The sequence below is a fragment of the Lonchura striata genome, chromosome 5 (genome assembly GCF_050655825.1).
Source record: "Lonchura striata isolate lonStrDom1 chromosome 5, ASM5065582v1, whole genome shotgun sequence".
In the NCBI taxonomy this organism is placed as follows: Eukaryota; Metazoa; Chordata; class Aves; order Passeriformes; family Estrildidae; genus Lonchura; species Lonchura striata.
In genome coordinates, this window is record NC_140707.1 from 44,563,436 (window position 1) to 44,676,217 (window position 112,782).

At 37.1% G+C, this 112,782-nt stretch overlaps 4 protein-coding genes across 7 annotated transcripts in view; all 4 read left to right on the forward strand.

The window, feature by feature from the left end:
* Positions 1–1,634, forward strand: part of DPH6 (diphthamine biosynthesis 6) — a 223,400-nt gene extending 221,766 nt beyond the window's left edge. Inside the window, exon 16 of the transcript XR_014955604.1 lies at positions 1,308–1,634. The gene's annotated coding sequence lies outside the window, so the exon portion shown is untranslated. The remainder of the gene's footprint in view (positions 1–1,307) is intronic.
* A 7,608-nt stretch (positions 1,635–9,242) lies between these two features.
* Positions 9,243–18,149, forward strand: ZNF770 (zinc finger protein 770). 2 transcript variants are annotated; one of them, XM_021539311.4, is made up of 2 exons: positions 9,243–9,413; positions 14,192–18,149. In XM_021539311.4, the coding sequence occupies exon 2, from the start codon at positions 14,335–14,337 to the stop codon at positions 16,525–16,527; it is 2,193 nt and encodes a 730-aa protein (XP_021394986.3). In that variant the 5' UTR covers positions 9,243–9,413; positions 14,192–14,334; the 3' UTR covers positions 16,528–18,149. The 2 variants fall into 2 exon arrangements, with proteins under 2 accessions (XP_021394986.3, XP_021394987.3); XM_021539312.4 differs by having other exon boundaries at positions 9,258–9,392.
* A 9,438-nt stretch (positions 18,150–27,587) lies between these two features.
* AQR (aquarius intron-binding spliceosomal factor) lies at positions 27,588–74,395 on the forward strand. 3 transcript variants are annotated; one of them, XM_021539313.4, is made up of 35 exons: positions 27,588–27,739; positions 28,626–28,682; positions 28,966–29,006; positions 29,991–30,026; positions 31,058–31,178; positions 32,456–32,596; positions 33,484–33,552; positions 34,010–34,110; positions 34,791–34,867; positions 36,078–36,142; positions 37,920–38,036; positions 39,496–39,609; positions 40,373–40,476; positions 40,945–41,047; positions 42,034–42,154; positions 43,975–44,116; positions 44,822–45,000; positions 46,798–46,965; positions 47,395–47,564; positions 51,158–51,399; positions 52,862–53,005; positions 53,501–53,570; positions 54,526–54,636; positions 56,730–56,839; positions 58,076–58,211; positions 59,848–60,057; positions 60,848–60,985; positions 61,828–61,899; positions 63,317–63,504; positions 65,070–65,241; positions 67,485–67,655; positions 68,378–68,463; positions 69,270–69,444; positions 70,757–70,870; positions 73,875–74,395. In XM_021539313.4, the coding sequence occupies exons 1-35, from the start codon at positions 27,650–27,652 to the stop codon at positions 74,118–74,120; spliced, it is 4,401 nt and encodes a 1,466-aa protein (XP_021394988.1). In that variant the 5' UTR covers positions 27,588–27,649; the 3' UTR covers positions 74,121–74,395. The 3 variants fall into 3 exon arrangements, with proteins under 3 accessions (XP_021394988.1, XP_085436537.1, XP_077640190.1); XM_085580411.1 differs by having other exon boundaries at positions 32,456–32,531; XM_077784064.2 differs by lacking the exon at positions 60,848–60,985.
* A 24,105-nt stretch (positions 74,396–98,500) lies between these two features.
* On the forward strand, positions 98,501–103,730 carry ACTC1 (actin alpha cardiac muscle 1). The gene is made up of 7 exons (XM_021539314.3): positions 98,501–98,544; positions 99,300–99,448; positions 100,205–100,529; positions 101,185–101,346; positions 101,459–101,650; positions 102,868–103,049; positions 103,402–103,730. Exons 2-7 carry the CDS (start codon positions 99,320–99,322, stop codon positions 103,543–103,545), a joined length of 1,134 nt encoding a protein of 377 aa, XP_021394989.1. The 5' UTR covers positions 98,501–98,544; positions 99,300–99,319; the 3' UTR covers positions 103,546–103,730.
* The last annotated feature ends 9,052 nt before the right edge of the window (positions 103,731–112,782 follow it).

Consider the following 112,782-nt stretch of genomic DNA (forward strand, 5'->3'; position numbering starts at 1 on the left):
AAGCTTTGCACAAATTTTGGTGACTTTATTATACATTAAAAAATGTAATTAAATTTATACAAAAATATTTCCTAATGTAATCACTATAGTTTCCTTATCCTCAGCATGAAAACTAACTTTCATTTTTGAAAGGAATTTATTATTACGTATCTGGGAATATTTAGAAACATATGAAGTTTCTTTTTGTTTATTTTTTCTTTCTAGTACATAACTGGAATCATCTTGGAGAAAATTAAACTGAAAAGTCCTATCAGCTAATTATAGAATGAGATGCAGAGGGGAAAAAAGATATGTGGCTGTAAAGAAATGAGCACTAGTCAGCCTTTGATCATGATACTAAAAATCCTTATTAACTATATTCCAATGTATGGAAGTGCACATAAAAATATATTTTTTAATTATGCATAATCTAATTATTCCTTAAACAGCAATCTTAGGTAGCCAGACTAAGGCAGAAACACATTTTTATGGTGGCAACATAAACCCTGCCAAAACAGGAGCTCATAATGGAAGTGATAACACAACCTTCACACTTCATGTGCAAAGAGCATAATAAAATTTAAAAACTATTTTATCTTATCTGTTAAGTGTATTGTCACAAACTGGCTGTTCAACAGGAAAATAGATGATGACAGCATGCAAGCAAAATAAATCAGGATCAATTTATGCTTTTTGTTATACATATTTTGTAATTTTTAAAAATAAAATACATTATACAGATTTCAGTATTGCACTTTTTTTATAAAAGCTGCTCACTGATGCTGAAGCAATCCAGCAAGTTGTGTTGCAGTATAGATTTTCTTGTACATCTTTTCCCTCTCAGTACTAGAAGTGAATATAATGAGAAGTTACAATACCCAGGCTGGAGAGAACATTTCATTCTGTGAGAGTTTAGAAATGTGTCTTTTACTTGAAGGCATCAAAACACTATCCTAAGTTTTTTAGTTTCATGCTCTTCCAGGGTTACATATACCTATAAAATTTGCCAGATTTTTTCTAACGTTTAAATAATTTGCAACACCAGCTCTCATCATGCTGTATATGTGGACACATGCACCTAAATATATTTCCTTTACATTTCTGTGATTACCCTGCATTGCAGTGTTTTAAAAGCAGTGCTGAATGCATGGTCATACCATCACAATGTTCTGCTGATACTTCATGTATTGCTGGATTTATGGTGTCATGCAGTGTTGGACCCCTATCAGAAAATGATATAATTTCAGACCAGGAGTGAAACTATTTAGTTTCTATAACTTTTCTTGTTTCATTCAATCTTTTTTTGTTGTTTTTTTTCTTTCTCCTAGGTACTGGCAGATGGCCTAGAGATCTGTTATTCCTTATGGTGGTTAATACAGATAGACGCCTAAAAAATATCTGAAGTTGTTCTGGGACATTAAAATAAAGATTTTGAAGATATGAATGAAGACATGGCTCAGCAAATATTGAGTGGAACTGAGAGGAATCCTATGGTACATTCAGACAAAAACATAGGATGGTGCAGAACTGTGAAGAGAAGTAAAGACATTATGAATTGGTCAACACTGACTATTGCTGATCAGCAGGTAATTACAGCATTCTTAGTTAACCAATCATTCATCTTGAAATTAAGATGTTTGTGACTACTGAGTGAACATCTTTTTCTCTAACTCATAAACCTGGGTAAAACATAAGAGGTTCTGTGGTCATTGGAGTCACAAAAAGAGGCAAGTAATGGAATACATGGAACCATTTTTCTTTCACTTCAGTTGTCAGCATTCAGTAACAGAAACTAAACCTTCTCTTTGGACTGGTGTTTTGGTTTCTAATCTTTCTATGTATTGTACTGATCTCTGCCATGTGACTTTTAGGTGCTGGCATTGTTTACTTTATATTCACTGGTGGACCTTCTATGGGTTATGAAGTCTCATCATTTTGAAGTTTTTAAGTTGCTACTATACAAAAGATGTGTGGAAAATGTGGAGAAAAAAAAGTACCATGGAAACTCAAAATTCATTATAGGATGGTAAAATTGGGGCATGCTTTTCCTGTATCAAAGACAGACCCTACATAGTGAAACAGGTGAACAGACCCTAGATACACACCTTCAGCTTTTGACTTACTGAAACAAGAGTTTTAATGGAAAGTTACCAAACTTAGACCACAGAGCTCAGGAAGTTGTTCATAACATTATTTGCTTTCTGACTTAGGGTTAAAGCAGAAGTTGGAAACTAAAGAATGCATCAGGGTTTTCAGAATAACTACACAGTGGTGATCACACTGCGGGGCAGATGAAGTATCAGAGTGAGTTTTGAAGACAAATATATCATCTATCCATACTGTGTAAACCTTTCAGGGTTAGCTCTGGGCAGTACACCCAGTACAACTAGCAAGAAAGGATCTTCTTCTTCTGGCTAACTCAAGAATGTACATTAGGTGAAGACAGGTCCTGGAACTATCTTTTACCTTAAAATCCAATCCTCCAGATATAGAAATTAATGTCCTCCAGATCTTATGCAAGTAAATATCTGCCTTAGAAGTCAAAAGTATCTTTTTCTCCAAGATAATTTTATCCTTTCAGCAATATGATTTTAGTTGACATTAAGCACATCTATTCAATTTCAACATATTTATTGAGTTATCAGGTAATTTGATAATTTGACAACTTGATTTGTCAAGATTCTCAGCAGTGTAGATAAAACTAATTGTATTGACAGACAGGAGTTTTTGAGTAAGTCAATACAGGGGCACTGGAGTTTAAGAATAGAAAGGATTTCATAGCTCATCAAATCCAATTTCCTGGTGCCACAGGTGGTCAAGTGTTTCATGTTCTACTACTGGTATATTTCTGGAAAAATAAACATACAGCTTTACTAATTGTCTCACTTTAAGCCTTACAAGTTTTGCTACTATTTAAGACTCTCAGTTTCCGTCTCTTTTCACCTACCTAGTGATCCATATTGCAAACTGAGGCAAAATATTAATTGCATTTTGAATATTCAATGCATTTTGAACCATGAATGGTTTATCCTCCATTGCTCCTTTATCTTCAGTGAACAGGGATGACACTTAATGTTCTTTTAAATTTATGTGGATGACGAACCTTTTGTTCTCTATTGTTTTAAGATTTATAATGTTTGATTTTCAGTAAATCTTATTTCACCACTATACTTCACATCACTGAAGTTTAGCTTTCCTTGCTAACCACTGTTTGGTTTAAGTAATTCTAATTTTGTGAAATTCACCCTTTCTTTTGAAATCAGTAAACCTGAAGACCAACTTTTATTAAACCACCAGCTAATCAAAATGTTATGTGTATGTCATCACTTAAAAGGTTATTTTTATGACCAGCTATTCTTTAGTGCACATACCTCTTCAAAAATCTAATATAAACCAGTTCTAAAATAGAATCAGCTCTATTTGATTCAGTAATCATTCACTATTGTTTACATCTGGTTCCAAATATTCTTATTGACACTTTTCTCCCAGGGAGTGACATAGAAATTAATCTGTCCAGCAGTAATTTTTACTATTGTGTTCCTAGGTAATTTATTTATTTTTAACTAAAAATGTAGTCCTACAAACCTAAAAGCCAGTTTAAATGTTAGATCTTTTTGTCTTTCAAACCTCCATCAGCTCCAACTACATTTAATTTTGTCCCTAATATCTCCAATGATGGAGACCTCACAACATCTCTGGACAACCATCTGGTTTTACCATTTTCAAAGCAAAAAAGTTGGGGATTTTTTTTCCTCTTGTTTAGGTGAAATTTCCTGGATTTAAGTCTGTGTCTCTTGCCCTTGCAGTGGTGACCACTGAGAGGAGTCCAGCTCCAGCTTCTTCCCTCCCTGCCTCCCACTTCAAAACATATTTAAACACATTGATAAGATCCCTGCTAGGTCCTCTCTTTCTGAGGCTAAACAGTCACAGCTCTTTCAGCTTCTCCTTACACAGCAGATGCTACTTAATCATCTTAGTGCCTTTTTGCTGGACTAATTCCAGTATTTCCAGCTCTACCTTCTACTGGGAAGGCCAGCAGTAGGCACAGTACTGAGCACGTTTTGTTTTCTCCATATCTGTTTTTATGTTACTTTTACAAATTCCATGAAAGGAGTTAATTTCCATTTAATGAAAAGTCATTTTTAGCTCCTGCATGCATACATATACCTTGGAATTATATTGCAAATTTAATGTTTCAGTGATGTAAGGAATACTTTATCACTCAGTGGCCACCTAAGCTAGCAAATGGTACCGGATGTGCAAAGTCAGAAACTCAAAATTCAAATATTAGACACAGCATGTGCAATTTTATACTGCATTTCAATTTTTCACTTCTATCTCATCAGAAAGTTCTTTTAAATTGAAACAAATGAATCTACAGGAAGGAGGTGAAGAGAAGGGGAACTTTCTATGGAGTATGTCAATCTGTAGATTAATTAATACATTGATTCCATTTGAGAGCCTGAATGTACCTGTCTTCCCACTTAGATACCCACTGTGCAATCAGTGGTAATTTAAAAATCAATTGCTCTTCTGTAGTAATTAGGTTTGTCCATTTAAACAGATAAAATTGATAGAGCCTGCAACTAATTTCAAAGCAGGGATTCTTAAGGGATTGAAGAGATTAAGAGCTGTGAGCCAGCAATTTGTGGGTTTTTCACTCAACAAATGAACATCTACATACACTGGTTTGTGTATGTTTCAATTACATTATACCAGATAAGAAAATTATTTTGAAATAGACTGCTAAACAAAGCATACTATATTGCTAGACAAAGCCAAAAAGTTAATGAAAGTGATTCTTAAAGGCACTGATATAGAATTATTCTTACATCTCATAGAATTAAATATGTTGTCTTTAAAATTTCTCATATTCTTTGGAAATTTCTCTTTCTTTTCCCTATGATTTTGTAAGTCTGGCTGAGTAATGTTTACTCTTCTCAAAAATTTCATTAGAAGTTATTTTCTGTTTGGAGCATACAGAGACAATTTATGGAGCTCTTGACACACAGTGCTTAATCAAATAATATATGATACTTGCACACATAGAATACATATTTCTGAGATTCATTAAACAACTATCTTCCCTCAAGGCAATTCATTGTTATGCACCAGAGGGCTTTAAGATGGACTATTTAGGGAAAAAAAAAAAAGCAGAAAATAGGGCAAGAGAAAAAGGAGGAAACCTAAGACTAACATTAAATGCATATTCACAGTTTTAAAAGCCTTTGCAATTTACTGCAGCCCCGAGGTGGCATTAATTGACACATTAGCAAGTTATATACTGTGTTATGTGTCTATTTAGCCTATAACACAATAAAAATAACACCAGGGGAATCGCTGTAACACATTGCATATACAGCTTGTGTTTAAAGTAGGGAACACCTTACAAAAGCAGACAAGAGCAGATTAATGATAATGTGTTGCAGTTAACTCACAGACTGTCCCTGCAACTCATGTAATTGAATTGCCAACTGTCAGCTAGCAGAGGCATCTTCACAATATTTTAAGGCAATAATCTTATACTTCCTAAAAATTAATGGGAAAAGAAATTTATTTGAATGAGGTCTGTCTTTCCATATCAATAGACTACAGCATATACCCACAAAAAGACTAATCACTCATTTTCTGTTAAAATTGAGACTGAGATGCTAATACCTACTCTAAATAGTGTGCCTTCTATTAGAAGTGGAGCAATATGCATTTAGAATAATAATGTAAAAGAATTACATAACTTATGTCCTTGTGCATAATTTTCTTTCACAAATGAAGGAACATCTCAGCATTTCAGAATCTTGAAATTCAGCACTAGCCAGTGAAACTATTCTATTGCACAATTTTTATTTAAGGAAAGTTTAGGAATTCTTTCTTCATTTATTTTTACACTTCATTTTCGTTGAAAAAAAATTTAAAAGGATCTTGCATGTAACACTATAGCTATCACTAGAGCTAATTCTGTATAACCTCTCAAGTGCCAAGTTAGATAACAATCATGCAGATTGTTTCAATATGCTCCTGGTTTATTATCTGTTAAATGTAAGCTTATCTAGACAAGTAAGACAAGGGTAATATATATACCAAAGCATATACATTCTGAATATTCTTCATATTCTTAGCATGTAGAAAACTGCTACAAATTGTAATTTTAGTGTACAGGGAGAATGAATAACATCTGGGTGTGGAAACATCAGAAAGAAAAAACAGCTGAAGAATAGTAACAAGAATGGTGTGTATCCACAGCACCTTGATTAACACGTCATCAAGATCCCAGCACATCCCTACCTACAGCTTCGAAGCACACAAGATGAGGCAAAGGGCAGAGAGTAAATCCCAATGACTTGCTGAAGTGGGACAGGATTGTGAAAATAAGTGTGGTCAGGTTACAAAAAGACATCCACAACTGAGATGTGAGAAGAAGGCATACGTGAATAGCTGAAATCAGTTTAGATCTAAAATAAATCCACTTTCCACTCCTAGGAGGTCTGGCATTGTTGCTACAATGTTGCAACATGATTTCCTACAAACCCTGCCTATTTTTCCTTTGGCATCATAAAACCATATAATTGACTCCGTGTGTTTGCAGTGCTTTCTACAAAAACATACTGAATTAATTCACCTGTTTTCTTGTAACTGGGCTAGGATTGAATTTAGTATTTTTGGATTATATTTTCTGGTAACTTCTAGAACTACACAAGAAGATTCTCAGCTGGTATTCATTGCAACAGTTTTGTTAAAATCAAGAGAGCTACAACAATCTACACCAGCTGTGGGTCTGCTATACTAGTTTGCTACCAGGCACATGCAGAACTCGGCTGCTTGTGTACTTGTATCACACCGGACCAGAGGTTTCATAAGCAGGCTGATAAGGATGGATACACTTTTAAATTAAATAGATGCTTTAAAAAGAAAAGTATTCAGATGATCTGCAGTTATTAAATGATGACTAATATTTCTGAATAGCTTTATGAGATGCACATGGCAATTATTATGCACTTTTTATAGCTAGGGGATGGACATCTAGAAGCCTAAGTGACTTCTCTGTGGCCATATAGTGTTTCCAAGCATTCAGCTCTAGGCTGTCCCAATCCCCACTTTAACCACAAGACTTGGATCCCTTTCAGGGAGGTTGATATGTGACCATATCCTACTAAAGCAACAACAAACACTAACTAAGCTGTTCGCTTGAGCATTTCAGCTTAAATGGAAATAAATTTTTTTCTGTAGTGTTACAATTTGGCTTGTGTATTGTTAACTAGGTCAGATGTTATTTATACCCCTGGCAATAAGAATAATTTGATTTCTAACATTGCTAAGCAAAGAAGTAGTGATTGTTCTACAGACATTTGTTTCTAGGTATCAGAAAAGGACATTTCTAGGTATTGCAAGAACAGTTCTCCACAGACAACAGGGTCTGCAAAATTATCCTTAGGCTAGTAATTGCTGCCAACTTCTCTTTCACTAATGTATACAACATTAGTGAGTAAACAATTACTTTTTTTATATAAACAGCAGTTGTTTGGAGTTTCCTCAGCACAGATGATTTCTCCTTGAATTCCCAGTAGGACTGAGAGAGAGGGCTTAACACCCAGAGCAGAAAGGCAATTTAAGTTACTGCAGCTTTTTTAAAACTTTACTAATTTACATCTTTGATATTTTGTTTGTTCTGCCCTCTTCTGTTCCTTCTGCTAAGAGTCAGATCCATTGTACCAAGATGAAGTCCCAGTTAAAGGACAGCTGAAAAAAGATGAGTGAGCTGGCAGTCATGTCTTTCTAAGAAATTAATGCTGCACGTGCAAATAATTATTTAATTTCAGTCTTCATGAACAAAAGAAAATAAGCAAAGCTCTTAGGAAAATTCATCTGTATGAAAAAAAGAAACCTCTTATAAGCTTTATCTCAGGGAATGACTTATTTTGTCTTTAGTGTTTGTTACAATTCCACTCACAAAAACGGTTGAATCAATTATCAATGTTTAAAAATGTGGGGGTTGGTGAACTGTCTCCTTTTTTAAAGGAAAAAGGAAAGCATAGAAGACATCTGCTGATCCTCTGTAGTTCCTGGGATATGGCAGATACCCTAAAAATAGAAAATAACAAAAATAGAAAAAATCTGCAATCTGTCTTTACGTGCTTTCAATAAAAAGTTTAAGATTTACTAATAGAGTCCATATTGAGCTGTAAATGCAGGTGGCTAAGTCAAAAGTCTAGTGACTAGAAATTCTCTGTCCCAATGGGGACAACATAATCAGCCTCATCCATGTCCTTGCATTTTATTAACAGACATTTATGATGCATCTCTTACACTTTGCTGTGCCATTTGCATGTTCTTTTATGAGGCAGAATCATAGAATAGAGTGATTTGGTTTGGTAGGGACCAAACTCAGATTATCTAGTCTAACTCCTTGCTGTAGATAGGTACACCTATCACTAAACCAAGTTGCTGAAAGCCCATTCAACCTGGCCTTGAACACTTCAGGGGTGAGGCATCCACAGCTTCTGGGCAACCTGTTGCAGTGCCTCACCACTCTTATTTGTGGAATATCTATTTCTTATGAAAGAGATTAAATCTGTTAGCTTTCAGTTTAAAACTTTTGCTCCTTGTCCTGTCACTGTAAGCCTCGGAAAGTCTTATAAAAGCCTCTTCTAAGCACAGGAGGGCAGCTGGAGGGTCTCCCCAGAGCCTTCTCTCTTCCTGAATAACTCCAAATCTTTCAGTGTGTCTTCATAGAAGAGCTGCTCCAGCTCCTTTTTGTGGCATCTTCTAGGCTTGCTCCAGTAGGGCCTGTGCTGGAGACCCCTGAACTGGATGCAGGACCCACCCGTAAATGGTTTGTCCTTTTCTGTAAGCCTTCAGCCCTTCGCTGGCCGTTCCTCTGAGGTGGCCTCAGGCAGGCTGTGGCAGCGAGGGAGCTCTGAGCGCAGCTGGGCAGGTCTCCTTCTGCCCGCCCGCAGGGGCAAACCCGGCACCGTGCGTGCATGTGTTGGTGAGGGTGCTTTACCATTACAGGGCAGGCGTCTCTTTCCCTTTCCCTTCCCGGTACCATTTCCTGGCCTTTTGGGCCAGTAGGTTTGGCTTTGCGGTGCGTTTAACACATAACAAGAGTATAACTCTACCATCGTGCTTGGCTTGCAACCCTGCAACCACCGGGCACTGGTAGCTGCAGTAGAAAACGTGCCTAGTTCGTACGGAACCGTGCCACACCAACTAAACATCCATCGGCACGGCCGGAGCCACTTTCCGCCTGGGCACGAACGAAGCTTCCCCGCCCCTCGTCCCGGCCGCGGCCTGGCGGCGGGCGGGGCCGGATGGCGCGGGGGAACGGAAAGCACCGGGCCGGGTTTCCCGCTGTCCCCGTGCCATCCGGGGGAAGAGTTTAGGCGGCAGCAATCCCGGGAGAGATGAGGAAGGTGGAGGTGCGGTAGCTGCTGCTCCAGGTCGCTCCCTTTTCCGCCCCCGGTCCTGCCCTTTCCCTGGGCCGAGCCCCGGGGCAGCGCGGGGCCGGGCTGTGCCGGGCTGTGCCGGGCTGTGCCGGGCTGTGCCGGGCTGTGCCGGGGGTCTCCGCTCGCGGGGGGCGCGGCGGGGCCGCGGGCCCAGCAGGGACCCGCTGTGCGCCGAGAGAGAGCCCGGGGGCGGTGCCGCTGCACGTGTGGGTGCTCATGGGTACATGTATGTGTGTGTGTGTGTGTGTGTGTGTGTGTGTGTGTGTGTGTGTGTGTGTGTGTGTGTGTGTGTGTGTGTGTGTGTGTGTGTGGTCTGCTGTCCGTCAGGGCCGCCCCGACACCTGCTCTTAGGGTTCCAACTGGATTTGCGTGTGTCCTGTTGGGGGAGTGTTGGTGTCAGACCCAGGGGTCTCAGGCCCCCGAAGCAGAACGTGTGTTTGTTCTTAAACCAGCCCTGCTTCACCATCGTACATCTTTTACTTCGGTTGGCTTCAGGAAGCGTACCAGAAAGTTGCAAGGAAAAGAGGAGGGAATGAAGGGTGTTAGCTTTGAGGATCCATAATGCCTGATGTTGATTTCTGTGTAACTGACGAGTGAAGGTTCCATTCCTGATGTGATTTGTTCTCCCATTGTAGCAATCTAAAGTTTTCTCTTGGGAGAGCTGGTGAGGAAATCCAGCGGGCAACGTGTTTGTCTTGGTGCTCAGGTTCCCCCCTCTCTCTCTCTGTATGGCATACAATGTTTCATAAATCAGCAGCCAGAACTTCACTTTCTTGTTGAGTCATTAGTGTTACTAGAGGCACCTTATGTTTCTTCAAACATCTATAATTATTTATTTTCTTAAATAATTGTTTCTGGGAGGTCATAAGCATTAGCGTGCCTCAAGGATTTGAAGATATTCTAATAATAATGCAGAAGAATCCTGCCTGGAAAATATTGAAATATACTGAATTTTCAATTCCTAAAAATTATGTTTTGAAATACAGTAATGAGTCACCAAAAACCAATGCAAGAATATATTCTCTTGTATAGGGTCAGCTGTGTGGGTGTGGGAATTTGAGAAGTGTTTGTACAACCTGCTTTGGAGGTTACATCTCCAATATAGTCAGAGCAATCTCCTCAAATAACTTATTTGTATGCTCATTAAGAAACACTTTGCAGCTGTAAGGACAATAATATACTTGAATTCTTTCTACAGTAATTTGAAGCCAATTTCATTCACAGCAATAAATGGTTTGGGGAACAGCTTATTTCTGTTTTCCTTAAAAGTGATTCTTCTGCTTTGTCTTGCAGGGGGTGTGTGTGTTATTTTTTAAATTGTGTCTCCTCTTTTTTTAGCCTAAATGTTCCCAGTTACTTTAATCTTTTCTTGTATATTTTACATTTAAGCTCGGATCATGCTTGATCCTCTTCTCTGAATTCATTCATTCTGATCAGTTCAAACGTTTGACTCAATTTGAAGGGCTATATTCAAAACTGGATAGACTACTCTAGCTGAATTCTAAAATTCTAGTAAGTAAGTAAGAAGGAAGATTTATGTCCTCTCCAAGCTTTACATCTGTTCAGTCATCCTGGTGTGGATGGTACCTTTTGGTATATTTAACTTTTGTTCCAACTTAGACTGTAAGTCTTTTCTGCACCAGGGGATTATTCTGTCCTAAACTGAAGATCTTGCTTTTCTTCATATTTAAGTACCCTCTTCCTGGTTGGTTGTTTACCTTCCTTTTTTTTCTTTTTTTTCTTTTTTCTTTTTTTTTTTTGGTTGGAGCTTTTAAAAATAAATACAAACTTTTCTGATTATTAAAGACTAGATTAGAATTCAGAATTTTCTTCCATCGTGTTTTCATTTTGCTGCAGCTTGCTGCCATCTGTAAAATTAAGGAAACAGTTAATCATTAAACAATACTACTTAGGAGGGTCCTCTCTGAACTTTCAGTGGACTGTGTAACTCCTTGGTTCTATTTTTCTGCATGACCTTGCAGCCAAGATGAAAACTAGAGACAGTGTAATATTAAATTGGACCTTTGCTATAAACTATATCCTTATCACATAGTGAGGTATGTTTTCTAGCTCTGATTAGGACAAGCCTGTGTACTTTCAAGGCTAGCAGGAAGCAATATTCCAAGTTTGTCTTTCATTCTTTGATCTTCACCAGCAGCATGTTTATTCCTTAGATGTCCAAGGCACAGGGCGCCTTGAAATAGATGTGGACATGCCTGTCCTTAGTAAATAGGATTTGAAAATATATTTGGTCCACACAGTAATACTCTGTCTTGGCTCCTTTCTCCTTCCCTTGTATCCCCTTAGTTTAGCTTATCTGAGCTTTCAGTCTTTCACAGGGCAAGAAGATCACAGCAAGAAGCTTACTCTGCTTTTGACACCTTGTACTACAGAGCATTTTCCTCATTCACCAGATAGAATCTTTAAAAATTTATAAGCTAAATACAAAATCTCTTGTGTAATATGCCACAGCTGTCTCTTACTTCGGACTTCTTTTCTTTGCATGTCACTGTAGTGTTTGAGCAGTTTCCTGATGTGTAAATTAGATCTGTATGAAATTCATCACTCTTTACAGTTCTTCCTCAGGAGGTTTTCTTTCCCTGCTAATGGAGGCTGCCTTGAGCTGCACAGAAACTCAGCATAGCAGAGAATCTTTTCTCCTTTTCTCAGCCGGCCTGTCTTTAGATTCATGGTAGCACCAACTAGAAAGCATTTGGCATTACACACTTAACTATCACTAAACTCCCAGCTTCCACATGATGTGACAACTGGGAGGAAAAGGAGGTGTCCTAAAAGTGTTGTGTTTTCTTGCATTTTCAAAAGGAGACTGAAACTGAGTAGCTGTTAAAATTCTACAGGAAAACAGAATTGGAAAGGAAGAGTTGACTTTCTCAACTGCTTTATCTACCCTGTACTGTTTCAGTGAGATTAAGAAACTCCTCAGTGTAGTGACAATCACATCTTAGGCAAACATCCATGTGTTCCTTATTAAGGCCCACAATTACATAGGAACATATTTGTTAGGGATGGAGCAATTCTACCTCATTACTTCCATTAAGCTTAAGAAAAGCCTTGATTCACCAGGTATTTTCAGTCTTTGTGTGTGTTTCTTGAATCTCATTGTAACTTGTAAATCCAGTAGGCTTTTATTTTTTTTAATAGATATTTTGGATATTTATGAATGTTTTAAATATAAGGACATTATCTCTTTGTGAAGTGACAGGGGTTTTGAAGACAGTGAAGAAACTAATTTTTTATTCTGCTGGTGTGTTGAATGAATATTCAACTTGTAATAACTTTGAGATACATTTCTACTAACTATAATTTGTGGTAGTTTGATATTACAATTCAAGTGCTAACGGTTATGCTCTTGCTTTAAAGTTTGTTCCCTTCATCCCTTTTCTTTTGTATTTGTAATACCAAGAGGGTTTTTTATTCTGTTGTTTGTACTATCCTTATGGACTGGAATAGTTGAATACTTAATCTTTCTTAGATGCTGCCATTTAGGAATGAAGTGACCAACTGAAATTGGTCCAGAGATTATTAAAATCACTTTTTTTTTTTTTTTTTTTTTTTTTTTGTTTTGTGAACCTAAAAGCAATACTTAGAAAACCCCGGAATTTTTCTAGTTTTAAAACAGAAGAGTAGACAGCACACTTTGAATACATAAAGTTGTGACAGAGAATGCTGACAATAACTTGTAGTAGAGAAAGGCTCAGCTGGGTGCAAGGGAAAGCTTCATGAGAAGGTAAAACTTTGAAGCAGGAGCCCTGCTGAGGTTAAGGAACCTCCTCACTGGAAGTTTTTAAGACTACTTTGGAGGCTGTCAAGACATGGGTTGGCCTCACAGTGGAAGGCTTGGGCTAAATGTTTGGTTATGGTACTTTCTAGCTGCTCCTATGAATTTTTTAATAACTTCATGCGCTCAGGAGCTTGCAAATTATTTTTTCTTGTTTGTAAATCATTGAGCTGAGACACAGTATCTTGCCCAACTGTATTCCGCGTTGAAAATTCAAAGAAAATTAGAACTATTTCACTGTTTTGGTTTAGACTAAAACAATAATTATGATGAATTATGATAACTACCTTGGTATTCATGATGACTGCACAGTATATGCATGGTTAGGTATCACAACTCTGATATTCTAGCTTTATTGTGAGACAACAAACATAGCCTGTGTTTTTTCTGTGTTCTGGGAGTTGTCTTTGTTATAGTTTATGGTTAGTGTGTTGCTCTTGCTGGCTGGCTCCAGCATTTGCCATTGTGGGAGAAATCAAAATCAATTATAATGCAGGATACAGTTGATGAGCTACAGAAACAAGAATAGTAAATTTAACACTATATTGAAGCTAAGTGTTTTTCTTTTCACTAATACTGCATTGATTTAATGCATTTCTGAAGTGCAAGAAATCTTAGTTCATTTTTTCTCTCATCTTCATAAATAATACACTTGGGAGTTAGAATTACTGCTGTAGAGAAGACATTTGTTACAATAAGTTCTTGAATTTTTTAAATACACAGTTGAACTGTGTATTATTTGGAAGAACAGATGCATTTATAGCACAGATGACTTAGATTACTTTCCAGAAGAATAATAAGTTTACGTTTTCTACAAGCTTCCTTGTACTCTGTTACAAGGAAGGTATTTTAAGCTAAATTAAATCAATAGTGTATTAATCTAGATACTTTTGGTATCTTATGCAGAAAATTATACAAACTTAGGCAATTATGTATTAATATAGGATAAATAATACTCTTTTTCTTATTTTAGGGGACCAGTGTGATTTCAGAATCTCTCTTCCAAGAAAATCTGCTGCTTCTACAGCCTTCTGTCTTAGTGTGTACTTGATGATTTCACTTGATATACCTATCTGAAGAAATTAAGAGTAGGTGAGGTGTAATTACCTTTTAAAAATGTTAAAAACTCAGCATTGTGTAACAGCTGTCAAGATACCCAAGAAAAAGCCATATATTTGTGACATGTGCTATAAACAGTTTGAAACCCCATCAAAATTAGCTAGGCATTATCTCATACATACTGGTCAAAAGCCATTTGAATGTCATGTCTGCAATAAAACATTCAGGCAGCTAGTCCACCTGGAGAGGCATCAGTTAACCCATAATCTACCTTTTAAGTGTATTGTTTGTTACAGAAACTTCAAAAATGTAATCACTTTCTTAAAGCATCAGCAGCTTCATAATGAAAATTACAAGAATGATACAAAGCAAGCAGAAAACTATGTGAATTCTGAGCAAGACAGGGTCACTTGTGGCATATTTCATTGTTCTGTGTGCTGGAAACCTTTTACAACTGAAGAGAGGTGGATGCTGCATCAGTGTCTCAAGTCAGATCATCTACATGGTGCCAGAAGAAGAAAGAAGAAAGCTCACACTTGTGAATCATGTAACAAGACGTTTCCATCGAGATCCAAGCTAGAAAGACACTTCCTTATTCACACTGGCCAAAAACCTTTTAAGTGTTCTTCATGTGGCAAATCTTTCAGACAGTCAACACACTTGAAAATTCATCAGCTCACACACACAGAAGAAAGGCCTTTTCAGTGCTGTTTTTGTCAGAAGGGATTTAAAATACAGAGCAAACTCATGAAGCATAAACAGCTCCATGCCAAAAATAAGACTTTTCCCAATACTGTATGCAAAGCAAAGACTCTTAAATATCCCAGACCACACAACGCTTTGGAAGGAAAATGGGATAGCTTTGAGAATGCTAATACACACAAGTCACAGGAGAATGACCCACATGATGTGCACTCAATTTATATTGTACCCTTTCAGTGCCCAGCATGTGAGCAGTGTTTTGAAACAGAGCATGTTCTAAAGTTGCACAAATGTTACTCAAAAGACAGCAGAAGTTCAAATAATGGTACGACAGCACGCAGACACACAGTCAACAGGAAAAATCAGACCTTGATGAAACTGAAGCATACTGGAGGAAAAGCAACAGATTTTTCTCTGACTGACAGAAAAAAATTAAAATCAGGTCACGTTGGAAGTTCTGACCTGGTTACAGCTAGAGATCAGCATTGTGATCAGCACATGTCCACTAAACCTTCCAAGGACTGCCAGAGCACGCGTGAGGTGCACAAGTCAGTTTGTAATCGGATGAAAAGAACATTTCCTGTGCCATTACCTTGGCAAGAGTACCCACAACCTCCTGACTTGGGCAGTAATTTAAAAGGTGTGCTTCCTGGTGAAAGCATGTTAAATATTGGTGATTCACTGGATAATAAAGATGATGCTTTTTATGGTTCATCAAATGATAGTTTTTTTGATAATCCAGAAGTACTTCACTGTGCTTTTTCATCTTCTGCTAAAAATACACATAACAGACACAAAGTGTGTAAATGTGACAGATGTGAAAAAATTTTTCCATCTTCATCCAAACTTCAAAGACATTATCTTATACACACGGGACAAAAGCCCTTTGGCTGTAATGTTTGTGGAAAGGCATTTAGACAGTCAGCTCACTTAAAAAGACATCAGCTCACCCATACTGAAAAGAGAGGCTGTAAAAGCCCCGTTTCCCAGGTAGAATTTGTAAACCTGAACAAACTTTTCAATCACCAGGGAGAGCACACTGAATTTATGTCGTCTCAGCCCGTGGGTTATTCAGGTTATTCTCAAGCACCTTCACAGCCATCTGGCTTTCAAGAATCTGAGCTGATTCAGTCAAACCAAGCAGCTGAAATCAAAGTTGAAATTGAGTCAGGGGATTTTGTTCCCGACACCAGCAATAGAAACCCCCAGCCGTATTTGTGCAGTAAATTGTTGGAAACAGAGCAAAGCTGTTACAGCTATTGGCATGATTTTTCTGAAGGTAGTGAAAAAAGTGAAGCTGTAAACAAATTGTATCAATGCAGTATCTGCTTTAAAACTTTTACATCTCCTTCTAAGCTTGAAAGGCATCACCTAATGCATGCTGGACAGAAGCCATTTGAATGTTTAGTTTGTGGAAAAAAATTCAGACAGGCCCCACATTTGAAAAGACACCATCTTATTCACTTTAAAGAGAGCTTAAAGCTTAATTCCACTGAGGAACAAGCAGAGACTGTATTAGTTTTATCAAAACAGGATAGTGTCCTATGAAATAGTTTTTATTTTTTTTTGGTTGCATAATTATCAAAGATTTATATTAGGCCAAACACTTAACTGAAAGGGATTATATTTTCTGTTACAGAGATGACCTGGTGAAGTTAATTTACTGTCCTCAGAACTGTCTGCTTAATACAATTTGTGAAATACTCATGCTGAGATGTTTTTTTAAAATGTAACAAACACACACATGCTTTGCATTCCCTTTCGCTAGATTAATTTTATAAATACACATTTATGTTGTATCAATAGTGTTGCAATAATCTGCAGTGTTCATGAATAAGATAATTATCACTGAAAATAAAATACTATGTGGGAAAACATATCACTTTTAAACTATGAGAAAAGTTAAGAGAAAAAGGTAATTTTGAGAATATGAAAAAACAGTCTTTTTACTTTCTTCTGGCTCCCCATATGTTCCAAGGAAGAATTCCTGCTGTATTTATCCTATACTTTAAAAAAAGAGGTTATTTTTAGATAGAGTAAGTAGAAAAAGGGGAGAAAGTTCAATGAGAAGATGTTGATGTGGTGTTACAGAAGATTCTATTTCCTATAGGCTAGAAAAAAATATAACTGCTTTGTTATTTACACTTGCTTGGAGAGATATACATGAGGAATTAGATAATTTCCCTTTTTATATAAAATACAAGGAGGCTGCTATAATATTAGGATTTATAATCAAGTTATCCATTTCACCACTTCATTAACTCTACTTCCTTGTAAAACTCTTGCCTTCTCTAGGATTTTTGGCCAATTTATACTTTACTGAACTATTTTTCTGTAAGGAAAAAAGACAAGAAATTATCATTAAGGTTAAAAATGTCCTTATTATCTGTTCAGTCTCCTTTCCTTCTAGCATACATAGGGAACTAGTAAAAGGAATGTTCTCTAAGATGTGATAATAACTCAGATGAGCAGTTTTGTCAGAAGTCATGTTCTCATTACATCAAATATAAGAGACCGAAAATTACTTCTAGCTGAAATTAAGTAATTCTGATTTTGTATTAATAGAATCTCTAGTTATACTTTCTGGTAAGTAGATGGTTTTGTCCATTGTGCCAATGGGGCTGGCAAGAAGTGCAAATGCAGTGGAGCTTCATACATCATGAACAAGAATGAAGCTTGTTACTTCTTTTTTGTCCTCTGAAAAACTACCTTTTAGGATACTTTCTTTGTTATGCAACTTTTGAATAGCTGAATGCTGAAGTTCTTATTCCTCTTTCTAAATTAACATATCTGTAAGATACATTACATTGTTTTTAGTATTTAAAAGGAATCATCTATTTAAGTAAAGTGTGTTTGATTTTTTTTTTTAATGCCATAAATCTTGTGGTACTTGGTGAATATGAAGGGTAAAAGGAGTTTTATTTTCATACATGTTATTCTTTTCCATTTTCAGCAAGAATAAAACAGGAAAAGCAGTCTGTAGTTACTCTGCTTTTTGTATAACAGACAAATTCAGTATATTAATGATGATTATAGTTCTGTATTGAGATGTTTTTCTCCTTGTGTGAATTATTTCATATTGAAAGACAAAATGCAGTATAAAATATTTTGAAGATATATTGTAGAGCTCTTTTAAAATACTTGTAATAAACTATTTTATTTATATTGTACTTTCAGAGTGTGCTTTATTTGCAAACCAGAGTTTTGAAACTACCTAACATTCATTATGCAGAAAAGACTGCATATCAAAATTACTTGGTATGTTAGAAAAATAAGTGTGGTTTCAGATATTTTTTGTTATAAAATATAAATATGTTTAAAGATAATAACATGTTTAAAGATAATAACTTCTTAAGGAGTTACAGTCCTTTAAAAATGCTATGAGAGTAATGTTTAGAGAAAACAAAACTCATGTTTTGAAAATACCTATTTAATTAAAGGGAAAGTAATACAAAAAGATATTTTGAGAGATGAATAGACATTAGCAGGAAGTGTTATTGTGTGTCCTCCTGTGTTAACAATGAGCTTCTGCTGAGGAGAATTTCTCCAACAGCATGGGTTTAGCACTGAGGTTGTTCTGTGTGGAATAGAAGAGTCAAATATTTTAAAACAAGCAGAAAAAAAGTAAAAGGGATTTTTTTAAGGCAAATTCTGCAACTGCAGTACTAACTGATCTCACCATCCATTTGCTGTCCAGATGTGTCTATGGATACCTTTAAAATGCTGCACTATCACTGCAATGTGTCACAAATGACTTACAGGCAGCTCAAGGAATCACCGGCAAATGTATCATCAAAAGCAGGATTAATGTAAAAGTGAAAGTACAACAAAGTTTGTTGGCAACGTTCTGTCTACTAATTAGATGGTTAAAGCACACAGACAAAAATTGTTGTAGTTGAGATGGAGACAATACAAAGCAACACACTCCATTTTCAGAAGGCTTCCAACCGTTTTTATTAAGCATGCCTGCTTTTTATACATTCTTACAAAACTCATAAATTTATACTTTACTTATTGGTCATGAGGGACAAACAAAATGCTTACTGGCATAGGCAATTGCAGGTTTCTCTTACTTATCCTTTCTTTCTTGGTTTCTATGTGAATGACCTTGGTAGAAAATTCTTTCAGGGTAAACATGGGTGCTCTTATCAAACTTCTCTCTGGCTCACAAAAGTTGCTGTAAAACCTTTCCACAAAAAATCAGACTAAAATCTAAAATAAATCAACCTAAAATAATCTGTGTGGAGGCTCTTGATGGAAAAAGGCTAAGGATAGAAAAGGGTAAGGATAAAAGAAATAAGGGGGACCCTCCAACTGAGTCACAAGGTTCAGAGAGGAGCCCCTTGCCAAAATTAGCCCCAGATTTGACTAACAGTTTAGGCTTAAAGTAGCAGCACTTAAAAACACTTAATTTAAACCATTTCCCAAAGATTCTGTACAATTTATATAGCACTACAGTAACTCAGAGGCCTAACTTAAAAATAACATACTTCAGAATCCAAGAGAGCTTTCCTTCAGCATATTCACGCTCAGACACACAGAGAACTAAAGGAGTACTAAAGGAGTCCAGGGTATATACCTGTGAAAAACTTCCCTCAAGTTCAGTGAAGTTCTCACAATGGGCAGAGGGCTACCTGGGTAGTAGCCCAGCAGTGTTCCGTGCAGTCCTCAGAGTATAGCAAGCTTGAAAGTTCACCAGGTGAGAGCCACTCACTCACAGGGCAAGTGCTGATTGGAGCCCACTGTGCTCAGGAAAGCTCCAAGGCTCTCACTTAGGGCTGCTGGCTATAGGGCTTCTAGAGAGTTGTCTTTAGTCACAGTAACTTTCCATTCTGGATGAAATTCAGCTTGGTAACTTTCTTTGAAAGTTTGGTTAAAAAAAAAAAAAAAAAATTGTTCCACTTGTGTTGTTATGCAGGCAAGAAAAATAAGTTTCCAAGGCTGTTTGTTAAAAGCCAGGAGTTTGTTAGATAACAGAAGTCCCCAGGAAGAGACTTTTTCTGACAAGCTCAAGAGTAGCTCAGCCCCAGTGCTGTTTGTCAAGGCCGAGGCCTGAGGAGCAGTTCTGAGATCATAGTGGGGCCTGAGGGGTGTGTGTGGGGGGGGGGGGGGGGCAGCTGTTTGACTTTCTGCAAACCACATAAGGTTTGCAGAAAGTCAAAACAAACATATATAAGTATTTCTATATATATCTACAGAAAAATTCAAAAGAGGACAAACGCAATAATAAGCCACAGAAAAAGTTTCATCACTGAAACTGCTTTTCACTGTGTGCTGGGGTTTTCACATGGCTTTGGTCTGCTCTCACACACCCAGAGCCAACAAGAAAATTAGTGATGCAAACGGGAGATAGACACAAAAGAAACTTAATTGAACTTACTGGCACCTTAGGCTTCAAACCAAGATCTAATGTTTAGTTTTCCTGACTGCCTCCTAGTATAAATGTAAGACTACAAAAGTCATAATCTCTCAATAGTAGCTCATTTGAGTAACACTTATCTAAGTACAGTTGGATGACTCTTAAATCAATGAAGACTATGGATTTAGTCGATCTAATGGCCCCTTGTAATGATGTTGAAAATGCCCAAATCACCTAAATAACTGAAATGGTAATGGTTCATATTCCTAGCACAAGGTTTTGTGGATTTTTAAAGTGTAAATTTTAACTTAATAGCCTGGTTTTACGGTCTGATGGCTGTGGATGTGTCTGAGAGGCAGTTATCATAAGGAAAATTGAAATTACAGAAGTGACTTTGCTCTCCTATAATGTTCTTTCTCCAGGTTAAGCAAATAAGTTGTATTTCTTCCTATAATGACTAGTTCTGTCAAGCAGCTTTTAAACAGCTTTTTTTTTATCATCTGTTAAAAATGTGAATCTTCAAAGTCCATGCAAGTGAAGGACAAATCAGTCCTATGACAACAAAATCACTCACAAGAGAACTGATACCTCCTTGTTAAGAAACTATTGTTCTAGCATGAAAGTGTCATTATGCTGAGTTATCATGGGTCTCTGAGTGCTGTTTTACTTCTGCTCTCTGCCATTCTAGTTCCTGACTGCTCCCAGGATATTCTTATGTGTGGCTTGACTCTTACACACTTGACATGATTTGGATATGTGAGTGACATTTTTCCTCTCCTCTGGAATCCTTCCAGTGTCCCTGGTGCCAGTCTGTATGGCTCTGTGAACCCCACCTGTGAGTTCTAGTCCAAGAGTCACAGAGCTGGCTGTTGTGCTGCTGTGGCATGTGAAATAGTGCCTGAGGATGTGAGTGCAGGAAGATGTGAGAAGCTGACTGGTGATGATGCAGACCATGGCCTGTCATTCTCCACTCAAAGGCATCCGGGTGTGTAGGGTAGTAGGAGAACATGGATATGGTGACTGTCCAGCTTTGCCTGTGGCACTGGAACATGCCTTGCTGACACGGTGAAGGAGGAGAAACAGAATTCTGTGGCTACTGCTATTTTAAAAAGTAAAAGGCTGTTCCTAAACTAAAGAAGCCAGCTATGCATGGTGTCTCCTCTTTGTACTCCTAATGCACTGCACTCAAATCCTATTGACATAATGGAAAACACTCTTTGGATGCTGTGGCATTATTTTATTTGTGCATTTTTTTGAGTATTATTTTTAATCCCTAGTATGTGTTTGCAAAAGCAGCTTGCTGAGCCACAGAAAATCAGATTATTTCCTCAACTTCTAGTTTATTTTGTTTCTAAAATGATCCTGAAAACAGTAGAGCAGAGAAATTCCTGTTAGTGACAATACAGTCCTACTAAATGAAGTAAAATCTGCTAAGCTATCTAGACACCCCAGGTGAGGATAACTTTTAAGATCAAAATAGGATATGGTTTTTTTCATGACACTGAAAGCAAACTTGGACCAGTATCTTGGCAACCTTGTTTGCTGTAGTGAACTATAGCTTGTATTTTATACTCTGGGTCTTAATAACAGCATGTACTTGGGTGTTGAGAATAGCTCTGGAGGAATCCCCTCGGATGTTGAATAATGTTTTTGATGCTAATGTAATTAGTAGAGGAAAAACATCTATTTGTTAATAAGCTAAAATGATTTGTTGAGTCATTTATATTTGTTGTCATTTATATTACAGTAGAAGTGGTTTTTTTCAATAAAAGGAATTATTAAAAGTCAAAACTTTCTTTTTTATTATTACACAGGTGTGAATTTGCGGTTTTCAGTAGGTATTTTGTTTTATTGCCATTTTATAGTCCTTTAAAATCCTGAAATGCTAATGGAAATGTCTACCAAAAACCTAGAAAATGTAGAGAAAAATAAGGATGAAAACTTTAGGAAACTGGAGCTAGCTCTCAGCACCTTAGAATTGCTGTCTTGATTTCTGTGCTGCATATTAGACATGTTACAGTTTTGTCTGCAATGAGTATTTTTTTCCTTTATTGTGAGAAAAGAGATATGAATGTACTTTTACAATGATGCTGCAAATAGACCAAAATTCCTGTAGCACTTCTCATGCCAGCACTAGCAGAAAGGAAATTATTCACCTTAAAATCTCATTTCAGTGATGAAATTTCTCCGAAAAAAAATTATTCACCTTAAAATCTCATTTCAGTGATGAAATTTCTCCATCAAACAGATTTATTTCATATTAATTTTTTTCCACACAGAAATGTTGTAATATAAAAGCCTCTCACAGAATTTTTAGAAAATATTGCTAGAGCTTTTCTGACCATTGATCTCAGCTTCTTACCACAGTTCTCCCTTGGTTGGCAGGAACTTGGCTAGAAGTCTCTGAAGGGAATTAGAATAGTCCTGAGTCTGCTCTAACTTGAGCTATTACCCAAATGTGAGCCCAGCAACAGAAAGCTAAGAATGACACAAAGTCTCCTCTTTCACCATCTCCTTCACTAGAGGCACTGCTTGCTATTCTGGGATATAAAAGCAGCTGGGTTGCTGAATTAACCATATTTTCCTCTAGTCATGAGCTCAGAATATCCATTGAAGTTACTGTAAGTTTTGCACAAAAATCAAGGGCAGTACATTGGCCAGAATGTGTGCTAAATAAATATTTATACACAAATCAGAATGCTACTGATGGCTTCTTTACACTTTAAAATTCTAAATATTTTAAGAAGCATCTGCTACTAAACTGAGGCATCATTTTTGAAAGTACCCATATTTACTGAGTGGAAGTACACATATTTAATGAGATGAACACAGTGACAAAAGTCTTGGACTAGAAGAATGCACATAAATAAAATAGTAAAACCAACGTGACATGATTGAATTAAAGCTGTAATGAACAGACTGAACATTTAGTTTATATGAATATTAACTGCTATGAAGGATGAGCTGTAACCAAAGCAATAACCCCCTGTCATTTTGGGGGGGATTTTTACATGTTAAAGGATTCCTCTAATCTTTTTTGAGAAGATTTTCCAAATTTTATTTACCTGAAAGGAGGTTTAAATCAATATATTCTATAATTTCAACAGGTAAGAGACACAGAGATTTCAGCTCTTCTTTGCTTAATGTACATATTATTCTATATTTAAATGCTGTTCATCCCCTCATCTTTTTAGAAACTTATTTAATATAACTTAGCAATAAATATTTCAAAATATTGCATATTCATAGTTACTTTTGTCCTTTGGTTAGAAGCAAAGTTGTACATGCAAGTTGGTATATTTACATGATGCATGATGACACTTGAAATTCTCATATGTGGAGATTTCCGTTTCAGAGCTTTTCAGAGGGATGCCTCTTGAAAAATCTCATGTGTATGTGCAAAAGTCAATAAATGAAGATAAAAGCTGATTTTAAAGTGTTGTGTTCCCCTAAGCTTTACAGACTCGATTCACAGAAAGCCTACCCAACATATGGCTTAGTGCCACTCAGGCTGAAATTCATCTGCTTTGAATTAAGGTGTGCAGCGTGCAATTAGGTACCTCCCCAAAGCTAAGTGTACACATGCAGTATGATGCAATGATATTCCCACACAGCAGTGAGATGCATCCCAGATATTTTGACCTCCATCCTGAGAAGTTCTATTAAAACCCACCTCAATATTTGTAAGATGTGCACAGAGAAACCACAATTCAGCCATCAAAACTTAGCTGGTTTTGACTTTTCTGCACACAGAACATGGCTGTCAGAACACTCAAGGCTCGCTTTCACAACAGGAATATAAAATTCCCTTGGCCTCTGAGTTATGGAACACATGGGCCAAGAAACACTAAAGGTATTCAGTATATGCAGAAAGGAGAAAAAACTGCTGTTGAAATGGGAAGTACACCAGAGTCAATGATTTGGGAAAGAAGAGTCCACCTATCAGGCCCCAGTGTCTCTATCAAGAAGAAGTTGAGGCCAAAAGTCATGTACTGGAGCTTTATGCCTAGCTTGAAACTGTGCAGGTGGACCAGCAGCAAAACAACTCCTGGATGGGAGAGCACGGGGCAGTACAACAATGCTGCTGTCAGTGAGCTGCTTTCCTCTTTAATGAGAGTGGTGTTAGCATGCCCTCAGCTATGAGGGAACAGAGTCTTCACCCTGGAAAGAAGGTTTTTATATCTTCCATTCCATCTTATGTCAGGGGAACAATTGATCTGCTGCTCCCCTCGCCACCTGGATAGGTGAGAGTAGAGTTGTGATAGTAGCCACCCCATCATTCCAGATCAAAGAGCCAGGAATAGTCACTGCTGCTGTACTGCAAGTGACCAGGCTGAGGCACATGCGAATCATCTGTCCCAGCAGAATGCTTCCTTGGAGGAGAACAAGTCAGTTGTCCACCAGACAAGATGCCTGCTCATTATTTTGAAAAAAATTGCTGACTAGAATGGGTAAGATAATGCCCTTTTGCGTGCTGAATACAGTGCTGGTATTTTTTACTTGCTTTGGAACAAAACTTTCCCACCAGAGTATAAAAAGGTGCAAGATGGTATCCATACACAGAGTCTATATCTTAGTGCAGAGTTTATGTCTAAGAAGCTGAAGTCTAAATCTTTGTGTGATAGACAAACAGTAAAAAGTGAGACAGTGTTTATATTAGAAGTACGGCCCTGCTGAATCTATGGCACTGCTTAATCTGCTGAATTCACTGGTCATGTCTCACTGATGACCCTACAACAATAACAAACAAAATCAATTAATGTTTGAAATCTTTATCTATGAATTCTCTGGAGTTTTCATTGCTAGGAATTAATATTTTCTATGACTTTAGAATCTAAAATAATTTACAAGGTAGAAAATACAAAACATAGACAACCCCTGCTGATTATCACTAGGTACTTCCTGTTCTGGTGGAACTGTGCTCAGAAGAGTATAACTGAAATAAAAGTAATGGCCAGCTTACTGATGACCTTGGCTTACATGGTTTACAAAGAAAAGGAGAAAAGTATATTTTTCCCAATTACAATAATATAGAAAGGGAAGCATCCAAAACAAGGGAGCTAATTAAGCAAGAAAGCAGTATGGAATATAAATTGACCAGGACTGTATGCAGCCTAGAAATGAATAACAGTCTTGAAAACTGTATCAACTCAAATATGTGGCTTTTAAATAATACATGTCTTCATTAATGAATTAACAGGTTTTTGAAAGGAATGTTTGATTTTCTTGACATGTTAAGCCAATGAGTATAGAAAGATGGAGAACTTCACAGAAGGCTGTCGGGATGATGGGGTACAGGGTTTTATTTCTCCTCAGTTACAAAGGAGTTTGGAGTGGAAAGTGTCAGATGTGCCTCTACTCTGGGGGAAACTAAGCATAGGAATTCAAGAGACCAGTCTTACTGGACAGTTGTGAGATGGGGTGAGATTTGCAGATGGGAACAAAGGTACAACACCGGGTGTCATTATGCTTGGTCTCACCACAATTCTTTAAAGGTTCCTCTGCTCTTGACGATGAAAGCGATGTATTTTTCCAAAGCACTAATTTATACTTTTGCTACTCATTTGTAGTCCTACTGTCCCCAGCACTCTCTAAATAAACAATACCCTCTATAGAGAAAAAAATTAATATATTACTTACAGGGAGGGGATCTTGGTCACTTTATTTGGCATTTTTACTGAGGCATCTAATATTAGTTTCTGATATCAGAAGCTCTTTTAGAGAATGAGAGCACTTGGATTAGCTCTGACTTGCCCTTTGGAAGGACTTCTGTGGCCACACTGACTGTAGTGAGATTGAAGACAACGGACCTCCTCACTGGGACACACAAATGCCAAAAGTTAGGTAAATGTGGATTCCTCCTTCAGGTTTCATAGCTTTGATAACATATAGAAATTTGTGGGTTTTGACACAGGCCTGATGATCCATCATAGCCAGAAGATTTAGGTTAGCCTTGCAAGGCTGTTGTAGAAAATTCACAATTTTTTAAACAAAATCTACAAAATCCAAAATGCATTTGCCTCTCCTAATTGTCCCATCTTAACATCAATCAACTTTTGACTTCCATCTGAAAGCCCATTCAGAAATTTTTCTATTTTCAGCCAATATTTATGGATAATAAACTTACATTCCTTTGTCCTTTTTTATCACGGTTCTGTAGCTTCAATTTTAATCCTAGTTATTTACAAAATTTGTTACTGGTACTTTTGTAACTTTTAAATTTTACTAGTTTTCATCTTCCTGGATCTTCTAAAGTAAAGGCATGAAGTAGGCATATTTATTTGAATGCGGCCATTGTCTGATCCTGTTCAAGGTACTGTCATTGCTTTTCCCATTCCTATTGTACATTCTAATTCAACTTCAGAAAGAATATTTAGTTTAACCCCTGCTTGAAGAAATGAAATGGAGATCACCTTGATATGAAAACAAAGGAGGTGATATTCAAACAGACTTCAATGGGACCTGCCTGGAAGTTTAAAGTACTCAAGTGGCAGGTGATGGATAATGAGCCCAGAAACAAAGCACAGTAACTTCCCGAGGGAATTTGTTCATTTCCTCCTTAATTAGTTTACCAAATAGAATAAGTTAATTGCAAAGCATTCTAAAGCATTACCAAACGGTTGACTTCCTTGAACATGCAATTTCACCCTTGTACCCTTGTCTTTCCTGCATACATTTCAAGAGGTTCAACAGAGTATTCTGAGTTGGAAGGGACCCCATAAGCATCATCCTGTCCAACTCTGAAGTAAAAGACCTTTATTACGGGCCTGTGAACGGAACAGAGCGCTCACCCACGCTCAGGAGTCAGTGGCAATTCTTTGATATTAAAGAGAGTGTGTTCTTCCAGGTTAGATGGGCAGAAAGCTGCGCTCTAAGTGATACATAAAGCAGACGTCCCCCTAAGCGTTGGAAGGCCGAGTGTGGCAGCAATTCTGTGTGCTGACAGTCTCCTTATCTGTTCCCGCAGCCTTTCAACACCGACCCCTGAACTCCGGCCGGAGGCACAGAGGGAGCGAGGGAGCTGCGGCGGGGCAGAGAGGAGCGGCGGCGGGGCAGGAGGGAGCAGCGGCGGGGCAGGAGGGAGCAGCGGCGGGGCAGGAGGGAGCGGCGGGGCAGGAGGGAGCTGCAGCGGCACGGAGGGAGCAGCAGATGGCGCGGCCGCTCCCGCCTCCCCGCCGCCGCTCCAGCCCTCCCGGCCCGGAAGCGCTCCCGCCTCCGCGGCTCCCGGCCCGGAGGTCCCTCCCTCGGCCTGGCCCGGGCTGGCAGCGCCGGGGCACCGAGGCCTGTGCCGGCGGCTCCAGCAGCGGCACCATGGCGGCGGCGGCGGCCGCGCCCTCGGCCCCGCCGAAGAAGATCGTGGCGCCCACGGTGTCGCAGATCAACGCGGAGTACGTGACACAGGTAGGGCCAAAGGCGCCTCCGGGCCGCCTCTGCCGCGGCCGGCGCTCAAAGGGACATTCCGGCTGCGACGGCGTCTCGGTGTTAAACAGCCTTTGTAGGCCGGGGTGCTGGGCCGAGGGGCTTGTCTGGTCGCAGTTGACGGGAGATGTGCGCCTGTGTCATGTACGAAAGGGCATTTCCCCCGCGCTTCCGAACGGCGGGATTTACAAAGCAGCGCTACCGAACGCATCGGTGCGATGCACTGTGCATCGCTGTAAGGCGTCTCTTAACGTGTGGAAAGCTGCCGAAAGCTCTCTGTTGGTTAAAGTTCTAAATGGTTTTCTACAAGTCGTCTCTTTTGTTTTCTTTTTTTTTTTTTCCTTGGAAATCTGGTCTCCTTCTTGTTCCGGAACATAAAGAAGCTTGAATAAAGTTGCATAGGAAGCTCTTGTTATCATCGCTCAGGAGTACTGGTGGAGTGATGGCTGCAGCAAAGAGCCTTAACCTGCTAGGCTTTTAAATAGAACTTCTAGTTACTTGTCAGATTCCTCAAGGAAGCGTACTCACTTGCCATTTGGGATTTGCAGTTCCTGAAAAATCATGGTTTATTTTTGATGGATTTGTTAGAGGTAACTTAGGAATAGAAAATGTTCGTTAGATAGCAGCCTGTGCGTTTGAAATTTTCCCAAAGACTTGCATTTCTTTTGAAAGAGGTTTAGGCATAAAAGCTTTAAATGGTTGATAAGTATTGCTGTTAAAAACATTATTTTGTTACTTGTAGTTAGCATAAACTGAAATTAAGCAAGATACTAGTGAAATAAAGTTCGGGGATGGGATCTGTTGTAGAGATGTTATATCACTGACATGAAAATGTATGTATTTAACCTTTTTTTTTTTCCTTGTGCAGTTAGCAAATAAATACTGGGCTCCACATGTGAAGAAGACATTGTCTTTTGATGTAAAGGTAATTACTTCTATTGGAATTTTGTTGGGGTCTGTAAAATAATGAGGATCAACCATTCCGTGGTGTGCCAATATTTAGTGCTATATGTTTTCTATGAGACTGCTTGGAAGGTCAACTATTGCTTGAGACACTGTTATTTGTTATGTATTTGTAGTTTATAAATGTAGGTGCTGTTTCTATGTAGCATGCAGTTATTTTGTATGCTGTTCATAATAAAATGTCTTAATGCATTTTGAATCATGTTAGTGGTTATCTAAAATTCTCTTAAATTTTTTTTCCATAGGTCATTGAAGATGTATATACAAAAGAAATTGTCAGGTCAAAGTAAGTACACCAGTTGTTTTCTCTTATTTACCACCATTCCAACATCATGCATGTTTTTGGAGTTTCTAATGTTTGATAGAATACTTTCAAACTCACCTATATATTAAAAGCAGATGAAAATTACTCAAGTGCATTTAAGTAATTACATCATTATGGTATTTCAAAGTATGAATGTAGTAACAAGAGAGTTCCTAAGCCCATAAACCTTAAACATGATGATTTGAGTTAATATTTTTCAGACCTTTTCCCTGGTAATCTGTTGTCTTTTATGTTGGTTTTGTTGTAGTGGTTATAGAAGGTTGATCTCTTCTTTTGTCTCTAAAGAGCAAAAAATGTTGTGGAGTGCACTGCCTTTGGCTTCCTCCTCTGTTCTGGCTGCTGTTACCAGATTCATAAAGGGAAAGTGGTTTCAGTGAATTGTACTGTTAGATGGGGAGAAATGAATCCAAGATACACTGCATTCTGCAGCTCTCTGTGCAGAAAAGAGGTGTAACTGTAGCTGGAGCTTTTTGGGGAAGATCAAGCTCTGCAGAGAATTCTCTATATTATTCCTGTATGAAAGCAATCTAAGACTTCGTCATATCGAGTCAAAGCAAACTTCCATTGCCAGTCACTAAGAAAAAAATACCATTATGAACAGATTACTTATATAATTGTAGTGTTCAGAAGACACTCTCAGCTGCTAGCAGTTTATATCATCAAGGCTATTAGAAGTGGTGTTTCATATTTAAAAGACCTACATGATTTTTTTTTTCTAAATGCGAATTTGATTGCTCTTTGAACTTTAGCATCTCCAGTGTTACAGCAGTTGCTTCTGCATTCAAGTGGTTGCTATTGCATGGAAATGTCAGGACAGAAATAATTCCTGAGTGTTTCTACATATTTCCTTATATAATGTAATAAAGGAAAGTATAGTCATTTTTCATGTAGCTGTGTGTCGGAGACTTTCTTTCCTATGTTAATTGATTAATTTTTCCTTTTTAGGTTTGCGATCAGAAAGATAATGCTTCTTGAATTCAGGTAAGCTAAGGGGAAGGAAATTTGGAGTTATATTTTCATAGGAACCTGTAAAGGTGAGAAGGAAAAGCAGGGCAGTAAGACAGTTTGAAGGTACAGTTTGTTCCTACTTTCTAAGGCCTTGAATTGTGTACTGAGGAAAATGAGGAGAGCTTAGTTTAAAGAGGAAATAATTCCATAAATGTAAGTGGCATCTCAGAGTGTCTTGTTTTATGATTATCAATGTCTAGTGTAAGAGGAACATGGAGAAAGAGACTGAATGAAATAAGGGAAAAAAACTTGGGACTGTAATTTGGAATGTATCATTAAGCTTTAAATCAGAACTTGCTGAAATTAGAGAAGGTTTTGGATTATATCTCTTGCTGTGAGGTTAAAAATGGATTGTGCTGCAGCATCATCATTAACATTTTCTTCTCTTGAAAAAGAACAGAAGTCTGTTTAAAGAGTAGTTTATTACTGCTTCAGACTTTCCTGGAAGAACTTACAGAGTATGTCTAAAACGATGTAAAATAAAGATTATCAATATGTACTTAAAACTACAATATTTTATGTTCTGCTTGGTTCTTTTAACTCTCAAATATTAAGAAAAAATATGAGAATTTTTTTGTTCGCATTCTTTGTTTCAAAAAGGCTCAAGCCCCTAAGTTAGTACCAGTAACTACAAAAGGACAACTTCCCTTGTTTTTTTGCATCTTAATTAGAAAAAGCTCAGAAGAGAAAATGTAAATTATGGTTAAGGGTTTGACGCTAAAAAATGGCATGCAGTGGTCTTTTGGAATTTGTATGTCAGCAGTAGTGCAGAGCTAGAGGTTCCTGTCCTTTCTGTGAACATTGTTAGTGTCATCAGCTTCTGAGTCTAACAAGTTTTGCTTCAGTGACCTAGATGAGAGGGAACTTGAGGAACTACTCACAGACTGTGAAGATGGCTTTCAGGGGAAGGAGGGAAAAAAAGGCTTGTGGATAACTGCTTTTTAAATGAGTGACAGATTATGTGGGTGGCTGCAACTAATGAAATACTCTTTATCTCTTCACAGTCAGTACCTTGAAAATTACCTATGGAAGAATTATTCTCCAGAGGTGTCCAGTAAGGCATATTTAATGTCAATCTGCTGTATGGTGAATGAGAAGTTCAGAGAGAATGTCCCTGCGTGGGAGGTACGCAATTTCAATTGCAGCTAGAATTGACTTTGATCCGCAAGTTGCAGCTTTTACAGTGCAGAAGGTAGAAGAGCTTGTAGTGTTGAAAGGAATGGTGCCTCAGCTGGAATATCTCATATGGTGTTTCAAACTTTGTGTTCTTTTTTGGAGAGGGAAATGGACAGGTGAAAACCTACTTGATTCCTTCTGGTGTGAAGGTCCTTGGTTCTGCTGTGAGATGCTGAACATTATCACCAGCATTTGCTTTTTTGTCACTTGACAGAGGTTGGGTATTTACAGAGAAGTTCTTGTTCTGATATTGAAGGGAAAAAGAAGGATTTATATATCTGTATATTCAAGAAGGCACCATTGAAAGTCTAACATATTATCCAATAGCGTCTTGCTTAAAACATGTATATTGGTTTCTACTTTTTTTTGCTTTATACTAAAATAATGTCTTACTCTTCTTTTGTGTATATTGGTTTTTTTGGGCTTTTTGTTTGGTTGGGGTTTTTTTTGTAATAATAAGTTTAGAAATGATGTAATGTTTCCACAAATAATCCAGGTTTTACAGGCCTTCTCAACAACAGAAGCCTAGTTATACATTCTGTGCAGGCACTATTTCAGAATCACACTTACTTCAATGTGTGTGCCATTACTTGACTGTTGGCAAAGCACAAAGGATTAATAACTTGCTCACATATTATCTGTGTGCTTTTCTTCTGGCATACGTACTAGAAGTAAAATGACAGGTACATGTTATGTTCCAAGCAGCTTAGTTAAATGTTTTTGGTACATGACTGCCCTTGTAAAGGAACTATTTTATCTTGGTGGTTATTCAGTTTATCTTTTTCCTGCTCATGTAGCTCAATGGAAGTTCCAGGACTATAATTAATCTATGTTGGTTTTTACTTGCTCACTTTTTGCATGTCACTTAGACCTGCCATAGTTTTGGCCAAAACCTACCATTTATCTTCTAGCTGGGAGATTTTAGAGTATTTCTGTGCAGTCACAAAGTGAACATTCCCACAAGACTTCACCTGTGCTTCTTGTTTAGTTTGTCCTGTGCATCACCTGTTAGACTATGCAGAAGGTATAGGGGAGGATCCCTTGTCAGGAGGGTGTCATTAGTCTGTTTTGCTTGTGCCACCTGGTTAGAATAAATGAAAATGAAAAAACTAATCCCTTCTTTTATTGATCTAAATAGATTGAGACCTTCAGCTATGTTATGTGAATGAAGAGTCAAATTATTTCTATCAACTTGACTTAAAATTACCTTCCTCTTCTATTCCTAGACATTCAAAAAAAGGCCAGAACATTTTCCTTTCTTTTTCAAACGCATACTGGAAGCATCGCTGGTCGAAAATGAGAGTGAGTACTCTCTGCATGAACAGACAGTCCTGCTGCTTTTCCTTGATCACTGCTTCAATAGTTTGGTATGTTAAAAGTAACTAAATATTTCCAGTGTGTTTATGCTGTTTTGTGTCAGTAGCAGTTTAGTTTGAGCAATTTCTTCTTATAAGGCAGATGAAGCAAAATTCCAATTTAAGGAAAACACAGTACTAGAGGCCTTTTACCCTCTGTTTTGACCCTTACTTATCTCTCTCAGCACGTTTTCTTTTCTCTGACATGAGATCATAGATGAGACTTGTAACTGGAGGATTGGCAGTTAGACAATTAATAGACAGGATATAATATAAATTTTTGTTTTAAAAATGGTATTGTAAAATTTATGTATTTATATTTGAAAAGGCGCTTTACATTTAAAACTGATTTGTTACTACTGTGCTCTTTTTAGTTAGCCTACAAAATAGCACAAGAATTATTGAGAAATTAATTATTGAGAAAGACAATGAGGCTTTTTTCACTTTTGAAACCAGATTTAGATAGTTTTTATCTGCAGTTCTGCTGAGTTAGAGCTGAGTTTTAAGAAAGCCTTCGATCAACTTGTGTTCTCAATCTATAGTTAAAACAGAGTTACAGATCTTAAGTAGCAAGCAGGAAGAACACTTTACCTGTTATATAAAGCAGTGCTCTCTAACCTCTCTTGCTACTGGGATTTTTCTTTACTTATGTTGCATGTTGAGTGTCTTACTCAAAATCGGGGTCTGCACAAATAAAATTGTTTCTCAGACAAAACAACATAGAAAGTGTATTATTTGATTTTGGATTTAGTAATGGTTTTGGGAGCCAGTAACCATCTTGAACTTTATGTGTATGGTTTATTGAGATATTATTTTTCTGTAGTTGATGTATTTTGTAAGTCATATGAAAAAACATAAGAATGTTTTAAAAATTTTTATAATCTGTAACTTTCTAACAGGAAGTGGATTTGATCAGAGGACAGGTGCAGCAGCTGATTTCCTTACCAATGTGGATGGCTCTACAACCTGTAAGCATAACACTGTTAACTGGCAGAGCAGTTTTCTAGGCGTGCTGTTGAGGAACTCTAATATTTACAACATTACTACGGAATTATATTTTTGTGTGCTTTGCTAATTCTTTATTTTTTTGTTGCAAATTTCTGTGTAATAATGTTTTTTATGTAATTTTCCAGATAATAATGTTTTTTCAGAAAACTGAGCTTTGTTGGTTATAGCTTCTTCAAGCTGTGATTAATAGACAAGGCCATGAAGTCACAGGGAGGCAATGGAGTTGACATCTAGTTGTAGCTGGACTCTAGCATTTTTGCATTTTTGTTTCACAGTGATACTGAGAATAGCCAGAGACAGCTCTTCAGTTCAGTTTGTTATATATATATTTTTTTTTTTTAATAAAAAGACTGGACTGTATTTTTATCTTACGAAAACAAGGTTCCTTGGTGACTAAATATCATTTGTACATTTCAGAATCGACTGGAACAAGAGTTGAAAAAGACACCAAAACTAAAAAAATTCTGGAATCTAATTAAGAAAAACGATGCAAAAATGGATGAAGAGTCAAGAATGCAGTATGTACAGAAGCTTTTTTTCCTTAATGCATTCATTTTGTTTTAGTTAAAATAAATTGTTTCAATGAAAAAGATGTTTTCTGAAAACCTGTGGCAAATGAGGATTGATCATATGTGGTCTCCTGGAAGCTGTTTTGGTTTTCAGTATTCTTTATGCAAATACTGTTATAGAACTTTATATTTTATTTGGTCAGTGAATTTGTGATACCAAATATTAAAACTAAAGGATGAAAGCACAAAAGAATATTCATGTAGCTACTCACTTTTTTTTTGTGACCTTTAGCAAATATTTTGCTCTTAGGTATATAGCTTATGGAAGTATTTCAATAAATCTGTGTCTCTCTTACCAAAATTAAATGTTCCAATTATTTTGTGTTGCAATGTGCTAAGGTGTAGGAGGGGACTGACTTCTCCTTGACACAGTAAGAAGCATGGGTTGTTAAGCAGTTTCTATGCCTAAAAATATAGGATGTTAATTGTTGCAGAGCTGCAACAGTTAATCTCTCTGCCTGAGTGCAGAGAGAACAGGTATGATTTAAACTGTTTAGGTGTGTTTCAAAGCAACCTACTATCATTATAATAATTTTGAAGCCGCTAACTTTGTATTAGTGAAAGCTGCAATATACTCCTAGTCTGCATTTAAGGAGTATTAATTCTTTTGTCATATGTTCTAATTTTAGAGCATATCGAGAGAGAAGATTTCTTTCACAGCTCATTCAGAAGTTCATTTCTGTTCTAAAGTCAATACCTGTCTCAGGTAACTGTGTTTCTTATGTTACTTTGTTATCTGGTAGTCTGTGTGAAAATCTTCGTGTTGCTGAAGTCACTGGTCCTTAGGATATCAGTCTGAGGTTGGGGACCTTATTCAGGTGAGGCTTGTAGTGACCACTGTGCCTGTCTGCATGGATTTCAAATCAAAATTAATATTCAAATATGTATATACATTAAAAATGAAAAAGCAAAAAGCTACTTTAAACTGCCTTCTATTCAATATGTACTTAATAAAAACAATATTTCTGGAGCTGATATTCTTTACTTTGTGCTTAGAGCCTTAAGGCATTTCATACATACTTAGGTGCCTTATTAAATAGGTGGTATAAATGGATATCATAAGGCTCTGTCTATTCATACTGTTGATTTACAGTAAGAACAAAAGCCTAAGTGAAGTGAAATTCTGTAAGATTTGACTGCTCTTGAGTCATTGTGACAAGAAAAATTATCTCCTTGCCTGATTTAGAAAGGAAAAGTGTTTGTGGAGGAAGGTGTTAGCCTTTTAACAGAAAAGGGTTATTATCCTCTAAGCACAGCACAATTCAGGTGAAATCAGTTCCCAGAGTTTTACTTTTTCTGTTAAGCTTTTAGCAAACTTCAGCTCTTACATGAGCTGTAAATTTAGTAATGTGGCTTCCTCTGAAAGGATACTTATCCCTTCTGTTTTCCTAATTATGCTAGACCTGTTTTAGGAAGATTAACTTCAACATTTCTTTGGAGGCTGTAAGAGTTGGAAAGTTATTAAGGGATACTTGTTTTTGTTTTGATGTGATTCTAATGGTCCCTTAGTAGTCACCTCTGAGTACCTTTGAATATGGTCAAGGCCTTCTGCACACATCTTGTTTGCAGCTTTTCAAAATATATTTTTGTGTACCTGGCATTAAAAGTTCTTAACAAACATAATGGGCAAGTGATACTTTGTGGAAGTGAGCATTTTTGCATATTACATTCAAGGTTTTTCAAAGCAGATAAAATCACTCCTGAAATTCTGGTTCTACTATTCTTTCGTTGCTAACCAGAAGAATTTTTAATATAAGAAACAATTGGTTTTTAAGAAGAGAATAATGTTTTAATTAGCTTTTAAAAATATTAAAATTATTACTTTTATATTTGTAGCATTTATTTAGTTTTTAAGGAATTGTTCAAGTGTAAGTATATTGTGATGTAGATCGATTTATTTTTTTTTTTTTATCTAGGTCCTATTTCTATGGACAAAGTTCATTATTGTGAGAGGTTTATTGAACTCATGCTAGACCTCGAGGTAAGTTTTTAAATCGATTCAGCTAGTTTCCAGGTGTACTTTTCTAGGGGTGAAGTACATAAAGTAATTATTACAGCCTTATTCCAAATAGGAGGTGGTTGTCACAGCTGCACATTTGGTTGTTTAAAAGTGATTTTCCATCTGTAAATAATAGATTGTAGCATTGCATCCATACTGGGAGCTGACCAGCAATGCTGATAAACCAGTAGGCAAAGCTAAGATCCTAAAGTGCTTAGTGAAGAGGATTTAATTGGAATAGTGGTAATCATACTGGCAGTTTCTGAAAATATGTAATGGTTTAATTTGGTATGAATAATTCAGAATGATTCTTCCCACTGCATAACAGGTCACTTAAAGTCTCTTTTGTGTTGTTGGGTTAAATTCCAGAAAGCAGCAGTAGTCTGAAATGCAAACTATTCCTGTTTGACTGGAGTTCATTATTTACAAGTACCAGGTCTGGGGATCTGCAGTTTGGTAGAGTAATAAGGCGTGGAGCAAGGGTTTGTGAAATTTTTCAGCAGATACTGAGGAACTGAGACAGTTTTAAGCATGACAGTACCAGTATTAAAAGCCATTCATTCAGATTCAGAAGGCATTGTGAAATAAAACAAGAGTTTTCTGAAACAGTATCACGGGGAACTTTAAAATGGCTTTGTGGTGGATTTCTGCAGGCTGACTCTGTTAATATTTTAAATTAGAGCTTGCTGTCTTATGTATGTAATATACTCTGGTAAGAGAAAACATATTGGAAGGTGAACTAAAGTCTGTCTTACAATGCTTAGAAGCAGCACATTTAAGATTGGTTTTCTCTAGGTATTACAGAAAGATTAGAATTCAGACAGGTTTATAAAGCCTATGTAAGTGACTGGATGGAGCAAGCATACAAGAAATTAGCTATAAATCCAAGTAGTTTTGCCTTTGTAGCATGTACTGGGTTAATGGGCTCTTTTTACTTGGCTTTTTTCAGAATATTACTGTTTCATATTACAGTGCATACACTGCCATCAAAACTGGTGATTAGATAATTTGAAAGTAATAATTCAATGGAGAGTTCTTACGAGTTTTATGACTTTGTTTTTGTAATTGTGCAAGGCAATCAACATCTTCTACTACAGAATTTTTTATTTTCTTCATCTTAGTTCTAAACATCGTGCTGATGCTTTTTGGCTTTCTAAATTCAGTCTGCAGAGAACAGCTGATTTTTCTCTTAAAATGTTGTGGTCTTCTACTGTATGCTGTTGAACAGTTGCTACATATAGCAGCTTAAACTATGTACATTGAGAAGGAAAGATCTATATTCTTGTTATTGAAGATTTGAAAAATGGATATTTTGCAAAGAAGAGAAGAAGTAATTGGCAATTTTAAGGATCTCAAGCTTAAAATTAATTAAATTGGTGTAGAAAACAGACATTTAAAACAATGCTGAAGCAGTTTGATGTATGTCTTGTAGCACACAATCATTATGTAGACACTTAATGGTAGAATAATTGCTTTATTTAATTTACTTTTTTACTGGTAGGATGAATTCTCACTGATGGAAAGTTTGTGCCATATTTTCCGTTACATAAAGGACTGTGTTCATAGCAGCTTACCTCCATAAACCCTGTGTCTTGGCATACATAAATGCTGCCTTAATACTTCTGTGAGGGTATTAGATATGCAAATAACTGCAGTAATCTGTCTTAATATGCCTTTTTGAAATGGAAAAATTCTGAGAAGCCAGGATTTCTTACTTTTTGAAGAGTTACTTGTATTAACATGATGTTGTTTACCACAGGCTTTGCTTCCCACGCGGCGCTGGTTCAATACAGTGCTGGATGACTCCCATCTTGTTGTTCACTGTTACTTGTCTAGTCTTGCTAAAAGAGAAAAAGAAGGTCATCTCTTCTGCCAGGTGAGATACAAAGTTATTGAAAAGAACTTTTTATTCCCTTTGTTTTTGAATGCTGCAGTTGTTTTCTTTTTATTAAAGATAGGCTTTTGTTTGGATGCAAACTATTTGTTTATTTAAATCTTTCACACAGTATTTTTTTTCTTACCTGTACCTTTGTGTGTGACTACTCACATAGCATTTCATACATTTCATGGAATCACAGGATGACTTGTGTTGGAACAGACCTTAAAGATCATCTACTTCCAATGCCTCTGCCATGGTCAGGGACACCTTCCACTAGATCAGGTTACTCAAGAGTTCATCCAATGTGGTCATGAGTATCTCCAGGGATGGGACATCTGTGGGCAGCCAGTTCCAGTGCCTCACCATCCTCACAGTGAAAAGTTTTATCCTATTGTCTTATCTAAACCTGTCCTCCTTTAAGTTAAGGCCATTCCCTCTTGTCCTATGATTACATGTCCTGTGAAAAGTCCTTCTCCATCCTTCTTGTAGCTCCCTTTAGATACTGTAAAGGAAGCTATAGGGTCTCCCTGGAGCTTTGTTTTCTCCAGGCTGAGCAGTATTAACTCTCAGCCTATTGCTACAGAGGAGGCGCTTTGGCTCTGTAGTAAACTCCTCTGGACATTATCCAACAAGATGTTTTTGTGTTGGAGGCCCCAGAGCTGGACACAGTACTGCAGGAGGGGTCTGACAAGAACAGAGTAATATTTCTGCTTCTGTTTTTGAGGAGTTCTTAAAAATACAAGCTAGAAAGCAGTGCAGCTTCTGGCATGCTTTACTACACACATAGCAGAAGTTGTCACCCTGCATTCTGCTCTTGTTAATTTTGACTTCATGCTGTTTTGCAGTGCAGCTGTTTTTCACTCCTGTCCTTCAGTTTACTCACTCATAGCTAGTGCATTGTTTTTTATATGACAGGATCTGAAGATCTGTCCCCTTTCCTGCCTCTCAGCTGCTTTTCCTGCTGCTTGCTGTCCTCCATCTCTGCCACTTGTTCATTTTCTCTGAGGGTCAGTATTGATAGAACACAACAGCAGCAGCACATCTGCATAATTTTCTTCCTCCAAGTTAAATAATCCCATTGAAGGGTCGGATGAATTTCAGAGCTGCCATCAGAGAGGGCACAAGGCCTCTCCCTTTTGGTAGCGGGAAGCTGTAAGTTGGGTTCCATGACAGCCTTTGGCTAGATCACCTTACCTTGAAATTTTCAATTTCAAGTCTAGCACATCAAGAAACCGTATTGCTTGTGGACTGTACTGAAATTTTGATGGCTTGCAGATGAGATACCTAACAAAAACTATTTTGAGCATCAGCCAAGTATAAAATATACCACTCAGTCCAATTCTTCTAGAGCTCTGAGGATTTCTTGTTTATGCATTTGTCCTCTTGAACTCTAGTTTTGTTAGTAGTAGGGTGTCTCTTATTTTTAATCCACTAATTTATATTAATGATGTCTCAGCTTTTAGATATGCTCAAATTTTATACTGGCTTTGAAATCAATGATCAGACTGGAAATGCTTTGACAGAGAATGAGATGACTACAATTCACTATGACAGAATTACTTCTCTACAGGTAAGTAGAGAATGAAGTGCTTATGAGAAGCAGAGGATTTGGTTTTGCTGTTCTAGTCCAATTTGCATCTGGAATAGGCATGAGGTTATTTCCCAAATCAAACCCCTTATTTTCCCTCTTGAATTATGGGAATAGCTTTAGCTTGACTGCCTGTACCATATTGAAGTCATGTAATGTTTCAGCATGGTTGGTATGACTGTGACTAAATAATATGCTCTAGCAAAACATCACCATTTTTGACCTTGTGTTACCAAAATGAACTGTTCCTGCTAAGTCTGTTAAGAAGGGAAAGTAGAATGCTGTAGGACCCTGTGGTGATGCAGTAGGTGGCAGCATTTCCTCAAGATCAATGTGCACTTGTGCCTACAGTGGTCCCTTGTACAAATTGACTCGCACTTTTTAGAATTGTTCACATCAGTTTTAACAGAACAATTCAAGGAAGCTTGGTTGAGTTAAACTTGTTCCTGGCTTTTCTTAGTTGCCTGCAAAGCTACATATCTGCTGCCTTATGTTTTATTTTATGACAACAAATGCTGGTAGAAGGGTGTAATAAGGAAAATACTGTGTCACAAGTAGAGTAACAAATAGATAGTGTTAAGAAAAATGGCGATTTAATCTGGCTTGTATTTCTATCCTGGTAGGGTCCATAGTGGTTCATCTTATGAACCAGAAGAAACAATTCTTTCTTCTAAATATTGAAGCTGTTATTAAGTTGTTTCATAAATATGCTTACATCCACTTTTCATGCATGGATCTTTTGTAGAGAGCAGCGTTTGCACATTTCCCGGAGTTATATGACTTTGCACTCTCAAATGTAGCTGCAGTAGATACTCGTGATGCACTGGTGAAGTTATTTGGACCTCTTAGGTAAGTTATCAAATTGAAATTGAAATTCTTTGTTCTCAGTATGATTAAATTTAACAAATTTCCTGCCTTTATTCCTTCTGATTTCTCATGTGCATAGCCAGTAGTTAACCTCTGACTTGTTTAGTTTTTTTTTTTTTACTCTGTTCCATAGAAGAGCTACAACAGAAATCATGAAAGCATGCCACTGTATTAACTGTACTGTAAATGCTGTGAGTAAAAGGATAGCAGTATGTGTTTTGACAAAGGCAGTTTATTGCTTACTTCCACGTCAGGTCTTGAAACAATACAAATATATCCACCCCTTGCCATGTTTATTGTAGGTGAGAGGTTCAGCTTACACCTTATACACAAACTTCACTTAAAAGCCTAACCCGTAATTTGGAGTTTTCTTTAAGGAAAAGGCAGCTGCAGTGAGTGCTGCCTCTGGTTTCAGTGTGACAGACGCTTCTTGTTTTCCTGTCGCTGCAGCTCCAACGTCCTCCACCAGGTGGCGTCGTACCTGTGCCTGCTGCCGCCGCTGGCCGAGGGGGAGGACACGAGCCACGAGAAGGAATTTCTGCTGGAGCTGCTGGTAAAGCCGCGCTTCGTGCTGCCGGCACTGCCTGCCGAAAGCGCAGGGCATAGCTGCACTGCACTAAAGTCGGCATTTAGAACGTTTTGTCAGCCACCTGTGAACCACAGCAGTGTTAGAGCAGTAAACGGCATGTTAAGATGGGGTTTAAAACCATATAAGTATTTGAAAATGCCTGTTCATAAATAGAGTTTCAATGAGAAAGTAATGTGTGGTTTTTTAGGTCAATACGAAGAGCCTTGGAAATGGTTTTGAGTTCTTCTGAAAAAGTTTTTGTCCCATTTAAAAACAAAAAGATCTGTTAAAATAGATCTAAATTTCAGTACCTGTTTGGTCCTCAAACCAGTTTGAAATATTGTTTGATGCACATAATGGTTTTTTGGATATTCGAGGTCTAGCAATACCACTGTAGGCTTCTAATTTGATAGCAGTATTAGAATACTATAGCTGTTTTTTAAATTCTCATTCATAAGTTTTGTGGTTGTTGATTTCTTAAAAAATTGTTCATGTAATTTTCTAAGGTATTGAGGGAAGTGATATGCCTATGGCTGCCATGGAAGGATGCTTGATCAGATAAGATATTATAGTATTGGATAGATTTTTTTGTGTCCCAAAGAGGAAATTGTTACTGAATGAGTAGTATTAGTTAGGTACTGACCATATTTTTAATGGAAAGTAAGGTAAGTTTTATTTTTATTTGAAGTTGATTCTCTGCTGAGCCATGACTATTTGGAGTTGTGTTGTGCCATTTTTGGTCTACTGAGTAGCCAAATTATTGTTTGATTCTTGTACTATGACCAGTAGTTGGACTATGTGTTTGTTCATCTTCTGATGTCACTGTGTGCATTTAGTTATATTAAAATATTTCATTAGAAAAATATTGATGGAGAAAAAGCAAGTTATCACGTTATGAATTATTGTCTGATTCAAAAGTATATTTATTATTCCTTTTTGACTCAGAGGTTTGAAATGCTTCCTTTTTTTAGGTGTCCCGTCATGAGCGACGAATATCTCAAATTCAGCAGCTCAACCAGATGCCTCTCTATCCCACAGAAAAGATTATTTGGGATGAAAATATTGTACCAACTGAATATTACTCTGGAGAAGGTATGATTAGTAGTTTAGTAAATGCTGAACAGAGTAGTAAATGCTTCAATAAAAAAATAGAAGTTCTGATGTATTATGTTTATTCTGTCCAAGAAACTTACACATGGTACTTTGGCATCTTCTGGTATCTTAGAGTAAGATCAGGGGTTTTTCAATTATGAGTCAGAAACTATTGAGATTAAATTGTTAGCAAATAAATAGCATAATTAAAGAAAAATTGAAAAATCTATTTTTACACAAAGATGTTTATTTGCTTCTGGATAGTAGATGTGCTGTACTACCAGCTGAGGCACAGGTGAGGTGAAAAAGTTTGGAAACAGCAGAAAAAAAGCTGTTGTCTGTGCTTTGTGCTAAGGTATGTTCAAGAAAGCCTTTCTAAAAAGGGGTAAAAGGTGGTAATAGAAGGAAATTAACACCACTGATCTTACTTCTATTTCAAGGTAAAAGTACACATAGTTACTGAAAGGTTCTACTTTGAGAACGTAATGTACTCATGATCAAGGAAATAAACTGCTGGTATTGCAAACAAGAATCATGTAATTTTAAGATTTGCAACAAACAGCACATGTATTTTTGTTTAGCTATTTTTAAAAACTGTTGTTCTAATGTAGATCATGAGAATTTTTACTATAAATGTGAAAATTTTAATTTGGAATGTGACAATTTCAAATAACAACATATATTTTCACAGACTAGTATAAAGTTTGTTTTGGGTTTCAGCAGACAGTATTCCATACCCTTCCCTGTGTAGTTTTGATTAAGAAGAGGTTTTTTGCAGCTTACAGGTGTAAGCTGTAAGTTCAGCTGCTTGCCATAAATTAGTCTTTTTGGATGAATTTTCTGCAAAACAAGTGTTAACTATGAGAAGAAAGGCAGGGTTATAGGCAACAAAGGATCTTTTTCTCAACAAGATATTAAACAAATCATCAGACTTTCCACAATAGAAATTACTGTGTTCTGCTGCCTTTCTTCACTGCTGTTGTATCTCAGTGCATGTGAAAGTCAATATGTAGTACCTATACCAGAGAAAGGTTTCAACAATGATATTGCAAGTTTCAAAAGCAAGATGCTTTCAGAGGTCTTAAATTTAGATATCAAACTGGAATAGTAGTCCAGTAACGTTAGATGAGTAACTTACGGGAATTTTAATTATGGAAAATTTGCATCTAAGACTATCCTAAAACAATGGAAGAAGCTTTAGGACCTGTCTAGGAGTTCAAATACTCATTGTGTAGTAGGATCTAATCTTCCTATGTTTTTCTTGCATATATAAAAAACAAAACAGTAACAGAAATTTTAGAGATGTGTGTTAAAATTTAATTTCTTGACTTAAAGTTTTTTTCTACATTAATGGTTTTATGGCATCTAATAAACATAAAGCATGGGAATAGGGGAACTGTTGGATGTTGCATGGTTTTTATTATTTTATTAGCCTTTTTCATTATTTTTTAATACTACCTTAGTTGTTGCATTTCCAAAGACCATTATTTTGTTGTGTACTTGATTTTCCTAGACTTTATTTTGTTATAGACTGAATATATTGATGGATTTAATATTTAAGTAGTTCACTGTATTAGTGCTATAAGGATGAAAATTCCTTCAATATTGTACAAGTTCTTTTAGAGAGAACTTGAAAAATATATGCTTTTTAGAGGTGTGTATTGATAAAAGGGGCAGTTTTGAGATCTCCAAGGATAACAGCAATGGCAGTTGTATAACAAAGTCTGCGTGTGTGTATGAATTTATAGAAACAGTATATTAATTTATCTTTTTTTGTTTGTCCTTCAAATACCTCTTTCCTTCTTCCCTTAAATCCTTAGGCTGTCTTGCACTTCCCAAGTTGAATCTACAGTTCCTGACTCTCCATGACTACCTGCTGAGGAACTTCAATCTTTTCCGCTTGGAGTCTACCTATGAGATCAGACAGGACATTGAAGATAGTGTCAGTAGGATGAAACCATGGTAATATTTATTAATTGGTACAAACCAGTCTGTTCTCTTCTAATCAAAGTGTGTTTAAGAATGAAAAACTGGTACTGTGTGTATACATTGTAACAAATGTGTTTAAAATTATTACATAGATACTGTGGTTTGTACTTACTCCTTCCATAAGGTATTGCCATCCCAAGAGTTGATATTTTAAGGGTTTGTGGTTATGTATCCCTGTAGGTATGTTCAAGGCATGTGCATGCTAACAAACAGCCTTTGTTGTGTTAAGATGGATGAGTTAATTTTCCATGAGCACTAAGCCTTGGCTGACATTACAAAATACACAAATGTCATAAACTCCTCTGTTTGTGGGAGAGGTCACTGAGTATTCTTGAATTTGCCATCTGACACATTTTAATCCTGTTTTGTTTTAAAGGGTTTATTTGGTGTGATATCTTTTATACTCAGTAGTTGCTTTTTATTGCCTTTCCTTTATCTTCTGTCTCTGAGTTTTTTGAATAATACTAGCATAAGTTGCCCTTGGTATTTGAAATATAAGTTATGTTATGCTTCAATTCTAAAATGCAGGATTACATTAATTTAATTCAGTAGCACATAAAGTTAAGAATTCTACTTTTGTCTTAAAACTTACTGTAGGGTAAATTTTCTCACAGTTTAAAAAATAATTGAATCTGTTATTAGCTAATGACTAACAAAACTTTGGGATTTATTTCTTAGGTTATCAGAATATGGAGGTGTTGTCTTTGGTGGATGGGCTAGGATGGCACAACCCATTGTCTCTTTCACCGTGGTGGAGGTGGCCAAGCCCAACATTGGTGAAAACTGGCCCATGCGAGTGCGAGCAGATGTTACAATTAATTTAAATGTCCGAGATAACATCAAAGACGAATGGGAAGGTACTTAACATGCTTTGAAATAAAGTGCTCAAAATGGTGCTCATCAAAATACATTTTGATTTAGTCTTATTTGTAAGAAGAAGTTTTAAACCATGATACCAATTTGTCAATCCTATATACTTAGAAGTCAGTTACTCAGATACCAAGTTGAAGGAGTTTATATTTTCATAAAGTAAAGTTTGAAATAAATACTTAGATATTCATTGGAAACAGAACGTTTATTACTTCAGACTGATGTCATTCAGTGACCAACTGTGAAATGCTGTCTTTTATAGAGACTGTTGAAAGTTAACTTAATATTTTAAATACTGTGTTTGTTAAAAATGCCATATTGAAAAGTATGGGGAATGTGATATCTGGCTCATGCGCAAGTGGAGAGGACAGATTTTTATTTAATTCAAACCAGTGCATTTCAGTCGTTTTCAGTATGTTTGAATGTTAAGAAGTGCTGACTGTACCAAATTCTGTTCCTTGTAAGTCCACAGTCGACACTTCTTTTGCTTGGGGATTTGAACTTTAGTTGACCGTGTTGGCAAGTGACACAGAAGCATGCCATTGTACTTGTATTATCAGTAAATGTCACTCCTTTCTCTTTTGTTAGAGAAACCTGATAAATATGCTGGAGCTGCATAGGTCATGTAGCACAAATGCTAAAATTTTGTGATAAATGAGCAGATACTGGTTTGAGGCTGTAGATTTTTGTTACAGTAGAAAATCTAGGAGGATGGCAGAGAATTCACTATAATGAAGGTATCTATATAGTGATACACCTAGCTTTTTAAATACTAAAATAGCCTCTGTGATTTGAAAAAAATCATATTTTAACTAAATAAAAACTGAGATGAAGAATTCATAAATCATTGCCTGATGTAAGAGGATCTTGATCAAATTTCCTTCTGTTGAATAGTATCTGGTGCTTAATGAGGAATTATTTGTCTCATGAAAAATAGAGCATGTTTTCTGAACTTTGAAGGTGTCTTAGATCTCTGAGACTCTGGAGGTGTACTGGTGAGAAAATACAGTGTTCAGAATTATGTTAGTGAATTGGAGAAGCAGCATTTTAAAAGTAGGATGTAGTTCAGCAGGGATGATTATTAAGCAAGAACAAGTCACTGTACAAATACATGTTGGGGGAATAACTTACAATGATATCTATAACAGCCTCTGCAGAATGGAAAGATCAGAGGTCATCATTGCTCACAAGTGAATGTGACTCCCCAACATTGTGTTAATACTGAGGGAAAAAGACAAAATCTCAAGTTATATTGGAATTTATAAACTGGAATGCAAGAGTAAACAGGTAACTTAGTTAAGTGACCGGTAACTTAGTTAAGTGACCTTCTACTCTATTAAATAGATAATTAAAGTAACTTGGTTTAGCATTTTGTGCCCAGTTCTAGGCACTGCATTTAACTTGTAAAAAAAAGACAAAAAGGAATTGGAGGTTTGTCCAGAGGGAAGCAATGACAATAAGAGATTAATGACACACTTCTATAGGAATGATTGAAAATAACTCGGTAAAAATAACTGGAGTAAGATTGGGAGAGGAATAATCTTGAAATAATGTTTGTTCTTACCAAAAAAGCATTCAACTTCTACTTTTTATATCTATTATATCACAGTGGCCTATGGTTTTGTATTCTCTAAGTTCAAGGCATATTTTGAAGCAAAACAAAATATATACAGGCGGGATTTTATTTAAAATAAATTTCAGTGCATTCTTTTATATATATGTTAAGGACTTGATGAGGCCAATGCCGTTCAATCATGTCACTGACTGTTCCTTTTGGGGCTCAGGTCTGCGCAAGCACGATGTCTGCTTCCTGATTACGGTGCGCCCCATGCAGCCTTACGGCACCAAGTTTGACAGGAGACAGCCTTTCGTTGAGCAGACTGGCCTGGTCTATGTCAGAGGCTGTGAAATTCAGGGCATGTTGGACGAGAAAGGGCGTGTTATTGAAGAAGGTATGATATACCAAAACTTGTTCAATTTATCTTTTTTTTTCTGTCTCTATTTTTTATCTTTAACAGCCTAATGGATAATTTGTCTCTCTTATAAAGAATGTTCATCGAATTAGTTACATACATACATGGAAAAAACCAAACTAATTCCATAAGCAGCCTGAGAAAGTTTAACTAGTTTCCTCTGGTAAAGTCTGATGTAGCTACATTAATTAAATAAATCCAGTATGCTGGGTTAAGGATGAAAATAGATTCTATTCAAAAACTATTAGAATAATGCAATGAAATGTTTCTATTGCTATGCAGAAATGGGTTTCATCATATGAATTTGTCTGACTTTCATTTGAGGAACAATTATGGACCACTTATTTGAACGATAATTTCCTTTTAGCACTGAGTCAAATTCTGATCTTGCTGTTTCATTATGGGCAGGACCTGAACCGAAACCAAGACTTAAAGGTGATTGCAGAACGTACAGAGTATTTCTGGACCCAAACCAGTATCAGCAGGACATGACCAATACAATCCAAAATGGAGCAGAAGATGTTTATGAGACATTTAATATAATAATGAGAAGAAAACCAAAAGAAAACAATTTCAAGGTAGGATACTTGCTCCTTGGCTTTTAGGTAAGGGTTTGTCTGAATATGCTGTCAGTACTGAGACTTTTTTATTTTAGATGCATATAGTTAGGCTTTTTAGGTGGCAAAGGTTAGGCTTTTCCTATAGGGAGCTGGAGTATATCAGTTGGTGATCACTTTCCCCTGCAGATAACTCTTACACTAAAAATCAGAACACTGCTACTTTGCTTAAGTATATAAGAAAATGTTAGTTTATAATTTCAGTCTTCTAACAGGAAGCCTTCATACTTGGACTTTTGGGTTAAGTGTGTATGTGCAATGTTTTTGTTATCTAATGTAATAGTGAACTGTAAGAAAAGAAGTAAAAAAGTCAAAATGTGAAAATCAGATGTCTGCTTTTGGGAGCGTCACTGGATCAGTTTCCTACTGGGCATTGGACTGTGTCAGATCGAGAGTAGCTCTGCTGGGAAGAACTTGGAGGTACTACTGGATGATAACCTTGATATGAGGCAACAGTGTGTACTCACAGTCCAGAAATCCAGCTGCATCCTGGTTTGCATCAAAAGCAGAGTGGCCAAAAGGTTGCAGGAAGTGCTTCTTTTTCTCTGCTCTGGTAAGACATCACCTGGAGTGCTACATCCAGCTCTGGGCTCCCCTACACAAGAAGGACCTGTTGGAGTAAGTCCAGGGGAATGAAGGAGATGATCAGAGGAATGAAGTACCTCTCCTGTGGGGAAAGCCTGAGAGAGTTGGAGTTGTGTAGCCTGGAGAAGAGAAGGTTTCACGGGGATCTGACTGTACCCATTCAGGAAGGGGGCTTTTAAGAAAGATGAGGACAAACTTTCTAATAGTGGTAGTACAAGGGGTAATGTTTAAAAGACGGTAGATGCAGACCAGATATAAGAAAAATATTTCATGGTGGGGTGGTGAAATGCTGGAACAGGTTGCCCAGAGAGGTGGTAGGTGCCCCATCCCTGGAAATTTTCAAGGTCAAGTTGAACAGGGCTCTGTGAAACTTGGTCTGCTTGAAGACCTAAAAATATTTCTTACTCAGTTTCTTTGCCTTTTAGACCTCTGAATCATTAATATTTCTTGAGTATTCCATTATGAAAATGCAACATGAATGAAAAACTGCATTTCTTTTGGTGCCTTAAAATCATGCGCTGCATAATTGAAGTGATGTTCATTTTGGGGGATCATGTTGCAAGTTCTGTGTAAATGGATAAAGAGGTAGGCAGGAAGACTTGGACTTTTTTTAAGTCTAGAGGTATCTAGAAAAATACCTTTGGTGTGAAGCAGTAGCTTGCAGCCTGCATAGACCATTGTGATGCCATCATTTCAACTCTTCTTGGAGCAGTAATTTACAGGTAAACCCCAATGCAAGCCATTTTATGCTGGCGTTTATGAAAGTCTCGTACATTCATTTTTCAAGACAATCTAAGGTATTTCCACATTTATCACATTGCTGCCAGTTTAGGTGCATGCATTCCATGCCATTTGCAAACCTTTCTAACTTCAACTGGAGAAATCAAGACAATGCTGTGATTAGTGTAGACAGTGTAGCAGCAGATGGAAGGCAGCTTGAAGTTTAAAGCTGAGCTTGTAGGAGAGAAGACAAGAGAACTCTTGTGCAGTCCTTGTAAATTAAGCAGATGAGACAGCAGAGAAAGTGCAAATACAGTATGTGTGCTGGAGGTGACACCACTGTGTCACTACAGTTGATCAGCAGTGTTAGTTCTTAAAAGAATAAATCTTTACTGTTTTTACATGCATAGTAATTACTTTTTGAAAAGCTGAAGCAAAGATTTTGTGATGTAGAAGCACAACATTTGCTGTTAGGAACATATTTCTTGCTTCCTCATAGAAACTGATCACTAGGTTTAGAAATATTACCTGAAAATGTGACATGGTCTGATTTCTTTGTGCTTTTCTTAGCACAAACATATTATGCTGTGCTTAATATATGTTTAGGCCAGAAGTACTTGTTATACATTTACAACAAAAATACAAAAATTCTTAGTAAATATGGGACATGTCCATCCATATATCTTTGAAGTAATTCAGGCTTCAGAAGTGCTAAGCTGCCTTCAACTTTGTAGCTTTACAGGTCTGTCACAGAAGCCACAGCATGATTGTGATTGAAAGAAACATATTCAGAGAACAGTTGAGGTTAGAGGGACCTTTGGAGATTTAGTCCAAGATCTGTTTAAAGCAGAGTCTGATAGAGCAAGTTGCTCAAGATCTTGTGACTATGCAGTTGGAATTGGGTATGTCCAGTGATGGAGACTACATAACCAGTCTAGACTGTTCCAGAGTTGCATTACTTCTAGAGTAAAAATATTTTGGTGTATTTAGGTGGAATTTCCCATATCTCAATTCATGTCCATTGCTCCTTGTCCTTTCACAGGGCACTACTGAGTGACTCTCATTCCATTGACCTTACTTCCTCTCATTACGTTTTTTTATACAAATCAGTCGAATTCTCCAATGAGAATTCTTGAGTTTTGTATTCTTGAGGCTAAACAATCCCAGCTCTCTCAGCATCTCAAACAACAGATTTTCCAATCCCTTAATCATCTTAGTGGCTTTTTTGCTGGACTCATTCCAGTCAGTATGTCTGTCTCTTGTCCTGAGGAGCCCAGCACTGGACACAGCACTCCAGATGTGGTCTCACCCATGCTGAGTAGTGGGGAAGAATCAGGACCTTAATAGAGGTTGACTAAGCAGGGATGGTGATCACATTACTTGGCTCTTTGAATGATACTACACAAGCAAGAAAAAGAAAATCCTACCCTTTGGGGATGGGTATATAAATGTAGACTCGCAGAATAAAGTTCTGTACTTAGATTTGAGTGATTGTTTTTTACAAGATTGGCATTTGGAGGTTCTGTATTATATTCTGGTGTGAGAACTGATGCACTGTGTTTGCCATTAATTTGTGTCCATGTTTGGTGGCATGGGAAGTCTGAGGATCTGGAAACCAGTGCAGGTCTGGTATCCTGTGTTCCCTGCTGCTGGTGAGAAGCAGATACATGGTGACCAATTGCCAAGTTTCAAGTGAGATGGTTCTTCAAGACTTGCCACTAAAGTAGCCCTTTTAACGGGAAGGTTAAAATTCAGCTTCCTCTTAGTTAAAAAGCACACCTTCTATGCAAATCTGGGGTCTGGAGCATTGGTGTTTTCACAAGAGGGGAAAGGAGAGAAAGCTTACATAACCACAAATTATTAGATTAATTTGTGGGTGAAGAAGAAATGCTTGAAGGGAAGCCTAAACTGACTGCAGGGGTGAAATTTATAGGCATGTAAGAGGAAACCTTAAACTACATGAGGATCTTTTATGTGTTTTTCCCTTGCTGTGAGTGTTCTGGGATGAAGACTTTACTGATGATTATGGTCATCTTTACTAGCTCTTAGCTTAAGAATTCTGTGCTTTGATACTGGTGTTTTGTTGCATATGTACAGTCAATATATTAACTCAATCTAACCAAATGCTGTCAATTAAAGAGTTATATTCTGTCATCTTACAACAGATTTGATTGATCTTCAGTATTATTTTTACTTTGTAAGAAGTCAGTTTCTTCAATCCTTTTTTTTCTGTTTTTTCTTATTTACAGGCTCTTCTGGAGACTATTAGGAATCTGATGAACACAGATTGTGTGGTTCCTGACTGGCTGCATGACATCATTCTTGGATATGGAGACCCAAGTAGTGCACACTACTCAAAAATGCCCAATCAGATTTCAACTCTGGATTTTAATGACACGTTCCTGTCCATTGATCATTTAAAAGCTAGCTTTCCTGAGTACAATGTTAAAGTTACTGTTGACAATCCAGATCTGCATGTACCCCCCTTCAGGTGATCTCAATATTTCAAGTACTTCTGGTCTGATATTCTTGCTGAAACCTGTTTTAAAGTGGAGTTAGGTTCAGGAGTTGAAGGGAGATGCTTTTTCTTTTAAAAGAAGATAGAGATATGTTAGGATTTAGATAGTTACATGGTAGAGTTAACTGTACAACGCCTAGACCCAGGACCAGCTTCTGTTCTATTCTGTACAAAAATGCATCAGAGCATTGCTTCTAGATCAATCTACAGAATACATGCAAAAAACAAAAGCATTAGATAGAATCAAGACACATAATACTCTTCTGTATTATGGTATCTAGCCTCCTCAAGATCAGGCTAGAGAATTTTAATTAGATAGTTTCCTTACATGTCTCATTAAAACAAGCTATGAACAGCAATTTCAACATCAGTTCAAATTTGAGCTTTTAGAGACACCATTCAATCAACACAAAGGATTAAGTCTGAAATCCCATAATGCTTATTTTTAGAAATTATTTCTGAAATAGGATGTCAGTGGCAGCTAAATGAGATTTACTCCTTTTGTTTCAGTGATGCTATTGTCCAGCATTTTTAAACTTGACCATTCTGTCCCACCTTGGTGCACGTCCTTCAATTTTGGCAATTGAGTTTCACGTAGTACTGGAGAACATTTCCTTCAGCTGATGAAACTACATCTTTTCCTTGTGAAGAAATAAATCTGTGGAGGGAAAAAGATGCCTTTCCCTTGCACCAGTCAGCTTTTATCATGGCTAAATTGAATCTTGAAAAGCAGGGAGGTAATCTCCCAAGCTTTTTTTGGAAACACTGTGTGGAGAATTTGTGTGGCGAAGGCACTATGATATAAAAATAGTCTGAAGGTATCAGGAAAAGATCTCATATGCAGTTTTCCTCAGTGACCTGTTGTTCAGTTTCAGTTCCTATATTAAGAGAGATAGTGCTCTTTATGAGGAGCTGTTGCTCTTCCTACTGCTATATCTCTCCTATAAGAGATTATTACTGTTATAGGTATCTGCATTTTGGATAGGCATTGGGATTCATTCACCTGTGAGTTGTTTCTGAATTAGAGAAGCTTGCTGATATATACAGAAGGCTATAAAAATTGAAATGGGAGGATAAAAACTTCATCTGTTGGAATAGTTTGCACACTATTGGAATAGTTTGGAACGCTGACAAAGCTTATGTTCTGTGATAACTTTTCTCCTGTCTTTTCCATTTTCACTTCTTGTCTCCAGCTGACTCTCAGCACCATTCCTGTCTTTTCCAGTGTTTTGAAACACTTCTTGTATAGTCAGCTTCATCAATTTATTTTTCATTTCTTTTCTTTATTCTCCTTAAAACTTTGTCATTTGCATCACTAGTTTCCCAGTTGTATGAAAGTTTGTCTTAATGGTGAGAAAAAAATCTTTATAACTTTCTGAGACAATCTATGTCATAGTGAACACGTTGAACTGTAACCTTAAATTATGTGTTACAGGATAACTTTCCCAATGAAGGAAGGTAAAGGAACAAAAAGAAAAGAGGATGGAAGTGAAGAAAACCCTGAAGAAGATAAAACACTGATTGTAGAGCCTCATGTTATCCCAAACAGGGGGCCATATCCATATAATCAACCAAAACGGTAAAAAATGGATGGGAACTTATTTTCAAATGATAACATGTGCATAGCAGTTCATTTTCAGAAATGATACTGGTTTGTTTTATATTTAAATCAAGATATTGTATTGCCCCTTATCTGTTAAAAAAGTCCCTTGAAGAACAGTGAGAAATACTGTCTTCTAGTGGCTTTTGTCTCAGGAATTTGAATATTAGGAAAGTAATACCTAAATAATTTTACAACATTCTCTGCAAATAATAACTAAAGACAGTCTGTTAGATGGGAAGAGTTCATTGTCACATGGACAACATGATGTACTGTCTTGCTTAGAAATTTCGAGACTGTTGTATCTATAAAAAACATAGTTGTAATGCTGATTTAATTTGTGCAAAAGTTTGCAAGTGTGTAGTTCAGAAAATATATAAACAGTTAATTGAAATAAAACTTGTTAAAAAATTGCTTTTATCAAAATTGTTGGCAAAACCTGTCAATTATCTGATCTTGATCTGGTTTTTGCAGCAATACTATTCAATTTACCCATACTCAGATTGAAGCCATCCGTGCAGGAATGCAGCCTGGACTAACTATGGTAAGAATGTTTTTAAGTTTGGTAAGAATGTTTTTAAGGATTCTCTACTCTTATTTATTTAATTCTGGTCTTAGGTGCACTGAGGAAATACTAGTAATGCCCCTTTCTATAGCCTTGCTGAGGTAATTTCTGTTAATAGTTTAAGGATCTGAAAAGTTAGCATTCAAAGGTTCAATGTGCTCCAATTCTCACAAAATCATACAGCAACGCATCTCTATATCCTGTGTCTCAGTGGCTGAAGGCTTTCCACAGCAGCTGAATTTGCTTTTGCATTGGTTGAATAGTCTTTAAATAAAGCAAGAATGATTTCATAATAATTTTATGTGTAGATGCTTATGAAAGCTTCTGTTCAGAGGTTCTCAATTCTGAACAGATTATTTTGAGATGCTTTCTTTATAATACTTGCATACCTTTAAAATGCCTGAGGTGTCAGTTTTGGAGTGTTTGTGGAATTGACCCAATGAAAGCATTTACTGCTTCTGTATGTCTGTATCATCAGTTGCAGATTTTGGAGTAAATAGAAGGAATGAACTGTTTTTTTGTTTTTTTTTTTTTTTAATTTTTCCTGTTCTTTATGTCTGTTTCACCTTATTCTTTTTCAGTTGTGTGTCTTGATTCTCTTTTCACTGTTTCCCCCATTTAACCTGTTCTAAGGCTAAAATACCTTTTTTCTCTGGGGACATCTGGTTTCATATTAGTACTTCCTGTGCTAGATAACCATATTCCTTTTAGTCAGGAATCTGCCAAAATAGTCTGAAGAAGTCTTTTATAATATGTTGTATTTGGTCTGAAAGCTCACCAGTGCTGGGAAGCAGTATGTAATGTCAGTGTCTTCTGAGGTTGTTCTGGGTTTTCTCTTTCCCAGCCAAGTTACTTTTTTTTTTATTGTGAAGTATTCTGATAAATTGTGTATTGATTTTTGTTTGGTTTTATTTCTGTGTGTGTTTGATTTTAGGTAGTGGGTCCACCTGGTACTGGAAAAACTGATGTAGCAGTCCAGATAATATCCAACCTTTATCATAATTTCCCAGAACAACGAACTTTAATAGTTACCCACTCTAATCAGGTAAAGTGTCAGTCATATGTGGAATTTTCCTGTAATTTCAGTATAGAAGAACAGTAGGTATTGAGATCAGTAATTTGGGAATTGCATTTGTCTCCTAACAATGGAAACTTGAGTCGACTTGTGTGCAGTTTTGCTAGTTTGATAATGTGAAATTAAATTTTTGAATTTCAGGTATGTAGTTCTAAACTATTTATCTGAAGTTTTCAGTGTGTTTAATTGGTTGGAGGTCAAAAATAAGAAAGTATTTTGAAAAATACTCTGCTTGGTTCTTAAAGTTGCACATGCATTGTAAGCATGGCAGGTTTTTGTTGATTAGCTTTGGCAGACACAGGTTGGTCTGTGCTTCATGCTCCAAAGGGAAGGCCTCTTCAGATGAGTATTTGCTTCCCATTCATAAGAGATGGAGTCTAATTTAACTCAACTGCTAATTCTTAAGCATATATAAAAGTAAAAAAAATGAATAATGGTAAGTTTTTAAGAGTCTTCCTCTTAATTTCTCACTTTACTCTGCACTGGTGCAGCCTTACTTTGAGTTCTGTGTGCAGTTTTGGGCATTACAGTATACAAGAAACATAAAGCTATTAAAGAGTGTTGAAATAAGAGCAATAAAGATACTGCAGGAACTTGAGGGGCAGCCGTAATAGGAACAGCTGAGGTCACTTGGTCTGTTCAGCCTGGAGAAGAGGAGACTGAAGGAAGACCTCATTGTGATCTACAACTTCTTCATGAGGGGAAGAGGGGGGACAATCCCTGATCTCTTTTCTGTTGTGTACAGTGACAGGACCTGAAGGAAGGGCCTGAAGTTGTGTCAGGGGAGGTTTAGGTTGGATATTAAGGAAAGGTTCATCACCCAGAGGGTGTTTGGGCACTGGAGCAAGTTCCCCAGGGGAGTGGTCATAGCACCAGCCTGACAGAGCTCAAGAATTACTTGGACACTGCTCTCAGGCACAGGGTGTGACTCTTGGGGTGTCCTGTGCAAGGCCAGGAGTTGGACTTGATGATTCTTGTGGGTCCCTTCCAACTCAGCATATTCTGTGAGTCTCTGAAATTTGTGTCTGATTTGGAATGATTTGTTTGGAAACCAGGGTCAGCTGGTTTTGTGGTCTCCCTGGTTAGCCTGTCCAGTCTCAGTTATGAGTTACTTTAACTGAATGTACCATTGGAAAATAATTCATAATTTTTCATCAAAGCAAGATCAAAGAATGGTTGAAGGGGTATTGTTTTGGTGAGGAGTTACAGCCTGGAATAATACAGACCAGTCTGCAATGGGTTGCAGGAGTGTGACAGGTTAAAGATAAGGTTGAGAACATGTCCATTGAGGAGAAAAAGAAGGAAATACTTTGAGGCAGATAGAAGACTCTTCTTACCAGACAAGACTATAATGAGGACATTAACTTGAAGTTGTGCCCTGGGAAATTAACTGTATCTCAGCAGAGTACATTACCCATGCTTTGATGCTGCACTTTAAGATGTTTACATGACTTGCAGCTGCAAGTGGAGCTTGTTTGTGTTTATTCTTATTTTCAAAACTTGATGATTTAGTGCTTACAAGCTTGCTCCTTTGAAATAAAGGAGTTAGTTGATAGTAAGCCACTCGAGAACTGAAGAGTTAAAGGTAGAAGATGTAGCACACCTAGAAGTTTAGTTAAGCAAAATTCAGTTATTCAAGATGGGATAGAGTCACAGTACCTGACAGTCAGTACTTCTTTCATGTGCAGTAAAAGTTAAATTATTTAATGTCATCATACAAAAATTGGTGTTTGTGAGACAGTTTTGTAAATTGATAGCTTTATCAACTAAGTTTACTATGTGATAGAATTAAATTTTACAATTGTAAAATTAAATGTAAATGTTGTATAGAGTATGCAAATAAAAGGATGTTAGTAGGCTAATTTCCATGTTGTCATGATTCAGAGTTTCAATATTAACTTCGTTTTGTTAAAACAAAATTAACTTTTGTTTCTTTTGGCTTCCATTTATAGTAAAATAGGTATAATCTCCTGGTTTACTTACCAATAATTCCTCAGATTTCCCCTGTAAGAGCCTCTGAACTTCTAAAAACTACCTTTTCTCCTGTTCTTGTCAATCTTTAGGCTTTAAACCAGCTGTTCGAAAAAATCATGGCTCTAGACATTGATGAGCGTCACCTTCTGCGTCTGGGTCATGGAGAAGAGGAATTAGAGACAGAGAAAGATTTCAGCAGGTGAGAAAGGAGATGCTAATGATAAACTCACTTGTATAAACATGGCAGCAAGATGTTTCTATTGAATCCAGTTTACCTCCCATGGGAAGGGGCTGTGTTGGACAAGTTTTACCCTTCTCATATTATTGAATCCCAGTAACACAGAGTGCACTCATCTAAAGGCAGAATCAGTCCCTTGCTTGTTCACAAACTCAACTGTTTTAATAACAGATAATTTTTTTTTTTACACTTATACATTTCATACAATTAATCTGTGAGAGAAATTAGAATAATAAGGTAGATTCTTAGAGTTACAGGTTTTTTGTACAAATACGGTATCACTTCTACTATCATGGTGATTTTTGCATGAAATTAAACTTTCTGATTTGAATTATTCTTAAACTACTTAACCTCAAAGTTAAGTAGTTCATTCATAACACATTTTGAAGATAAATGTGTAAGGAAAGCTATCAACTCTGTATCAGCACAAAGATTTAAGAACCCGTTCTAAATATTTGTATGTTTGTCGTGCATTAGTCCAGTTGACGTCAGTAGGATTACACACATTCATAAATGTAAGCGGGGTGTAATGGTCGTGCACTGGAAATATCTGAACTGTCCAGTACTGGATTATCATAGCAATACTTTGACTTCAAAAGCTGTAGTAAAAATTATATATAGTCACTAGAAACTACCCACATGTACATAGTTCAGTATTTAGCAAAATAAATACCTTGTGATTTTTTTATTTTAAATTGAGTACTTTGACGTAGTCAAATTATTCCAGAAACTTGATAACCAGAAACTTACTGAAATGATGCCATAGCAGATATTTATTTAGTAGTATCCATAGTTTAGTATATTCCTTGAACTGCAGTGTTCACCATTAAAAAGAGTTTTCTTTAAGACACTGCATTTTCTATTTTCACACTTTCTCAAGGTAACTCCAGACCTGTGGGATATTTGTGCAAGCACTATGGGCTCTGATAGTTCAAGAGGGAGGGGTAAAGGTTGAAGAATATATTTGAAGGTGGGCTGCACTCCTGTGAGAACTTTATTTCTTGATAGTTTGTCTTTGTGAATTGTTAGGGCTCTACTACTAAAAATAGCATGTAGCAGATTCTTAGGTTTTGGAACGAGGTTGTAGTTGTGACAGATTTTGGCAGAGTGATGGGGTTTTTTGTGATCCCTCACTGTGATACTTAGATACTATTTTGAGTTTAATAAAAATTATGCTCTATGTAATCCTTTTTGTAGGTATGGAAGAGTTAATTATGTGCTGGCTCGAAGACTTGAACTTCTACGAGAAGTTGGGCGATTACAAGAGAGTCTTGGAGTCCCAGGAGATGTATCTTACACTTGTGAAACAGCTGGCCACTTTTTCTTATACCAAGTAAGGACTGAAATACTTTTGCAGAGACTGTACGACCTAAATATGTTACGAAACACTTTGTAAAACTTGCAATGAATTTTTCAGAGTTGAGAGTAAAAGTAAAAGGCATTTTCCTTGGTGATTCACAATACAGTAACAGCTAAAGTTAAAATTGCAGCATGACTTGCTTGTGTTGTTATTGTTTTAAATCCTGCCTGCTGACTCACCAAGTCATTGCTGCCCTTCATGAATGCCAGCAAAGATTCTAACCTGAAGCCTCTTTCAGATAGGAAAATCTGTGGGCTGCTTTATATTTTGGACAAGCATTAGAGGAGCTACTTGATGGTCCTGATAGGAGACTTTTATAGCATTAAATACCAGTGTGGAATCAAATGTACAAAATTTTATGTTGTATGTTATGTCCCTCATTTCTTCTCCATGTATTTTTCAGTGACGTGGTCTACATTTGCAATTAGTGTTGCATAAGGAGGCATACAGAGGGGCACTTAGGACTGAATGCACTTACTGTGTATGTTTTTACAGAAGTTACTCTGGGCTATCTTTAGTGTGGACCTTAACATTAAATGGACGTTAGGTGTTGAAGAGTGCAAGGAACAGTGCTAGAGGTCATCTGGTTCAGTTTACTCCTAAATGAATCCCACTTGGTATTTAAATCAAAGTAGTGTAAGTGGAGATAATAAAGAAGTTTACTTCTGTATTGGGTTTATGTGGCAAGGTTTTGGTAGCAGTTGGCTGTAGGAATGACCTCTGAGAAGAGGCCAGGGGCTGCCCTGTGCAGGACACAGCCAGCTCCAGCAGACCCACTGCTGACCAAAGCTGAAACCACAGTGACACTGGTGGTGTCTCTGTGAAAACCTCATTGAGAAGAGGTCAAAAACCAGCAGCAGCTGAGGGCAGAGAGGGCAGTATGAGGAACAACCCCATACACCCAGGTCAGAAGAAAGTGAGGGGGTAGGAGGTGGTCCAGGCATCGGAGCATAGCTTGTGGAGACAGCAGGTTTCCCACTTGCAGCCAGTGGAGAGGCTGTGGCACAGCAGATACCGACTGCAGCCCATGGAGTTTGCCATGCTGAACAGGTGGATATATCCTGAAGGAAGAGGCAGCCTGTTGAAATCCCATGCTGGAGCAGGGAAGAAGTGTGAGTAGGAAGGGGTGGCAGAGATGTGGTGTTATGAACTTGAACCATTATTTCTGTAGTGCTCAGGGTAGGACAAGGTACAAAAATTGACAATGAAATTAAGCCTGCAAACAAAGAGGGAGTGGAGAAGATGGTTTTGGTTTTGTCTTTGTTGCTCACCATCTTACTCTGTTTTTAATTTGCAGTAAATGAAATTAATTTTCCCTGTTTTGTCTGTGATGCTACTTGCTAAGCAATCTCCCTATCTTTATCTCAACCCATAAGCTTTTCTCTCTTACTTTCACCCACTGTTGTGTTGGAGAGAGGGAGTGAGAGGAACTGAGTGGGAGTCTGGCAGCCAGCCAAGCTCAACCCTCCACAACTTCAAAAATGTCATTCTGACACAAGGTCAAATGCTACCTAAGACATACCTTACTTTTGTGATATTTTTTTAAACGCTATGCTGCAAGCCTGTATATTCCCAAAAACCTTATGATATAAATCTTGCTTTGTCATAGGTAATGTCTCGCTGGGAGGAGTATATCAGTAAAGTTAAAGTTAAAGGTGGAAAATCGCCAGATGTTGCAGATGTCTCCAGTTTCTTTCCTTTTCACCAGTATTTTGCAAATGCTCCTCAACCAGTTTTCAAAGGCAAATCATATGAAGAAGATATGGAAATTGCTGAAGGGTGTTTTAGACATATTAAGAAAATATTCACTCAGCTTGAGGTAAGATATATAACTGTTAAAGGCAAGTGAATCTGGCTAATCCTGTAGAAACACTACACAATTCCAAAATTTTCATTTTCCCTACATCCTAGAAGAAATATACTCATCTAGGCAACTTCATTACCTTGCAAGGTGAGAATTTCCACCTTTGAGTAATATAGGTATGTTGCACAATAGGGACAAGGGTCTGGTCTCTTTTAGTTGGATTGTGGGAAGCAATCATTCTGCATCCATTTTCACTGATGAGGCACACCTCTCACTACTTCTCTGATCCTCACAGGGTCTTTGTGTTTACAGTGAGTTGCCTTTAATCAGATAACCTAAAAGAGATTATCTTCTGGTTTTGCCAGAATTGTTTAAGAGGCTATTAAGAGTTAGAGTAAAGGTGATTTTTGTATCATTTGATTATAGTAACTGTAATGATTTTTCTACTACTGAATTTGATGCCATGTTATGATGCAGTAAAGTAGGAAACAAGAAGATACAGTAAAAGAAAATTCTGGGGGATTCTGAGAGAGTTCCTCAGGATTATTTGAATATTTGTCTGCAAATTTATATGTACGTACAGGTTGGAAGAGTTCTTTCATAGGTTTTTACAAGATTGTTTTTCAAAATATGCTAAACCCGGAAACCACAACAAATTATTCAGATTTGATTGTTTACAGTACATAAGGTCACAGATTTCTTGTTCAATTATATCAAGAAGGTGGCCACACAGTTTGAGTGGTCATTTTATAAGTGATATTTTTTCATATTCTGACTTTCAAGACTTTTCTTTTGTCTGCCATAGGAATTCAGAGCATTTGAACTTCTCCGCAGTGGCCTGGATAGATCCAAATACCTGTTGGTGAAAGAAGCAAAAATCATTGCCATGACTTGTACTCATGCTGCTCTGAAACGACGTGATCTGGTTGAATTAGGATTCAAAGTAATGATTATACTAGCATTACTGTACTACTTGATTTTGGTGTTGGTTCTCTCCTATTCCCCACCCCATACAAATCTTTATCTCTGCCCCAAATCTAAGCAGCTAGATTATTTAGAATTGCATTTTTTACCTGAAGGAAAAATATAACTTCTGTAAGTAAAAGATTAAATCACTTTTAAGTTACTGTATATACAAAAATGGTAAATATTTTTTAAACTTTTTAAAAAAAAAGTCTACTTTGCCATATTACATGATAAACAGCAGTGATAGGATTAATAAAATAGAGGCAGAGCTGGGTAGAAAAACATGGCCTTTACATTTAGCTTTGTTTACCTAAAAAATTAACAATTTGAGGAAAAATAACTATGATGCAATGCTTATTTTTACTCTGCAGTGGTAACTATAACTATTAATTTAGTGCAGTCATTTTTTCTGACAAAAGCTGGTCACCAGTAATTCTTCCAGTATTATTTTTCACCGATCATGTAGTGTATTGGATCACTCCTCTTCAGTTTCGGTGCAGAGATACCAAAATAGTTTGCTCCACTGCACAAGACTTTTCTCTTGTGGTTATGGCATATAGGAAGCATGTAATGTAATTCAGTCATGGATTCCTTCTAGTGTAAGTCCTGACTGGTAGAGAGAGATCTGCCAATGATGTAGTAGGACTTCACCTATTTGGTAATACTGATATTTTGCCTGTAAGGTGAAATCCTACTTTAACTGTCCCACCCAGCAAAATCAGAAGGAGTATAGATGCTTTCTTTTGGTAGGCTGAATAAATGCATTCATTGGTGTTACTATGTTTACAGATATTTCTTTACATTTTTTTTTTTTCTCAGTATGACAACATCTTAATGGAAGAGTCTGCTCAGATTCTGGAGATTGAAACGTTTATACCTCTTCTGTTGCAGGTTAGACTTGAAACATAAAAGATCTTAACAAGATAAATAAGACTCTGTGTTCTTGAACACTATTGAATATTAAAATGAAAAATACCATGTGCAGAAAGTAACCCAGAACTGATATTTGCTAGTAAGACCTTTCATACTGATTTGACTGATTTGGTTTTTAATTATGAAATTATTTTATTCAATGTAGTAAGCATCTTACTTTTTTTTCCAAACATTTAAATGAGCATTGAATAACCAGATGCATCTGGCAGATGAGGGAAAATAGGTATATGTGAAAAATGCAGAAACTGAAGAGTTTGTGTAATTAGAGTAGACCATTTCACCATAGAGGCATATTCTGGGGGATATTCCATGATTTTATTTATATGAGGCATCCAAATAGTCCTTGAAAATTGAGTGGGTTTTAATTTTGACAAAACTTAAGTATCTAGTCTTCCAGAGTAGCAGTACTTGATTTCTTCACTTGCAATTTCTCAGTGAGAAATTTTTAAAAACAGAATTTTGGGGGGCCTCTTTGTCCAAGATTAAAATGACTGATATGTACAGAACAACTATATAGAATGCTTTGTCATCTCCAAAGCTGAAGCTTTCAAGGAAAAAAAAAAAAAAAGTTTTGGATTTTTGTGTTTTTTTATTCTTGCCAATAAAAATTATTTCCATCCTCTTACTTTTTTACTAAGACATTTTCAGGCTTGAAGAATTAGACAGTCCAGAGTTCAGTTTTCTTTCCTTGCTATCTGATCAGAAACAGCTTCAGAGCTCTTCCACTTCAAGTGGCAGGAGAAAGAACTTTATGTTCTGTCTCAAATAGTGTTCCCATAGGGAAAGGGAATTATCACAGGAGTGTGTAATAAGGATCTGGGAGCTGGAAGTCTCCAGGATGCTAATTGTGAAGAGCATTCAGTCCAAGAGCCAAGATGGGAATTAGGGACACATCCTGATCATAGAAGAGGCTATGTGAGAATTACAGAAGTAAACATGAACTACAGAGGCACTTGAAAGGCAGATTCAGTGTTGCCTCAGATATCTGAACACTAAAAATTGTTTCAGATGCTTCATATTTACTACCTCAGAATCAAAAAAATAAAGTTCAGAGGACAGTTCTGGGGTAACTGCTACTACTGTGTAGTAATCAGGGATTTTGGCCTTTAAAGCAATATAATATGATCTTTTTTCTGATATTTCTCTACTAATTTTAGTAGATGAAGGTACTTATTTTATAAGAAAAGAGATTTTATTTACAAGTCTACTTTCTAATTGGATGAAAGCTAGTAGTCTTTAAAAAGACTGAAGTTCAGTGTAGCTTAAAAACAAATGCTGAAGGGCTTAGACAAAGGCAGACAATCTGACTCTTAGTGTGTTTTGAGTGCCTTGATGATAGTGTAATAGTTGCAATAGTGTAATTGTTCAATTCTAGAACCCCCAGGATGGATTCAGTCGTTTGAAGCGGTGGATTATGATTGGTGACCATCATCAGTTGCCACCAGTCATTAAGAACATGGCTTTTCAAAAGTACTCCAACATGGAACAGTCTCTTTTCACACGGTTTGTTCGTGTTGGAGTGCCAACTGTTGACTTGGATGCACAAGGAAGAGCAAGAGCAAGGTAAGACAGAAAATCCTTTGTCAAGCTTCTCAGAAAGTAACAAGTTCAAAATGAGAGAAGGGCACTCGTAGCTACAGAAACTGGTTTTTATTGTTAGGACAGGAGTTTGCAAAGCTGGAATTTTGATTTCAGCTTAGACTAGGAAGGCAGATTTTACATCTCTGAAATGCAATCAGATTAATTTCTTCATTTTTTTTTTATATAGTAGTAGTCTGCTGTTGCATGAATACTTTAATGAAAATTATATTCAAAGGTACTTAATCATCTTAAGTGTTCAGGGTATTTTTACAAATGAGACTTTACAGAAGCCTTCTTTTCTCAACTAACATTTATTATATTCAAAGTTAAATTAAAATCTGATATATTTTGTGTTGAATATAATAATTGTCTTAAAGACTGTAAAAGGTGCTTTTCTCTAGTATTTCAGGAGAGATGCATCCAGAGACTGGACACATGCAGGTTGTCCTCACAAGAACATAAAACCTTTTTTATAGTAAAGGAGATACTGCAACTCTGTAGTATAATAGTTTTTCTTTTTTATCTATGTATTTCTCATTTCACTGTGATAATTTAAGCACCAGATTTATTGATTGTGTAAGTTGCATATTTGTGATGTCATGTTAAGAAGAGAAATAAGAGAAAATTACTCCATATAAAATCTTGCTACTCTAGGTTTAGTTCTAAGTCTTTCTTTTAGTCATAAAGTGTAGTGAACAATATGGAGAACTTATATTTTTTCATGTAGGAAATGTTTGGAATCTAGAATATTATTTTCTAGTCTTATGTATGACAGTTCAGTATGATTTTTGAAATGAAAATTTTATCTGAAGATGGTAGATAAAGTTTATTTTACAAAATCTTACTGAACTTCTTAGGGATAACAGAGCAGAAGTCCTTCCCTTTGCAAGTAATTTCTTGATTAAGAGATTGCTTCCTGTGCTTTGTCTTTTGCGATCACAGGTAGCTTTCCCATGAGCTGTATGCTTCTTGTTCTGGTCTGGATATTGTTAGGCATTTGTGAATGAGACATTTTGTTATTATTACTGATCTTATGAATATCAGGAATCATTCAGAATTAGGTAGATTTTGTTTGTTTCCATTCATATCTTGTGTTAATGCTAGGAAATACACAAAATAAATAAGGAAATCAATTTCTTTTTACTGTAAGAAGCTTTACCACAGTTAATGCAGAAAATAAGTTTTTCCTTATTCCTTCTGTTTTGCAAAGAAGGATTAATATTCCTTAAGTTTTGTTACCCATGAATTCTCACAAAACTTGTAGTTTGATCAAGAGGAACAGACTTAAACCTGAGTGTGCCACCTCGATATGGTCTCTGAAGTTTTCAGTGAAAGAGACCAAAACAGAATCACAACCTAAAAATAATATTGCTGGATAGATTGTTCAAGTGTGTTAATTTATGTATGTACAGGCTGCCTAGCAAAATTATTCTTTTCACTGAAAACCTGCAGATGCCCTTATCTCATATGCATCTGAACTCATTCAAAAGAGTTAAAGAGTCTGCTCTAGCTCACTCTGTGTGCTGTGTGTCTGTGGTTTTGAACAGTTTGTGCAACCTCTACAACTGGCGCTACAAGAACCTGGGTAACCTGCCTCACGTGCAGCTTCTGCCGGAGTTCAGAACAGCCAATGCTGGCTTTTTGTATGACTTCCAGCTTATAAATGTGGAAGATTTCAATGGTGTAGGAGAGTCTGAACCCAATCCTTATTTCTATCAGGTAAGGGAAGTACTACATGTGTAATTCATTAACCTCAATAGGCCAATAGATCTAAATCTGCAGTGAAGACAGACTATGGAAAAACAGTAAACTAACATTCAATTCATGTTCTCAGATAATTTAGTCGTGTGTGATTTTTTTCCTCCTTTTAATGAGTTTTGAATGTTGAAAATTAAAACATTGTGTTGGGGCTTTTGCTCAGTAAATGACTTTGTTTTCTCCTTGTTATGGGAGGGATGAGACTTGGTATAATTCATTACAAAATGTAATTTTGACCTAAGGCAAATTAAAGTCCATTGTAATTCAGCTGTACCATGATAGTGAAAAAAACACTAGTAGTAGCACTTCCCCTGAATACAAAGAATTGAAGTTTGCTTGGTTGCTCATACCTGAGTTTGGAGAGTCATTGTGTTGATTTGATCTATAGGTAGGAATTCTAAAATGCCCATTCATTAAAGAATAAAACAGTACTGCTAGAAGCATACATAAGAGCTGTAGAGACATGGAGGATGAAGTAAATTGCCAAAATGCCTTAATCTTGGAGTTTCTCAACTAAATGTTCAAACTCTCAACTAAATTTTGAAATTAAGCCATCATCAACAGTCTCTATTTCTCTTAAATAACATTTTACACTTGTAGTGAGATGCTTATATTTTCAGTCCTTTTATTTTTCTTGTTTTAAAAACTGGTGAAACAAACTATGGCATCTAAAACAGCAAACTTCAGCTTTGGGACAAAGTTAGAGCTGGAGTGATGTGCAAGTTAAGGAGTTTAATTCAAACACAGAGTTTACACCTGATATTCTGCTTAATATTATGGAAAGCAAACAATATACTTTATGATGATAATATTCTTGTTCATTTTCCCTCTGAAGATCACTGAGGCTTGTGTGAATCTATGTTTTTAAAAAGATATGAAATACATTCGTAGGTTTTGCTTGGGTTCTTCTCAATACTTTTCAGTACAAATTAGTGTCCTGCTAGAGAAGAAAGCAATGGTTAATCATAATCCACTTTATTCCATTGCTGGATTGAGGACAGGATTGTTTGGAGTGACCATTTTGATTTTATTTTTGAAACTGTAACATGCAAGTATTAAAAAGTTGTCCAGTGGAACACAAACAGATGGAAGGAGTGCTGATAATTGAGAGTGCAAGCACTACTTTAGACCACTCTTTGGCTAAAGAAGATGAAAAACACTGACATGAGGACACAGAACACACTTCTCATTATATCAATATTCTCATGTGCACACTCTTCTAATACTTCCTACTGTTACTTTTTTTTTGGTGATCTTGATAATTGAGTGATATTTAGAAGAGTATGTTGGTGGCATTCAAGGTTTTTCATGGGATAACAGATTGCTGTCATGTATAGTTCTTGTCATGAATTTGGGCTTTTCTTTTCAGAGTTACAGGGGATTAAAATTTGTAGAATAGCTTTACACCCACAGGTGTTTGATATGCCTGGCAACTGCATTTTCCATGTAATGTGGAGCCCACTTAGTAAGAAAAAATAAATGAGGCTGGTATGTCCAGCCTATTCAAACACACGCCAAGTGGGGATAAAATTCCTTGTATAAATAGAGCAGGAGTAAATGTCAGCATTTGAGAACAACTTTTTAACCTGAAAGATAATTTTTGTTGACAGAAAATGGATTTAAATAGGCTATGAATAACTTCAGTCTGGAAATAGAACAAAGCCTCCTGTAGCCAGGAGAGTGGTACTTTGGGACAGACTCATAAAGTAAAGACAGAGAGAGAAAGTTACAATATATGAAACAAGCACTGGTAATTTGTAATTGAATAGGATGGCCTGCAGTGGAAATAACTGGATTTCATAATCCAGATGTCTGTCTCCTAATTAATACTTGAAAGGACTTTGTACTAGTGCAACTAGTTCATACTTTCAGTTTACTGGAGAGTGAGTCATTGCACCTTTTTTGGCTGACTGGAACTTTTGAGTAAATATTGAAAAGTTTCTATCAGTGCCTTTTCAGCAGTTGTCTGAAAAGGAGTGAGAATGATACCACAGGTATTAAACCTACTTGTGGTTCTTCCTTTCTTTCAAAATGGCTTGTATGAAGTGAGCAAATAATCGTCAGATTTAGGGACATTTCTCTGAGCACTAAATTATTTGTCTAAATACCTGACAATGTCACAGGTGTTATTTCTAACCTTACAAGATGAGTAACCCTTTTTCTGTCTGTTTCTCCATGTCTTTTTCTCTTATTTGAAACTTTAGAATCTTGGTGAGGCAGAGTATGTTGTGGCAGTCTTCATGTATATGTGCCTGCTTGGTTATCCTGCAGACAGGATAAGTATCCTGACAACATATAATGGACAGAAGCACCTGATCCGTGATGTCATTAATCAGCGATGTGGAAACAATCCTTTAATTGGAAGGCCAAACAAGGTGACTTTGAAAGTATATCAGTCATTGCAATAGTTCTGGTTTCTGTGGTTTTAAATTGTCATATTGAAAATCAGGCTAATTGAAGATATACTTAAACAGGTATCAGTGGAAGTATTTCCTGTTTAACCACACATATTTATGAGCCTACATTCTAAGGAATTTCATAGATGAGTGCCCTTCTTTTTGTGTGTTGATAATTTGACAGAATGAAGTCAGTGAAGGTGAAAAGACTACAGTCTATGTGGGACAGAATAACTCTTTTTTGTCATTTATTTGTCAGCAGTAATAACATCATTCCCCAAAATCTCATCATTAGAAAGGTCCACCCAGAGTGGAAATTATTTGATAGAATAGATCATTAATCTGAAGAAACAAATAAATAATACAGTTATAAATACCTGGTGCTAATTCTGCAGGTTAAAACTGTATTGCAAAGCTAATGGCTTCCATAATCTTTTGGTATTAGTACCTCACTTCTCTGACAAATTTAAATAAAAAGAAATAAAAGAAACAGTATACAGTCAAAAAAAAGCTCCTCCCAGTGTATTCCAGAAAAAAACCCAGGCTTTTTGTTAGAGGCCAGCTAAATCAGTTAAAGAATTTTCTCTTCTTGTTTACTGCAATCTCAGTCCAAAGTTGATGTTAAAATTTTGGTGTCGTGTTTTAATTGAAATGGCAAAAATTAACCTATAGCGTTTTTTTCTTATTTTTTATTTCTGTAGGTAACAACTGTGGACAGGTTTCAAGGCCAACAGAACGATTATATTCTGCTTTCCCTAGTGCGTACCAAAGCTGTAGGCCACCTGAGGTATGTAAGAACATCTTGTAGTGCCATAGCAGTACTTGTACTCTGTATCAGATACAGAAATATGTATGTAGTCCATTATACAAAAGATTCTATTTTATGAGTATGTAGTAGAAGTGAAGTTCAATGCTAATGTGTATAATGAAGTTCAGACAGACTTCCTTTTATAACTGTCTGGTACTCTCTTCTGAGCACTTACCCTTTTATAATGGCTCTTACCCTATAATTAGTTTATGTTGCTGCATATAGGTTGACCTTGTTTTCACCCTAGTAGAATTATAGGACTGTAGTATTTTTTGAGCAAATGCAGGCTTAAATTTTCTCATAGATCCTTTCCTGTAATTGAGATTTTTATTTCTTTTGCATCAGAACTGTTTGATCATTGCATAAGTTGCATTATTGTGTATAGTTTTAAATGTTTGCACTTCTGGTTTGGGATGCGATGGAGGAAGACGTGTCTGATCATAGGTAGATAGATGAGTTATCAAATTCATCTTTAGTCATTCACATACAGAAATGCTATTGGGATTTTTTCTCAATGGTTGCATTCAACTTCTGAGGTGTAGGAAAATAGTAGAAGGCAGTTTTTCAAAGTGTTATTGCTACAGTGAACCAATATATTTGTTTCTATATAATGGTACTAGGATTTGCTAGTTATTGAAACAATATGTAGGGAAAAAAACTAAAGACATTATATTATTTGGGCAGATGATTTTGTATTTCTTTTAACAGTCCCATGTACTTCTAGTTATTTTTATTGCAAGTCTGACATCAATGAAAAAAAACATGATTGATTTTATTTTCTGAAGGGACGTACGACGATTAGTCGTTGCCATGTCAAGAGCCAGACTTGGACTTTATATCTTCGCAAGGGTGTCACTATTTCAAAACTGTTTTGAGCTAACTCCAGCTTTCAGCCAACTCACAGCTCGACCACTTCACCTCCATATTGTTCCCACAGAATGTTTTCCAACTGCAAGACAGGTAGGAACAGCTGCACTGGATTTTGGTATCTGTAATGGGTGTTTGTGTTTGCTCACTTTTTTCAGTGGACTGTAAGAGGTGAAAGTGTTTCTCTGCTAGACCGGTGCATCTACTTCTTAGCACTGGACCAGAATTTCCAGGGAAATGATGGAATCACCGTTCCTGGAAGTATTTAAAAAAAGGTGTGCATGTGGCACTTGAGGGTATGGTTTAGTGGTGAACTCAACAGTGCCACTTGATGATTGGATTTTGTTGATACTAGAGGTCTTTTCCAACTGTAATGATTCTGTGATTATATGAATACCTCCTTAGAGTTATCTTTTGTCATGATAAACACCAGCTGGTTTTAAGTAACGTTTCCACAAAAGTTAGTTATCAGTATAACTTAAGTATCAGTAACTGTTGTGCCTGCTTTTTGCTGATTTATGCTTGTGTAAATGATTCAGTATTTTTCTTTTGTGATCAAAATATTTTTTTAGTTCTTATGTGTTTTCGGTCTTGTTGTGAAACAAAATTATGTGATTTCTCAGGCAAAGCTACGTAAAGCTACTCATTTCTCATTTAATACATGTAACTCAGTAATTCAGGATTACAGATTAATTTCTTTTCCTCTTAAAATTTGTTTCAGTGCCACAAGAGTTTTGCTGCTGAGCTAGGTTCATAAGTACAAAAACCTAATTTTTAATATGCACTAGATGTTTGGGGAAAGGTTTGTGTTGAGGATCTTAGCACAGGGCACACAGAACAGCATGCTAAATAAAGAAACAAAGGGGCATATCTGCTCTGCTTTCTGAAGCTTTGAGAAGGGATGCCTGCATTCACCAAAAATTCAGTTACAACTCTTTTCCTGGTCTTAAATACTGTTGACAAGTATGGGAGAGAGCCCTTTCAATTGAAACTTTCAGATCAACTGTGCAACAAGAATGCAACAAGCAAGGCCAGTGACTGTGAGTAAAGAGCTGGGCTGCAGCAGGCAAGAGGCTAAATCCTAATCTGATCATAAACAATTTGTGTTTTTAGTATGTTAAATTACTCAAGTCCAAAATTTACTTCATGGAGTAAGAATCAGAACCCAGCCTCTCCTTTTAAAGTTTCTTCTTCAGGCTGCAGTATCATGATTAAGCCAGTTCCCCAAAATGTAAGACCTATGCTTCCAAATTTTCCAGAGAATTCACCTTTTTTTTTTTTTGTTTCTTTGAAAACCATTTTTCAATTTCTCGGGGCTTTTGATTTCTAATATAGTTAAATAACCTTTGAATAATGGTTGTTTTTCTTTGTTTGCTGAATGTCCATTTTTTTCCCCCTTCCTTAGAATGGAGAAAGACCAGCTCACCAAATACATGTTATTAAGAATATGCCTCAAATGGCTAACTTTGTGTACAATATGTATATGCACATGATACAGAGTACACACCACCATCAACGGGTAAGGACCTTCAAACTTTTGGAAAGCATTTAAAATAAAATAATTTTTCAGTAAAATGGCATGAGAAGCTGTTGAGATTTGAGTCTGTTTCTGTTATATTTAAAATTCAAAAAGGGTTAGTGACTGGAAGTGAGAATATTGAGGTCTTGTAAAATATTGCAGTAGCAAAAGCTGTATCTTCTGGTGTTTTAAGCCTCAATTTAAGGCTCCAAATCTATCAGTAATTGATGACAAGTGCCTTGATTGCTTTGTCTGGGCCAAAAATATTATTCATTAATATTAAAGAACTAGCTTGTCTAGTGTTAATTTGAAGGAAACTTGCGTGTTACATTTCAGGTAAGTGTGGGATTTCAGCTAGTTGGATTATAACACCACTGCATGATGTAATAATGTTTTGTAAGAGCAAGACCAGATCATGAAACCATTTTAACCCTGTTAAATCACCCTATTATCCAGGTTGGTTTGCAGCTGTAGTGTCTTTTGTTCTGGAGCAATTTTTTTCAGCCCTATTTCAACATCAAGCAAAGCAGTTGTAGACACTCCTGTACCTAATTTTGTCAGTGTTTAATCCCTGAAGCAGAATTTAGAGCCCATCAGAAAGTCTTTCTAGTCTCATGTAAATAAGTGGAACATTAAGGTAGCTTAGATAGTGTACTGAGCATACTTGGATCTGTAAAGCCTAGAGGTAGTTAAAGCAAAAAGGAATGGTCTTAAATGCTACCCCTTAACTGCATCAGCTTTCACACAGTGTCTGGGGTCTGTCATCTTCATAATACCTATGTATTATTCTTCATGTATTACATAATACCTATATATTTTATTACCTATAATCTTTCATGGTACTCTAAAGTTCCCTTATTGGTTTTTGCTCTTCTGAAAGATTTCCAAAAGTGGAAAAAAATGATGTAAAAAGACACTCCGTATTAGCTGACTGTGGGAAGAGAGCGTGAACATGATTGTCCTTGAACAGATAGTCTAAGAGATCGAGGTCCATTCTTTAATGCAAGGATGTCTCTGTCACATCCCCTTCCTTTTTTTTTTCTTTCACTTGCATGTTTCATCTATGGAACAGTGTAATCAATAGAGAACAGAACTCAAAACCTTTTCAACTGAATGTCAGAATTTCAAACAGAACATTTATTTTTCTCTGCGGTTCTTACCCAGTAACTTCTGGATTTTATTTTTATTTCTGAGAGAAAGCTTCAGCCAAATTTGAAGTGTTTTGGTACCCAGAAAAAGCCTTTTCCAGGCTGTCTGGACAGAGAGGATACTTTCTGACTATTTTGGAGAAATGCTGTAATTACCTGTGTGCTATAAAGAAAAAGGGATATACAAAGAGGATGCTACTAGAATTTCTTTTACTGTAATTTTTTTTAGTAGTAGTGAAGTAAACTCACACTGTTTTTTTAGAAACCCTATATGCACCTGACAAGATTTGCTTTGAAGCCAGTTTTTCTAGTATGGTTGGAGATCTTTAAACCATGCAAAACATTACGTGATGAAGACTTAGTAGATTGTCCAGTAGATGGGCCACATTTCGATGTAAATGAATAGCCCTGTCAAAACAGGGAAGTATATACATGTCCTGAAAAGCAGATGCTGGCATCTAAATTTTACCACAAAGTGTTTGCTGGACACCTTAGTCAAATATGGACCCAGTTCTACTGCAAATACCTGTTACTCTTTTTGGCATCCTAATCTTATCCATTGCTAGCTAAAATTAGTTACAAAACTGCTGTTTTCCTACTGTGACAATGAATCACATTCTCCTTGCAGGAGAAGCAGAGAAGTGAACTACTGAAAAAAAGCAAAGCTGGCATTAAATTTCTTGTATTATGTTCACTACAACATTATTATTTTCCTTTTTCTTTACACTGGTCTTTACAGTAGTTGTCACAAAGCACAATGTGCATCTAAGTAAGTCCCCAAAGTCTGAGTTTTTCTCATACATCAAGGATTTATTTTTGTAAGATTTTGGTTTGGAATTGCACTTTCCTGTGCACAGATAGATGTAGAGACCAGTATGATAACTTCAAAGTCTATAGAAAATGCTTTTTTAATCAATGCTGGTAATCACAATTGATTCGTAGATTTGCCTGTGCAAATTTTTAATATTAGTGTTATCTAATTGAAGGTAAAACTTCACTGTAATTAAACACCTTATTTGTCATGTGATACGAAGTTGCCTTTTGAGCAAAACAATCATCAAGTTTTTCAAGATTGCATTTCATTAAAATGATCAAAAATACCCTGAAGAAATATCCATCATGTCCTTAAATAATGTCAGAGTGCAAGAAGTAGGAGTGTTTCTGTTCAGCCTGTAGTTTATAGCATTCATCCATACTCTTCAGCTCAATGCATTCCAGGTATTTTTTGTCCAGTTGTGTTACTTGACTACCATTCCAGCCTATAATATTTTATAAACTTCTTCTTTGGTTGAAAGTTTGGAATACACAAAATTACTTTTTCAAAGTGTTGTGTGAAAATATTTAAGCATTGTTTAACTGTTAGTGAAACTTGAATTGTGTAAGTACAGATAATATTCACATAGTATTTTATAAGATGTTGCAAAAGGAAATTATGGGTATTAATTGTTAAAGACAGGCCTGTTGATGGCATCAAAAACCAAGTTAACCATATCTTGGAGTTTGAAATGGTAACAGATGAGATTGGGGTAGAAATATATATATTGCTCCAAGATGTACCATAATCCTATTACTTGTCTGAGTGTTTGGGATAATGAAATATGTTTTCTGTCTTTGAATTGGAAGTCCTAAGATTTTAACACCCTCTTTTCAATAAAAAAATGTATCTAAGATGACTGTATTATGACCATTATTCTAATTTTTTTATATATAGTCATGAAGTGCTTATAAATCATTACAGCTTCTAAATTTTAAGTGTTTGTTGTTCACTTGTTATCTAATACAAAATCCTAATTTTAAGATTAGCAGTTCAAACTGAAGTGTAACAACTTAAAATCTTTCCTTTTTCAATCATCCAGCATTTACTGCCCCCACCTGCCATGATCGAAGAACCAGAACCGCCACAAACTGGAGAGACTGAATTAGAAGGTGAAGTTCAGGGCATGCAGGAAGATGCAGCAGAAGAAAATGAAGTAGTAGAAGAAACGATGAAGGAAGGAGAATTGAATATGGATGAAATGGATGAACATCGAAAAATGCCAGAACACCCTGGAAGAGACAGTGATAGTGGAGACAGTGAACCTGAAAATGAGACTGAAAAGTGATTTATGGAATCCTTGTCCTTAATGCATTTTGGGAAATTGGCAGGGAAGAGAGTAGTTGGAAAAATAATTGCTATTTTTACATTGACTTTCATTAAGAGGTTGCCTATATAATACCTGTCTGGTATATTTTTCACTGAGTACATTGTGAACAAGCAAGATGTTTGGCAAACATTCTACTGAGCTCTTATCACTATTGGTCATATAATTTGTTTAATGGCCTCAAATGATATTTTTTCCTTTTTATAAGTTGTTCAGTAAAGTTGCTTTTTATACCAGTTTGGAATATTTGACTCTTAATTCAGTCATCCGTTAAACCTCACTAAGTAAATTCAATATTGGTCAGACATGCTTTATGGTTTCCTTAGTATTTTGCCATGGAGAATTCCTTATGCATAGCTGTGCTTGTACTTTTAGGCATAGGCTCAAGTTCATTAAGATATATGATTGTATGTCTGAGAAATATGAATTGTCATGGGACTTGGAAGTGTTGAAAAGCTTTATTGAATTTTGACCATAGTGGATTCTCAGGATCCACATACTTGTAGCAATTTCTTATCATTAACTTCTGATGTTGTTTTTTATTGTTTACAGAAGAAGGAAGGATGCTGCTCTTCAACAGCCCTGGGTTCTAAATTAGTGTTTTGAAATAAATTTCTTTTGCTTGAAGAAGAAACAGTAATTGCCCAGGCTAAAGCCACATGAGGAAGAAAAGAGAAAGTAGTTCCCTGAATGCAGGATATGTAAAACATACATTATTGGTACTAATGATATACTGGTTGAATGGGGTTTTTTTAGGGTAACTTCTGAGTGTGCACATTTCATAAAGTGATCAGAGAAAGGATTTGTCCCTGATTTGTCCCTGATTCCGTATCTTATGAATACTTGCCATCATGTCAAATTAGTCAGTGGTTTAATGAGACTTTAGAATTTCCAAGTAGATTTTCAAACACAGCAATAGCCATAATAGCACCTTTTGCTGGCAAAGGGAACACTCTTGGATTTCAAGTGTTGCAGTTGTGAAGCTGCCAGATGGACTTGCTAGAATGATTAGAGAATAATTAACTTTCAAGCTTTTTTAACAGCATTGACATTTTTTATTTTTTCTTATTATTTTTATAGCACAGGAGAAAATGGTATCAAATTAAATGTATGCCAAGTTTCATGAAATGCATCTATTGCATACCAGTCTGTGTGCTGGGATCTCATCTGCCCCTCCTCCTGAAATCATTCTTTCCCTTCTCTCAGAGGGGAGCTCAGGAGTAGCAAATTAAGTACTTATCTTCAGTACATGGTGTTCTTTTATGTTCTTCCTTTGTTGAAGTTTTCTCAAACAGGAAGCTAATAATGATGCAGAATTGTCTTCTATTCTTGTGTGTTTTGATTTAAGGGAGTGTACTGTTTATTACTTTTTAATATTGCCTGCCTTGGAAGAATGATTTGTATTGAACATATGGGTATTAAGTTTCATGCAGTAGCAATCATGTTCATGCAGAATTGAGTAATACTCAGCCTTCAGGCCACAAGCAACTAGCTCGGATGAGGGTTGTCATCTTTGTTTTCCAGCTAATTTTCTATAAATACTGAGTCTGACAATCATTTACTTGCTTTAGTATTTTAAGAATTTGAAAAGGAGCCCTTTTTGAATTGTGCAGTTTGCAGTGGACAGTGTCTACACCTGGCTGTGCCATGCTGTGCTCTGTGTGCAGGCCCCAGGCATGTCTGGTCCCTTTGGCTCAGTCCTGGTGGAGCAGCAGCCAAGGATGGAGCTGTCCTGGACAGACCTGAAGTCATGAGAGGGGTTGCATTGGAGGTTGATTCTGGCTATAGTGCAGGAAGAGGCCGTGCAACTGCAAACAATTGTAAAAGCTTGAACAGCTTTAATGTGCAACTTTCTGAGGCACCTGTAAAAAAAGTGGAAGGTTTTTGTTTGAGATCACTTGAACAGAGCAAGCCCTGCATTATCCTTAATGCCATCTTTCACATGTTAAAATTGCCTTTTTTCAGAGACATGGACACATCAGGAGAATGCATCCTTAGGAATTTGGGAAAATCGTGTTGTCATTCTAGCTGGAAAGTTCTTGAGGCTTTGCTTTGGAGTGTGAGATTGGATTTGGGGCCTTTTACTTCCAAAACTTTATAATTCTGTTTATAATTTTTGGTAAAGGATGAACTTTGTCTTTTCCACCAAAATAGTCTTTTATGACTGATGCACCTTTGTTTTCAAGAAGGATTACGTGGGAGAAGTGAAGGAGTCTAAAACTAATTTTGATCTATGTGGTTTATGTTCCAATGGCAATATTTGCTTAAGACTTAGTACCTCTATTCAAGTGAACAACAACACTCAGTTGTTAAACTAAATGTATTGAAATTTTAAAAAATACACATAAATTTAATTACTTAAGAAAGAATTTTTAAATGAAATAATTGTTAAAGTAGCTTTAAAAAATATTTTTAAACATTATTTCAAATATTATTATAGCAGTGCATGAAAATCTAGTGAAAATAATTAAAATGTTTCCGAGGTCAAGATCCCCTAAGGGTATGAACAGGAGGAAAAGATATGAAATTGGTTTATTTTATTGTTCCAAAGCTATAGAGTAAAAAAATCCATTAAGGACATTTGAGTGAAACTAAAGAGCTATTAGTGGTTTTTCTTCATATTTATTTAGCCAACCCTTACATAAATGGCCTCATTTTCATCTTGCACCGAACCTATAAAGCAACTTAGTTAATACTTTGCAGATTTGCTTAGAGACTGGTTTGGAAACAGCTCAACCCTTGGATACTGATGTAGTGCTAATGTAAAAATGATAATGTAAGGCAATGTTCTGTTCATTTCTGTAATAGCCAGAAAAGGAAAGGTAAAGAGCAATTTACTTTGGGTTCTGCCATCCATATATAGGTGAAATAATGCTATATAAATGCAGGCTGGTTTCTGTCTGTGACTGAACTGATGCAGTAAGTGCAGGTTTTGGTATTATCAAAGAAAATGCCTTGGTAACTCTCAGAGCAGAGTTTGCTTTTGCTTTAGTCTGTATGGACTTTGAAAGGGCTTGGCAAAGGTGGTGGGTAAGTCAGAACTAGAACATTCAGGAGCAATTTTGCCAAGGGGAAAAGAAGGGACAAGTAAATGGAAGACATACTATATATATAATCTGTAATATTAAATAAAATAATATGGGATAAACTTCTAAAGATAGTGCCGTTACTTTTTGCCAATCTACATCATATTTGCTTTAGTAGTGTATACTGAGTACTGCTCTGTGTGTTCAGTAAGGTAGGAACTAACTTCCTTTGGAGGGGAAGCAAGCACTGGCAGTTTGCCTTCCCTCTTGGAATGGATCTTGCCATTTCCTGGCATGTAAAAGGCTATGAATCCTGAAGAAAAGTATTCTCAAGAGGAGTAGAAATTAAGTTTCTTAACAGAATGGATTTGCTGACAAGTCCAGAGAGACCAGCTTTCTGAAATCACTGAATTCTTTTAAAAGAAGACCAAGAGGTGGTGATGATCACATGCTGGATAAGCTCAGTGACATAAAATTCTATTGAAACAAGAAGTAGGTAACACTTGAAATCTTGTAGCAAGCAGACAAAAGTGAATGATGTCCTGGTCAACAAATGAATCCACAGCCCACAGCAGTCAAAAAGCTTAGTGTTGTTAAGATACATGACGACATAGTTTCCTTTGCCAAATATGGTAATGCTCTCAGGAGAGATAATCAATCAAAAATTAACATTTTTGTGCGAGTTTTGGAAGCTGTTTTTATGGCCCTTAGTTTATGGCCCAAATGTTTCCTTTGCTATACAGTTTCTCAAGTGTTTTTACAATCCTTTTTCTCAAAGTATTGATTGCATATGTACCTGTTGGAAAAGCCCAGTAGCAGTGTAATGTTCATATGCATAATGTTTCAAAGAATGTTGTTTCCATTGCAAATTGCAAAAGAATGTTCTTGAAAGGCTTTCAGCTAAGTATCCTCTGTAAGTAATGTATTTTCCTAAGTTTTTGGGAGGTGTCTGAAGAAGCACAGTACTCAAACTTCCAAAACTTGCACACGAGTATCTACAGAATGGCTACATTGAAGAGAATAGAGGAGAGAGAGAATAATTGCAGTTACTCCTTCCCAGTTTCTAAATAGTAGTATTTCAGACTAAACACTACAACAATAATGAGAAACTGATTTTTTTTCCCCACACTTAGAGCAGGTAACAAGGACAGATCATCTCTCCAGGCCTTGTTCTGGCAGGGCTTTAGCTTAATCTAAGCAATATAAGGGCTAATGTAATATGTTGCTGTTAAGAAAGATAGTGTGTTTTATTTAGCTGATTTTCACTCACCTTGAAAAAGGAGCAAGGGCAAGGATAATTGAATGAAGCAATAGCATTAATTATGTGTAATACAGAGTAGCCTGTTGCTGTATCACTAATCTAGAAAACGAGATTCAAAAAGAAGCTGAAAAGGAGTTATTTCAGCTATAGGTAAGAAACTTCCCAGAGTTCAGGCATTGTCTTTCTGCTGTAGAAACACTGACAGAGCAGAGTACATTTCTGTACAAGTATGTTCTAAGAAAATGTAGATCGAAACAAAAGGTTGAGCCAGCTGCTGACAATGGCATAGGTCACCTATAGATGTCAGTGAAAAAGCTGTGTACAATAACAGTGCACATTCACTTAATCAAACATTAGAATTTTGTGATTCCATAGAACAGCATAAAAGAAGCAAGCTGGATTGCCAAATAAGGATCAGGAATACATCAGTCCTGGCACCATTTACAAGAGATAAAAAGAAGCCGCCCTATTGCATTTATCAAGTGTGAATTCCTAAATTGCTGCAACCCACTGTAAGAGAAGCCCTGCTACGCATCTAAAGACGCTTCAGCATCCTGCTGTGCTAGTCTGACATCTCTTGTGTGTCAAGAGCACTTATTTTTAGATGGGACAGTCGTTGGGGACAGAACGTGTCTTAACTACTGTAAAGGAAGAAAGGAAGTAGTTCAGGGGCAGCAGGAATAGGTAGGGAGAAGATCAGTACAGAGGCACAAAGATTCTCTTTCTTACCACAAGTCACAGCAGTTTAGGCTTGCCCTGTTTTTTCAGAGTGATTTTTGGCAGCAGCAGTCATATCCTACTGGGCAATACCTGTTTTCTAAAATGAGACCATGTCTTGCAAGTTGAGTCAGAGAGGGGAGAAATCGACTCACTGATAATCCTCCTCTGCTGAGGACACATTCAAGAGCACTGAAACAGGACTAACTGGGATGAGAAAAGTCAAACTGTGGAAAGGTTTTTTTGCTGTCTGTCACTGACAACCCCTGGAAATGTGATCAGGGTGAAATAAAAAACTGCTGTGTTGTAATTATGCAATATAATGTATGATCTAAATTTGAAGAGAACTCATGCAAATCCAAATATTGCCTCTGTATAGCTCTGAGTTAAACCTAAGTTTAAGATAAGAAGAGATAATGGTTTTGCATATGAGAAAGATATACTAAAAATTACTATTCTTTGATTAATTTATTTACTAAGTCTCTATTAGGAGTTTTGTGATTTCATACAGATTCTGGAGGACAATGCTATATACTCACCTTGAAGAAAATTTTGAGTTCTTATTTTGCAGACTGTTTTTTTACTGATAGCCTACTGTGTGTTGATCTGGATTCTCTTATCTCTGTTGATGTGTACTAGTGAGAAATCTTGTGGAGAGCAAGGCCTGAACCCATGGCCTCCTGTTCAGTTCTGTATTATAATTTTGCATCTAAACTATTGCAACAGATGTGTTTTACACAAACTTTAAATGATGAACTATGGGGTTTCAAACAGAAAATAAATTACATTATTTGGAAACTCTTGTGGGATATTGTTTCCAAAAATAATGAGGTTGTAGGCATGATGACAATTTTTCCAAAATGTTGCATTAATGTTGCAATTTGCTGGGCACTTATTTAAAAACAAACAAAAAATAGAAACTGTTCAATCACTTACCTTTAGTAATGTATTTTTCCCTTACATGAATGATACCTTTTTAGGAAGTCAAGGGATGAAATAGAAAGTAAAAGGTGCAGTAAAAAACAAACAAACAAACAAACAAAAACAAACAAACAAAACAAAAAATAAAACCCCCCACCAAACAATCAAACAAAAAAACCCACCCACACCAAAAAAAGCACCCCAACATATCTCATCGTTTAAAATTTCTGTTGTTTGGTTTTGTTTGTTAATCCAATTAGCTGAAAGGAATTTAAAATTTGGAGTTTCACACAAAATGAAAATATCAAACTATGACCAACTCTGGTCAAATATGTTTGGATGTTGAGCCATTCCTGTGCTACCACTTGAGTCCCAGTTTTGAAAACTGGCCAACCTCTGTGCAGAAGTGGGTGATTCACTATAATCTTCATAAAGTTCAAGCTATTGGAATGGTGCTAAATGGCCTGCCTTCCTGCCCTGGTAAATGATGTAGTACCATATGGTTTCTTTCCTTGTCCACACTGTCCATGTTTGAGGCGCCTGCTAGTTTTACTCAGAGCTAAGAAATGCGAAGAAATTTTCAGAGGCTCAGTTCTTTATCTCATTTGATCTCTAATGTCCTATGAACTAATCTTGTTCCTGCATACACAGATCCTTCAGTGATGGGACAGTTGTCCCAGATTGCTCCCTGCTCCTGCAGTGTTCAGCCACTGGCGTTCTGTCAGTCTGAGCTGCGTAATGAGAGGAGCCCCTGGGGACAGCTGCTGCTCCTGACTCATCTCGGTGCTCAGTACCTTCCTGTGACTCTGAGCTGAAACAGTCACTGTAAATTGGAAACAAATACTGAGCAAACACAGCAGGTATAATACTTACAGTTTTTATCTTTTAAACACAAATATTGGAAGTATACATGCATACCCTGTGTAGTGGTAAATTTATATCAAGCTGATCCTAAAGAGAATCTCTTACTATAATCACAGATGTGTTCAGTTTTGTCAGTATGAAGCCTGAGATATTTTATAACTGTAAGGTAAAGGCTATTTTGTAAATTTTAGTTTAAACCAGGTTTTTGATACTATTTCCTTTTAAGGAACTATTAGTGAATATGTACCCATGCTTTCTTTCTAAGTAAATATGCAAAAAGCCTTTCAATTTAAACAACATAAAAGGGTTTGTCCTGCAAATTTAGTTATTCTATTTGCATTTATTTTATTACATTTAGAAATTATGCCTTACAGTGTTTCAAAATGAATATAGTAGAATAAAGGGCCAATGCAACTTATTGTTATTGCTAATGCTCCTTTACCATGGAGGAGGAGGTGTGGAGAAGGCAATGCCTCTCTTACATTCCTGAATTTTGCCAGCAAAGGAGAGTACTGGATGAAAGCATGTTTCACCCAAGTTAAAGAAGCTTTGGGTTTTGATTCTCCTAGACCTTAAAGAAAGATGCTAAATTTACCCACATATAAATTTGTCCTCAAAATTGCTACCCAAACTTCTTCATAAGCAATTGCATACTGCAAGTAACTGGGACCTGGAAGGCAATAGGTATAAACTGGTGAGACCATTAGATCAGAGGTGCAAAATATGCCATGAGCACAGTGTGAGGATGTGCCCAGTAATGTGTAGCAGTGAGCTAAATATGTACCTCAGTGGTTTAGCTTTAATTTATGAATGTAACCACAGCTCCATGTTTCTTCTGGCAAGATCTTGTAAATGAGCTATAAATACATCTGCTTTGATAAAACATTTTCCCAGTTGGCACCTGTCTGCACCTTAGGCTACTTTTCTCCTTTGAGAAGTGAGAGGCAACTGTGTTTGTTACTGTTTTCACACTGCTGCCTGCAGAGCCAAGCTCTCTTCTTCAAGTCAACCAGAAAATCCTTAGTGGATCCTCTGCCTTCTGCCTCAGTTTGCTGTTGATAGGAACTTCTCAGCTTGGTAACTGCTGAATGCATTTTGCAGCTTTCTGCACTAAGGATATGGCCACATTCAACACACAGTTGAAGGGAAAGATATAAGCTTCACCTTGCAAGGTGAGCCTCTGATAGATTAATGTGAAAAAGGTATAAGGTTTATAAGGGTAACTGTAACACTGAAGTGTCAAACAGCCACTGCCTGATTCAATGTCAGCCATGTACATCAAAGTCTCTCCTAAGCCACACAACCCTGTGGCATCAAGTAGGAGATATGTGCAGATTTTCAGGTTATGGTTTTAGATTTTGATGTTTATATGCTGTTGTATTCACAGAAGTTTTGGGTTGGATAGGGGTTTTTCCTTTCAGATCTGCCTCTATGCTGTATGGGTATCAGTATCTTTTAAAATCAGCAGTCTTGAAGACAAGGAACAATTATTCATAAAAATCTTTTGGGTTATTCTGAGAAAATATTTGAATGTGTTCATAATGTTTTCAATAAATTTTTGTACTATCATGATTTTGATACCCTTGTAAAATCTGCTTAAATTAGGGGAACTCCCTCACCCATTAGAACAAGAAAGACTGTACTTTCTTGTCTTGTTCTAGCCTGAAGCCAGATTTGGGACATTTTAAATGCATTCATAACTAAAAAGTTTGAAGACAGGTTTACAGGAAAGGCACTCAGAAATTAAGCACTAATTTGCAATATTATTTCTGTGGGTACATATTCAGAGTGAAGGTTTTGTTTTGTTTTCTATTGGAAGAAAAAATACAAACCATCTCCAAATTAATGTTAAGGGCCTGTTCAGCAAATATGAGACTGAAGATACAGTACCATTATTTTACTGTTTCCTGTGCATTTTCTTTAGTTGAATTTGTTCTTTTGCTTAAGTTGACTGTGTGTTTAAAATTTCAGCTGGCAAGCTGTCAGGCTTGCCAGCAGCATTATAACTGTGAATATCATGACATCCATATACTTAAATTTTCAACCAAAATATTTGTTTAGCAACTTCAGTGATGAAATAAATTTATGGAAAAAACCCAGCTTCTTCATATACACTGTGAAAAAAAAATGTTGACATAGTTCAAATCAACATATATTTACATTGACTATAAGATATTTTGTTAAACTAAATGCTCAACTTGTTTTGTGGCAGAGACTTTCTTTGACATATCTTCACAAGAAGAAAGTTACTTAGCATATCTTACAACATTTCACTCTGATGTGATTTAATATAGTCTAAGTGGATTTTAACAGAATTTTCTGAGGCATAAACATTGTTGAATTATAAAAAAAGCTGTCTATACAAAAGCATTTGTTAAATGCCTTTTAAAAAATTACCAAATGCACTAACAGAAATACAGACAGAACATTTCCTAGAAGTCATAGAATTTTCTTGTCATCTAGCAAATTGATGGCAAAGACAAGTAAATTGGAGGATTTGAGGAAGTGCATATATAATGAATAAAAGCAGAAGCTTTCGCATGGGGCTTTTGGGACATGTTTTCCTCCCTGTCTAGTTGTTTCCTGTTTCTTTGGTATGCCTTTACCAAAATCACAGAATTACAGAATATTTTGGGTTGAAAAGGTCCCACAAGGACCACCAAGTCCAGCTCCTGGCCCTGCACATCACCATCCCCAAGGGTCACACCATGTGCCTGAGAGCAGTGTCCAAACATTTATTGAACTCTGTCAGAGTTGGTGCTGTGACCACTTCCCTGAGGAGCCTGTTCCAGTGCCCTCTGGGTGAAGAATCTTTTTCCAATATCCAATCTACACCTCACCTGATTCAGCTTCATGCCATGTGAATGACATGAAGAATATACTCTTTCACAGTGATCACAGTGAAGTTTTCTGTAAGATCACTGCAAAACTTTTCTAGCCCTCCTTTTTATTCCTGTCATGGAAGGAATAGAGGAAGTTTTCACTAATCAAAACACAGGATGCACATACATTAGTGTTGGGTTTTAGTTTCCTTGCCTCATGTTTCTTGTAGCTAAGATGAGAAGAAACTTACTGCATTCACTGAAATGCATCTTCCAAAGCACAGCTGAGGCTGGAAGCTGCATCCTCAGCTCTTAGAATAGGTGACATACAAGGGTCTTTTCAGTGTAGCCACCACTGCCTCTTGGGATATGCAGTCTGTGGCTGATGCTGGTGACTTCTGCACACTTCTGTCCTTACCCAGCAGCTTCAGATTGCCCAGCCACCAGCTGGGATTCCATGAACCAGCACAAAGATATTTCCTGCCATGGCTGCTGGTTTACAGGTGTAAATTTGGGGAATGTCAGGCTCAGGAGAACCTCACTTCCTGAGAGACATTTGGTGTCTACAGAATCCCTCCATTCCTTGCACCCCTCCTGAGGCATGAGCCACTTGCTGAGACCACACCTGTGGCTGTGGCATGGCCGTGTTTTGGCTATAGCGGGGTTGGTGGTGTTCAGGTGACACAAGAGGAGAACATTGTATTCATATTTCCTGCTTTGGTGAATGCCCACTGGAGAAAATATGATCATTTAGAAAGCCTTAAATCTGTGCTGTCAAGGTAAGGGAGGCTGTTTCCCATATATTTTTCTGGTTTTACACATAATTGATACATTTGTGTACTTTACAGTATGATATCATAAGGCAATAAAAATTCAGCTAGTTAATCCACACCTTCCTATCTTTGAACTCTTCTTTGGTCCATTTTCATTAACAGGAATGATGAAAACTGCAATAGTATGTTAGTATAATTATGTGATTGTGTTAGTATGATTAGTGTGATCATTATGAAATTAGTCCATGAGCAACACTCTCTAGGTAAATCTATACTGTTCAAGAAGGCATTCATTCTGATCATACTTTAAATGCTTTGTAAGCAGAACTTATCTGAAGAAATGGATCTGTGTATGTTGCCACACACCAAGAGATATTCTTATTTTTCATGTAATTGTTTACTTTGTTGTGATTTTAAACAGGTGCCTCCTGTGTGTTGTTCATGTATTTCATTATTATCTGAATTAGAGCAATCTGTTTAACTCAATATCCTGTACCATATCCAGTTATTTCTCATTAGGCTGAGCAATATTGCTTTTTACTATCCCAGCTTTTGCTTCTCTTTTGCTCCCTTTGATGTTTAACCTTTGTACATATAACTAGTTAACAGCAGTCATCTGATAACCAAGAGTGTACACAGTTCTGGGTTCGAATTTTAAAAGAATTTCCTTAGTAGTTTGTATTTTTACCATAAAATATCAATTATTAATTATTAAAACATTGAGAAATGTCTCAGTATTTTAGATATGATGCTTTATTTTTGCACTGCATCCTTTTTCTAGGTTTATTTGTTTGTTGGACCTCTCACAATACTATCAGAAAACAGCAGATTGTGTTTTCAATTGTGTGGTGTTATCATAAATATATCTGCAATTTTCCAGTCAGCTGAAAGAATGAACAAGGCAGAAATAAAATACTCTGACAACTCACAACACATCTCAGTCATTGGGGAGATAGCTGTTAATATTCTTGGTGGATAATAGGCTTGATGGATCTGTTAAATAAAGCACATAGTCTCAAAGCTCATCACAGGGAGTAGGTGATAATGAAAAGAAACAGCGGATATGCCAACTCAATTAACCTGCTACTAGTTGTGTGCAGTCTATTCCTCATTAAGCCAGAAAATAAGAAATATTGTCAGCCTGCAATATTCTCCAGCTTTATGGACTAGCCATTGTCTAATTCTTGGGATATTATTAATGTATTATACTCCAAACGTGTTGTCTTCCAAACATTAATTTTATTGTTCATCTATATTTTATCATGCATTGAAGGGATATTGAAACTTGTCTTTGTAGAGCTGTGTTAAAAGTTTGCATCTAAGTCATCCTGCTCTAGAATGCTACTTATTAAAGTGAATCTGTTATTTTTCTTTCTCGCTCAGGAAGAAACCCCAGAAGGCATGTGTGACTTGGTATTTTTTAAATTAGACTTTTGTTAAATTGAGGAAATGGATCTTTTTTGGCTGAAAATATCTTTCAATGCCTCCCTCAAAAAAATAATATTGAAACAAAAGAGGTCTATCTATATATATCTATATGCACTTGCAGACAAAATCAACCCTTCTTTTCCATGTCAGTGGTTTCAGATGGCAGAAACCACTGCCATCTGCATGCCGTGGAGATTATTTTGCCTCATTGTGCTGATGTTTCTTGGCTGGCCCATAGGTGTAGCCCTGTGTGCACTGCCTGGATTCCTCTCTCCTCTCTCGGCTGCAGCAGGACCTGATGAAGTACGCAAAGTGTTGCTGAAAGGTGTGTGTTGGGAGGCTGCGTGCTCTGGATGTGTGCAATGGGCAGCTCTGGATGTGTGCAATGGGCAGCTCAGGATGCCTGCAATGGGCAGCTCAGGATGTGTGCAATGGGCAGCTCAGGATGCCTGCAATGGGCAGCTCAGGATGTGTGCAATGGGCAGCTCCCATGTGTGCAATGGGCAGCTCAGGATGCCTGCAATGGGCAGCTCCTGTGTGTGCAATGGGCAGCTCAGGATGTGTGCAATGGGCAGCTCAGGATGTGTGCAATGGGCAGCTCAGGATGTGTGCAATGGGCAGCTCCCATGTGTGCAATGGGCAGCTCAGGATGCCTGCAATGGGCAGCTCAGGATGTGTGCAATGGGCAGCTCCTGTGTGTGCAATGGGCAGCTCTGGATGCCTGCAATGGGCAGCTCAGGATGTGTGCAATGGGCAGCTCCTGTGCCAGGAGACAGCTCTGCATCAGACCAGCTCTCAGCTACAGGCTGTTGGATTTCATTGTTTACTCTGTTAATCCTTGTTTTTCAGGTCTGAACAACCTTTCTCTTGAGCATATCACAGAAACCCTAGCAATCCAGAGGTTTGTCTCCTAAAATATACAATGGAAGCTATTGTAGTGAAAATGAGTAATGATACCTTGTACTTTTGAAGGTAGCTTACTTGGAAAAGGTAGATATTTACATGCATTTGTCAGGTTTTGAATTTGGTGTCAAAACCTAATTAATTAAAAAAGATTGAAAACAGGAGGATAGGGCAGCCAAGGTTATATTGTGGAGATAGACCTGCATGTAACTAAGTAAGAAGTAGGTTATAGGGCTGATGAGACATTGTTGAAAGACTTAGAAGAAAACAATACATCCAGGAATGATACTTATTTTCAACATGGAAATAAGTGTTGTGGAAAATACACATATTACTGTGACAGTAATACTGGTGAAAGTAAAGACACAAAACTCCCCAGGGAAAAAACATTATGGCACTATATGATGTCACTTCTGAATTTCAGCTTCCGTTTTTAAATCTCCCTGAAGACTTTGTGCAAAGACAATTCAGTGAAAGTATACCATGCTTGCAAAGTCAACAATTAAAGTCAGGAATGTTTCTCTTACTGATTAAATAGAAGTCAAATGACTGCATATATTTTCCTCAGCAGGGGTTTTGATGTCACTCTGAGTACTACAGGGATGTGCTCTGGGTGTTATGCTTCAGATTTTAATTTTATTTGAACCTATTTCATATGGAGAGATGAATGTATAATGTTCTGCAGGACCCTTGGAAAACTCTGTGGTGAAGAAGGGTACAGGAAAATGCCTGAGGAAACCAGAGTCCATCTTTTCCTGCCTACACCTTAGAGAACCATTTCCAAGGCTGTTTACAGTATTTATGTAATCCAGTTACTTTTTAGTTACTGAAAGGGAAGAATAGAGAAACAACCCCCAAATATCTCTCTTAGTATCTCAAATATTACCTCTTTTTGATGATGCACCTAATCATTAGGGTGTAGTGAGAGATTAAATCCTGTCTATAGCTATCCATAATTACTCTTGTAATAGCTTCTACCCAGAACTGCCTTGAACTTGGCTCTGAGAGGTAGTGATATGTATTTCTGCCTCAGTAGGAACACAAAAGGATTACATATGCTGTTTTTGAATAAGCAACTGTAATTAAAAAGCCTTTGGAAAATAAAGTTGGCCATAACTGATGCATTTTTGAGCCTTTAGAAAGTGGTTTCAGGCTGTGAATCCAAACTGGCAAAAAAGAGCATCTAAGCTTTGAAGATGAATGGTATTTCAGAAATACCCTTGTCCTCATTTAGCCTCAACCTTCAAGAATCATCTTATGCTGAATTGGGTGATGATACACAGGAGAAATTTAATATTTTAGAGGATAGGATCAGAGAATACACAGTGCTGACTGAGGTGACTCACTGGGGGTTTTTTTGCTGATTCTGTTCTCTGAAACATTTAACTTTCCCTGTGTATTAACATGGGAGCTGTGAAATCTGCTAGGGCAGAGCAGACAGATAAAACTTAGATATTAAACATTCATCTAACATTCGTTTTAATACATCAGGTGGAAACATGATATTTAGATTAGGCACAGTATGTGTTTTTGATATTAAAAATAAATACACCCAAAGTCAAACCCTACATATACTAAACTTAGTATGTGGTTCATGTAGGTTGGTTTTTAAGTGCTGGAATGAGAGCATATTTTTTGTTTGACTTATTTTGCACAGACAGAATGACTGTGCAAATATTTTCTCTTTTCACCCTCTTTTATAGCTCCATAATAATCAAATAGAATTGAGAGAAACTTCTGAAAAAACAGATTTTTTTGTTGAAAGCTGATTTTGAAATATCTATATGTGTTAATTTTTGTACTGCATAGAACTCCATTTTCTAAAAAATCAGTCTTGTAATTAGATTTCCTTCTCAATTATAAATGTTGCTTTGTGACTTCCAACAGTGATTGTACTGGCTGGTAAAATGGAGCCTCCAATGTACAAAAATCTTTAAGTCACTGCTCAAGCCCAGCAGGAGTCTCCTGGCAGTACTGGAGCATTGCCTGCTTGGCTCTTCATGTCACTTCTGTCACACACCCAGTTACACGTCCACAGGTACCAACATGTCAAGCCTGTGTCTGTGGCCCAGAGTCCCAGGAGGATTTGTGAGAAATGCACAGGGAATGAGAATGTCGAGTGATGTCTGTGAGCACCTCTTTAATTTGCTATTCCCTCCCCATCTCTCTCAAATTAAAAATGAGTAGGTGATTACTCAAAAACTTTTGGATTGCAATGAGTTTTGGAGCCCACCAATCAAGACAAATGTGAATGTCTGTCAGAATAGCCTCCATTATTTTCCTTTCATTTCACTCTTAATGTGCATCTTTATTATCTTTAAGTCTTTTCTCTGTTTTTCCTATTTTTGCTGGGTTTTTGTTTAGTTCATTGCAATTTCAATCCTCTTTTTTTTTTTTCTGTAAGATTTTAATTTTTTTTTAATTTGAGATTTTGTTAACAGATTTTATTTTCCTTCATAATATTTTCTACCTTCTCCATTACACATTTTACTTCGTTAAAGTCCCTTTTATATTTAAAAAGCTGCTTTTATGCCTGACATAACAATTGTAGAATTCCTTGTGCTGAGTATGTCTTAAGGGGTTCTTGCATTTTGTTTTGTGTTGTTGTGCTTTGGTTCTTTGTTGTGTTTTTTGGATCACAGTCTGTTAAACCTTATGCTATTAAGTTTTCTTGTTCAGCCATCCTTGATCACATTTTGGACTACATCCTATTGTTCATTGTTTCCTACTTGGAATGGGACTCCAGTGTTAAGTGTTCTAGGCTAGTGGTCTCCAAACTTTTTTGACTTCACCCTTTTGTCAGTAAAAATTTTAAGTGAGCATATCCAATCTATGTATATTTATTAATGTATAACTTATGTATGAGTGCTACTGTAATAACACATTCTGTACACTATAAAACCTATAAAAAATTAGAGAGTGAATGAGATAAAGATGAAACAAACACAGTTTAAAACATTTTTTTTATCTTATCTATTAATGGTGCAATGAATATTTTCTTCCTGCACCCCAGTGGATTGTCTTGTGCACCCCCTTTGCTCCTTGCAACCTACCTGGACCCCACAGTATTTACCTTTTGTAACATTCTTTTCCCTAACTCATATTTCTAGGGTACTAATTAGAAACAGGATAATTTCTTCAGTTTTCCTTTTAGAGTCCGCCTATCTCACATGTTTTTTCCCATGCTAAGTAATTAATCTCTCATGATGTCATATGCGTTGTTTTGGTAGCAGTGATACTTTCATATCCAAACGCATTCTCCCAACAGTTCCAGAACCAGGAGGTAAAGCAAGAATATATGTTAAGCTGTGATTTTCAAACCCCTTAGGTTTCTCTGCTCAAGATTATTTTTTTTTTATTTGAATAATGCAGAGATAATTTTCCTAAAGGTAAGGCCTCCAGTATTTAGTTTCCATTTTATTAATAAGTGAACTCAGACTCTTACTGCTCTTTGGCTTAAGGTGGGTATGACTGCTGAAACCAGCAGTAGGGCTTTCAAGATCAGCTTGGAAAATATGGCTGAGCAAAGGAATGTCTTCATGTTGACAACTATGCCATCATATTAAAGTCATCTGAAAAAACTTCATGCCCCAAAATACTAGAATAAATGGGAGATATTTAGAAAACTTGACAACTATAGGACTGATGCTTAAAACACTGGAGTGATACTTCTAGGAAGAATTTTTTCTTTTTTGGGTTGATCAACAACTTCCTGTTTATCATTAATCAATTAACCTCATTGCTTCATGAATAGAAGCCTTACAGGAATTTTGGGAGTTCAAAATTCACTAAGAAGCATGAATATCATAGTTATATCAGACCAGACCTCTGAAGATCCAGAAAACTACTGACTTTAGGACAGAGGCAGGTTGCTAGCTAGCCCAAGACTATAATTACAGTACATATTCTATCTTCAGGCTTTGAGACCTCATTTAGTTTATATGCTTCTATATGCTCCAGGCCAACTGGAATTTTCAGAGTATATTTAGACATGATATTTTTAATATTCATACTATTATTTATTTAATCTTGAATTTATTTTATTCTTGTACAGAAATGCTTCTTCTTTCTGGTGTTATGGAAATTGACTCAGCAAAAGCATATGTCAGTTGCTTAGTTCAACAGGAATAGTCCAGTTTCTGCTGTGGTTTGAACTCTTCCAGTATCTTTTCAAGGTGACAACCTAAATTAACAATTTTGTAGGGTACACAATGATTCATAATGAATGACCAGAGTAAATATGCTAATTATATTTTTATCAAATAAATATTTCTTTATCTTTGGGTATTTATGCCTTCTATTTAACTATAAATAGTTGTTGTGTCCTTCTTATTTTGATAAGAAGGACAATTCTTCTTGGCCTTATTCCAAAGCAAATAAATTCATTGAGAGTTTAAGAATTTTGGTGCGGTATTTATGAACTTCTTAAACTTTCTTCTAAAGATTTTCCCTCAAACATATCATGTTTCAGAATTTGCTGTAGCTAATTCCCACTTTTCTTGGACTAGAGTACTTAGAACCTGCATTCTGAGTGCAAGAGTTTAATTCTTACAGCAGCCATTTATATAGCTTCCATCTGAGTTGTCGTAGGGCCCTCACTGGGAATCAGCTTGACCATGAATGACAGAAAAAGGTGCAGATGAGTCTTACAGAAGACAAAGTATTTATTTTCAGTTTCCAAAAGATTTAACAAAATTTACATTTCAGAACAGATTCTGTATTTGAGGCCTTTACTTTTAAAATGGTATCTTTTTTGAAATCATGATAGATTTTAATGGTTACTTTGAAAAATATATGTGTAGTGTGCTAAATGTAAGGTAGGCTGGAGGTGCTGCATATCTAATTCTTAGCTGCCTCTCATTCAGCAGGAGTCTAGAGAATTGGCATAGGTTGGTTCCACCTGGAGTATGTGGGATGGCTTCGAACTCTCAGCAAGTAACTACTCTTTTTTACTAGTTTTTGCTGAATCCTTTGTCTTAAGGCCATTTTATCTTATTTTGTAATGCAGTATGATATATCTGAAATATTCTTCATGTCAAGCTATGTCATGAAGACAATGCAATCCAAGGCAAGACATTTGGTGCTGGGAAACAACTGCTTATCATGAGAGCTATTCCTCTGAGGGCATCCTTGTGGCCTGGTAGTTTAAATATAATTTTGCAAAGTAGGAAATAATTTAGATTTTCCTTTTGGTAACTGCTTTTGGTTGTACTATGTGTATTATTTTTGAAAATATTTTATGGGGAAATAATTGCTTTATGAACCATTGAATTGACCTTTCTTTTCTTTTCCCTGAACATCTACTATGCTTAAGGCAATGATGAACTTTTACCAGTGAGATTTTGATGATTTCCATCTGGTACTTTCTCTGTTCTTGAATAACTGAGATTTTAGGTAGATTACCTGTTCCTTGAATATGCATTTAACCTTTCAATTTTGACCCTTTTTCCCCAGAAATTTTCCAGGGTTTTGCAATGATTCAAACCCCCATCTGCAGTGGATCATTGTAGCTAAGCATAGAATACTTCCTGCTTGTTAATTCTTTGCTGGATGAATGACAATCTATAGAAATTTTAGCTATGCCTTAACAGTATTTTAAATGGAAAATTCTGTTGCTTCTGTCTACAACTCTTACCTGTAGTACATACTGGACAACTTTATACAAAATGCTAATTGAAATTTGAATTTTAGACACCTTTGTAGCAAGCATAAATAATTTTGATGAGCCAGTAACATAACTTCCCGTGTTAAAGATGACAGTACCTCAAATAAAGTATTCCAGTATATTGGAAATCTAGTATTCTGTTCTACAATTAACTCAGAAATGTCCCATTTTCTATCGTGTTAATGAAATATTGGTAAATGCTTAGTCTTGCATAAAACAGGGCTTTTTAGCAAGAAAAATGAGGGACACTCTGACTTATATTTTTTCTGTAGTAAGAACTTTGAATAAATAAGGGACAAAATAAGTACTGGTAGAAAATATTTCTCACTGTTATTCTATAATAGTATTTAGAAAGTAATAAAACTCTGGACATAATCCCTTTTTAGTCCACTGAAATTGTTTCCATCACCAAGCATTCTATAATGGCTTAAAATGTGGGTTTGCTATTCTCATTTTACTCGGGTTTTTTGTTGTGGTTTTCTTAGCCTGTAGGTACTTAGCTAGAGTAAGTTAATAAATGCTCTCTGAGATTTTAGAAGTCTATCAGTATTGTTAAAATGTTGCACATATATTTTATTGGTAAAATGAAAAATGTCAGTCTGCTATGGATTCTTATTAGTTGTACTGAATTATTATGGAAATTCAGGATTGGAATTAAGATTGCATTACTGAAGACAGCTCATTGTAGGATATGGATTTTGTAAATATTTGGGTGTTCTTTATAAAACACACTATGCAAATAACTATTGATAAAATCTGGTAAAAAGCCTAAACCATAGTTGCACAAAAAAGGTAGCCATATTATAGGCTCCCTGTGAAAGTAAAATTTGTGATCCAGTGGCTGACTGAAAATTCAGGAAATGGATTCCATATTACATAATCAGAAAATCTTATGTACTCATATCTGAGCAGTGGAGTGCTTCTTATTTAATGGCAGAACTGGTCTTCAGAAGCAGGATTCAATTTTTACAGAAACTGCTAATTTCCAGTGTGACTTCATCCCACTGAAGCCTAGCCTCTCAGCTGTAAATCATCACTTCCTTCTCTCCTTAGTCTGTGCAGATTAAGAAATGTTGGTCCTCCTGCTTTCACACACAGTATAAACAAATGCATGTAGAAAGGTTAAGAGAAAAGCAAGTATTTGATGCTTTCCTCTATTAAAGGGTAATTCTTTAGTGAAAATGCAATTAAAATAGACTGTTAAATTGCTGCTTTTGTTGTAATCATGAGACATCTGTCTCTGATTCTGCAAAACTAAAAAGGCAGCTGAGAAAAAATCTCGATACTCTCACCTTACTTTGCATCAGCTGGTAGATTCAGAGTCCTTTAGTTTCAAATTAAATTAATTTCTTCCTAATGTCTAATCTAAATCTACTCTCTTTAAATTTGAAGGCATACTCCACTGCCCTGTCACTCCAGGCCCTTGTAAGGAGTCCCTCTCCATTTTTCTTATAGGCTACTTCCAGGTACTGGTACAATTGTGTCACCCCAAAGCTTTCCTTTTTCTAGGCTGAGCACTCCCAATTCTCGCAGCTGTTCCTCATAGGAGAGGTGCAGAATGGATGCAAGAATCTCATCCTTTATTTGGAACTGATGTGTGGCAAATAATACTTTGGAGAGTGAGAGACTCAGAAGAACAAATTCCTCTGACTGCCACTCACCTCCACTTACACTGCCCGTGCCTAAACTTCTCAGCTTCATACCAAGATGCTTTAGCTGCATCTCCGACTCCCAGTGCCTACCCCACGATTTTACCCTTTCAGAACACACTTAAGATGTTTTAGGTTAATTATAGAAGTGCAGCAGCACATAAGTGAGTGAGAGAGACACAGAGATGATAAGAGCCTGTAATTATGTGAAGGGTTTAAATGCTGAGGAGACAAGGAATATATAAAGCATGAAACATGGGCTAGTACTAGGGTGGATGAGACATTACTAAGAAAGGGGAACACCCAGTGAAGTCTCTGGAAAAGTTTACCAGACAATGTAACTATTAAATTGGGAGACTCTTCTAGGAGAATGATTTCTCACTTGGAAGGTTCAAGACTTCAATATTTCGTGGGGAATAATTTCAGACTTGTGATGACTGCAGAACTATCTTCTCTGGCTTCTCTTGGTATGTCTGCATACACAGAAAGATTAATAACTGCACAGACATTGATAACAACACATGGCTCCTTCGTGACAGTGACTCCTTCATGACAGTGATTTTCACCATATATTACATGTTTGGCATTCTAGTCTCATCAGGACTTCTGCCTATCAACAAGACTGCTGCAATGCTGCTTATATTTCTAAAGACCATATAGCTTCAAACAGTGAGACAAAAGAGACAAAAGAAAACCTGTCAGAATGGCATTTTCTTATTCTTGAAAATGTTAAGTTTCTTTCAAAGACTACACTGGCCTGAGGCTTAAGAGAGGTAACATTTGGCTCTGTGCTAGGACAGATTTTATATGTCAACATCCATTGGATTTAGAAATAGCAGATTTTAAGTGAGAAGTTGCTGTAGAATCTGATAGGTCAGGATATACTGTATGTAGAATTGCTTGGTATATTATGAAAAAATTATTAATTTTATTGGGACATATACAGAAAAAAAATCATAAACTGAAAGGTTGAACTAAAAACTACAGAGAGGACCTGATCCTACACATTTGCAATTTCTGATCACATTGCTAAATACTGTAAATAATCGGAAGGTTTTAAGTGTTCTATCCTTTAAAGCTTTTAAAGACTCATGGGTATATTGTTAAGCTTTTGTAATTTATTTTTTTTTATTCAAAAGCTGAATAGCAGTTGTGAGGATTTCTAGGCAGTTTGTTCACATTTTTACCATGCAGAGGTAAGGACTCCTGTTCTGATTCTGGCTGCAGCCACAACAGTGTCTTGTTGGTTGAACAACACATCCAGTTTTTCCTATATGCATGTGTCCCCTATATATATGTACATGTCTCTCTATATATACAGACATACATGTATTTAATTTTTCTCCCCTATTAATAATCATACACATGAAGGCTTCATGCTCTGGTTTGTTCAGGCTGTTCTAGGGACATGCAGATCACGTCCACTGCAGATCTGTCTGCTCTCTAACACCCTGTACTGCCTGTTTCCCTGGTCTCTGGGGTCACTCCCACCAGCTAAGTCATGAGAAATGTACACAGCATGTGGGGGCCCTGGTCAGAGCTAGAGTGTTACTCTTCTAAATGACATTGCATAACATATCTCAGTAGGTTTTTGCTTCTCTGGTTTACTTGAGACTGTGATAACACTGTATTGAAGAAAGCAGAATTATTTTGGCCTATGGAATAACTTAGCTGGGCAATTTTCAAGTGGCTACAAGGAAGGAAATGATGTTTTGGAATTGCGTATGTTGTGTGGTGCCCTTTTCATTTGACCTTGCAATGTATGGGAGTGTGCTGGTGTGTGGATTGATGAGTTCTCAGGCTCACCAGGATCCTAACTGTGAATCCTGCTGGATTAGAATTGTAAAACTTGAGATAGAAGAGAAAGCAAAAATAATTAGACAGTAAACAAGAAAATCCAAACTGTTTCATAGATTTTTCAGTGAGAGCTGGCTCTGTCTCAGCTTCAGGAGAGCCTGTCTCTCCCTAGCCAGAGGGAATGTAGGATGTGTCAGAGAGGGTCTGATTGGGGAGGAATTCAATGCAGCTATCAGCAGTGGACTTCTATGTAAATACTGCAACACCTCTGAACCGAGCAACAGCTGAGATAACACTGTAAACTAATCTGTACTGCTGGCGAAGCTGGTCAATCCCTCACATTAAATGGTTTCTGTAGAAAAGATGTGCAAGGCAAAAAATAAGCACATTTAAACTATATATGGCAACTTACCATGGGGTAAAATATGCTGACTTTTTAAGATTAAGAGCAGTCTTTGGTATTTTTTTCTTTGAAAGGGTGCTCTGTGCCAGGGTATATATGCTTACAAATCCTTGCATCTGTATGAATTCTTGTATAAGCAGGCATCACTATCAACAAAGTATTTCCAAGTGTCTGTTTTGTGTGCCTGATCAATTTAGATGAACATATACTTGCTTGGGGTCTTTATCCCACCAGTATTGCTTTTGGTTGATTTTCCATCAAGGCAAAGCAAACAAAGAGCCAAAGCTTGTCCAGAGCAAAGGCACTGAATCAGTGTTTTGCTGCTTTGACCTTTTGAGGTCACTGCATTTCAAAGTCCTACACAGCCTTTCTTAGGTAGTTAAGAAAAAAAATCAATATATAAATAAATACATATACACACATATAAATACATGCATATAATATATATATGGGCATATATATTTATATATACTGATGTATTAAATATACATACACAACTCTCTACAAAAATGGTGTCTCACCTGGAACAGGTTCTCTTTCCTTGCAGCACTTAAAAGCAGGAGCTTATCCAAGATGTTTGTGGCTACCATCTCTTTCAGAGCTGTGCTCATAATCTGGCACAAACCCAAGATAAACTGGGGTTGGGGTGGAGCTAACCACCTCATTAATTGTGCTAGAAAAAAGGAAACTGATTCCACAATCTCTGATTTTAGAAGAAATTAAAGTCTGAGGGTCTCTGACGCCCCCTTTGGATACAGTTTAGAAACAAATAGGGATTTCCAGTTGTCACATGCTTTGTCTGAGTTAAACCACCGTGCAAAGATTGCTCTTCCCCCAACATTTCTCAAAGCCCCCAGACTGCAGCTTGTGTAGCATTCACAAGCTCCTTCCTTCCACATAATTTAAGACGTATACACCCATCTCATGTCTGCCAGCCTTTGTATGGCATCTCATAAACTGGACCTGTGTTTAAGCAAATGATCCACCTGAGCGTTCCTCTCTTGATTTTGAATCTCATCATTCCCTCCTGTCCCAAACTTCAATTCTCCCTGCTGCATCCTAGCATTGTTTCACAGGCAGACATGGGGCATTTTACAAGATGAGCTCCTGGAGGACACTGGACTCCACATTATAGTAAGTTTCTCTGGGACATGAGTTGACAATCTCTGCTTTCACATACCAGGCCAAACCCACTCAAGGGATGCCTCTCCAGTCTTTCTATTTTTAACAAACAAAAAAAAGTCCTGAAGACACATGGATTTTCTAGGTTCCACCACTGGAGCAAATTATCAATGTGGATGTTTCAACAACTGAGCAGGAAAACAACTGTCACATTACATTAATACCATAGCTGGGTTTTGTCCAATCTATTTCCACATCTCGTCCTCTGCCCTAGACATATCACTATCTCTTACAGATCTGGTGCGCGTTAAAAGAACAAAGATGAGGAGTCTAAGTATATGCATAAGTGAGCACATCCCATTTTCAGCCAAAAGCAGCGAAAAGAGTGATTTTTGCAGCATGTCCTCATCAAAGTTTAAAAGAAATTGAGTGTGCACTGCTCCTTCCTAAGGCAACACAGAAGAGCAGATGCCGCCCCCACGCAGGAGAGGAGCCTCAGTTGTTGGCACCGAAGTAACCTAATCACTCGTTGATTAAATAGAAGCTCGACTGGGCTTTTCTTTTCGGTGGAAAAATGAAAAGCCGGGGGAGAGAACACCCGTGCGGCTTCCCTCGCACCCTCCGCCAAGCCCGAGCATCACGAGTTTGAGGCGCCGCACCTGGCCGGGCACCGGCGGGCGCCGAGCCCGGGGGCCGAGCCGGGCTGCGGCGGCCCCGGCCCGGCCCGGCCCGGCGGCGCTGACCCCCGGGGGCTGCGCTGGGCTCCCTATTTGGCCATGCGGCGGCCGGGGCCGCGCTGCCCCGCGCCTGCCTTACATGGGCCGGCGGCCGCGCCGCGCCGGGGCCGGCCCGGCTCCATTCATGGCTGCGCGGCCGCTCAGTGGCGCGGAGCCGACCAAATAAGGAGAAGGTGGCTGCCCCGGCCCGCCGCGGCCCCGGACGACGCTGCCCCTCGGGGGGTATAAATTGGGGCGTCTCCGCCGAGCCAGCACCCAGGGTCTCCTCCGCTGCCCCCCGCCGCCGGTGCTGGTCTGGTGAGTAGCGCGGCGGCACCCGCAGCCCCGAGGGACGGGCGGGGAGGCTTTGGGTGGGATGGGAGGGTCGGGACGGGATGGAATACACGGGAGGGATGGAATACACGGGAGGGATGGACAGGAGGCACCGCCGGGCGGGATGGAATACACGGGAGGGATGGACAGGAGGCACCGCCGGGCGGGATGGAATACACGGGAGGGATGGACAGGAGGCACCGCCGGGCGGGATGGAATACACGGGAGGGATGGACAGGAGGCACCGCCGGGCGGGATGGAATACACGGGAGGGATGGACAGGAGGCACCGCCGGGCGGGATGGAATACACGGGAGGGATGGACAGGAGGCACCGCCGGGCGGCGGACGCCGGTCGTGCAGGCGCGGCCGGAGCTCGGGCGTGCAGCTCCCGGTCGGGATCTGCTGCTGCCGGGACACCGCCCGCCGAGCGCGCTGGACAGCACCGATCTCTGCGATTTAAACAGCTTTCCCTCCCTTTTCGAGCTGCGGCTACAGGGGTCCGCTAATGACGCTCCAATTGAGCGTCTTGCAAGCTGGGGCTGCTTTAAAGCGCGGAGAAGAAAGCGGCTGACGGATCCGGTTTAGAGCCCTGGCCACGAGCCGTCGAGCATCCTCCCGGGATAACTCAAATTTCCCGCTCCCGCCGCAGTGATCCGGCCGTGCCCGCCGGGATGGCGGGCGGGAGGGCGCGGAGGGGCTGCCCGCGGGGCTCTGAACGTGCCACCGTGCTGTTTTCCAGGTTCGTGATTCCTTCCCAAGATGTGTGACGACGAGGAAACCACCGCACTGGTGTGCGACAATGGCTCGGGGCTGGTCAAGGCGGGCTTTGCCGGGGACGATGCCCCCAGGGCTGTTTTCCCATCCATCGTCGGTCGCCCGAGGCACCAGGTAAATTCACTGGCAGGACACTCCATAAAAAGTGTTTTCTTAAATGAAAACATTTGCAATTTGTATTTTTTTTATTCTGGATAAATTGCTGCTAAGGTTGCATAGTAATATGAAGTATTTTTGATCAGTAGAATGCTAATTTTCCTCTGTATTGTCCTGTTTACAAACTCCTTTGTTCATGATATTGTGCAGTTTCAGTCAAATTTTTGGAAATCAGAAAGAAACAAATAAGAAAAAAAACTATGTATATAAGAGGTGTATTATAAATGGGGGAACATCCATTCATCTCATGGAAGGAAAAAAAGATTTTATGAGAACCCTTCCAATTCCATTAACTTAATATTTTAATCATGTTAAATTTATTTTCCTGAATGGCCTTTCAGGGGTGTGACTGTTTGTTCCTTTCTTGAAAATAAGATAGCTGGAATTGTAGAATCATAGAATATCCTGGCTTGGAAAGGACCAACACGGATCATCAAAGTCCAATTCCTGGCCCTGCATGGGACAGCCCTGGGTGTCACACTGGGTGCCTGAGACAGTTGTCCAAATTCTTCTTGAACACTGTCAGGGTTAGTGCTGTGGCTACTTTCATGGGGACCCTGTTCCAGTGCCCAATCATCTTCTGGGTGAAGAACCTTTTTCTAATATCCAGCCTAAACCTCTCTTGACTCAACTTCAGGACAGTTGTCTGTGATGTAGTTGTTTGGGCTGTGTTGTCTTCCTCAAATAATGCTTTTCTGTGTTTTCTTCTCTTAGGGTGTTATGGTTGGTATGGGTCAAAAAGATTCCTATGTGGGTGATGAAGCTCAGAGCAAAAGAGGTATCCTTACTTTGAAATACCCAATTGAACATGGCATCATCACCAACTGGGATGATATGGAAAAGATCTGGCACCACACTTTCTACAATGAACTCCGTGTGGCCCCTGAGGAGCACCCTACTTTGCTCACAGAAGCCCCCTTGAACCCTAAAGCTAATCGTGAAAAGATGACTCAGATAATGTTTGAGACCTTCAACGTACCTGCTATGTATGTGGCAATCCAAGCTGTCCTGTCTCTGTATGCTTCTGGTCGTACAACAGGTAAAATAAACAAATAAACACTATTTAGATTCTATTTCCATTCAGGAACTCTCCTTCCTTTCCATTCCAAATAGGAAAACACACCATAACTCATTCAATTTGCAGAAAAATAGGTATTTATGGTTTATAGCAATTAATGATTACAATAGCATAAAAGTGAATACAAAACAGGTCACATTGTTCTTTCCATAGACAGTTTGCATTGCTTTTGGAGAGGCACCATGGAACTGACTGTGCTACTGCTTGTTATGGTGCAAATGAGGAGACATTCCTGTAGGGATACTGCAGTTACAGAAGTGTTACACCAGTTTAAGGGTTTAAACTGGACCAAAAGATGCCCATTATCAGATCAAGACAGTCACTATTGCAAATATTACTACTGCTCAGTATAGTAGCAATGGAAGACTGGTCTTATGGATTATCTTAAATTATGTATGGAACAACTATTCTGTGTGAAAATTCATACCCCACAGGAATGTCCAGACAAGCAAAGGCAGAAAGAATTGGAATGATCTTTGTGACTGAAAAAGAATTATGCCACTTTATACTGCCTGAAAAGTCCTTTATTTTGTTGTGTTTCTTGCTGCTTCCTGTGTGTAAGGGCTCTAAGCATTCTCTAGGTGATTCCAGCTGCTCTCTGACATTTCTTTTCCAGGTATTGTTCTTGATTCCGGAGATGGTGTCACCCACAATGTACCCATTTATGAAGGGTATGCTTTGCCTCATGCTATCATGCGTCTGGATCTGGCCGGCAGGGATCTGACTGACTACCTCATGAAGATCCTCACGGAGCGTGGATACTCCTTTGTGACAACAGGTCAGTCCTTCAGCTCTTCTCTACTGAGAAAGTCCTCATGTCTCTCTTGGCTGATCATATTGTCTAGCATTGTGCTGATCCAAAGCTTGATTTGATTCTCCTATATCTACAGCGGAACGTGAGATTGTTCGTGACATCAAAGAGAAATTATGCTATGTTGCACTGGACTTTGAGAATGAAATGGCCACTGCTGCCTCTTCCTCCTCTCTGGAAAAGAGCTATGAATTGCCTGATGGTCAAGTGATCACAATTGGTAATGAACGTTTCCGCTGTCCTGAAACCTTATTCCAGCCATCCTTTATTGGTAAGTGTTCCCAGGAAATTCTCCTTTCTGTAGGAGGTATGAACGAGTCAGAAGATTTGAAAGGTGCCCCGCTCCTCTTCATGTTTACCTAAATTTGGCACAAAATCAGACATGAATGATTGATAATTTAGCCCATTTACTTCTTGTAAGATGGGCTTGATGTGAGCTCATCTGGTAATTAACTGAGTTCCAAGATCTTGTTGCAAGTTTTAGATCAAGTTTTAGGGTCACAGTTTTTTAATGATAAAACACACAGTTACAATACCATCATTAAGGAGTTGGACACTATGATCTTTATGGGTCCCTTCCAACAAAAGACATTTTGATTCTGTGTCACTGGTGTCAAGAACAGCCTTCAGAGCTGCATTTGTAAGGCTTACACTCAAACAGTATCTATTTCCATGAAGCAGTAAAGTGTCAGAGAGGGGAAGGACATGAAGATGTGTGTATATTTATATACACTGTAATTAACATTGCCACGGTTGAGATGGTAAGCCTTGCTGGTTGTGCATGCAGCTGACAGATACAGCAAATGTTTATATTCTTAAATCCCAAGTGGTACATGCAGTTGTTCATCAGCTGACTTCTTACTGTGGATCCAGTGTCAGCCCTTTCAGGAAGCACCTGTTAAAATTAACAAATTGGAATGCAACCTACAAACACTTGCTTCTTGTTTCTTTTTTCTTACCATCAAGTACTAATATCTTATTCCATGTCATGGTTATATCTTGTCTTGACGATTCTGAGTAGTATAGACTACATTTTGAGTAGACTGAAGAAGTTACTATTGTCTTCTTTAGTCCTACTTCAACTATTTTTATTGTCTTCATTTGCTGTCTTTACTATATTCAACTAATGGTTTTAGTCAGACCGACATAAACCAATACTTGTGTTTTCTGTTCTTGATACTCTTCTTCCATTGCCATATACTAAATGAGTTTATCTCACGTCTACTTGCTATCTTACCGTATATTTTGAGTCTCTTGCCTTTGCACGTGCATTATGATTCTTACCTTTTCTGGCAAATAATGTTCACTTACTAAATTAGTTTTGTAATTCTATTTTTTAATATTTTTCTGTAACACTTTATAATCAGGAAGCATTTGCACAAGAAAAAGGCTAAAGAAGCTCATATTAATAGTGATGAGAAATGCCACAGTTTCATTTCATGGAGACCTCTTGTATAATTCACTGCCTACTCTCTTTTTTTTCTCAAGGTATGGAATCTGCTGGTATCCATGAAACTACCTATAACAGCATCATGAAGTGTGATATTGATATCCGTAAGGACCTCTATGCTAACAACGTCCTCTCAGGTGGTACAACAATGTACCCTGGCATTGCTGATCGCATGCAGAAAGAAATCACTGCTCTTGCTCCTAGCACTATGAAGATCAAGGTAAGGAATTTGACTCTGTATTATAAAATGTGGATAAAGGTGGAGACAATGTCCACTTCATTAAACTGGGATATAGGAACAACTCAAAGATGAGATCAACAGCTGATGGACAGATGAGCAGAAATTCCATTTAATCAGAATAATTATGTTGGTTAGAAGCAAGTGTTAGAAAAGAAGAAAATATGATAACAGATCTTTTTAATACATTACATGTATTGTAAGAGCTGCTGAAGATCAATACCATTATAGAAATGTTATTTAATTGCTTGAGGAAATATTTTGTAGTGTGTAGCACTGACATTATGGATTCATTGTTCAGAAATGAGGATTTTGTTGCTTTTCTTTATCCTAGATCATTGCCCCTCCTGAACGCAAGTACTCTGTCTGGATTGGTGGCTCCATTCTAGCATCTCTGTCCACCTTCCAGCAAATGTGGATCAGCAAACAGGAGTATGATGAAGCTGGTCCATCCATTGTACACCGCAAGTGCTTCTAAGCACCTTCCCCCTCAATTTACTTCCCACTCAGGATGACGACAATATGCTTCTTGGAGTCTTCTGGCAAACCTTCCCGAACTCTTCAGGCATTGTACAGTTTGTTTACACACCCGTGCAATTTATTTGTGCTTCTAATATTTATTGCTTTATAAATAAATGAGATCTGGGACTTGCAACCTACAAATTATTGTCTTCTGTGTTATTTTAAGTATTTTTGGGTCAGAAAAATGAGACTAAACCCCTGGGATTTGGAAATTCCCATCACACCTATGAATACTTTTACTGCATCCATGTCCTAACTGATGTAGGCATGTTAGGTCATGGTTTTCTATTAGTTAGAATTTACACTTTATAGTTTTAATTTTGAAACTTTCAACAAAAGAAGCAATATATTTCAAGGCTTAAAAAGAAAAAGCCTTAGGGTAGACCCAGTAAGTAGAACAAGTGAAAGGAAACCTATCACACTCACTCACTCAGTTTAGAAAGATTCTTCTATCCCATTTATTGTAACACAGACATTTTAATATTAATTTATTAGAAGCCAAAGCTTCTGTAAAATAATTATGTTAATATATTTAGAATGATTTATAAATAATTAATCCTAAAGAGTCATGCAATTGTTTTCCATGGGCTATAAATATTTATGACAAAACATTAATTGAAACTGACAGCGTACTCATCTTCCCTTATCGCTTCAAAGCCAGAGATAAAGAAGTGAAGTCTATTGTACTAATGCACAAGAATCAAACTTTTGCTGTATAAACCTACAATTGTTACAATTAGAATTGTTTTCACATCATCATTCATGTCATAGGCAATTTTTAATCCTTAATCTTTGCTATCCTTTTCTGCTATTTGACCCAGATACTACAATCATAAACTGCACACTTTCTGTGGGCGTTTGCGTTTCTCACCAAGACTTCTTATAACTGTGTTCTTTGACTATTTTTTTTTCCAAATGTAGTAGTAGCTAAAAAGGGAAGTAAGGGGACATTTTCATAAGAGTAATGGAACCAGTCAGTGTCATAGTTTGACCTGTGTAGAGACGGGAAAACGCCAAAATTTGATTTAGGAAATCAGTTAAAGCATGTATCAAACTGTGTATGTAGTTAACTGGGTTTCATCACAGCTGTTTGAAAAGATAAGGCTTTATGCTAATTTTATCATTCAATGTTAATTAAGAAAAGAATTTATACATTTGTTTGGAAATTTTCTCTTCCTCTTTGCTCTTATTTTCTTGAAAGGCATTAAAAATAGTTATTAGATGTGATCTGTAATTATATAGAACCAATTTTACTCTTTTCAAAAATATGAAGATATACTTAATATTTGTCCCCAGTTTACTTATCCTCAGGAGGCATTTTACTGGGGGAACCACCATAAGTTCCTACCATACCCTTGCAATTGAAATATTAAAATTTTTCTAGATATTTTTGGGGTTGGGCAGAGAAGTTGGATGGAAATGTCAAATATAAAAAAAATCAAACATAATCATGACATGTAAAAAGTTTCACAATTTGGACATTCATTTAAATATTTTAGGGAATCATAAAAATCAAATTTTAATGGTATGAAAATTTAAATGTAAATGTGAAATACTCATTATAATGCTGCACACAGTATTATTGAAATGTTGCTGCTAATAGGCCTTTTCATAACAAAATACAGATTTATTAACTTGTGAATCTGTTAAGGCAAAGTCAAGGGCCTCCATTGCTCTCAAGAAGGTTCCTATCGAAGGTAGTTATTCTGATGTTCACAACATGGAAAATTTTTTTATGTCTTGAAAATATGGGAACTCTTCCAGATGTGTGACCAACACAGATGTTTGTCAATGACTTTTGCATATCATTGTCTAGAAACACTGCGGTTTTTCACTTTATTCTCTCGCTAATTTGAAAGATTTGACTGGGCAGAAAGGTTATCTCGGGTATTAGTGTGAATTAATAGGGTGATACTGGACATAAATTGCAACTAATTGGAGCTTACAATGTTAAGCAAGTATGCAAAGGGCGTGCTAAGTCAGCCTTAGTGGATGCCTGCCTTGACTGGCTCTGACTGATAGGTCAGGAATGGCAGGCAGCAGTTGGCATCACATTCACAGCTCTCATCAGGGATTCACTGCTGAGCATGTGGGCATGAGCAGGGAATTGAAGGAAGCCACTGATTACAGGACTGATGGAAAAATTCCTTCCACAGGCATTTCGGGGTTTGTAATTCACAGTTTGTGGAAATGGATATGAGCAGCAAAGATTGTACAAAACAGTCATGTGCTTGCATATAGGTAGGACAGGACTAAAAAAAGTATCAATGCCTCACCCTTTCCTCTTCTTACAGTCTTTTCCCAGATGCATTAATTTTTAGTGCAATTATCCCGTATTTGGCCATTGAAAACTATGTATTCCCACTCAGTCCAGGGAAAACTAGTAATTCATTCATATAGGAACTATAATATCTATTTCTGGAAGCAAAACTAGATATAATTTGATTGAGAGGAATTAAGTCACATAATTTAGGATTCAAAATACTGATAAGAGAGGCCACTATTAACTTTTGCCTTCTGTTTACATTTCACAAGAATTAATGTGCTATACATTTTACATGCAAAATGAAGATGGTGGAATGGGATGCAGAAACTAACTGCAGGGCATCTGTATGATAGGTAAAGCTACTTTGAATATTTCCTTGAAAAAGGTAGATTTAAAAATATCTGTGCTCAAGATTGTTGTGGCAAACAATCTTCACCTCTGAAACACCTCACCTAATGAAGACATTGACATTAATTTGAAGACTAAAAGAACCCAGCTAATGTTCCTTGCTTTTGATGAGATGCCCTTTCAATGGAAGGACAACAAATGTTTAGCCAAATTATAGATTCAACACACATGTTTTGAAAAGCAGTATGAATACGTGGCAAAAGGTCTGTCTGTCACACTGAAGGATGTCTGTTTTTTTGACTTTGCAGCTCCTTACTGCTCTGTATGTAAAATGGAGTGGAAGGAATTCTGTGGAGGTCAGTCTGATGTGATTCTTAAGCTGCATAAAGAAGCTTTATTCAGTAGGAAGGACTAAATAGTATTAAGAAATACTGAAATACATCAGTAAGAACTGAGACAAAGTCTTACTGCCTGTTCTGGCAGTCAGAATGACACTGCCCAGTACTTATGCTTTTGACTGAAAGTCATTGAGGTATTACCACTGCTGGCTGACCCTCATATCTTACAGAAAACTTTCCTTGTAGACTGACTAGCATGTTGGCATTTGAGGAGTATTGAGAATTACCATCAAAACACAATGCTTTTAATATCTATTCTATGTGCTAATGAATCATTGTGATTCTACTTAAAAGGATGGGGGTTTTTTTACAAGAAATAATGCAATGTTTCAGAACTCATTTGTTTGTGTTTAAAGTTTTCTTAAAACATTGGTAGCGGAGTCATAAATTTGATAGAGTTGTGTACTTTGTACTAATCTGCTCTTAAAAGCTGTTTTAGCTAAAGCTTTAAGAAAGTCAGCCTGAGGGAATGCATTAATAGGAAAATTTTTGGCTTGAATAATTGAATTCTGTAGTGTGATAATTTTTTTAATATAGAATGAGAGGGTTTTATATTTAGAAATCATTAAATGACTCTAAATTTATGTGACAGTCAGATTAACCTACAATACTAACACTAAAATATAAAAAAATAGATAAAATCCTGCTGTTTGGATAACTGTATATGAGGCCTGGGCAGAGAATGAGCTTGCTTCCAGTAACAGCTGAATCCTGTCCTACTCTGAAGCAACCTGTGACAGAAGTCTCTGTCATTATCAAGACACAAGAAACAAAGTACTATAAAATTGGGTGATTAATAAATCTCACTCATTATACTTCAGAAGGAAGCAATTCAGGCAGTTAATATACTACTGATTACCTTTGCTTTTTATCTTGAGGATGGCTACAATTGCTGAAACATAAAGAGTAAGCAATCAGAAATGTTAATTATTGGAAGAATATTCTGGTGCTGTTATATATTTAAAGGATGGACTTAATTTATGATTAAACTGTCCAGTGTGAATAATATTGGATGAAATGAATATAGTAGGCATTAGCACAAATTAATATATCTGGTGGCAATTTTATGTTTCATCATAAAGGTAGAATTTATAAAATACAATGTTGTCTACCAAATACAGGGTAGTATGTTCTTGTAGAGGAGACAAATTGTCTTTTAGAAACATTTTTTTAAACCAGAATATATATATTCATGTAGAGAAAAAAGTGGATGAGGTGTAGCTTAAGGCTTTATTGACATAGATTTGTATAACATGTAAATGATATAATAAGTCTGGGAAGGTACCAAACAAGATGAAGGTAGCAAGACAGTAAGAAAGAGCTTAAAGATTAGTTCTGAGTGTCTAAGCCCCTCAGGTTTAGATCACCAGAAAGGGTGATTAGCATTATCATTGAGATTATCATTGTCAATGATAATGAGGACTACATGAGCTTTCTTTCCACAGGGTCCCAAATGCCTTGGGAGTTACAACGTGGCTTCTGCACATGCTTTTGCATATAGTTGGTGCTCAAAGGGAAATCTAGGAGCTCCTGAATGTTAGAGGGGGCCTCCAAGTCCAGCTCTTCCAGAGGGAGTGGAAATGCAGAGCCCAGCGACTCCTGGCGCACAGGTATCCCCGTCCCGCAGCTCTGCGGCTGGCTGTGAGGCAGGCAGGTAAACGTGGAGCTGATTGCCTTCTGGCAAGGAAAGGGTCGGGGAGGCACGTATTGCTGCACCAATAGTTGTGGGGAGGTCTTCCACAGCATCCAGAAGTGATTTTACTATCTGCTATCAAGGAAAGAATCAGCATTTAGAGAATGCAAGACATATCCTCATGTTTATGTAATAGATGAGTTCTGACACTAAATTTCACATTAAATCTTATTTATTTTTTATTTTGATTATATACATTTTTTTCAAGACATGGACTTCTATCTTCAAAAACAGCCACTATTTTATATTAAAAAAACAAACCAAATCAAACCCCAAACCTAAAGAGAATAAGAATCATTTACCTTAAACAAGAAAATTGTCTACTTTATGTCTTTGTGTATACGTGTGTTTACAGTACTCTGATTCTTTGATAAGTCAGCGAGAAGAGTTCTTGCAAAACTAGAAATCTCAGCAGATTGAAGTGCATTTTTAAATATTTGTGCATATACATGAATACAAATATTTTCCCTAAGCTTTCTCTTTAACTTTGCAATGGAAGAGCATCCCTGACTTGCTAACAAGTTTCAGAGACCACATATTACATACTACACAGCAAATGAGTACTCTTCTCTGGAGAATTAGCATAGTTGAAGTTGGAAAGGAAAATATTTCTAGTCAGAAACATCACTAGGTATTTTAATAAGACAAAACTCTGGATATTTTGTAGCCTTGTTCCTAAGACAGAAGTTAATTCTTGATTCATTTTTGTGCTCCAAATAAAACCTCAGAACTTTGGAATTCTGAGATCTGAACTTAAGGGTTTTTAGTGACAATGTCAAATACTTCTTTCCTTACAGTCAAAAAGTGCCCCAGAGATACTATACTGCTGAAAGTGTAAAAAATGGCCAGAGAAAACTTTTGTGATGTCCAGTGTCACATTCTGCATTTTAATGGCTGCAGCAATGGTTCTGTAGACTTTTCCTCCTGATGGAACATACTGTAATTTGTTGTCATCAAACTTTTTCTGCCATTTCATTTCAACGAGGATTGTGAATTCTATCCATTGTACTGGCACCTAACAAAAATAGGAAACTACATTCTGACTTATTTTTCTAAATAAAAAGCAAGTGAAATCATCAGGAATAATAAGTATCCTGCAGACTCTTCTTTTGGCAAGAGATATACAAAGAGTCCCATTGCTTATACAAAGCAAATATCTTGCTATTGAAAATACTGTAAGGCTATTTCTTGTGTAAGAAATTATACAGAGATAGTGATTGTGCAATCTCCTAATAGGGTCATGTGGTAACAGAGGGACAGTGGGTGCTATTAAAAGCTTGACATTTATCACTCACAGTGTTTAAATTTATCATGGAATTTGTGGCATTTGCCAATCTAAGTATAGAGAATGTTACAAATACCACAGAACAGATAAATACTGCTATGCAAAACCCAACAAACTGCTGGTGGTTCTTTGCTAAATCTACATCACTCTTCACTCTGGTGCTACTGGCTGGAATTTCTCAGTATGAAAAAGCAAAAAAAAAAATTGTTATGATTTTCTTTTCCTTTATTTTGGCTATTTAGATGAAAAGGTTTTATGTATAGGAAATTTTTCAATGTGTCTGTCTGTAGCCTCCAGAGAAATGGAATCCCTATCAAAGTTTAAATGTCCTAAAGCTAACAAATCCAGATAATGGACTAACATTTTGTTGCTTTGTTGTTATAGTTTAGTGGTGATATTTGGGCAAAGGCTGGATTTGATGATCTTGGGGGTCATTTCCAGCCTTTATGAATCTATGACACTATGGCATATCATTCACACAGACAAAATGTACATGACACTTACATGAATGTTATGAAATGTTCTATTGGAAAATACATGTTGTAACTTGTGATGAATAATTGTGGAATTCCTATTGGAAAAAAATACTTTCTGCAGATATTTGTTCTCTAGGACTCTGAGCTTTAGAGCTCTGTCTAAATCCTGAAGGATAGAATTGATATAATCAGTCACACTGTACACTTCCTCTAAGAAACACACAAAAATCATCATTATTTTCTTTGGAATAACTGCAGAAAAGACATTAAGATAATATAGTGTTTAACAGAGCTATATTTATTTCATCTAGTAATGCAGCTTTAATGGTTGGTGGTAGAAGAGATAAAGGCTTTGCCATTGTCTTATGAGGTTGGGTTTATGGAGTCTAGGCACCCAAATCCAGTTTGTACCTTGGAAGATATTGTTTCTTGACTTCTCTTTTTGAAGCTCTAAGGGTGAACATGAAGTGGACAGCTGCTCTCAGGTCACACCAGCAGGTGAAGTTCTGTCCCTGCTTGGCTGGAGGAGGTGTTGTGGTGTGAAGGCAACAATTGTCTCTAAATTGTGCAAAGAGTGTTCTGCTACAGCTTAAGAAAATAAGGCAAAAAATTTGAAAGAATGTGTCCATAGTTGTGACCAAGTTCTTCAGGTTTAGCAATGATGTGTGCTTGGTTCCTTAATGGGATTCTAGCCTCACAGAAGAAACCTAAGCCTAGAGTTCCCTGCCATGCAGCTATTGAGACTGGCTATTTGAGTAGCTCTTAAATTTTTGAATGCATCTGGTTACAGCAGATGGCACTGAAGGGTATATAATGAAATTCCTGGGCTATCAACAAGACCTGTGTGTCACAAGTCACTCCTGCTTTTTAGTTCATGACATGAACTCTTCACGTTCATTTGCTATTCTCTCCCAAATTCCCTGGTCTTTCTAAAGCCACAGTTTGCCTGATGAAAGCAATGGAGGGAAGTAGGCTAGGGAAAGAGGGTACTGTATCAAACCTTAGCCATTTCTATAATGATTTAAAATTTACCTTTTGAAAAATCTCTTGAAGAATGTAATGTATTTTGCTTCGGTGAGTATTTCTTTGGAGGACTACAGATATACCTTAAAGGTGGAACAAAAAAGGCTGCACTCTATTCTTAGGTCCATAGAGAAAAAAGGACCAAAATCTCAGCCCAGCTAAATCTAAACACTGCCCTTGTTTTGAAGCTGATCATACTAGTAGGTTTGTCTAAAGTAGGTGAGAATATGGCTATTTTCCAAAACAGTTTTTTTCCCTTCCTATGTTGCAAATCTCCAATGCATGCTTCCAATCAACCACTGAATGCAGTAGCTAGAAAGAATCAAGATTATATTCCCTTTGTCTTTGTGAAAGGGCACTTTGTGTAGGTATTTATTTAATACTGTGATTCAATATAGATGCTAGTGAAACCTGATGCATACCTCTGAATTTACTTCCTGACTTCTGAGAAAATTATTTTCATAATAAATATAATACAAAATAAACACTTTTGTGTTTTCTTAAGTAAGAAGGCAATAATACCCAGTCACAGAGGACCACTTAGAATTTTAGTTTTATACTTCTTTAGCTTTGCCTTTTCTGTATGTATTTTTATTTGTTTTTCTTATCTACACATTCACTTGATTAAAAATAAAAACATTTTAACAATTTAATTACAGACATTGTAGCAGCATGCTTAATTTGTTTCAGAAGCAGCTGTGATAGGTCTCTGCAGGACAATCATCATGCCTTGTGAAGCAAGTATGTTAGGACTTCCTAGTTCTGGAAAGATTGTTTTCCCCTGCTGCTGGGAAAATAATGATTAAATATCTTTAATTTAATTTTTTTATATATATATACACTTGATATATTTCTCTGACCAACCCTCCCAGTGGAAAGAAAGCATAGAATCTTATGATGTCAAAATTGTTGTCTTTACATCATACTTCCTCCCGCCCCCACCCCAGTCTTAAAAACTGAAGAAAATCACACTATTGAGAAGGGCTGATCATAAAAAGAATGTCTTTTCAAAAGGGAAAACTCAGACCCTGGTCCCTGTTTGAGGAGGTTTCTACAGTCATGGTCCAGGTAGGAGGCTTGCCACCCGATTTAGTTTATCTTATTGGCCTCATGGGCTTTTAGAGTGAAACAAGCGGTGTGAAGTTGCATTTTCCATTCAGCAGAAGCTGTGTCTACACTGTGTATATGACTCATCCACCTGTCTAGTTGGTGTTCTTTGGATTAATTGATCTATCTTTGAGCTCATGTTTTCTCTCATGCCTTGTTTGTTTTTGTGGCAGTCATATTTGGATTTCACACATTCATTGTTGCTGTACATTGTGCCTTCAAGACCAAGGTACAGTTTGCACTGACATTTCAGGTAGCATGGCTTTGGACTTTGATAACTAGTTGGTGTAGTTACTAAATATGCTTTACAAATATTTATTAAAGCCCTGTGGGACTGGCTGACATTTTTTCTCTCCCCCATTGCACTAGCATTCCTGTGAGCCTTTTCCCTTTGTAATTCAGTTTCTATCTCAAGGCTGATTCCTCATGCCAAGGAAATAGTTAAAATGATTAAATATATCAAAAAACACTAATGAAATGAAGCAGATCAATAATTTATCCATGCTTTTTTTGACATATTACTGATTGAAATGCATTTTGATGAAGTCTTTAAGTGCTTATCAGAAAATACTTGAATACTTACCTGATTTTTGTCCA

Bases quoted from the DNA above. Each gene is read 5' to 3' on its own strand.
- ZNF770 (XM_021539311.4), top strand. From the start codon at position 14,335: ATGTTAAAAACTCAGCATTGTGTAACAGCTGTCAAGATACCCAAGAAA.
- AQR (XM_021539313.4), top strand. From the start codon at position 27,650: ATGGCGGCGGCGGCGGCCGCGCCCTCGGCCCCGCCGAAGAAGATCGTG. The intron at 31,179-32,455 runs GTACGCAATTTC...TTCTATTCCTAG, and splicing joins AGAATGTCCCTGCGTGGGAG to ACATTCAAAAAAAGGCCAGA. The intron at 53,006-53,500 runs GTAAAAAATGGA...TGGTTTTTGCAG, and splicing joins CCATATAATCAACCAAAACG to CAATACTATTCAATTTACCC.
- ACTC1 (XM_021539314.3), top strand. From the start codon at position 99,320: ATGTGTGACGACGAGGAAACCACCGCACTGGTGTGCGACAATGGCTCG. The intron at 100,530-101,184 runs GTAAAATAAACA...TTTCTTTTCCAG, and splicing joins TGCTTCTGGTCGTACAACAG to GTATTGTTCTTGATTCCGGA. The intron at 101,651-102,867 runs GTAAGTGTTCCC...TTTTTTCTCAAG, and splicing joins ATTCCAGCCATCCTTTATTG to GTATGGAATCTGCTGGTATC.